Source organism: Vulpes lagopus, chromosome 1, assembly GCF_018345385.1.
Source record: "Vulpes lagopus strain Blue_001 chromosome 1, ASM1834538v1, whole genome shotgun sequence".
Taxonomy (NCBI): Eukaryota; Metazoa; Chordata; class Mammalia; order Carnivora; family Canidae; genus Vulpes; species Vulpes lagopus.
In genome coordinates, this window is record NC_054824.1 from 24,498,768 (window position 1) to 24,642,946 (window position 144,179).

The 144,179-nt window shown below is 40.3% G+C and overlaps 3 protein-coding genes, 1 long non-coding RNA gene and 1 pseudogene across 10 annotated transcripts; 4 read left to right on the forward strand and 1 right to left on the reverse strand.

Annotated features, from left to right (window-relative positions):
* Positions 1-1,284: 1,284 nt before the first annotated feature.
* GABRR1 (gamma-aminobutyric acid type A receptor subunit rho1) lies at positions 1,285-39,793 on the forward strand. The gene is made up of 9 exons (XM_041757316.1): positions 1,285-1,700; positions 18,316-18,422; positions 19,868-19,935; positions 20,950-21,173; positions 28,397-28,479; positions 30,516-30,656; positions 33,293-33,445; positions 35,196-35,392; positions 36,223-39,793. Exons 1-9 carry the CDS (start codon positions 1,579-1,581, stop codon positions 36,514-36,516), a joined length of 1,389 nt encoding a protein of 462 aa, XP_041613250.1. The 5' UTR covers positions 1,285-1,578; the 3' UTR covers positions 36,517-39,793.
* An 11,664-nt stretch (positions 39,794-51,457) lies between these two features.
* Positions 51,458-65,509, reverse strand: PM20D2 (peptidase M20 domain containing 2). Its single transcript, XM_041757331.1, has 7 exons — positions 64,922-65,509; positions 62,124-62,272; positions 58,240-58,382; positions 56,829-56,983; positions 54,510-54,645; positions 52,969-53,076; positions 51,458-52,743 (listed from the first exon to the last, which is right to left on the reverse strand). Exons 1-7 carry the CDS (start codon positions 65,375-65,377, stop codon positions 52,589-52,591), a joined length of 1,302 nt encoding a protein of 433 aa, XP_041613265.1. The 5' UTR covers positions 65,378-65,509; the 3' UTR covers positions 51,458-52,588.
* Positions 65,510-68,626: 3,117 nt separating this feature from the next.
* Positions 68,627-110,484, forward strand: SRSF12 (serine and arginine rich splicing factor 12). 7 transcript variants are annotated; one of them, XM_041745997.1, is made up of 5 exons: positions 68,627-68,766; positions 101,507-101,611; positions 102,920-103,023; positions 103,175-103,316; positions 107,678-110,484. In XM_041745997.1, exons 1-5 carry the CDS (start codon positions 68,732-68,734, stop codon positions 108,045-108,047), a joined length of 756 nt encoding a protein of 251 aa, XP_041601931.1. In that variant the 5' UTR covers positions 68,627-68,731; the 3' UTR covers positions 108,048-110,484. The 7 variants fall into 7 exon arrangements, with proteins under 7 accessions (XP_041601931.1, XP_041601947.1, XP_041601952.1 ...); XM_041746013.1 differs by lacking the exon at positions 101,507-101,611 and adding an exon at positions 101,737-102,083 and having other exon boundaries at positions 68,696-68,766; positions 102,900-103,023; XM_041746018.1 differs by lacking the exon at positions 101,507-101,611 and adding an exon at positions 101,737-102,083 and having other exon boundaries at positions 68,696-68,766; positions 102,912-103,023.
* LOC121485545 lies at positions 71,324-80,124 on the forward strand. Its single transcript, XR_005986311.1, has 2 exons — positions 71,324-71,383; positions 79,943-80,124. It is a non-coding gene; the product is annotated as an uncharacterized LOC121485545 (long non-coding RNA).
* Positions 110,485-136,444: 25,960 nt separating the features above from the next.
* Positions 136,445-137,384, forward strand: LOC121497081 (annotated as a pseudogene).
* The last annotated feature ends 6,795 nt before the right edge of the window (positions 137,385-144,179 follow it).

A 144,179-nucleotide genomic window follows, 5' to 3' on the forward strand; every position in this document is an offset into this window, starting at 1 on the left:
TCAACAGTAATCCAAATAATCTCAATAAAATTTCCTGTACCAATTTGTTCAGTCTTATGTAATTAATTCTCATTCTGATGGATGCTGGGTTAGCAGTTTCATGAAACTGTCTGCTTCTCAACTTTATAGCTGAGACTCTTTATAGAGTCCTGGAAATCCTAAGTTCCACCATTATGCTCCAAAAGTTATCCATGTCAGCTGAGACTTAAAGAGTCAATAGATTGACTGACCTATCAATTATAGCAGTCCTTGAACAAGCATTAGAGAAAAATAAAAACTATCTACGATGTTTAAAATATTCAACTGAGTAAATTTTGAAGATTTTATTGGCTTTGTTCAATGATTCATGAATCAGGCAACATCTAATCTAGCAGATAGAAAGGAGCTCTGAGGACCTATATAAAATAAAAGATTTGTATAAGCAGAAGGGGTGGGACAAGGAAGTTATACTAGACAAAAAAGTAGACTGGTTAGGGGTGCCCGGGTGGCTTAGTGGTTAAGCATCTGCCTTCTGCTCAGGTCATGATCCCAGGGTTCAGGGGGGATCAGTGGGGAGCCTGCTCTTCCTTCCCACTTGTGCTCTCTCTTGCTATCTCTCTGTCTCTCAAACAAATAAATAAACAAAATCTTAAAAAAAAAAAAAAGTAGAGTGGTTATTGCAGCATTACTTTCCTTTAGGGGATGGTAAGGTCTCTATTAGGCAGATTATTAACTAGTGCTAATTAGGTGACTTCTGATTGACTGGTTTAAGATTCCATTTCTAGGAGGGTTGAAACTAAGTCTTGGTTTGGTGACATGGAACTTAGCATAAGTGACTCCATTTTGGACCCATTGCTCTTAACATTAGATAATACAGGCTTAATGGCTATTGCTAATTTATTATTGGTATTTTTTAAACATGAAAAGTCTGATGAAGTTCATAATACAAATAATACAGCTAATAAGAAAATTTGGTTCTTTCTGTGCAAAACAAAGACAAAAAAATCCTCTCCTTCCAGCCCTCCCAACCTCAATCATATAGACAACCTGCCCAGGTAGGAAGCCATGAGGTTTTGTGGCTTCAGCATAGGAGGGATTGGGGGCGGGGAGTTGTACAAATCCAGCCCTTAGCTAAAGCAAATAATAATGGCTGGAAGCTTAAAATAGATCCCGGGAGGAGCTCATTAACTTAGCATAGAAAGCAGTTCAGTATCTCTGGCATCTCTCATTTTGGAAATTGCTTTGGTCCGTTTTCCTTCTATTCATTTGAACCAGAAAATACAGATCTTTTACTAACATATTCACCACATCTAATGATGAACTAATCTAGACTGGATGAAATAATTGTTCAACAGGAACACAGGACTTCAACCTCAGTTCAGAAAATCCCTGACATCTGACGTAGGAGGATTTATAGGTTTAGTGGAAATTGCTTTCTCCTGCTCTCCAGATTACATACTGTGGGTTGATTTTTTTTTTTTTTTGCATGAGTAAACATCCTTGGAATAATGAACAGACCAATAATGTCTTAAGAGAGAAAAAAGAACATCCTTTTCATTTTTGCTGTTTCTTGAGAGAACCATTTGGATTTGGAAACCCATGTTGGCTGTCCAGAATATGAAAGTTGGCGTCTTCCTTTTGTGGTGGGGGTGGGTTTTGACCACTGAAGGCAGACAGCACTGGCAAGGAAGAGAAGCACACGAGATGTCTAAGAAAGGCAGGTGAGTGGACTCCTGGGGATAGAGCCTATGGTATTGTTCTGGAGTCATTTCCAGCATATCGTGTTTTATGTGGATGCCTTTTCCCACCTTTTCCTTTTGTTCCCCTCCTCCCTCTCTTTTAGGAAGTTAGAATTATGCTCTTGTTTTTTAATGATGCCAGATCAGATATACTGTTATTACTGCATATTCCTAAATCTCTTATGAATCATCCTAGGGGAAAGATAGACTCTGGAAAAAAGAATACATGCACCTTGTTTCAAAAAATTAAGGGCAAAAAAAAAATTAAGGGCAATTATTTGATGTCTGCATTCTACGTTGGAATAAATCTGTGAATTCTCAAATAACTAAAGGGGTCTCTAATTAGTGAGAATGATCTTGTTAGTTCTACTATTTCTGCTAGATTTGTGGGTCCCTTTTAACATCTTTTAAAAGAAAACCAGGCAGCTTTCTTCAAGCTGTATGGCTAGACAGATCATTAGATTGTCCCCTACTAATAAATGGGGGAGGGAGGTGCAGGGATAGACCTGCCTGCAAACCTGCTGCTCACTCATCGTCAACGGTACGTGCTGCCCTCCTGGGACTAGCATCTGAGGCAGCAGCTTAGGCAGAGGCCCCTTTGGCACCTGTATCCACTCAAGCAGCTCTGATGGCAGCACTGGTCTTTAAGTGCACATCTGCTTGCCCAACATTCATCAATAAAATAGCACAGTGGGAGGAAACCTGATCCATCTCTTTCTTTACTGATGAGGAAATAGAGGCAGTAAGGGCATTCTTGCCTCTCAGTTCTTTGTCAGCCTTAGGTCCAAATTAAACTTCAAGTCTCTTTATCTCTGGATATAAATGTGAATAGAGGTCAGAAATATCAATTAGTGTGAAAGGAAACCCAGCTTTCTGCAGATCAGGGCTAGTGAGAGGGCTGGGTGGGTGGCTGACTCTTCAGTGTCCCCCTCCTGGGGTTGAGAGCCCTCCACACACGGGCTCACAAGCAGCCAGCTACGGCTCACAGCACTTGTTCCAGGTGCTTTAACGACATCACAAAACCAGGAGCTGAAATACCCGGGGATCATGGGAAGTCCTGGGCACTGAGACTGCTATGTACAAGCCACATGCCCTGGTTCTGTCAGAGTCAGAAGTTGCTTGGGCAAACAGTGGAATCCGTGGAGCGGTACAGCCATAGAGATTATCTGGACCAAATGTGCTCATGAGGATTAAAAGCAACCACAACGACAAACCCTATTGGTTGTCATCAGAAACTTCTCAGCCTCTCTCCTAAGCCAGAGTTGCAGTGGCAACCTATTGGTGAATACCAGGGATGAAGAGAAGTCCTAGAGAGTGAAATAGATTTTCTTTAAAAAATATTATTTGGGGGGCAGCCCTGGTGGCTCAGCAGTTTAAGTGTCACCTTCAGCCCAGGGCGTGATCCTGGAGACCCAGGATCGAGTCCCACATCGGGCTCCCTGCATGGAGCCTGCTTCTCCCTCTGCCTGTGTCTCTGCCTCTCTGTCTCTGTGTGTGTGTGTCTCTCTCATGAATAAATAAATAAAAATATTTTTAAAAATTTTAAAAATTAAAAAATATATTATTTGGGATGCTGGGTGATGAGGTCAGTTAAGCACCTGATTCGGTTTTGGCTCAGGTTATGATCTCAGGGTCATGGGAGCAACCCAGCAGGATGGAGCCCCATGTGGGAGCCTCTGTGCTCAGAGAGGAGTTGGCTTCAAGATTCTCTCTCTCTCCCTCTGCCTCTCCCCTTGGTTCTCTTTCTCAAATAAATTAATAAACAACCTTTAAAAAAATTTAAACATTATTTAAAAGAACTTTCATTTTTTATTATGAAAGTCATATGTGACTATTACTTAACATTTTCTTTTTTTAAAGATTTTTATTTATTTACTCATGATAGACATAGAGAGAGAGAGAGAGGCAGAGACACAGGCAGAGGGAGAAGCAGGCTCCATGCAGGAAGCCCGACGCGGGACTCCATCCCGGGACTCCAGGATCACACCCTGGGCCAAAGGAAGGCGCTAAACCGCTGAGCCACCCAGGGATCTCCTACTTAACATTTTCAAAAATGGGAAAGATGTTTTAAAAACACAAAAATCATTCATAATTCCCAAACCCAGAAATTTATGAGTGTTAACATTGCTAGCATTTTTGTGTATTTTCTTTCAGCCTGTATTTTCTTTTCTTTTTCTTTTTTTTTAATTTTATTTATTTATTCATGAGAGACAGAGAAGCAGAGACACAGGCAGAGGGAAAAGCAGGCTCCCTGTGGAGCCCGATGTGGGACTTGATCCCAGGACCCCAGGATCACGACCTGAGCCAAAGGCAGATGCCCAACCCACTGAGCCACTCAGGTGCCCCCAGCCTTTAATTTCTAAGCACATACTGACTATTAACTAGTCTGAGATTATTCTATATATATAGTTACATTTGTAACCTTAAGGTATTGAATGATTTTGTCTGCATGTTTAATTATATAGTCTGCATAATTATCATTTGAATGACTACATTATAATGTATAAAAATGCATGATTTATCACCATTTAAGCAGTTTCCTCTGTATTGTGGACTTTTAGTTGCTTCCTTTGTTATTATAAATATTATGCACGATTATCTTTGTACATTAGGATTGTCTACAGACAGGATTTTCTTTTTTTTTTAAATTTTTTATTTATTTATGATAGTCACACAGAGATAGAGAGAGAGGCAGAGACACAGGCAGAGGGAGGAACAGGCTCCATGCACCGGGAGCCCGACGTGGGATTTGATCCCGGGTCTCCAGGATCGCACCCTGGGCCAAAGGCAGGCGCCAAACCGCTGCGCCACTCAGGGATCCCAGGATTTTCTTTTTTAAAATAAGCTCTATGCCCAACACGGGGCTTGAACCCACAACCCTGAGGTCAAGAGTCACATGCTCTACTCACTGAGCCAGCTAGGCAATCCTACATATATGATTTTTAAATTTGGATAGACTCCTGGAAATGTACTGGGTCAAATGGCACAAGAACTTCAAAGCTACGAATATATTTGGCCAAATTGCTTTCCAGAACGGTGGACCCAACTTCTATATCCACCAGCCAGGTGGTTTTATTTTTATATAGCCTACATTCTTAAAGGGCTTACTTAATTTCATGCAGATTCTCAACTCTTAAATTGCTGGTTATTTGTATCCAGGTTTCTTTTCAATTTATACTAATGAAATGGGAAGCAAGGTGTGAGGGCAAGGCAAGTGAGATGCCCGCGGTGCAAGGTAGACACTTTAAGGAGGCACTTGCATGGTCTGAGAATGGATGCCTCCTTAGGTTTTGTTCCTCACTTCCTCACTCTAGTCTCCACTCTGGCAAATAACTCAAGTGCTGTTTCCCCGAGATCTCCATAGGAGGCACATCCAGGTGGGATCTTCCTCATAAATCATGCTTGGTAAATATGAGAATGCCACGGCACTGGGTAATGTTTCTAGAATGGGTCAATAGTTATTGTCTCTTCCTCCTCCCTGAAAGAATGGAGGCATAACCTACCTACACCACAGGCCATGGGACAAATGCCAGCTCTTGCTCTGGGCAGGCAAACTGATCTATCAGAAGCTGCAAGAATTGTTCTCATACTTGCTTTGGCATGCTAAAAAATTCAAGTTTATTCTGAAAGTAAAGTGGGTCTGAATAGCTTCAGCTGGTTTCCATTTTGGAGAGCTCACACTGGTGTCAGTATGGTAGAAGGATGGAAAGGGTGCTAGAGAGGAGACAGAGAAAGTAATCCAGAGCCTATGCCTTAACCCAGGTGAGAGGTAGTGAAAGCCTGAAATAGGATATTAGTGGAAAGAACAGTGCGGAGGTGGGGGTGGAGGAATGGATCTGAGAGCTTTAAAGAGCTAGAATCATCAGAATTAGACTGGGTGGAAGACTAGCAGGTATTTGAATTGTGTGACCTGGTAGAGGGTGGTGCCAGGGAAAGGAGAGCAGGATGAGGAGCAGATTTGGGGCAAGAGGTGTTCATTATGAACACGTGGACCTGGATTTGCTTTCACAGATTCTAAGAGATAGCTGTCTAGTTGGAGGCCTATAGGTCTGCAGCTCATGAGGGAAATCGGGCTTGGCGATGTAGACTTTTTTTTTTTTTTTTTAAGATTTTATTTATTTATTCATGAGAGACACAGAGAGAGGCAGAGACATAGGCAGAGGGGAGCCTGTTGTGGGACTCAATCCCAGGACCCCAGGATCACGACCTGAGCCAAAGGCAGACACTCAACCACTGAGCCACCCAGGCATCCTTGGAGATGTAGATCTTATAGGAGTACTCATAGGTGGTGGTGGATGAGATGACCCCAAAACAGCATGTCACATGAAATAAGAATAGGATCAAGGAAGAATCTTATGGAAAAGCAACATTTAAGGAGAGGAAAGAGGAAGAAGCCTTGGTGAAGGATGCTGGAAAATGAGGGACCAGAGAAATAGCTGTATGACTGGAGTTGAGAGGTGTCATAGATGCCAAGAGAGCCATTTATTTAACAGTTGTCAAATGCTCCTTATAGGGCCAGCACCACACCCAGCGATGGGTGCTTCATCAATGACTAAATCAAATACAGCTTTTGCCCTCCAGAGGCTTACAGACTACGGAGGCATTCCAGCGAAGTGTCAAGGATTTCCAGAAGGAGGAAGAGAACAATAGGGTCAGATCACACAAAGATACAGCCGCTAAGATCCACTGAGGACCTCAGAGAAGAGTGGCAGTGTGTTGAAGAGTGGGATGGGTATAGGTAACTTAGACGAGAAATTCAGCTGTGAATGGAAAGGCTGCAACTGATGAGGGTGAGACAGAGCCAGCTGGGTAAGAGCTCTCAGGCCAGAGGAGATGCAGCAGGTTCGCATGCTGATGAGGGAAGGCGGGAGAAAGGCAATGATGATGATGATGATGATGATGATGATGATGATGATAATGATATATGAGATACTCACTGTCAAATCCCTGTCCTGACAAAGCACAAGCCAATGAATTATGGACTGGGTCTCTGACTGTCCTAAATATCTTGGAATTTGATTTTCTCCTGAGTAAGTAGTGTTCTCTCTTCATCTTGTCCTTTCATTCTCCAGATAGTTTGCTTAAACCTTTGATTCTCCTCTTTGTGCTGCTGGGTCTTGTCCAGTTTTGACTAATGGTTTCCTGAGACCTATACTTAGGTTTCTTCCCATGCTGATGACATCATTTCCTTTCCTTTTTGTCTTGCTCACTTCTTTTGCTGCTCCAATGCTTACCAGAGATGTCACCTTCTGAGGAGCCTTCATTGGACTTCCTCCACCCCGCCTCTCAGTCTCAACTGGGCAACTTACTTCAAGGCTTCCACAGCCCCAGTCCAGCCCATCTCAGAGGACTAATCTCTCAACATTAGCACTCACTCCTCATCTGCCTCAGCTTCTAGACTATCAGCCTCCTGAGGGCTGTATTAGTCTACTGGGGCTGCCACAATAAATTACCACAGACTGAGTGGCCTAAACAATAGACAGTGATTCTCTCACAGGTCTGGAGGCTAGAAGCCCATGATCAATGTGTCAGGGAATTTGGTTTCTGGTGAAAGGCTCTCTTCCTGGCTTGTAGACAGCCCCCTTCTTGCTATGTCCTCAAATGGCCTTTTCTCTGTGGAAGATGCATCTCTAGTGTCTTCCTCTTCTTGTAAGGACACCAATCCTATTGGATCTGAGCTCCATTCTTCTGATCTCATTTAATCTTAATTACCTGCCTAAAGACCTATCTCCAAATACAGTCACACTGGGAGTTAAGGCTTTAACATATGGATTTGGGGGTGGGGGCACAGTCCAGTCCATAACAAGGGCTCAACTTGTACCTTTATCCTTGTCACCCCAAGTTCAAGTACGATATCTGGTACATAATAGATACTCAAGGGATGTTAAGCATAAATAAATGAGTGCATCCTAATTCTTGCTCTTTCTGTACTTCATTCATCCAACAAATTTATGTATTTACTACATTATGCTCCAGGCACTGTGCCCAAGGCTTGGGAAGCAATGGTGATCCCTTGAGATGCTGACAATTCAGTAGAGGTTACAGACATTAATAAAATAATTTTTACAGAATGTCAGAATTTCAAGGACCTTATAAATCCCTTCATTTAAAGATGAGAAGGGCCCCAAAATATAAAATACTTATGCCAAGGTAATGCTACATCCCCTCAGAATTCATACCGCTTATTTCTCTATGTCCAGGGCCCTCCTCTCACCATCATAATGTGAAAACAGGACATTATATTGATAAATGTAAGATTCAGGTTGAACCATATGAAAATGTTTTTCTAGGTCAAAACCATTGAATGTCAGCCATTTTATGTAGTTCAAATATTTTCTTGCTTAATTCTTTAGCAATCTTATAAAGTTAGTATCATTTCCCCATTTTATATAAAACTGAGGCATAGAAAGATCAAATAACCTGTCCAAGGTTCATGACTAGTTTGTGGCTACCCTGGGATTCACACTGAAGCCTGACTGATGTCAAATCTGAGCCCTTTCCTATACTATAATCTGCCTCATTGAAAAAATTTCACCTCAAACAAGTGATTGTGACTTGTGATTACTGTGATATCAAGTCTTGTTATAGGCTTTTACTATCCTCTTTTCTGGGCCTGATCTTATTCCATTTCCAGGTGCAAGGGCAGGAGCTGGGGGTAGGTAGAGAAGTTCACTCAATAACTTCACTTACCAAATATGTTGTGAGCTGTCTCCTTGACAGACAAACTCTTTGTTTTCTGGCTTTTTTTTTCTGGTTTTGTTTTTTAAAAATAGCTGGTTATTTAATTAGTGGGATGGGAATTCCACTCAAAAGATATTTACAGAGATTCTAAAGTGTTCCAAGGCACATAGGTACATAGTGAATAGAATATGATCAGTAAACAAAGGTTGCTCGTAAAGCAGGTAGCATTGGAATTAGAGAGATTTGTACAAGTTAGAAAGTAGTTAAAGAACTATAATAAATGGGAAAAGTACAGCCTCAGAATTCTGATAAAGAGAATAGGTGGGGGGAAAAATCAGAGCTTTAAATTAAAAGAAAGTAATCCAGTGTCTTCAAGTGGGAAGGCATAGGGAATTTATGTTGGGACGTATGTACAAGAGAAAAAAGATGATCTAGGTTGAGATTTTAGCTGAGTAGCAGGGGGACAGACATGACCTTTTGTCCCCTCCAAGCGCAACAGCATCCCAGGGCTTTGTGCTAAGGACCTGCCTCACATTGATGGGAACAGGATTCAGGCACGGTGGCAAGAAGAAATTTTGATCAAATGACCCTGAGTTAGGACATGGAGATAGGATCAGAAGCCGCATTGAAGCTGGGCTGGTCCCACCCACACCAGACATGAGCCCTGCTGGCTTTTGATTCCAGGCAGTTCAGGTCCCCCACAGGTGTGCATACCTCAGGTGTCAAGGAGTGTTCCCACACTGTATTAGTCAGGGTTCTCCAGAGAAACAGTAGGGGGCATGTAATATGTATCTATCTATCTGTATATCCAGCATTACATAGATATATTGTGTGACACAGATGTAGTATAATACGTATGTATGTATGGAGAGAGAAGAAGGAGGAGGATTTATTTATTTGAAAGAATTGGCTTATGTGGTTGTGGGGGCTACCAAGTCTGGAAATTCAGCAGAAGTTGATGCTGCAGCTCAAGTCTGAAGGCAGTCTGGTGGCAGGATTCCCTTTCTCAGAGGATCTCAGCCCTTTCTCCTAAGGCTTTCAAATGATTGGATGAGATCCACCCACATCACGAAGAGCAATCTGCTTTGCTTAAAGTCTATTGATGTAAATGTTAATCACATCTTTAAAAATATCTCACTGCAACATCTAGGCTGGTGTTTAACCAAGAACTGGGTACCATGGCCTAGCAAAGTTGACACATAAAATTACCCACCATATATTCTTAGAGGTTATGGTTTGAAAAGCGGATTATTGGTTACTTACCCCAAAATCCACCTAGTAAGAAATCAAAAGAAATAAACTAGTTTTACTCAAAGGAAAACACAGAATACTTATTCATTATGTGCAAAAATCCACAGCCTCTATAGCAATTCAAGAAATATAAGTAACATTATGGTACCATCCTTATTAGATAAATAAAAATTAAATGCACACATGCACACACACACACACACACACACACACACACACACACACCCTGTACTGCTGTGTCTGTGAGGAAACCAAAACTGTATTTGTAGGGATCTGCTGTGCCCTGACCCTTCCTATATTGCCATCCACCCATAGGGCTAGAGCTATAAAGTACCTCTAGTACCTTAGGGACAATATGCCTTCTGGAATAGGCTTGAAAGGTCTCCAAGCTCCCCCATGGCCCAATCCCTTATCTCACAGCAGATAAACAGAAACGGACAAAAAGCAGAAATGTGTTGTGTTCTCTCATCAGCCAGAAAAGCTGGGTCTTGAGAGTGTGCTGGCTTCCTCACTGGCAGGTGTCCTTCCTGCTGCACCATATCATTGCCTCAAAGAGCAGCATGTACACAGTCTCATAGCAGCCTTCCTCGGGGTGGGCACACTGGAGGGTAGTCCCATGTTCAATCTTGGGTAAGCAGAGGAGCAAACTCAGCAGGTCTGGCCCATGTCTCCTCTCTGGCCTCCCTTCTATTGCCACACTGGCCTCCTTGCTGCTCCTGGGGCACACCGAGCAGCCCCACCTCATGGCCTCTGTCCTCGTGAGGACTCTGCTGGGAGCACTTTTCTCCCATTGGCAGGTTGCTCCCTCATCTTCTTCAGGTCTCTGCTTGATTGTCACTTCCAGAGAAGTGTTCCCTGGCCACCCCTATAAGACAGCCAGCTAAGTACCCACTCCCAAACCCTTACTCTACTTTCCATCATAGCCCTAAATTTATGTTCCCATGAGGTAAGATGGAGCCCTGGATGTGTGTCCATGAGGATTTCCTTTGAAGTTTTGGCCTGGGCAGCAACAGTTATAGGCAACCCCAAGAATCCATCAACAAAGCTCCTAAGCTAGATGGGACAGTGATAAGAAGACTGGCTCCAAACAGTAAGAAGCCAGACCTGGAGCTGCCACATACTCCATGACTTGGGATAAATCACTTGACATCCTCAAGTCTGTTTCTTCTGTAGAGTAGAGTCGGTTATGTCTGTCACCTCAGGGTTATTGTAAGGACTGTGCAAGCTGAAGTAGGGAAGGTGCTTTGACTACTGTAAAGCTCAGTAAACCCTGAACGATCCTGGGCCTCACCTATGTCATCTTGTGATGGGCACCGATAAGAAACTCTCCTGCAGACCCTCATTCCACCAGGCACCCCTTAGGGCTCCTCACTGCTTGGCGGATGGTTACCCTATGCACACCACCCGGTGACGCTCCCTGGATCTGCCAATTGGAGGCCTCACCTAGGGAAAGGAGATCCGTTTAGGATGTCTTGCTCTGTCTGAGCTCTCATTGGTGTAATGCCATCGATATGATGGGACACAGTAAGTTCCTAAGTTGTCTTTGTAATCAAAGTTCTAGCCCACGGCCAGGCATCATCCTGGAGCTTACTTCAGCAGCTTTCATGCTACCCTTTTTCGTTCTTTGTCAATCTCAAGAAAGCATTTTCTCACCCTCAGTTCTCTGGCCTCTCTTTTATTTTCCAGATTTTTCTCTGCTGCAGAATCCTTGCATTTCCTGAGCGGTAATTCATCCTGGTCTGTAGACTTGAGTTCTATTTAAACAAAAATTAGAGCAGTGGTTCTCAACATTGGCCGAGGAGGTTTGAAAGCTATTGATGGCTGGGTCTCACCCCTGTTGTGGGTGTGGCCTGGAAGTTCCTTGGGTGACCCCAAGTGCAGTTGAGCTGAGAAACCCCTAGTTAAGTAATCCTATGCCTGCATTTTTGCTATGCTGGGCAGCAACTCATTCATTTTACTGCTCCCTCCCTAATGTAGAGGCCAGTCTCTTTGAAGGAGATTGGATTCTGTTAGCAGAGTCTCAGCCTTACCTTAATCGTTTGCTAACATTGCTGCATCTCCTCCCAGCAGCATATTTCCCTCTGCACACTCTACTGGCTCAAAATACAACTTTAAGGAAAGTTGGTTGTCTTTAGCACCTTTCTTAAGTATCACCTCATTTAAGCCTTGGCCTCCTTGGCACATTTCTCATAGGACCATTTGACTCTTTGGAATATACTTTTGGATTTGTGCTTCTCTTTCCATATTTTGTACATGTTTGTGTGAAATCTGAGTTCTGCTCACTGCTGGGGCTACAGAGGTATAGGAGATAGAGTCCCTCCCCAGTAGAGCTCATAGTGAAGTATGTGAAGTGGTCAGAACCCCCCCTACACACACACATGAGGTGGTGCATATTTTAATGAAGGCATGTGAAGAGGAGACTTGGTGGGAAGGGGGGAAACCTGAAAATTCTTCCAGGAGGAGGTAATATTTGATCTGAGAGTGCAAGGTGTTGTCTGGGCAAAAAGTATGAAGAATGGTGGCAAAGACCTTCCAGACAGATGGGACAGCAGGAACCAAAGCATAGGGGTATAATGGGCAACCACAAAAAATGATGGACAGAGTTGGGGGCTGAGGCTGGGAAGGAGCCTATATGTATATGTGACTATGACAAATGCCATGAAAACAAGATGGTTTTCATTAACTAGTTGAAAAAATTCCTTCCTTATCAAAATTAAGTTCTCTATCTTCTCGGAGATGACATGATCAGCCAAGTGAAGGATAATGTATCAGGTCCTCTGTTATTAGCTAAATGAAGGAGCCTTCCAGCAGACCCCTGGCTCATCACAGATTCCCATCCCTGCTCTATCTAACCTCTGGGAGAGTTCTGAGATGTGCTTTGGGAAAACATCATCTACATACCAGCTAACCAGGAACTATAACGAGAAAACATCAAGATGTACCATAGGTCAGAAGTTTTCATTCTCTCCAAGAGGATAGGATAGACATAGGTGTTCAAAAAATGTATATCCTCTGTTCAGTCCAAAAAGCTTTCTCAAATGTCATCCTATTTCATCATGACTCGGGACATGCCTATATTTTCTTCATAACTTCCCAGGGGTTCATTCAATAAATAGGTGGGCATCAGTTCTTGTGCTAGATCTTGTGTGAGGGGAGAGAGAAGTTTGACCCTTCTACATATAACCCAAATTCCAGGCAATGGGAGCCCATCTTTCAACGAGACACCATGGCTAACCTTGCTTCCAACCCTTGGAGCCAGACTCTCTGGATGTGACTTCTGAATCCATCATGTTTACAAGTTATTCAGACCCTCTGTGTCTTAGTTTCCTCATGTATAAAATGGGGATAATGATAAAACCTACTTCATAGGATTTTTATGAGGACTAAGCCAAGTTAATACATGTAATACGAGTTAACTTAGTACCCGGCAGATAGTAAGGACTCAAGCAGTGCTAGTTATTCCTATATTTGGTGTGTGTCATACTTCATTTCAAGATTAACAATCCGGGCTGCCTGGGTTGCTCAGTAGGTAGAGCACACGAACCTTGATCTGGGGGTTGTGAGCTTGAGCCCCACATTGGGTGTAGAGCCTACTAAAAAAAATTAATAATCATACTCCTGGCTGGTAAAAAGATGCCAATGCCATGCAAAATATTTCGTGATATATTGTATTGAGTTTAAAAGCAAGTCTCCTCTTTCTCTCTCTCAGAGGATAAGGGTATATGCAGATGGCAAAGATTATTCCTGAGTGGTTTTTATTTTCTCCTTTATGTTTATTTTTTTTAAAGATTTTATTTATTTATTCATGAGAGACAGGGAGAGAAAGAGGCAGAGACATAGGCAGAGGGAGAAGCAGGCTCCATGTGGGGAGCCTGATATGGGACCTGATCCCGGGACTCCAGGATCACGCCCTGAGCCAAAGGCAGATGCTCAACCTCTGAGCCACCCAGGCATCCCTCTCCTTTACATTTAAATTTATTTTACTAACTTTTTTTTTAAGATTTTATTTATTTGTTCATGAAAGACACACACAGAGAGAGGCAGAGACACAGGCAGAGGGAGAAGCAGGCTCCGTGGAGGGAGCCCAATGTGGGACTTGATCCCAGGTCTCCAGGATCAGGCCCTGGGCTGTAGGCGGCGCCAAACTGCTGCGCCACCGGGGCTGCCCATATTTTACAAACTTTTAACATGGGTACATAAGCAATAAAAATCTTTAATAAATATTTTTAAAATTAACTAATTTATCTTAGAGATTTTTTAAAAAAGATTTTGAGAGAGAGAGAGAGACTAAGCGTGCACCAGCAGGGGGCAGGGAGCAGAGGGAGAGAGAGAAGCAGACTCCCAGCTGAGCGGGAAGCCCAATACAAGGCTTGATCCTGGGACTTGGAGGTCATGACCTAAGCAGACGCTCAACTGACTGAACCAACCAGGCACCCCAGCAATAAAAAAGTTCTTTAAAAATATTAACAGCATTAATGAAAAAGACTTCAAGGATCCTATTTATCAGTCTTTTTTAGGCTAGAATCTAAGCTTCATGATGGGAGAGACAGTGGCATCTCAGAGCCCATCTCTGTTTTCAGGCTGGCCCAAAGCCAAAGAAAGAACTGAGTCAAGCTCAATTTCCATCTCAAGCCCTTCTCTTCTTTCAATTCCTCCTGCTTCCCTCTAGGGGGCTGATTCTTTTTTTTTTTTTTTTTTTAAGATTTTTATTTATCTATTTGAGAGAGAGAGAGAGTGGATGAAAGAGAGAGAGATATCGAGCAGGAGTGAGGGGCAGAGGGAGAAGCAGATCCTTGACTGGGCAGGGAGCCCGACACGGGGTTTGATCCCCGGACTCCAGGATCATGACCTGAGCCAAAGGCAGACACTTCACCAACTGAGCCACCCAGGCTCTCCTAGGGGGCTGATTCCTTCCTTCATTCCACTAACATGTCGAGAAGCCACAGGGGCCCAGCACTGTACAAGGTGCTAAAGATAAAGAAGACTCTGCCTCAGTGGCCTGTGACCTCATCCTGCTCTTGCTGACCAGCAGTTGTGATGGCTTGTAGCCCCAAAGACAGCCCTCCCTGCAATCTTAGCTCTTGCCTACTGCTGGGACCCACTCCGGGGACCCACATCTGTCAAGCTCCTGCCTCTGCTCCCCTTTGCTGCAGATAATTGATAGAATCCTTATGCATCAGTCCTGATGTTTGTGCATCAGGCGAGTCCCGATGAAAACAGCATTGCACTCAAAAGGGCTTAACCAATAATTGAATAAAGGGACCACTCACAGAGCTGTGGGCAAGGTTCAAGGCACCAACCAGGCATGCTGATGTCCTTGAGGACAAGCAACAGCAGGAAGCTATGGCTACCCACAGTCCTGGAGAGCACATGGTATTATTGGAGCTTATTGAAGATACTGTGATTATCTGTGATCACAGAGCAACACAGACATTGCTAGTCCCTGGCACTGAGGCAGGAAGAGAATGAGGAATAAATGCCCTGCTCTGTTATATCCTGCCAGTGCCCATTTGGCTGAAACCACACGCCAGGGGGCAAGGATACCCAAGTGATACAGTCCACCTGGCAAAGTGTTACTCTCTGTAGTAACGGTTTTATGGTAGGTTCAAGTTAAGGATGGGGTCAATCTCAGGTCAGGGTAAACTACTGGGGCAGATATTTTAAGTCAGACCTCCTCAGACTAGTCTTTCTGAATAATTCATTCTCCAAATCCTTGCTCCTGTGGGTACTGGGAAAATGCTCATCAAAAGGCTAAATTAATGCATTGATGTTTCATAGTTATTTTTTTTCTTTCACATTTTATTCTGGAATATTCCAATATTCTATTGGAAGTAGATCTAAAGGATGAGGAGCGCTTTGTTGATTTGAGACCTGTCTCTAGCACACCTTTGTTTTTAATTCTCATCATAGAGACAACGACCAAAAGTACACAAAGATGCCAACAAGTAAGACAGGCATGGCCATAAATGCATGCACACCATTCTAAAGATGTCTCTTCCCCATGCCTCAACTGTGGTGATTTTCAGCAACAACCCCCTCCGTTGGCCATGGAGCAGAAGGCAGAAAGTGGGGGACCAGAGGATGGGAGAACTGGAAGGGAAAAGATGGTGGGCGCCCAGCTCCAGCTGGGTGAGAGAGGATGAGGGAAGTGATGGGGTCCAGTTTTCCTCCTCTCCAAGTCCCCAGCTTCTTCCTCTCTTACATTCATAAGCAGTGTAGGCTGGTTCTGTTTCACTAGTTTAAATTCTTTCCCTGGACTGCTTCCCTTGCTACGAACATAGTAATTTCCTTACTTGGGATGGAAACTTCCTTGTCAGCTCAGTAATGACAGTGGCTCTTTCCATTTGTGTACCCTTTAGAGTCTGAAGAGTACTTCCACACGTTATCTCATCTACTCTTTGCACCCCTTGTCAGGTCACAGGGCTTTACCTTTTATTGGTTGAGGAAATCTCAGGAAACAAATTGCCTAAAAGCACAGAGCAGTCAGCATCAGACATTTTTGTCTCTCAGCCACATTTCCTTCCAAAATGATGAAAGGTTTCTTCAAGAGAGAAGATGGCAAAGAACTTAAAGGTGGAGTAAGGTTGTTATAAAAGAGGCAAGTGTGTATATCGAGGATAAAATGAACCAGGGCGGTGGCTCTCAAGGCGCTGTCTCCACACGGGTGGCATCAGTGGCATCTGGGAACTTCTTAGAGATGCAAATTCTTGAGCCTCAGCCCAGACCTACTGAATCAGAAACATCAGAGGAAAGGGGAGGCTCAGGAACCTAGGTTTGAATAAGCCCTCTAGGACATACTGATGCATGCCAAAGTATGGGAACCACTGAATCCAGGGGAAAGGAGGTGTGTGTGGTGGGACCATAAGGAGAACACATGCCTGGAGTTAGCATAAGAAGGAGTGGGGCGGGGGGGGGGGGGGGCACTTGGGTGGCTCAGTGGTTGAGCATCTGCCTTTGGCTCAGGTCATGATCCTGGGGTCCTAGGATTGAGTCCTGCATCAGGCTCTCCATGGGGAGCCTACTTCTCCCTCTGCTTCTCCCTCTATGTCTACCTCTCTCTGTGTGTCTGTCATGAATAAATAAATAAATAGATAGATAGATAAATAAATAAATAAATAAATAAATAAAATCTTTAGAAAAAAAAAGAAGGAGCTGGGAAGGGAGTCAATTATTTCTGTGGATTCTAAAGATGGTGCTGATGGGTGAATGAAGGCCATTCAAGGCCACTGCAGCATTGTTTGTAATAGCAGAAGACTAGAAAAAACCCAGCTGTCCACCAATAGAGGATGGTTACACAAATTGTGGTGCATCCATGTACTGGAACACTACACAGCGTAAAGCAGAATAAGAGACTTAGGATATTTAGATATGGAAAAAAATAATCCAAAGTATATTTAAATAAAAAAAAGAAAAAGTAGGAGAGTTTATATAATATGTTAACTTTGGGTTTTAAAAAGGGGAGAACTAAGAACATATACTTGTACTTACTTGTACCTACAAGAAACTCTGGGCAGAAACAAGAAATCTGTGGATGGGGGAATAGGGTAGATGGAAGCAGAGATAGGATCTCAACTGTTCACTGCATTTCCCTTCCTAAAATTGTCCAACTCTGTAAATATATTATCTGTTTAGAAAAAGTAAAAATAAATAAAAAGAGCAGTGGGTGCAATTCAGCAGCTGAAGAACAAGAAGCTGCCTCCTGTGGAACAAGGATGGTAGGTATTTCCAAGGAAAAGTGTATCCTCTTTCTACGGAATGAGCCAACAGAGGTCAAGGGTACCAAGCTCTGTCCACACCCACTGTCTCCTCCCTCCAGCTCAAACCCTTCCAGAATGGGCAAAGTGCTTTGGGGGGAGTTTAGACTCTTAATAAGATTTTAAAAATACCAGTCACCAGGCCCCATTCCCAGAGCACCCAAATCCAAATCTCTGAGGTGGGGCCTGGGCATTTGTTTTGTTTGTGTTTGTTTGAGAGACAGAGAGAGAGAGAGCGAACCAGCAAGGATAGGAGGGGCAGAAGGAGAGGGAGAGAGAATCTCATGCAAGCTCTGCACTGAACTCAGAGTCTGTCTCTGGGCTCAATTTCACAACCCTGAGATCATGACCTGAGCTGAAATCAAGAGTCAGATGTATAACTGACTGAGCCACCAAGGGAGCCCTAGGCACTGGTATTTTTAAAGCTCCTCAATTATGATTCTGAACCACTGTCTTGGACCTTCTGGGTCAAGTCATTTATCCAGAAAGCTGGAGAGAGAGAGGAAGAGAAGATATCCAGTAGCTAAAAAGAAGAAATAAGGGCAGCCTGGGTGGCTTAGCGGTTTAAGCGCCTGCCTTCTGCCCAGGGTGTGATCCTGGAGTCCTAGGATTGAGTCCCACATCAGGCTCCCTGCATGGAGCCTGCTCCTCCCTCTGCCTGTGTCTCTGCCTCTCTCTCTCTCTGTGTCTATCATGAATAAATAAATAAAATCATTAAAAAATAAAAAAAAAGAAAGAAACATGTAGGGTCCACTTAACCGTGGATTCTTAAAAAAATAAATAAATAAATAAAAATAAAAAGAAGAAATAACACATCTTTTGAACCTGTCAAGATCAAATCTGAATGCAATTTTTTTTTAAATCTGTCTTGATGGGAATATGTGATGAACCTGTTTCTCCCCCCTTGGCAGCCCAATTCTGAAGCGAAGCCCTGATATCACCAAATCGCCATTGACCAAGTCAGAGCAGCTTCTGAGGATAGACGACCATGATTTCAGCATGAGGCCTGGCTTTGGAGGTATGAGACATGCCCTTGTGGTGGCCTTCTTCTGTCTTCAGGTCTGTCCACTTGTCCATGGATAGAAATCAAACCAAGGGGCCCACTCACTTTGCTCTCCCCCAGTGGAGGTCTGCCTCCGTTGGGCTTGGGGATCAAGACGGAGCCCACAGCATCGCCCCTGCTCAGCCCCGCCAAGGGCTCTGCTGAGCACATTCCCAGGTTAGGCTAGGCTAACTGAGCTGTCCTTAGGCCACTGCTCCTGACAAGGAAGGCTGGGGATCAGTGAGGCCAGCAGGTGGCTGTGGGAAGGGCCAGGGGAAGACCAGGTGGCTGCAGCCCAAAGCTGCCTCCTGCAAATGCTCTGAAATAACAACCTTGGACTAAATTCATGCTCATCTGGGAGCTGGCAGACGGAACTGTGGGTGTGTATCCGAGGACAGAGTGTGGTCTGCTGGGTTTAATTAAATGAAAATAGCTTGAGAAAAAAAATGATGTAGTGCAGAGGGCTGTCACAGCCTCTGAGGCTTAGCCTGTAGCTGGCAGATTTCAGCCGTCTCAGTGTCAAATAGGGTTTTCATCCATACAGGTTTCTTCCTGGAAGAAAATGTTTATTTTAGAAATAGTTCTCATGTTTTTATTTCTGCCAGCCACCTTCACCCAAAGAATAAACAGATTCTAGAAGGGAGTCTCTATTCCATCCATAACCTGCTGCTCTTGGTCCAAATCTACCTCAATCCATGATAATCCAAGTGTGTTCCATGGCTGCCCCACATGCCTGGAGGCAGGGAGGGAAAGGGGCAGTAATCTACTCCCTTTATAATCTTTTCCTTCTCTTGATGAATATTAAGTTTTCATTGCCTAGAAATGAAAAAAAAAAAAATTCTAACGTTTCAAGGCCACCCTGATGCATCCCTTGGAAGCTATTCCATCATGTGGCAAAGATGCAGATCTGTGGGTTTGGTCGATGACCTGAATGTGACTTTGGTTCTGGGTGTCTATTTACCAAGCAGTGCCTTTCTCATAGCCAGACAGAGACAATGGCTTCCATGACAAAATCAGGAGACGAATATAAAAAATAAAGTGGGGGACTTCGTGCTAGGGAGTAACTCCTTAGATAAGGCCCAGCTTTGAGCTAGGTCTTCATTGTACCTTTAGATGAGCATGTGTAACCAAAGAAGAAAGCTTTATTGGAATCTCATCATTTCAGAATCGCCTGAATGATTCAGGTGAAAACAAAACACTTCTTTTTTTTAAACTTTTGTTGGAGTATTCCAGGGAGCCACCCATGATGCAACCCTTTGATTCCTGGTTTCATTTCAGCTTGACATGTGGGGACACCAAACCTTCAAATCTGGCAGGAAGCTGAGGAACGGGTTCCAGGGGGAATGCTCCTCATGCCTGTCCTTTCCACAGTAAAAATTCAAATAAAAAGAATCCATATTATTTCCATGCCCTGTTTGCAGGTCCGGCCATTCCTGTTGGTGTGGATGTGCAGGTGGAGAGCTTGGACAGCATCTCGGAGGTCGACATGGTAAGTGCTTCCATTTTGGGGACTGCGGACAGGTGGATTCACACACACGGAGGCCTCTGCTGGGCTGGGAAGTGCACACACCCGAACTCGCTGGGTCTCACAACTCCCTGGGCAAAGGGAATGCCCACATTCATGTAGGTGGCTCTGGAAGGTTAAGATACTTGCCCGAAGCCACCCAATTGGTGTGAGGCAGAGCCAATGACAAAGTTGATCTCCCTCCACAATAAACTCTTGCTACTGGGATGTGTTCTCTGGACAAACATGAACAGTGGGGTCCAAGGAGGCAGCTGTCAAATAGCCAGATGTTCTTCAGCTGTAGATCCTATATTTGGCTGTGGAAATGCAGAAAAACTGCTGAAAAGTGTCCCTTTTCCCCCTTTTTAGTGGGTTTAGATGTGAAAATAGAATGTTCTACAACTCCTTGACTTACAGGACTTTTAAAGCCTTATGTTAGCTTGGGTTCTCCAAAAAGCAGACTTGAGAGAAGCATTCTAGCACAAGTGGTTTATTTGGGAGGTGATTCCCTGTGACTCAGCAAGACAGCGGGGGTGGGGGACAGGGATAGGGAAAACAGGGATAGGGAGGAAGCAAAACAGCCTGTGCCCTCAAACCAGATACTACTGTGAATCTCAGTTCCACTGGGGGAACTCTGAGAGTCAACAAAGAATACACCTCAGGGTTATCCCAGCTGAGGGGCCAAGGAGCTGGGGTGTGTATCGAGCCCTTCCACCCCCTCCACTCCCCAATCATGGTGAGGGTCACCAGTGCTGGCAGTACCACCTTGTCAGTGTGGAAGCAGATGCCAGGGCATGGAGTGGGGTTCTGCTGGAGGCCTCTGGCTGAGTCCCTCCCCTGAAGCCCTCCAACTGCTGCTGCCAACCCCAGGGACTAGATGCAGGCACTCGACTCTGCTGTTTCATTCCCAGCCAGGTGATGGCTCCATGGGATGTACAACGTCCCGCTGACACCCAGTAGGTTCAGTGTGTGGGGTTCCCCTCTCTGCCCACCCCCCAGGACTTCACGATGACCCTCTACCTGAGGCACTACTGGAAGGACGAGAGGCTGTCCTTCCCAAGCACCAACAACCTCAGCATGACCTTTGACGGCCGGCTGGTCAAGAAGATCTGGGTCCCTGACATGTTTTTTGTGCACTCCAAGCGCTCCTTCATCCACGACACCACCACAGACAACGTCATGCTGCGGGTGCAGCCCGACGGCAAAGTGCTCTACAGCCTCCGGTAAGGCCAGGCAGCCCGTGACCTTTTGGCTTTCCAATGGCCAGCTTCTAACTCCTTGGGAGATGCCACCTTTTCAACTGTCAAGGGACACCAATTTCACACATGAGAAAAAAATTGTAAGGAAGTTTTAGTCTCAGAAACACATTGGCAGAAATTTCTCAAGCTGATACTTATGATTTATGCCTTATCCTGCATGTTATATTTTCATTTAAAAAACTTTAATGAGGGGCAGCCCGGGTGGCTCAGGGGTTTAGTGCAGCCTTCAGCCCAGGGCCTGATCCTGGAGACCCAGGATCGAGTCCCATGTTGGGCCCCCTGCATGGAGCCTGCTTTTCCCTCTGCCTGTCTCTCTTTCTCTCTCTCTGTCTCTCATGAATAAATAAATAAAATCTTAAAAAAAAAAAAACTTTAATGAAAGTTTTATTGGTTTAGACTCTAGTGGGAATCAACGAAATAGAGTTGATGAAATTCTTCTGAAGGACTTGCCTACTTAGATGTCTCAATTCCTATTTTTTTTTCAGGTATAGTTTAGAACTTGGGCTAAGAGGAATTCTTTTACTTTACTTGGCCAGCCAGGCGTGTTTGCTATCCTTTCTCACCATGGTATCCTACTTGAGAAACTATGGAAATCCCGGGTCGCTTTATGACTTTTTTATTTTTATTTTTAAGATTTTATTTATTTATGAGAGAACCAGAGAGAGAGAGAGAGAGAGAGAAAGAGAGAGAGAGGGAGAGAGAGGCGGAGGAAGAAGCAGGCTCCATGCAGGGAGCCCGACGTGGGACTCGATCCCAGGACTCTAGGATCACGCCCTGGGCTGAAGGCAGGCGCTAAATCACTGAGCCACCCAGGGATCCCACGCTTTATGACTTTTAAATAGCATTCTGAGCATCACTTTTAAAATATAAAGAATAGGGGATCCCTGGGTGGCGCAGCGGTTTGGCACCTGCCTTTGGCCCAGGGCGCGATCCTGGGGACCCGGGATCGAATCCCACATCAGGCTCCCGGTGCATGGAGCCTGCTTCTCCCTCCGCCTGTGTCTCTGCCTCTCTCTCTCTCTCTCTCTGTGACTATCATAAATAAATAAAAAATTTAAAAAAAAAATAAAATATAAAGAATATAATCTTTTTTTCTTATGTGCTCAGATGCCTTAGAAATGTTCAGGTGCTCATTAATCACTGACCTGGAGGAGCTTTCCTTAAACACAGGAGCCACAGCAGGGCTTTCCCTGCTTGACCAGCTTTAGAAACTCCAGGTGGGGCAGCCAGGTGGCTCAGCGGTTTAGTGCTGCCTTCGGCCCAGGGCCTGACCCTGGAGACCTGGGATCAAGTCCCATGTGAGGCTCCCTGCATGAAGCCTGCCTCTCTCTCTCTCTCTCTCTCTCTCTCTCTCCCTCCCCGTGTGTCTCTCATGGATAAATAAACAAAATCTTTAAAAAGAGAAAGAAAGAAAGAAAGAAAGAAAGAAAGAAAGAAAGAAAGAAAGAAAGAAAGAAGAAAGAAAGAAAGAAAGAAACTGAAGGTGGCCAAAGCTCCACCAGGGAGGATGTGTGGAGTTGAGCTGCAGGCCTTCCAAGAAGGGGCTTTGCCTGCTGTGATTTACTCCTCCTGTGCCACACTGAAGGTGCATTTTAGTTTTACAGACTTCGTTTTGGAAAAGACGAATCCCTACCCCAGTGTCTAAGGAAAGGGATGCCTAGACGGTGGCACAGTGTGTATCTTTTGAGTCAAAGATGGCAATGTTGGGACGCCTGGGTGGCTCAGTGGTTGAGCATCTGCCTTAGGCTCAGGGCGTGGTCCTGGAGTCCCGGGATCCAGTCCCACATCGGGCTTCCTGCATGGAGCCTGCTTCTCCCTCTGCCTATATCTCTGCCTCTCTCTCTCTCTCTCTCTCTCTCTCTCTCTCTCTCTGTATCTCTCATGAATAAATAAATAAATCTTAAAAAAAAAAACAGATGGCAATATTGAAGCTGAATTTTTCCCCCTACCCTCCAAGGTATTTATGATGATTCCTCATTAGTCATCTTGGCTTGGGACCTAAGCAATTAGTTACTAGACTCAGAGTGGAGTTATGGGGTTTTCCTCTCCATGAATTGAAATGCCTCCCCCCATGGAAGTACTCAGGAGGGTCAAGGATGTGCAATCCCTGCCCCCAGCCATGTTAGATTGGTTCTCCCTGGAGTCCTCACATCCGAGGCAGCTGACAAGTCATCCTTAAGCTCAAAAACCATCAACAAAACAACACAACCCGATGGTACCACCAGGGACACAAAAGACTAGACCATAATGCGTGTGAACACTGGTGTGCTGGTAAATGTTTAACAACTGGTTGCCTGGGGTTAATGTATACACATATGTATGTGGACGTAAGTTTCTTATAAACGTGACTGATAAAAAGAATGTACATGATTTACAAGTGAAACAACATATATAATACTTTCTGTTATAAATCCCATACACTTATAACTTCAGTACTTATAACTTCAGTATAATTTCCCATTTCTTATAAAATTCCATTATTATTTCTTCTGGTTTTATTGAGATATAATTGACCTATAACCTACTATTATTTTTTATGATTCTATTGCCAAGAATAATCCAAAAAAAATCAGGCTATGAATAAATGTTTGTAAGCATTTTTGTGATTATGTGACTTACAAATGAGTATAGATCTGATCAATGATTGTTGATATTTTTTGTTTCCTATATATTTTTTTAAGTAATCTTTACACCAAACGTGGAGTTCTAACTCACAGCCCCAAGATCAAGAGTCTCATGTTCTACCAAATGAACCAGCCAGACACCCCTATTTTTGTTTTCTTTAATAAGACAAAAATGAAACAACCAAGAACTATGCAGGAACTTCATTCATTCATCAAAGACATAGAAACTTCCTTGCTGAATTGGATAATAGCTTTTAAATATTGGAAGACTATAACCTTAATTTTTTGTACTATTTATGTATAATGGCAAAAGATAAAGCACACTTTTAGGTTTTTTAAAAAATATTTTATTCATTTATTCATGAGAGACACAGAGAGAGAGGCAGAGACATAGGCAGAGGGAGAAGTAGGCTCCTCGCAGGGAGTCCGATGTGGGACTTGATCCTGAGACTTTGGGATCATGCCCTGAGCCAAAGGCAGACACTCAACTGCTGAGCCACCCAGACATCCCATGCTTTTAAGTTTAATCTGCTATCTTAATTCAAGACAATCTACAAAACAATAAATCAAGCCCTGATTTGGAGCATTTGCTGATTTCTGTAGTGTAAATATTCCTATCACAGCTGGCTTCAAACTACCAACCTGATGTCACTCAGTGCAGAGTTGGGAAGAAATGCATAGTAGCACAGTGATAGGTAGTGTTTTCCACCAAGTAAACATTATAGATGTAACTTCAGGAGTATAGATAATAGTAAAATAATTAAGAAGTGTTGAGTTTTTAATATTTATTAGTTTGTTTCAAATATAAGTTACTTAAGTTTATACAGTCTGATTTTTAATAATGGCCATGTTTAGGGGCTCCATCAATAACACGTGTGACTCTTGATCTCAGGATTGTGGGTTCGAGTTCCACATTGGGTATAGAGATTGCTTAAAAATAAAATTAAAAAAAAAATGGCTCTGTTTAACAACCAGCTTACAACTTCCTGAAAGTCTAGCAATCAGCTTTCCTGAGCCAAATGAAGTCTAATCTAGCATACCACTGGATGTGATCAGAGGCACTACATAAAAAATAAGAAAATGGAAAACCCTCCTGTGTGTTCAGAATCAGAGTCCTCAGTGAGCCTCCTTGTGGCTAAAAACAGATGCTTTGATTTTTCATTGCAAATAAAATCATAGGTTTGTTTGATTTAGGTGGGGGGAAAAAAAACCCAAAAGGCCTAAATTAACTGCCATTTTGTTGTTTTTTTTTTTTTAAAAGATTTTATTTATTTATTCATGAAAGACACACACACAGAGAGAGGCAGAGACACAGGCAGAGGGAGAAGCAGGCTCCATGCCAGGAGCCTGATGTGGGACCCGATCCCAGGTCTCCAGGATCATGCCCTGGGCCAAAGGCAGGCGCGAAACCACTGAGCCACCCAGGGATCCCCTTAACTGCCACTTTGAGCTTTACTTTGGGGCAAACATGGAATAGCTGCCCATCAACTGTGCCAGTAACAGGTTAACTCGTAGAATACAACCAATATACCATCCTTCCCCCTCATCTAGTCATTGATTCATTTGACAGATTTTTATTAAGAAGTTTTTGGGTGCCAGGGTGGCCCCTAGAAAGGTGTGTGCAAATAAAAGCATGTGAGGTCCTATCTCCACTTCTGGGGATGTAGAGAAGAATAATATCAGTGTGATTACTGGCTAGTTAAGGAGACAGACATGGAACCAGATGATGAGAATGTAGACAGAGGCATGTGTGCTGTGCAGGGTGCAAGGGGGGGAGGGGCAGGGAGCGAGTGGCAGGTAACAGGACAACGAGGTTGAAATCTCCTGGGCCCTAGGATAAAAGAAAAAGTGAAATCCACAGATGAGATGCTCTGTCATACTAGGTAGATTTTATTAAGCAAATGTTAAAAAACTCATTCCATGGTTCTTGAATTCCCAGTCAACTTCAAAATATGAAAAAGTCGATGATTGTGGGCAGAGGAAAAGATGTATGAGATTATTTTCGGAAGAGAGTTATGGGCAGGTTCAAGCCTTCCCTGGGATTTCCTCAAGAGCTTGGTACACATGTGCATACCAGTGGGGGACACTATGCAGCCAGAGGGCAAGAGAAGAGCCATCTAAACACCCTGGGGCCTTGTAGGGTCAGTCACTGTGGAGTCAGAGCTGGGGTGGGGAGTTGCTGCTGGATAAGGGAGCTCTGAAGCTGGAAGTGTCCAGCAGTGGGAATGAAGAACCCAAGAAAGTTATCAGCTTCAACCATGTAGAGCATGGTTGCCAGGGAGCTTCAACCAGAGAGCATGAAGTCACCTACCAAGGAACTGTCCTGCTCCCACCTCCCTCTCTCCTGTCACTTCCACCTGTACAGGAGCTGATCAGAGGTGGGCAGGAACTGATCACTCAAATGCCAATTTCATACCTTAGCTGGGAGGAGGAACAGAAGTCTTAATGGGAATGAAGTTTGAAGTATTGATTAATATCTTGGGTCAAATTCTTCTAACTTTTGAATTGAAATGTGCTTTGTTACTTACACATAACTGGACTATTACATGAGACATAAGCAAAAAAAAAAAAAAAAATCATGGGACGAAATTCCATCCAAGACAAGGGAATAGCCTCCCAAAAAACCAATCAAAAAAAATTTTTTTTAGAGAGAGCACATGTGTTTGAGCAGGGAGTGGGTGGGGGGCAGGGGGGAGGAATTCTGGGGCAGAGGGAGAGGAAGAGAGAGAATCTTAAGCAGGCTCCCTGCCCAGTGCAGAGGCCAATTAGGAATTTGATCTCACCACCCTGAGATCAAGACCCAAGACAAAATCAAGAGTCGGGAGCTTAACTGACTGAGCCACCCACGTGCTCCCCAATGAATCAGTTTAGAAACATAGAGTCTGTATTAAACCACAAACTGTGCTTGTTCAATGTGTGATGTGTGAGTTACAAGTGGAAAAACATCAAGTTGGGGTTCAAAGAACCAGTCTGATGTCTGTGATTCTAAAAATATCTGTTCCTAATACAAAAAGAAAAGATATTCAATCCTTTTGTTGATAGCGAAAACTTCCTGCATTTGACATTTCATTTGCTCTAAGTCTCCAAACTTAGCTTCTAGTTTCTTTCTTGCTGGGAATGCCATTAGGTATAGTTAAAGCTGGTGTCGTCCCGATAGAAAAGGAAGCCTTCCATTTGGGTGTCCAACTCAACTGCCATCCTGACTCCTCCCCACTCAATACACCCTGTTTATCAGGATTTCCACGGGGACATAAGGCTACTCAGCTGCCAGTAATAGGAAATCCTTTTCAGGGATGCCTGAGTGGCTCAGTCTGCCTTCAGCTTAGGTCATGATCCCAGGGTCCTGGAATGGAGTCCCATATCAGGTTCCTTGCTCAGCAGAGAGTTCTCTTCTTCCTCTATCCCTCTCCCCTGCTTATGATCATTCTCTCTCTCTCTATCTCTCAAATAAATAAAACCTTAAAAAAGAAAGAAAGAAAGAAAGAAAGAAAGAAAGAAAGAAAGAAAGAAGGAAAGAAAGAAAGAAAGAAAGAAAGAAAGAAAGAAAGAAAGAAAGAAAGAAAGAAAGAAAGAAAATCTCTTTCAGAATACAATTCCATACTCACATGGAAGGGGGAAAATAAGGCCAATATTTGGATAATTCAGTTTCAAGAGGGCTCTCTTCCTTGAAATTTCCATTTAAATTAAAAGTGATTTTTGTCTTTTTGGCTATGAATTATTCAGATAATTTCTACAACATATATATATATATATATATATATATGTTGCAAAAATTTGGTCAAAGAAAAAATAGTTTGTTCAGTATCAGCCAATAACTGTTAATCATGTCCTGCCAAGAGATTCCCCACAGGATGGGAGATTTTCATGTACAACTAATGATCTGTGTTGTGTTTGTTTACTCTTTGATGCAGAAGCCCATTTTCCTGTGTAAACTCTGAAACAAAACCATCAGATGCCAGCAAGTGCTTGCATGTTGGTACAAAAAAGTCTTTCAGTGTTTTTTCATTACTATGATCTCCATGGAATTAGCCACTAAAAATACCTATGCCCACTAGGAGCTATTGTTATCGATATAAAAATAATAACATTATAAAAAAAGTACCAAATTCGACCACTGGCATAAGTGCTTCATTAATATTATTTCTGATATGTTGTATTCAAATATTGAATATCAATAAAGTCAATAAAAGAACAGAAAAATTGAATTTATATAAAACCAGAAAACAATATATACTCCTATGGTTTCTTTTAACAACATCATATGAGTTTTTACTTCACATTTTTATATAGGTTGAGACCATTGCTTCAATAATATGCTTGAACGTGATAGAAGTTGGTAGAGATCCTCCGCCTCACACAGCCTCTAGAATAAAACATAAAACCCAGAGCACTCAGATGACTTTATCATACATAAAGCTACTTGTCTAAATCTTGACACCTTGCTTATTATGAATTATAAGGAGGCAGTTATATTGGAAGGAAACAGAGCCCTTTTCTGTTTACCATTTTGCACTTGTATTTTGCAACTTCTGAAAATTTGGATGTTTGTCTTTTTGTTTCTAGGGTTACAGTGACTGCAATGTGCAACATGGACTTCAGCCGATTTCCCCTGGACACACAAACATGCTCACTTGAAATTGAAAGCTGTGAGTAGACTGGGACATCAGCACACAGATCACACAAAGACTACTAACTCTCCGTAGCAGGAACAGCATGTGCTCCTCATTCATGCTGTGCTTTTCAAGTGATTTTTTTTTTTTAAATTAAAAAGCTAAGTCCAGGGTAATTATGAAAATCAGCAACAGGTTTGAAACTAAAACCTTCTGTTCCCTTAAGTGACCCTTTAAATGCGCCAGAGCAATGGTTTTAAGCTCTGTTCTGGGGAACTGGGGCAATTGCTAGGGAGCGGGGTAGAGGGCTCAGCAAATGTGGGTCTCCTTGTGCAGCTACCTCTACACATCGTCCAATGTATGAGCTCATTTTTTATCTGTTTTATTGTTCTTCTGAATAAGATTTCTGTTAAAGAAAAGACTTCTTGGCAAAAAACAGGTTTGCCAAGGTAATCACATGTGGTGCTAGAGGTCCTTAGGCACAACTGAGGGGCATTAGGATACTTGCACACATGGCTGGTAACCAAGCCCAAGTGAGGCATCCCTTTGGCACAGGGGACCTTTATAAGCCTGCCTGTACTTGTGACAGTGAGCCAGGTGTCCCCTGGCTCAGTCATCTAGGACCAAGGAGGGCAGGGATGTTGAGGTAGAGGGTCAAGAGGACAGCTCCATAGGGCACTGAATGTGGGAAAAGGGAGTAGTAAATCCCGGGACCAAGGGGGTGACTGCCCAATGCATAGGGGCTTCGGCCTGCCGTCATTTCATCCTCCCCAGATTCAGTGAGCAGGTTACTGTAATGTTCATCATACAAGGAGGGATGTAATTTGCCTGAGGACATAGCATTAAGAAGAACTTAACTCATTGTCTCCAGAACCTTGTCTTCCCCACTAGACCCAGGAAGCTCCATTGGGAATGTAGCTTCTTCCAGTTGTATCCTTCAGGGTGCCACAGGGAAGCAGAATATTGGAGACACATAGTAAGAGATACTGAGTGCAAGGAATTGGCTTTCGCAAGTGAGCATGGGGGGTTGGTAAGGCAAGTCTGACATCTGCAGGGCAGGCTGTTGGGAAGGGCAGGCTGGGAACCCTGGGTGGGGCCTGATCTTGCCCTCCACAGGCAGATTTTATTCTTCTTGGGCAAACCTCAGATCAGCTTCTTAAGGCTTTTCAATGGATTGGATCAGGCCTATGCGGATTATCCTGGATCATCTCCTTTACTTAAAGTGAACTGGTTTTAGGTGTCACATCTACAAAGCATCTTCAGAGGAACACCTGGATTAGTGTTTGATTGAATAACAGCCTAGCCAAGTGGATACATGAAACCAACCAACACACAGGTCAAGGGTAAGAGATAGAATAAAATAGAGGAATGAAATAGGGCATTGGGGAGCTCCAGAAAGAACTGTTACATACATGAGCAGACTGGACCTCAGCTCTGTCCAGGCTGCAGGTAGGTTTGTTCAATTGGAATAATGTGTGTGGTCACCTAAGGTGGGCGAAGGTCAGGAAGTGATCCTTAACGGGGCCCTGGGTAGAAGCACCTGGAGGCCTGCAGAGAAGGGGCTTGTGTTCTGCTGCCAGCACTTTACGTGTCCTTTTTCCCAGAATGCAGCTCTTCTTGCCTTGAGAGTATTTAAAGATATTAGCCACTAATGGATGCAGTACCACACCTTGGAAGCAGAAAAGAAGGCGAAATCAGCCTAGGTTTTTAAGACTGAACCGTGTATGCAATTTTGCCACGATTTCACCATTTCTGATCTGCAAGTATAGCAATTTCATTTGTTTTAACCTAATAAGTGGCAGGCTGGATTGTAGGGTGAAGGTGTTTGCAGGAAGTATGAGCATTTAGGCTCGAGAGTGTTGTTCTCATGACTTCTGGAAGACTGGGGAGAACTCATTTTTCTTTTTGTATTTTGTTTTGCTTTGTTTAGACTGTGATTTGGTTATTCAGACTCTCTTACTGTAATCCCAGTTTGTGTGTGAGATCTGGACCTGCTTCCACGGAGCCCCACAGATAGGCCTGTCTTCCTACCACTGCAGGCCTGTGCCTGATGCCGTCTTCCGTCTTTTCAGATGCTTATACAGAGGATGACCTCATGCTGTACTGGAAAAAAGGCAACGACTCCTTAAAGACAGATGAACGGATCTCACTCTCCCAGTTCCTCATTCAAGAATTCCACACCACCACGAAACTGGCCTTCTACAGCAGCACAGGTGCGTGTGCACGGTGGGGGCTGAGAGCTAGGGTGGGTTCTAGTCTGGCTGCAGTGGGTCATCCTCTATTTTAGGAAAGGTGTGAGTTGGCTGTCAGATGAGCAGAGGTTGTGCCACCTAGATGTGAAGCCAAAGGTGGAATTCCTAAATCAGGTCTAGGGGATGGCAAGAACCAGGGAGAGGTGATTTTTGGATGCCATCAAAGCATCCGAAGTGATAACCTAAAAAATATTAGTAAGGACACAAACATAAGCCATGTGAGGAGTTTTGTTTGAGCCAATCACTTTGCCGGTTTAGCAGCTGGCATCTCCCCTCCCCCCATAGGATTCCCAGAACCTCCTCCTCCGTAGGCAAGAAATAGTAGGATTTTAGGTCTGTTGATTTCTGTTTTCTTTGCTCCACTCAGCTAATCCTCTCTCTCTCTCTCTTTTTCCCTTTTTTCTCGAACTAATTCTCTTTTAAGTATACTGCTTACACAGGCCCCCTTTATGACCTTGTGAGGCTCCACACTCAGGTCTGAACGAGCTTGCCATCTCTCCTTGCCTGGGGGCATGCTCTGTGGTCTTCCTCCTGGCAGCTGAGGTGAACAGCTCCCTCCAACACTTACCTCTGTCTTGACTAATCACCTTTTAGGATGATATTATTCAAATCTTTATGTAGTTTATTTCTTTTCTTTCTTTTCTCCCTTCCTTTCTTCTTTCTTTTCTTTCTTTTCTTTTCTTTCTTTCTTCTTTCTTTTTCTTTCTCTTTTTTTAAGTACACTCCATGCCCAGTGTGGAGCCCAATGCAGGGCTTGAACTCATGACCCTGAGATCAAGACCTGAGCTGAGATCAAGAGTTAGATGCTTAGTCAACTGAGCCACTGAGGCGCTCTTCTTTATGTAGTATCTATTGCCAAAACATTACATGACTGCACACTAAGTGTAACCTTTTAAGTCGTCTAATCTGTAATATAAGGCACTGTTGTATTCCCAACATATCGTGGCAATCCAGCATATCTTATCTTCTGTATATATCACACAAGTCTTGGTTTTTCATGGGACTCCCGCTTCATCCTTAGCATTCTGACTCTTCCTCTTTTCTTAGTCTGTTCAGGCTGCTATCATAAAATACCATAGACAGGGTGGCTTCTAAACAACAGAAATTTACTTCTCACAGTTCTGGAGGCTGGGAAGTCCAAGATCAAGATGCTGGCAGAGTCAGTGTCCAATGAGAGCCTGTTTCCTAGTTCATAGACAGCCACCTTCTCGCTGTGTCTTCACATGGGGGAAGGCGCAAGGGAGCAATCTAAGGTCTCTTTTACAGGGACGCTAATCCCACTCATGATGTAATCACTCCCAAAGGCCCCACCTCCAAATACCATCATGTAGAGGATTAGGTTTCAACAAAAATTGTGGGGGGAGGGACATTCAGTTTACAGCACCTCCACAATCTCTTCCTGAGACTGTTTTACAGTGATAACCATTGCATTATCATTGTTCAGGATGCCAGGTTTTCAAGTTAATGTTGCCAAGTTTCTGTTTCATTTTCAATCTCATCATCTCAGGTTTATCTTGCTTTTTTCTTTTCCTTCCATCTTTCCCCTGTTCCTTTGAATGCCTCCAAGCATTTTTTTTCCTTGTAGAGAGAACACAAGCGTGGAGCTGAACCATAGCGAACCTGTGTTTATTGCTCCTGAATGCAATGTTAGGGTTAGCTTGGTATTTTAACTTTAAAACTTTTTCCTCCATAGAGAATCCCAAAGGGGCTTGTTTAAATAAATGTTTCTCAGACTTTATCAGACATATCAGTCACGTGGGGAGTATTGTTAAAAGGAGATTCTGATGCGATAGATCAGAGGTGGGGCTGAGAGTCTACATTTCCAATAAGCAACCAGGTGACGATGACACTACTGGGCTCTGTCCCAAAGGATGAGTTTTTTTTTTTTTATTTTATCCATTTTTTTAAAATTTTTATTTATTTATGATAGTCACAGTCACAGAGAGAGAGAGAGAGAGAGGCAGAGAGACAGGCAGAGGAAGAAGCAGGCTCCATGCACCGGGAGCCTGATGTGGGATTCGATCCCGGGTCTCCAGGATTGCGCCCTGGGCCAAAGGCAGGCGCCAAACCGCTGCGCCACCCAGGGATCCTCCAAAGGATGAGTTAACAAGAGTCTTATTTATTTATTTTTAGGTTTGTTTGTTTGTTTGTTTACTTAAGACAGAGACAGAGGCAGAGACATAGGCAGAGGGAGAAGCAGGCTCCCTGTGGTGAGCCTGATGCAGGACTCGATCCCAGGACCTCAGGATCGTGACCTCAGCAAAAGGCAGATGCCCAACCACTGAGCAACCCAGGCATCCCTGAGTTAACAAGAGTCTTTTGTTTTGTTTTGTTTTTAACAAGAATCTTAAATCACCTTCTCAAGAAGCTTCCTTTACGTAAAGACAGGGCCAAAAATTTCTTGAGACGGACTAACCCATGTGGTATAGGTTATCATATAATCACTCCATTCCACGGTTTTTCTTTCACTTTGTAAAGATGTGGCAAGTTTCCAGTGAAGTCTGTAAGGCGTTCATGATTCCCTGAATGAAATGTGTTGCGTGAAGGAGCTGAATAGCTATGGTGCGTGCTATCTTTACCTCCTTGTGTCCCCCCAGGCTGGTACAACCGTCTATACATTAACTTCACTTTGCGTCGCCACATCTTCTTTTTCTTGCTCCAAACTTACTTTCCTGCCACCTTGATGGTCATGTTGTCCTGGGTGTCCTTCTGGATTGACCGCAGAGCTGTACCTGCCAGAGTCCCTTTAGGTAAGGAATATCTCAAATGTGTATTTCAGGTATCTAAAAATACAAATAATTTCTTCCAGATAAAACCATTCATTTCAAATTTGATTCTAAACCCCTGTTGGCATTATAACTTGGAAAAACCAGGTATTGATTTACAGGTAAAATGCCATTATTAAGAACCTATGTGGCAAAACTGTTTCCAGGGCCCTACAAGTGCCCACCTTAGTCTTGTTAGAACCATGTTCTGGGGTCCACAGTCTAGGTGTGTGGGTGCTTTTTCTGGCCACCTGCATAAGGAAACTACATTTTCTAGCAGGGTTTCTCAAAAGATCGCCCAAGGGATCTTTGCAATGGAATCTCTGGAGCAAAAAGAATCCTGTGATTCATCTACATGTATAGAACCATAATCCCTGAGAAAGGGCTGGAACCTACATTTTGAATAAGGTCTCCTGATAATTCTTATACATACTCAAGTCTGAAAAATCCCTACTCTGTAAGAACTCCATGGATAGCTAAATTTGCCATCAACTCTCTCCCCCACTTCAAATATCGCACCACCCAGTCACACACATCACCATTGTTCAGATGGTTCAGAGGCTTCAAGGGAGCAGGTGACCTCCACCCAGGTTTTAGTGACACTGAATCGAGCTGGCCCTTAAGGTGACTCCAGTCCCCTGTGACTTAGTGTTTGCCAAGAAATATTCTGAGCTTAATTTGAAATCCCAGGCAAATACCACTAACAAATGACTTGTCCTTTAACAGTTATTCTATAGCTTGAACAGTTACTATGCTAAATAAACAAATATTCCAGTTTCAAAAATCTAACCCCCCCCAAATGAGGTTAACATCATTCTTTGTAAAATTGATCTCTGAGTCCTCAAGTCAATGTTGTTGAGAGGGCAATGGGCAGCGAGGTCCAGCACAGTTGACAGTATAGGCCCAGGACTGTGAGGTTCTACACCAGCAACAAGGACACAAGTACTGAAATATACCTTGCACACTTTTCCCCCTTTTTGGAGAAGTAGTTACAAGATACACTTATCTACCTCCTTGTATATATCATCTCTGTTTTATTATTTACTTATTATTTTTTAAGATTTTATTTTTATTTTTATTTTTTAAAATATTTTATTTATTTATTCATGAGAGACAGACAGAGAGAGAGAGAGAGAGAGAGAGGCAGAGACATAGGCAGAGGGAGAAGCAGGCTCCATGCAGGGAGCCTATTGTGGGACTTGATCCAGGGACTCCAGGATCACGCCCTGGGCTGAAGGTGGCGCTAAACCGCTGAGCCACCCGGGCTGCCCAAGATTTTATTTTTTTAAGTAATCTCTACATCCAATGTGGGGCCAGAACTCACAACCCCAAGATCAAGAGTGCGTGTTCCATTGACTGAGCCAGCCTGGAGCCCCTATACAATCTCTGTTTTAACCAATTGAACAGAAATAAATGTCTTGCTGTCAAACAGTCTAGGGTGGGCTCCCTACAGAAGGACAAAGTGATACAGGTGTCCTAATGAATATGCGAGTATGTGGAGGAGGAAGGGTGAGCATGAGGGGTGGAGGAACAGAAGAAAGTTCATAAAAGCTAGGTCTTAAAAAAATAAATAAATAAAAGGTCTTGAAAGATGAGTAGGTGTTTGCTAGACAGAGGGGCAGGGATGGAGATATTCTAGGCCGGAGGACCAGAAGGGACAAAGAACAGAGACACAAAGCCACCCAGGGTGTTCGGTGAAAGACAAACTTGGGCTTATTTCTCACTCTGTTTGCAGGTATCACCACGGTGCTGACCATGTCCACCATCATCACGGGCGTGAACGCCTCCATGCCCCGCGTCTCCTACATCAAGGCGGTGGACATCTACCTGTGGGTCAGCTTCGTGTTCGTGTTCCTCTCGGTGCTGGAGTACGCAGCCGTCAACTACCTGACCACCGTGCAGGAGCGCAAGGAGCGGAAGCTGCGGGACAAGGTGACCTTACCATGAGTAAAGTGTCTGCTCAGGGGTAGAGCCTGGTCCAGCTCTAGACCACGGGCAGGTCAGACCTTCTCTATAAGTTGGGCTGGTGACACCCTCTCCACCTCCTTCACCAGTTGGTATGTAGAGCAAACCAAATAGTATGTTAAAACAGTGTGAAATTTACACTGGACTATATCACTCATTCATTCAAATATTTATGTAGCACCTACCATATACTGGCAGCTAAGCCAAGTTAACTAAAACAGAGTCTCTGTATTTGTGGTGGTGTTGATTGTTCAGTGCTAAAAATAGATGACAATTCAACATGCTGGAACAACTATTTGTAGACACAGAGGTGTAATGACAAAAACTTCCAGGGTGGCCCATCTTTCATTCTAGGAATTCTCCTTTCATATGTGAAAGGAAAACTCCAGAAAACTAATACTAAATAGGAGTAAGCTGTCTCCACAATGCTACACCTTTCAAACCCCACCCCATCACACCACACACACACACACACACACACACACACACACACGTAATGTTATCTGAAAACATTTTTATCAGGGCTCATATCAGTTTATGATCTCATGGAGAACAGACAATTCTTTGATCATGAACATTCAAGTTAGTCTCTGATACAAAAGTTGCTTTGGAGGTTTGGAACAAAAATGGGCACCTGCTTTTTTAGAACGTCTATGGCGCCAACACCATTGTTTTCCCATACCCTGTCCCTAACTGGGACTAAAAGAAACTAGAAAAGGCAACCTGGGCCACCATGCAGTTTCTTCTGAGAGATGAAGCTGAGCTCGCATCCCAGTGTGTGTTTGCTGTGTTTGCAGCTTCCATGCACCTGTGGAATGCCCCAGCCACGTGGGGTCATGTTGGATGGCAGCTACAGCGATGGGGAGGTAAATGACCTGGGCAACTACACCCCAGAGAATGGAGAGAAGCCGGACAAGATGATGGTACAGCTGACCTTGGCCTCGGAAAGGAGCTCTCCCCAGAGGAAAAGTCAGAGGAGCAGCTACGTGAGCATGAGGATTGACACCCATGCTATTGATAAATACTCCAGGATAATTTTTCCAGCAGCATATATTTTATTCAATTTGATATACTGGTCTATTTTCTCATAAATGCCTGTAACTCTATACATTTCTCATTCTTCTGTCTGTACCACAGATGTACCTGTATGATGAAATTAATTTAAGGTAATGAGGAAATTAAAGTTCCCACTACCCACCTTTCTCTGTCTTTCCAAGACATTGACAAGACATTTATGGTTTAATTTGTACTTACTAACCACCTCTTATATCCACAGCATTCTACTTGGTGCTGCAGGAATAGGACATCCGTAGCAACTGGTGATCGTTGTTAACCAGGATGCCTTGGAAAAGCATGCTGCCAGTGTTGTGGACACATTGTAGTTCAACCTCTTTTAGAGCCTAGGTGCTTATTCACAGGAATGACCCCCTATGTCCTTGTATTCTCTGGACTTGGTGGAATTGGGAAGCACCTAGAGTTCACTTGCATGGCATATACATGCACCTAAATCCCCACTTTGACCAAAATTTATGCTTCACTTCATAGTCTATTCCCTATTTTTCAATGTGTCTCCTCATGTTTATTTTAATACAAGGCAATAATAATACTCCTATTTTTATTCGTCTTATGGCTCATAAGGTTTCACCTCTTTCAGAAGCAAAGCTCTTTAGATTGGTGCAATGGCTTCTGACTTGGGGGGAATTTCCCTGGTAGGGAAACTGAGAGGGTCTATGCACACAGTCAGTTCTGTCCTAGAGATAACTAGCCTAGAAAACCTGTGTTTCAGTGCTTCCTGTTTCATAATCACTGCTTCATGGAGCTCCACCTTGGAGCATGTCCTAGTTCAAAGTGAAATCCTTTCTCAGTAGTGTGATATTTTTACTGAGGAACTTGGGAATAGACCGTTTTCTGCATAAACATTTTAAGAAAATGCATAATTGGGGGCAAACTGTAACCCACTGGGATGAAGATGCTCACGTGGTTTCTGAAGAAAAAAAGAACAGAAAGAAAAAGAAATGGGAAGACATCACTGAAGATCTCCAATTACGCTTAGTGAATGCCAGCATTTTCTGTGAACCAGAAAACAATGGCCACCTCCTGCCAGGACAACGGAGAAGTGAGAGGGTCCTAATTTGATGTATTATTTAAAAATAGAGAAGTTATTAATACTATATATCTACAGGAACAACCCCCACCAAACTCATCCAAACAGCATTGGTTTGAAACTCACTTTAATAAAGTGAATTCTATACACAATGATGTCATTTTCCTTCCAAAGTTAATTGGACTGAGCACCCATACTAAATAATATCATATTTCTTCATATGAGAACTACATTCTCATATGAAAATAAAACCATATTTGCACAAATCCTAATTACAAGGTAGTCTCCCATTTCCCTCAATAAAGGCTCATGAAAACAAAAAGTTTTTTGGCAAACTCAAGAAGATACTTAGAGGGATATAGAAGAAATTGTTAAACATTAGTTTTTAATATTAAAATTTTTTTAAAACATTACTTTTTTCATGCTTATTTTATGAAGGAATTTCAATCAAACTCTTTGCCAATATCCTTGCCATTCATTTCTTCCTCATGACTTGGGCCACTTCAGAGTCACCTGGCAAGGTTTCCAGGGCACATCATCTGAATTTCCAACTGCCTTGTTTGGGAAACTCACATGGGATGCTGTATTAGTCTAGTCTGCTCAGGCTGCCACAGTAGGTGGCTTAAACAACAAAAATTTATCTTATTTTAGTTCTGGAGGCTGGAAGGCCAAGATCAAGGTGTTGGCAAGTTTGGTTTCTCCTGAGGTCTCCCTCCTTGGTTTGCAGAAGTCCACCTTCTTGCTGTGTCTCCTAGCGCCACCTTCTTCTCTGAACCCACACAACCCTGGTGTGTCTCTTCCTTTTCTATAAGGACACTAGTCATATTGGATTAGAGCTCCACCCTTATGATCTCATTTAACCTCAATCACCTCTTGAAAAGCTCTATCTCCAAATAAATCACAATGGGAATTAAGACTTCAACATATAAACTGGGGGGCAGGAAGGGGGCACAATTCCGTCCAGAACAGATGTCCACGGGAATTATTCATTAGCATAATAGTACATCCTATAGATGTTTGCTATTGATCTTTATAATGTAATCACATACGGTATTACTTTTTAAAGTTTACACTGATAGCCACACTGGTAGTTAGGAAGAAAAAGTGATTAAATTCATGTTCAATTTCTTTGCCACCTTAAAGCAATTCTCTCAGGTGACCTCTTTAAGCATTTCAAACTAGCATTGATGGAGGTGATTTCCATGCTAATGTTTTCTCAAGGCTGTACCTCGCTGTCAAAGCTGTGCTTGAGACAGAACTCTAATACGACTTTGTAAAGACCCAAATATAAAGCAACTCCCTCTTTCTGATGGATAATTTTGGAGAGAACCTCTTCATGCATGTGGGTGTCTATAGTACTTAATAAACTTTTGCTGGCATGACTAGAGAATAGGAATATTTGGTTAACAATATTGCCTGGTTAAGAGGCAGGTATCATCATATGCCCATATCGAATAATTTTTAAAGAGTCAAAATACTGTAAAATACTGTTGATTTGAACTATATCAAACATAATTTATTCTCTGGTAGTTCAGGATTTTAAAGTTTCTTATCATTTTTATGTTATAATGTGGACATCATAAAACTGTGCACAGTGTTAACCAGGAAGGAACTGGGGTTAGACCAGCTTCTCCTTAATGGCAATATTCTCTTTCTGTATTATATATTCCTAAGCAATATTTATTAGTTTTTTTCATAATTCACATTTTATAGAGAAGAGTAGGATGCTAGATTTTAGAATAAAATAATGGCTTGTTAGTAACAGTGAAACCTCACATTTGTAAAACCCAGTGTTATAAACAAGTATTTTTTTCAAAAGTACCACTGGGTGTGGAGCCCACCATGGGGCTTGAACTCAATCCTGAGATCAAGACCATAGCTGAAATCAGAGTTGGATGCTTAACTAACTGAGCCACCCAGGTGCCCCACAAACAAGTACTTTTGATGTAGCACATTGGGTCTGGCAAATGGTCAAGAAAGAATTCTTGAGATGTCTTCGGTGCAAAAAAAAAAAAAAGTTCTTTTTTTTTAATTTTTGTTTTTAGAGTGCAAAAAAGGTAGTTTTATTAAATCATGGGGACAGGACCTGTGGCCAGAAAGAGCTGTGGTGGGGTTGTGAGAGGTGACTGATGATCTATTTTCGGATTGCGAAGGGGTTAGAGATAGTGTAAATCTCTAAAGAATTTGGAAGCGGGCAGCCCCAGTGGCGCAGCGGTTTAGCGCCGCCTGCAGCCCAGGGCGTGATCCTGGAGACCCTGGATGGAGTCCCAGGTCAGGCTCTCTGCATGGTGCCTGCTTCTCCCTCTGCCTGTGTCTCTGCCTGTGTGTGTGTGTGTGTGTGTGTGTGTGTGTGTGTGTGTGTGTCTCTATGAATAAAAAAAAAAAAAAATTTGGAAGCAAGGTTTCCAAGACCTTGAAGGGCCAACTGTTAGGATTCGGTTGTTTACTACTGTCTAGTAAAGCCTTAGTCATGAGACCCTCCAGATGTGCATCAGTGGGCCATCTGTTTCAAGGATGATTGCTAACATATATTTTAGGGGCAGGGAGGAGGGGAAAGTACAGATAAAGGAAGTTTCCAAAGCGTTTTTCATATGTCAAAGAAGATGTACAGGATCCTAGAGGTCTGGCTAATGTCAAGCAAAAGTTGCCTTTTGCTTCTAGCAGAGTATTAACACTGAAGCAGTTGAGCTCCTTGAAGAAGGCTACCTTGCCTGTCCCAAGTACTTGTCAATGGGCTGTAAGTTGTAAGGAAGTTTAATTTTTTTCTACATTTCTTTTGCCTTTGTTCTCCACATCACTTTTCCTTTTTTTTTTTTTTTTTAAGATTTTATTTATTCATGAGAGACACAGAGAGAGAGGTAGAGACATAGGCAGAGGGAGAAGCAGGCTCCCTGCCGGGAGCCCAAGAGTGGGACTCAATCCCAGGACTGCAAGGCAGAGGCTCAACCACTGAGCCACCCAGGTGTCCCTCCACATCACTTTCACGTAGTGTATTTGTATTAAAGATTCCCAAGCTTCAAACTCAGAAACCTTTCGTTTTGTGATAACTCACTAAAGAACTCATACAAAGAGACAGACTAAGAAGTCAGGGAAGGAAAAGAAAAAATGAACTCTTGATGAAAACAATATATCTGATTAGCAGGGGGCAGGGATCCCTGGGTGGCGCAGCGGTTTGGCGCCTGCCTTTGGCCCAGGGCGCGATCCTGGAGACCCGGGATCGAATCCCATGTCAGGCTCCCGGTGCATGGAGCCTGCTTCTCCCTCTGCCTGTGTCTCTGCCTCTCTCTCTCTCTCTCTGTGACTATCATAAAAAAAAAAAAAAAAAAAAAAAAAAAAAGAAAGCAGGGGGCAAAAAAAACCAACAATTTTCAGGCCAAATGAAAGTTGAATACAACCCTGACTGCAAGATAAAATTCAATCTCTTTTTGGTTTCTACAGGGTTTGACAGTTTGATTTGTCAGATAAATTTGATAGTAGCTTTGGCATTGAGTAGATTGAACCCTCCTATACCTATCTGATCCTCCAGTATATAAAAGCTCAATTTTTTATAGGTCTCATTTATTCTGACAACTGGAGACAGGGAAACACGATGTATAAAGAAATGCAAAAAGTAAATACTCCCCAAATCCTCACCATTTCCCTGGCTTAAAAATGTAATTGACATTTCAAAGAGTAGTATTAACACTGGGGAAAACCCACTGGAGCAAGAAGACAGGTTCTGGCACCAAATATTAAATATAATCTTAATTTTAATCTAATTACATCTAGATGAATGAAATTCTAAAACATTGTCCCCAAAAATGATATATTCCAAGGAAATGGAAATTTTTGTAGGCTGAGAGGTCAATGGAATTATTTGAATGAAGAGACACGGAAGTTGCTTTAGGAAATTTCACTGGCCACAATAGCAAGATTTCTTGTGTGCAAAGGCCAAGTTTTAAATTGCATTCAGGCACATTTTAATAGGACTGCACTTGTAATTTTCCAGTAAGTTTCTTCCTTTTAGATCTTCTTTCAGAAAGCAATCAATGTTAGTATGGCCAGTTTAATGATATGCTTAGAAAAATAGTTCAAGCACGATTAGAGAACAAAAAAATGATCTCTGAAAGTCTCTCAATCTTCTCCGAAAAGTGGCACATTTTCTCATGTTATACATCTGCACACAACTATTCTTATATGAAAATCAATTTTAATGTTCCGGCTTCCCCCCGAAATACCATGACTACAACTTAATATGAACCTGGCTGCATAGTTACTGGCTTTGCCATTTCAAATAGTTAACAATCTTTGCAAAATTGTCTTTAGTTATGAAATATGGCATAATTGTGCTCAAATATGTCTGGTGGATTTACCTAAAAACTAAAGATTTAAGGTTCGGCTTTACAACTGCTTTCCCATTTTGTAATACTGTTCCATCACACAGTTTAAGTATCATGGCATTCCTCAAGTTGGATTTCCATATCGGGGTATTCACTGTAACTATTTTTAATTGGGATAAAAATACAATATGTTCTTGCAACTCAGATATCCCCAGAGCAGTGTTGACATTATCTAAAAATGTGCTAAGAAAGCAGAATCTCAGTACTTGCCTTCCACCTTCTCAATTAGAACCATATTTTAACAAGATCTCTTAGGTGATCATGTGGGGGTGCCAGGCAGCCTAGGCAGTGAAAGAATGCACCCAAGGCAGAATAAAAGAGAAGTTTATTGATTGCACTGCAGGACAGCAGTTGGCAGGAGAGTAAAGGAGATTGTCTGTCACAAGACAGTGGTGAGGCACCACAGTTATAGGGCAGGATAAGAGAGTATGGGGACATATGGTAATTTTAGGAACTGCACCTGGTTCTCTGGTTCTATGTAGTCCATTGGTCAGTTAGGGTCTATGGGTATTTTGAGGTGAATCACTTCAAGAGCCTCCTTGTATTCAGCTCGGTGGTTCCCGTGGGTTCTTTTGTCTTGTTCAGGATTCTATCACTCAAGCCTATGGCCTAAAAGCAGCCTCCACAATTTGTATGTACATTCAAGTTAGCAAAGCTCTGAACTAGGTTCACATAACCACACATCTTTGAGTATCATTCTATAAGAACTGATCAAAGAATTGCATTTATACACTCAACAACTCAATATTGAGGGCTTACCATAGGTGCTAAGCACTGTGTTAAGAGCTATAGCTGATTTGTTGATCTCAAACACATTGGTCAAGTAACTGCCACCCCCTCAAAAGTGTACAGCCCTTAAGCACCAAATCCAGCTTAAAAAAACAACAAAAAACAAACGCCTCTACAAAACAGTAAGAAATGTTTTTCCTGGGGATGTCTGGGTGGCTCAGTGGTTGAGCATCTGCCTTCGGCTCAGGGTGTGATCCCAGAGTCCCAGGATTGAGTCCCACTTTGGGCTCCCTGCATGGAACCTACTCCTCCCTCTGCCGGCATCTCTGCCTCTCTGTGTGTTTCTCATGAATAAGTAAATAAAATCTTAAAAAAAAAAGTTTGTCCTGGAATCTTCAAAAAATATTTCTCCACCACCAAGCTCAACTGAGTTTAAAAAAATTTTTTTTTTAATTCTAAGGGAGTCTCAGTTACCTGGGATCTAAGTGCATTTTTGGGAGGTAAATTTCCTTGGGTGGGGGGGGGAGGGGAAGATAATTTGTAAACCTCATCAAGTTATAAAAAAACAGAAAAAACTCATAATCCTATTAAGCAGAGGCAACTAGTATTACTTTTTTTCTGTATATTTTTATATAGCTGCCATCATATTTTATATACAAATTGATTTTGGTTCTTTTCCAAAACATAGCATGACCATTTTCCTACTAAGAACTCCTTATATTCTGCAGCCATTAAAATCATCCTATATTTTAAATATACAAGGCAATCTTCCCCTTAATATTGGGTAAAAAGAAATACTGTAATGAATACTCTTAGTTATATATTCGTGTCACGCTCTATTCTATCTCCTTACGTTAACAATGAATGTTGGAATAGATGTTGATTTGAGACTGATATTCCTTATTATGTCACAGTAGTGTGATTCTAGGCTACTAGCTTTCTCCAACTGTAGAAATCACAAATGGGATTAAACTATATCTTAGTGGTATTTGAGAAGATGGAACAGCAACCCACTCATATTTGCTTAAGAAAGATTTAGAAGAATACAGGGGAATCTCACATATAAAAGTAAATAGAAGTACAGTGGGGCCTGATGAACACTGGAAAGATTTCAGACAGCTTTTCTTTTTAAGCAGCATGGTACCTTTCTTATTTTTCTGGATGACTGTTGTACTGGCTATTAAGATTGTCCTCTGCAAATACATGACATTCAGCTCCAGATATGTCTTTAAAATTCTAGGCTTATCATCATCTAAGTGACACCCCCATCCCATTCTAAATTCCCAGGAGAGCTAATTCAAGTGCCTCCTCACTCATATCAGAATTCCATGTCAGTTTGTATAGACCTCTTGAGAGCTGAAAGAGTGTAAAATGACTCATTAGGAGGCAGGAAAGGAATTAGCAACCAGAATCAGATTAAAATTTTTCCTCCTGAGCCTACCTTGAGCTCAGTGATGGCTGTCTGCAAATGAGCCCAAATCTAGAGGGATCCTTCAGACTATTAAAACAAGAAACAGGGCAGCCGGGGTGGCTCAGCGGTATAGTGTTGCCTTCAGCCCAGGGCCTGATCCTGAAGATCTGGGATGGAGTTCCACGTCGGGCTCCCTGCATGGAGCCTGCTTCTCCCTCTCCTGTGTCTCTGCCTCTCTCTCTCTCTCTCTCTGTCATGAGTAAATAAATAAAATCTTAAAATTAAAATAAATGAAACAAGAAACAAAACAAATACAAAAAACAAAAACAAAAAACAAAAATTTCAGCAACTGGTTCAACACATAGGAGATGGTTTTGAGTATGCAGAAAGTAGATTTCCCTGGCAGTGGGAATGCATAGGTCAGGTTATATATTAAAAGATAATTAATACAGTTGTGACAAATCAAGTTGAGCACAGGAAACAAGTCTTGTTAGTGAAATTATGTTCTTGTCATCTCAGAATAAAAAATTTGTGCTTTGTGAATTAATTCATTTCTAAGTTTTTATTTTTCCTTTTGATTCCCCAAATTTTTGTCCAATCTGGATCAATGGAAAAAAGAAATCATTTCTTTTTTAAGGCCAGGAGAACTTAGTAAGTGGCAGAGGGTAGAAGGGTATATGTAGAGAGAAAGATGGAGTCACTCAGGTCAAGCTGGAGCCTGTTTCAAATAGGGGCCTGTGTTAAGCAATGATGCAAGCAGTTAAGGGTACTATAGTGGGGTGCCTGGGTGGCTCAGTTGGATTAAGTTTCCGGCTCTAGATCTTAGCTCAGGCCTTGATCTCGGGGTCATGAGTTCAAGCCCTGCGTTGGGCTCCAAGCTGAGAGTGGAGCCTACAAAAAAGGTCGGGGGGTATTGGAGCCACTGGATATAGCCAGGACCAGCATCAGCTAACATCCCAGGACAGAAGTAGGGGCCCAAGACCAATTAAAGTTCTTTGGAAAAGGAGAGGATTTTTGCAACAAACTGTCACTCTTCAGACATGACCTTTCTAGGTCTACTAAAAGGCAGCTGCCACTGAAGGCTCTGCCAGATTTATCTCTAAACAGCACTGAGAGACTTTACTGCTTGAGCTTAATAAGCAGTATGTGCCAAGCTGACCCCGATCAGAGGGAGATCTTATTCTCAGCCTCAACTGCACCCACAGACTGGCTTGCTTGTTTCCTACCCCCTTCTGTTATCTTGTTTGTTGTGTGTCTTGTCTTACATTCTGCTCTGTGCTATGTAAGAAGTCAAGTTAATCACATGGTAAAAGGTCATTGAGTTTGGAGTCCTGAATCTGCTTTAGAATTATGATTAACTTTGCTTTATGATTATATAAAGCTGACATTGTGCAAAGTCACAATTCATGTGTGCGCCCTCATAGTATACTCATGACAAATGGGTAATGGCAACATCAGAGACTAGAACACGGACTAAAATCTGATAAAAACCTAAGAGAACCATGGTTGCAATCTCTCTGCCTGGGATTTTCTATCACAAGCTTTTCATATACGTATATGTATATATACATTTTTTTTAACATGGAACCTTCTCTTAACACGCAACCCACCTAGATAGGTTTTTGTGACTAGGGACGTATGATTCTCTACCACAACACAGGATCTTCCTGTGAGAAATGTGTCAAGTCAGATGACAGGGCACGCAATGAAGTCTTCATTAATCCTGAACCTGTACCATTTACAGGCAGTTAACAATGTTTGGATTTAGAAGGTTTGTTATTTCTCGAATAAATTAAGCTCAAATGGGAAAACATGAAGTTTCTGAACCACTTTCCATTCTCTAGAGCTCAACAAAATACTGCATTACACAAATGATAGATGTTCAAATTCTTTTTTTTTTTTTAGATGTTCAAATTCTAATGTTACTGTTCACTCCCTGGGGCAAGGTCTACTTAGGCTTTGACCTAAACAAGATTCTTGTATATTTAAGACTTGGGCCTTATATTTCTATTTTATATTTCTGAGGTTTATTTTTTAAGGCAATTGGATACTTTGATCCACTGAACTAACAAAAGCTAGTCTTACATTTCCATCACTAGAAAAAAGGATTGGACTCTTATTTTGAAAGCCAGTTTGAATTTTTCTCAGATGAAGACACTTGTAAATTTTTTTTTTTTGTATGAGGCACTTATTCTTCAGTCATTGATAAGAAACTAAAAACCTGTTCCACTGCATTTTAGTAATTACATCGAATTATTCTGTATTAAAGTTGAAAATCCTTTTTATAGAAAATTCAATATTATAATTATGTATCTCTTACCATGTACAAATTACATTGGCATTTTTCAGCTTTGGAGACTAGTAAAACATTCATTTTTAAACAACACAACTTAAAAAAATCCTTCATTATGTGAATAATATGACTTTTTTTTCTTTAATTTTTTAGGTAAACTCCACACCACACATGGGGCTTGAACTCACAGCCCCGAGATTAAGAGTCCCATGCTCTACTGACTGAGTCTGCCAGGTGCTCCGACATTTATAGTTTAAAAGCACACCATCATCTGTAAAATTGATGAATTAATAAGAGAATAATATATCAACATATTTGAGAAACTGTACTTTAGCTTCATGTATTTTTCTAGCTCTGTGCATACACTGAAAAAACCCCCAAGACAACTATTAAACATTTATTACCATTTCAGGTTTTCATATGCATTTTTTTTAAGATTTTATTTATTTATTCATGAGAGACACAGAGAGAAAGAGAGAGACAGAGAGAGAGGCAGAGACACAGGCAGAGAGAGAAGCAGGCTCCATGCAGGGAACCTGAAGTAGGACTGGATCCCAGGTCTCCAGGATCACGCCCTGGGCTGAAGATGGTGCTAAACCGCTGAGCCACCCGGGCTGCCCTCATATACATTTTAATATGTACATATTAAAACATTACAAAAAACTACTATCACCTGATGGTGGTAGAGATTGCTTACTTGAAAATATTAACTTCATACATATCAAAATGCATCATCCTCAGTTCTATCATTGAACTGAGGTTCAATGCCTGAAGTATGTTAAAAAGATAAAGAAGTAGTTTATCATACCTTATAGCATTATAAAGAGTTGCCAGTCAGCACAAGAATAACTGACTTATTTTAAAATGAAAATGTTTTTTGATAGTTTGAAGATTTATATGCTATGTAGGGCATTTCCCAGAAGACTAAAAAGACGCTTTAGATAAAAAGAAAGAAATGTATAAAACACAACTATCAGAATGATTTTTTTAAAAAAGAGTATTAGACAATCTTTTTTTTTAAAAGATTTTATTTATTCATGAGAGACAGAGAGAGAGAGAGAGGGGGGGGTAGAGACACAGGCAGAGGGAGAAGCAGGCTCTACGCAGGGAGCCCGACGTGGGACTCAATCCCTGGTCTCCAGGATCAGGCCCTGGGCCGAAGGCGGCGCTAAACTGCCAAGCCACCCAGGATGCCCAACAATCACTCTTTTAACAAAGCCTTTTGTTTTTTTTTAAAGATTTCATTTATTTATTCATGAGAATATACAGAGAGGAGAGGCAGAGACACAGGCAGAGGGAGAAGCAGGCTCCACGCAGGGAGCCTGACGTGGGACTCGATCCTGGGTCTCCAGGATCATGCTCTGGGCTGAAGGCAGCGCTAAACCACTGAGCCACCCAGGCTACCCTAACAAAGACTTTTAATATCAATTTATTCTATCCAAACAAACTGACGTGACTCAGGTATTTAAAAATATTTTAGAAACAATTCCTCAAAAATTTCCAAGACAGCAGCTTTCAGATGTTCCCTCAATACTAAGGTTGTTCCGATTAAGTAAATCTTATGAGAACTCACCACCAACCACAAGCATTTTCAGGCATAAGCTTACTCTTCTTACCACCCTGAGCTTAGAAGCAGGCAGTCCTCAACAAAAGTTCATTGAACCCAAGTACTGAAATTATAACAGCTAAAATACCAACATATCAATAAACAGGCTTTTGAAAGACTGTGGGAAATCAAAACACTGTCAGTTTATTTATTTTTATTTTTTTTTTAATTTTTACTTATTTATGATAGTCACAGAGAGAGAGAGAGAGGCAGAGACACAGGCAGAGGGAGAAGCAGGCTCCATGCACCGGGAGCCTGATGTGGGATTCGACCCCGGGTCTCCAGGATCATGCCCTGGGCCAAAGGCAGGCGCCAAACCGCTGAGCCACCCAGGGATCCCACCCTGTCAGTTTATACAAGTATTCATAAACATGTGAAAATGTTCTAGTTTATCCTAAATGCATCAGCCCTTTTGAATGCTACACTAATTAAAAGGAGACATTTCCTGAGTAGTTCATAAAATATGGATAGTATTTAAAAATGAAAAGCAGTGTGAAAATGGCAAGCTAAATATTAGCTATACTCAATCTTATTATATGGCATAGTGCAATCCAGTAATTAATAGTACCACATAATTGTTTTATTCAGGTTCTGTTTGTCAGGCCTGCTTTTAAAATTAAGTCACTAAAGAGAAAATATTTTCAGTCTGTAATTATATTTAAATCATCAATTTGACTTGTGCTTTTTAAAGTCTATTAATTTAACAAAGATAGCCAAAAGTGATATTTGAGGAAAAGACTTTCGTTCAGGGTATAAACGATGAAAGATCATTTTAAAAAGCATGTAATAAAAGCATTTTCTGTAAAAACAAAGACACCTCAAGCAGGTCCACCTATACCTCTAGTTTAGGTCAGAAATGAAGTCAATCTTAAAAAAAAAATCATGTAATCTTTAACTTTGCACTAAGAAGTCACATTGGCCTTTTTCCCCTCATGAGTCAGGTCTTAGTGTACCTGAAGAAAATTAAGCATACTGAAAAGATACTGGCTTCAAATAATATACAGACATATTGATATATTGCATCAATATCTAGATATATAACCTAGTGGATTAGGTGTCATCCTTCAAACCATTTCTAGGAGAAAAACTTGGCTGTCAGCTTTCCTCAAAGCAAAGATACAATTTTCCTCAAAAACAGGATACAAAATTATAAATTCTGCAAAGTCCTACTTGTTAGCATCCTAAAAATAAGCAATCACCTTTTAGGTATAAAGAGCTAAATACAGCCCTTCCTTGTCTAAGAGTGACACTGGTCACCTGTAATTTAGTGCTTCCTTTATCTTCCAAATCTTTGGAGATTTACTCTACCCTGTGAGGATCAACCAACAATGGTAATTTAATCCCAGTATAAACATTTATGGAAATTCAACACCGTTACTTAGGAAACATGCCACTGAAGTATGAGAGTATATAAAAAGAGTTTAGTTCTAAAAGGAAAATCGATTGTTACAAAGGAAGTAGTCTCTTAAATTCAAATGGCATCATGAAGATCAGCGATAATTGATTCCTCTGGAATGAGATTTTTTATTCCAGCATTTATTGTATGTGTTTAATGATATTTTTTACTGTGATGTGGCTCAATTAACTCACTGGTTTATAAAAAATAAAAAGGGATTAAAAATATGAATTATATTAAATGCTATTAAGGTAAAAATAATGTAAAATATCAAAGTAAGATCCAGTACTAAAAAAACCATGTACCTCTACATAGACTCTAGAGCATCAGTTCTCAACCTCTTCTCTGACATGATAAATCCATGACATATTCCAATGAATATACTCGTGTTCTGGCCACATTTTTCAAAAACTGGAAACCAAAAAAAATATATTACAGAAACTGAACTGGGATGCAAATATTAGTGGCAAACCAATATTAGTTCCACACTCTGGGTTATGGCAGATAATGCTGGTGCAGATTACACTTGCACACCAGCCCCAACTCCACACCTTGTTCTATCACGCAAGAATGCTTAGCAGAGTGCTAAAGAATCTGTAACAATGGAATGCTAACCTGAAATTTTCTCTGAATTATTTTTTATTTTTATTTATTTATTTTTTTAATCTTTTATTTATTTATGATAGTCACACACACAGAGAGAGAGGCAGAGACACAGGCAGAGGGAGAAGCAGGCTCCATACACCGGGAGCCCGATGTGGGATTCGATCCCAGGTCTCCAGGATCGCGCCCTGGGCCAAAGGCAGGCGCCAAACCACCACGCCACCCAGGGATCCCTGAATTATTTTTTAAAAGTAAATCAATCACAAACAAAACACAAAGGCTTTGTATGAAGAACAACGAACTCGTGACACTTCACAAAAAAACCAGAATATTAGTATGTTGGGTTACCTGTAAACAATCACTCTTCTAGAACAGAACATTATTGAGGCTTTAGAAAATAAATGTTCCTTAGAGTATAGGACTTACATAAGGAATTTAAAACCTATAGTTGAGAAATTTAATTAACCTGATAACGAGGAAACTAATTCCATTTCTATAAATCAGTGATCTTGGACATATCCAATTCTCAGCCTGAAGCTTCTGCTGATCCCTCTCCCATTTGCAAAATATATACCAACCATGATTCTTTGAGATTACAAATAATCAGACAAAGCGTGTCACTAAAGATGGAGTTCTAAAAGCTGATGTGAGGAGTTGAAGACTGGCTTGCATAGAGGAGAGTCTTAAAGCATCAGGGGAGCTAGATCTCAGTGAGGTGAATACAAATACTAAAAGAAACAAACTTCTGAAGGTGCCAGAACTCCAAATGAGGACAAACTGCTGATGCATTATAACAGTCAACACCAGGGCACTGCCATCTAATCCCTTTTCTGTGTTCTCGATACAGAGGCCCTATTTTACTGTAATATAGGACAGAGATGGGGAAAAAAATTTTTTTTAAATAAAGGGCCAGATAGTAAATATTTTAAGTTTTACTGGTCGCATGATCTGGTGTTGGTCTCTATTTTTTTCTACAATTCTTTAAAAATGTAAAGATTATTTTGTACCTGCTAGCCACATAAAATCGGGTGCTTGCCAAGTGAGGCCACAGCTTGTAGTTCCTTGATATAGAAGAAAAGCAATCCTCAGCTACTAACTCTCTACCCTTTTTTTCAACTTTAAATAATTTCTGATTATTTAATCAGGACAGGAATTAGAGGTTCAAAGGACTATAAGGATAAGTGATCTAACTTTCCAAATGGGGAGCTCAAGGCCCAGGAGTCCCACATGACTCGCTAGTAACAGGCCAAACACTGGTCTCTCTTTCACCTTCTATTTTTGGAATACACTCAAATTTGAGGACTCCCTTTAAAATAAAGTATACTAAAGCTTTACTGTATTCACAGCTTAAAGTATTTGCTTTACCAGATATTTTTCACATTCTTTTATCAAGAAATTCACACTAAGAAAAAAAAAAAATATATATATATATATATATTTTTTTTTTTTTAAGAAAAGAAAATCTTAAAAATACTTTCAAAATAGTATGGAGATAGCGTGCGGCTTAAGGAGGCTTAGAATTCTGTCCCCTAAACTCGGTAAGCTGGACAGGCTGGCTTCTGAGTAGAAGCCTGAATAGGGCTGCTAGGTAGAGGTGACCAGTCTATGACATTAATATACAAAGCAAATAGACATTACTCCTTTCTCATTAAGTCCCCCAGAAGACACTGGGATACCACACAAACACTTCACAGAAAGAGTCTAACCCTATCCGTCTATATTTTTTCCTATTACAGATATATGGAATTAGGAATTAATGCCACTTCTCAGAGTTAATTATATTAAAAAAATCTTTCATTTTCCTTCCAATGGTAAAACTGAAGCTTAGGCTTTGTACCTGAGTTTCTAGTTGTTTCCCACAGCACTTCTGGTCAAAAACCTCTCTTTATTATCAATGAAAAGATTCTCTAAACCAAAACAGATATAATCAGATTTTTTTTTCATAATCAGATTTTCCCTAAATTTAGTACATTAATTTTAAAACAATTTCATTGCCCTATACCAAAAAGGAAAAAAAATCTTTCATGGGTCAACTCCAAATATAAAGTCTGAAATTCCTTGAATCTTTTAAAATACACTTATACAACAACTGAATTTATAAAATATTATCACTGATAAGCCATGTAGCATCCAGACTGTTTGAAGAAATGCCATCACAGGGTTGCCTGGCTGGCTTAGTCAGTGGAGCACGTGACTTTTAATCTTGCAGGGTTGTGAGTTCAAGCCTCAGATTGAGTATAGAGATTACTTAAAAATAAAATCTTTACCAAAAAAAAAAAAAATGCCATCACATATCAGCTTCTAAAAGATCACAATTTCATCAAAGACTTGTGAAAATTTTCATTTTAAGTATCTAAATTAATATTTTTAGGTAAATTCTATGCCCAATGAGGGGCTCAAACTCATGACCCTGAGATCAAGAGTAACATGCTCTACTGACTGAGCCAGCCAAGTGCCCCTGAAAAATTTCATTTTAGATAATGAAGTCATGGGTTTTCTCCACATCATGGCCTCATTTTTCAGGTAAGAGGAATCTGACTCCTTTAAGACCAAAAATTAAGGATGTTCTCCTCCATCATTAAAAAAGATTAAAGAAAAAAATCATTACTTAATGATCCATAAGTGGCTCCTAGATCTTCCTTTTATTCTACCGTATTTAAAAACTCTTCTTCTTGAAGTTTCAATTTAAAGTCTTCTTTGATTCTCTCTAGCAACTCTGGTTTAAAAATAACATCCAATGCAGTCATTGCCAGAGCTTTGGCAGTACGTAAAGTGTAGAACTGAGCTTCTTGTGATCCTAAAAGGTAGAGAAAAATAAATGAATAAGCCTCCATATTTATTACAAATTACTATACTGGTTTGCAGGTTAGTACTCGATATTGAAACTGCCTCTTCAAATGCCCACACCTCAATATTTTCTGATCATGTCAGAAAATGAAATAACAATAGGTTAAACTAAATGAGCAGCTATTACCACAAAAAGAGAGCATATGCCAACACATTCAATTCTAAAAACACTTACCTGCAGCTTCAGTATATTGTTCTGTATGGTTCAAGGCATCAGATCCAATGTAAAAATATGGATGAATCCCAGGAACCACAAAAGTAACATTTCCAAAATCAGTAGATCCTTTGAAAGGTAAGAGAATCCATGAATTTCTAATTGCTAGTCCAATAAACACCAGACTGCACTTATCCAATTTCTATAGGATCTGACATGATTTATCACTCCTTTCCTTCTAGAAATTCTCTATTCCTTTGGCTTCCATGACTTGACTCTCTCCTGTCTAGCTGTTTCCTCTAAATTGCTTCCATTGCCTGTCTCCTACGTGCTGGTAATCCCTAGGGTGTCATCTTTGGGCTTCTTCTTTGTGTACTTAGGCGATCTGAAAAACTCCTTTGTTTTCAATTACCTTTCAGATACTGACAACTTCTCTATCTGCAATCTAGACATCTTTGGGAGGTCCAGATTCAATAGGCTACTGAACAATTCCCCTTAAAAGTTCTATAAGCACTTCAAACTTAACATATTAATAATATATACCAACATACCATACCCCAACCTGTTTTCTCCTGAACTCCTTATCTCAATAAATGACATCAACACCCATTTTTATGGTCAAGTCCTTTTGAGTCCACTTCATCAACAGCTACTATTATATTTTAGGAGATATATTGCTAACATGCAAACATATTAGTGATGCTTTTATTTTTTATTTTTTTTTAATTTTATTTATTTATGATAGTCACAGAGAGAGAGAGAGAGGCAGAGACACAGGCAGAGGGAGAAGCAGGCTCCATGCACCGGGAGCCCGATGTGGGATTCAATCCCGGCTCTCCAGGATCGCGCCCTGGGCCAAAGGCAGGCGCCAAACCGCTGCGCCACCCAGGGATCCCTAGTGATGCTTTTAAAAAGAAAAAATCTAAAATAATCCCCAAACACTTGTAACTATTTAAATTCTAATCATTGCTTACTAAATTGTTAGTAAACAACCATAATAGTTATCCTCAGAAACTGGAATGCCCCTCTTGTAAGTACTTGCTAGCCTGCCTACTGATGACTGAGAATAAATTAAAATTTTATTTCTTAAGTAGCTCACTTAAAAATTCAAATTTTTTTTTAAAAGATTGTATTTATTTATTCATGAAAGACACAGAGAGAGAGGCAGAGATATACGCAGAGGGAGAGGCAGGCTCCCTTCGAGGAGTCTGATACAGGACTTGATCCCCAACAGCCCGGGACCACAACCTGAGCCAAAGACTGATCTCAACCCCTGAGCTACCCAGGTGCCCCAAAACTAAGCAAATTTAAATACTATTTAGAATACAAAGGAAAAAGTACATTGGCTATTTCTAAAAGCAAATCTGCTCATTTAACACTTTACATTCACTGAAGAGTTCATTAGTTTCTTTCCCCTAACCATTAAGTTTGTGAAATATATTGTTAAAAACAAGAGCTATACCTCCCTACCTCCAAAGCTGCTAAACAAAACCATTTAACTAAAGATGATATTTTCCTTCCTCAAATAGCACAATATAGTATATATGAAAGAATCTAGTTACCTGAAAAGCCATTCAACATTGCATCTTCTGAAATAAATTCTATTCCCAGTTTTTTTCCATTTTCAACATAAGCTTTCCATAGGCTCTTATTGGGAAGAACATTGTAACAATCGTGTGCTCCACCTTTAATTTCTACCTAATAAAAAATTATAAAACAAATTTTGAAATAAAAAACTCATTCACTCTAATTTTCAAACCAGCAAGAAGTTTAAGAGAGCACACTTTCCCTTTCGTTTTTTTTCACTTTCCCTTTCAGATACAAACTCTCTCAAATACTTTACCTTTAAAAATTATGTATTTTGTATAATGAGACTTCCCTAGGACCCTATCTCCTTTATGTTATATATACACCAAATCACACAATGTCATCTTGCTCTACTAATCAGTGATTCTCAGCCTTAGTAACTTCAATAGGGTGTGGAAGGAGCCCAGGAATCTCCATTTTAGCCAGCACCTCCAAGTAATTCTGATGCAAGCAGTCCAAAAACCAGCCACTGAGGAACACTCCTCTAGGCTGTAGCCTCTAGAAGAAAAAAATTAAGCTTTGCTCATATCCAAAATACAAGCCGACACTGACACCACTGCCTGGTACCCTAAGAGAAAGAGAGAAGGTTTACAATGAAGAAGGATTGACTATGGTCCTCATTTGCTATTTATTTTTTAAAGTACTCTCTACACTCAATGTGGGGCTTGAACTCATAACCCTGAGATCAAGAGTTGCATGTTCTACCAACTGAGCCAGCCAGGTGCCCCGATCCTCATTTATTAATCTCTGTATTTCAATATATGAAGATTTACATATAGTAGTTTACAGGTGGCCAGTTAAGAGGATTCACAGATTTTGTTTTGATTAAGTCCAAAAGTTCCTCAAACTAAAGGTAATATGATTAGTAAAAGCCAATTTTAAAATGGCAGAATTGACATTTCTTCTAGTCTTAGCAATACCTAAGTTAGAAATAATGACAACCTCATCATATAAGTCAGCCAAAATATAAAAAATTAAAGAGACTATTTAAAATATAGATTAAAATCTAATAACAATGAACCTTATCCTAAAGGAATATTATACCTTAGGATACTAGCTAATAATAGTTCATGTATTTATTCTATAAGTATTTATATTTAGAATTATAAATAAATAAGGGGTGAATGATTAATTTTTTTTTGAATGATTAATTTTTTACTCTCTGGGCACTTAACATAAACTGCCTGAGAATCACTGCTACTATGAGACACCATTACTATCAGAATAAATCAAACATCTCCAGTCTAACAAGAGTAGAAACAAATAAGGTAGTAATAAGGATGATGGCTAGACCCTAATTCTTAACAAATATCTCATTTCCCACAAGAATCCAAAGATGGATTATATGATCTCTTATTTTTCTTTTTTTCTTTTTTTGATCTCTATTTTTCAAGAGAAAATAGAGGCCTAAAGATATGAAATAAGACAGTAAAAATGTTTCCAAAGTTACAAAGTCAGTAGACTGAGAGGTAAGATCCAGATCTTGGCTCTCCAACTAGACTATAAACTCCTCCCAGGGCAAGATTTAGGTCATTCTGAAACATGTCATCTTATGTATGCCCTATATGATTGATACATAAATGTCACTGACTTTATGGTTCAAATGAACAAACTTGCTTCACTAATTTCTGCATCTATTTTAACTTTCCAGCAAGACATCAGTATTTATTATAACATTACTGCACAAATCTGTAACTCCACCAAAATTAGCTTTTGCTGATTTTGCCAGAAAGTACCTTTTTGGGTACTGTACAGAGCAATTCTGAAAACATAACTGCTAAGAAGGAAGGCTGTAACTTGCAAAAAAACAGGGATTCTAGTGCAGCACTATCAAGAGCTATTCCATTAACAGTGTAATAAGATGACTGTATGTGGGCACTGAGCAAAATAAATAAGAATTAAAGACTTTCATATCACCTATTCAGTCACTTGATTTTACATATTCAAATCATTGCCAAATGAAAAAAGGGCAAGGTAGGTTCTCATCGAACTTTAAAAAAAAAAAGATTTATTTACTTACGTTAGAGAAAGTGCAGTCATGCACCTGTGTAGTGTGGGGGGAGGGGCAGAAAGAATCTCAAGCGGACTCTGCGCTAAGTGTGGAGCCCAATGGGGCTCAATCTCACCACCCTGAGATCATGACCTGAGCTAAAATCAAGATGTCCAATGCTTGATCAAGACGTCCACCCAGGCACCCCAGGTTCTAATCTAATTTAACAATAATCTAATTTAATGACCCCAGCCCATATATATACCTCTAATTTTAACTTAGATTAACTCTTAAAATGTCTTACTGTACAACCAGTAGCCAAAGCTGCAGCTCTGAAGCAGTCTTCTGCCTTTTTGGTCAAAACTGGAAGTTCTTTCATTGAGGGTGCACGGAAGTAATAGATTAATTCAGAATAAGAGGGAATGATATTGGGTTTTACACCACCACTTTTTATTATGCCTATAAAAAGAACCAAATTACTGAAATTGAGTTTGGAGACCATTTCTTTAAGTTAAAATACACCCATAAAGTTTTCAGCCAGTATGTACATGAAGAAAAACAACTTAAATTTATTAGCTTCACAGATATGCCAAAGATTTTGGTGTGTTGTACAAAAGTTTCTATACATAGGGTAATACTCTCTGGCTAATAGGAAAAAAAAATTATCTATATGTACTTTATTCTAAGGAATTTATATAAAGTTAAATTATATTGCATGACTATAAACAAACTGTTAGAAACTTTTATAACTATCAAGCCTTCTGAAAGAGACTTTTATTTCAGTAGGTTTCATTACCATTGTGTTGTACATTTTGATAAACTTTTGACCTAAGGGATAAAAATGGTATAAGGTTATATAACTACCCTTGTACTACCAGAATCCTATGAATACTTTAAATGTCATTGGACTCTAGGAACATAACTTTTATGCCAGTAAGAAACCAAAGTAGGTCAAAGATCACTAAGCACTATTGCTGTCAAAACAAATGCATTTGTTTGGAACTACACTGAGAATGAAGATTTATCCATTCAAAGTAATAACTAAAATAGATGTAGAAATAAAATTTATATGACCTGCTCTCAAAATATAATTTCTACATATTTCTCTTTAAAAAAACTAAGAAAACTGGTAAAAAGTACAATTACAAATTAATTTCAGCCTATAACAAAATCAGAAAGAACAGATATTAAAGTATAACAATATCTCAAATCATAAGAAAATAAATTTAAAAATAAATTTGTACCTTCAAGATAGTACTTTATTACCTTAGTTACCTTAAGATGATGTGCATAATTTAAAAAGATGTTACTCAAGATTAATGGCACTAGAAAAAATAAAACCAGTAACCGTAACTTTTTAAAAATTGAGCAAATGATTTATTACCATTAAACAATAGTGAGGATAACTGGAAAAATCAAGATTCAACTTTCAAATACCTACAGAAAGCATGTATGTCCTTACATAAAATCATTATCTCTAATACTCAAAATGACCATTCCCCATTTATACATAAATACTCTTAACTGCCTCTTTCCCAATAAATATAAACCTCCTAGTGTTCTCTCACATGAACTTCTGAAAACGTTTAAAAATTTTTGGAATATTCTTATGAAGTACATAAAATGTCTCCAATTTTTAAAACTCAAAATACTAATTACATTGCACTGAAACACATTAAGCACCATCTATTACACAAAATACTTGACATTCGTACCATGAACTCTCCAGTTTGGTTTCATTTGCTGTCTCAAGACAGACAGATTGTTGTAGGCAAGAACAGCAGCATCTAATGCATTTACTCCTTCCCAGGGATATGCAGCAGCATGACATGCTTTGCCATAGTATTTCACAGTCACACTAGGAAACAAAACATCATTAGGAATTACTCTTTTCAAAATCACTAAAGAGAATCCAGGTACTGTCATTAGAATTACCCAACAAGTATTAAGAATTAATTCAGACTGCCAGAATTTTTATTTGCAAATCATTTGTAGAAATAAGTTACCTGAGTGATAGCTAACTATTATATAATATAGTGACTGACACAAAGATCTCATTCCAAAGAAAGAACTTAGCTCAACCGACTTCCTGTATAAATTAAATTTGTATGCAATTCAAGTCAAACAAACATGCAATTCTGTATTAGGTGCTAGAATTACAAAAAAGATGGCTCCTGTCTCCTTCTATACTCCACTGTGATAACTCTGTATCAAAGATCTGCATAACTCAGATAATTCTGTCTTAAGGTTAACCGAAGATGAAGGAAAACAGAAATAAGTGACAATTTGGTTTTTTTATTTTTTTATTTTTTTATATTTTTTTAAAGATTTTATTTATTCATGATAGACATAGAGAGAGAGAGAGAGGCAGAGACACAGGCAGAGGGAGAAGCAGGCTCCATGCCAGGAGCCCGAAGTGAGACTCAATCCCGGGACTCCAGGATTGCACTCTGGGCCAAAGGCAGGTGCTAAGCCGCTGAGCCACCCAGGGATCTCCCAATTTGTTTTTTTTTTAAAGATTTATTTATTTATTCATGAGAGAGGGGGGTGGGCAGAGACATAGGCAGAGGGAGAAGCAGGTTCCCTGCAAGGAGTCTGATGTGGGACTGGATCCTAGGACCCAGGGATCACACCCTGAGCTAAAGGCAGTCACTCAACTACTGAGCCACCCACGTGTAGCCACCCCCCCCCCCCCCGCCACCGTTTTTCTTTTAAGATTTTTAACTTAGAAAGAGCTGACAATTTGAAATGAGTTACGACAATCTCTGAATAGATTATACTCACAATATTATAAGATACTGTAGCATTATCAGTTGTTCTTGACCAGTATTTTATTAGTGTTCCAAAATACCTGTATCACTACTATCTTAAAATTTTATCAATTACTGTTATTCCACTTTCGAATCGTTCTCATACCAATCTTAACTACTCCAATAATAAAAAAAAAAACGTTTAAAGGAAGGATTGCATAAGAAATAGTCGTTTATAACATGACTTGCTCAGACACTTTTTAAGCCTAACAGTATCCATATTTAAATTATTAAAAAGTTACTGTACGGGATCCCTGGGTGGCGCAGCGGTTTGGCGCCTGCCTTTGGCCCAGGGCGCGATCCTGGAGACCCGAGATCGAATCCCACATCGGGCTCCTGGTGCATGGAGCCTGCTTTTCCCTCTGCCTATGTCTCTGCCTCTCTCTCCCTGTGACTGTCGTAAATGAATAAAAAAATAAAATAAATTTCCTCTTTAAAAAAAATAAAAATAAAAAAAAATAAAAAGTTACTGTAGGTTTATTTTTTTAATGGACTAGATTCAAGAGTCCTTGGTATGCTCATATTTCTTGACGAATTCAAAACAATTTGTTAGCAAAGACAAATAAAAGCATCCAAATATATTATTAAGACTTTAGGGGATCCCTGGGTGGCTCAGCGGTTCCACGCCTGCCTTTGGCCCAGGGCGCGATCCTGGAGTCCCAGGATGGAGTCCCACATTGGGCTCCCAGCATGAAGCCTGCTTCTTCCTCTGCCTGTGTCTCTGCCTCTCTCTCTCTATCGGTGTCTATCATAAATAAATAAATCTTAAAAAAAAAAAAGACTTTATTGGATACTTGCTACTTCCTTGACATATATTTTATCACATTATATTGAAATTGAAATTTTAACAAAACTGATGATAAATAGAAAATGGAAAAGGATGGCCTTTATGAAAATGGCTCTAGTACCATTTCTCCCAGGGATCAAATCCATGTACAATTAAGACAATAAACTATAGGAAAAGAAATGTTCATGATTATTTTATACCCACATTAATATTTTAGCATATTTTAAAACAGATTTTAAAAAATATATTTTATACAAACTGATATGGAGTAATTTTTAAGACATATTCTTTCATTTTCTGGCAAGAAGAGCCAGACCAACAATATATTTAGCAGAATATTTAAAGGGGAAAATCCTCCTTTAAAATTCAATTTTTGGGGCACGTGGGTGGCTCATCAGGTTAAGCATCTGCCTTTGGCTCAGGTCAAAATCTCAGGGTCCTCCCTTGGGGCAACCTACCTCCCCGCCCCATCTTGCCCCAGCTCAACAGGGAGTCTGCTTGTCTCTCTGTTCCCCCCCCCCCTTACTCATGCTCTCCCTCAAATAAATAAAATCTTTAAACAAATAAAATTCAATTTATATGTGTACCTATTTATGTTTATAAATATACTCAAAAAGTCCTGGGAGGATATATGTCTCTTCAGGAGGGAGAGGATGTGGGAAAGGTGGGGTGACTTTTTTTAAAATTTCATTTTAGTTCTTGGCTCTCTTTTCTGTCTTAAAAGATGGCCAGTGAAAAATCTAGGAAGCCAGACACTAAAAAAAGGCTTGAGGTCAACTGGGTTGATCAGGATCAAGGCCAAGAAGCCTAACTCATTAGTCCTAGAAGGCTAATGGGCTGGGAAGCCTGCCTACAGCTGCAAGTCCCTTCTAGCCAGAGGCACTGGCAGAGATTTCTAACCTCCAAGGTTCTCCAGAGATGTTCTAATATATACTACCCCTGAAATCAAGGTTAAAAAGTTCTTCTTACTGACACAGCACCAACTCCTAATGATAAGAAGGAAGATACCAGAACAGTTAATCATCTGAAAACAAGGCCTCATGAGATGCTTAAATGTAAAATAACAGTATAATCTAGAAGCTCCGCTGGAATGGTTCTGCTATTACTTCCTAGCTACCGCAGAGGAGAGTATGTGGTTTTCTTCCAGCAGCTGAGCAGTGGCTCTTTTACACTGGCCCACTAACCTCTTGACCACTGACTACTAGGATCGAAAGTTCTGGTGTACAGAATTCAAACCACTTCAATGATCCATGCTCCTAAGTACCAAAAAAATTAAAGGTCAGCACCAGACAAATCAGAAAAGTATACACTGGCAAATTCCACTAAAATCCAGAGCTAGTTTCTCTATTCTCTCTCAAAAATATAATTCACCCTCTGTGCAAAGAACTCAAATGACAATAAACTAGAAAAGTGTATTTTCTTCCCAAGTCTAATAAAGCTGCCTCTTACAAATCTATTCAGTTGCAAAGACAATCCCATATTAAAGGATAGGTATTTTCAAGAAAATAGATTGCTCTCAGTTTAAAATAGAATATGTGTTGGGGTGTCTGGGTGGCTCGGTCTGTTAAGCATCTGACTCTTGGTTTTGGCTCAGGGCATGATCTTGTGGTTGTGGGATCGATCAAGCCTCAAGTTGGATTTTGCATTCTGTGCATGCACAGTCTACTTTGGATTCTTCCTTCCTCTGCCCCTCCCCACTCATGCTCTTTCTAATAAATAAATAATTTTTAAAAATTGAATATGTATCAACATATTCTGTTTGCTACTCTTATGCTTTTTAGGCACTACCTTAATAGTCCAATGATGAACACCATATTAAATCTCAATTTAGAAGAGGCTTACCAAATGTTATTCAAAGGGAATCAAGTAAGGTATTACATCATCATTTTTCAATTCACTTTTTAAATGTGTAAATATGGGAGTTTGACTCCTCAGTTAGGACATGCAAATATTTTAATAGTCTGTTTTCCACAAAGGGGCTTATTTCAACTTGACTACTTACTCATGTTCCGCCACATCGGGTAGATAAGCAGCATCCTCTTGGGATGGGTGAGCCATAAAAACAACATCAAGATTTTTAAAAGCCCCTGCTTCAATTAAATCAATTTTGCCACCACCATCTTCTTCGGCAGGGGTTCCCAGGACAATTACCTAGAAGGAAATACCTGTGTCAGAGCAAAACAACCACAAAAAATCCTCGGAGGAAAATAGCAAACAGGTTCCCTTGCACATGTATTCACAACCTACATTAAAGTCCTTAAACTATGGAGTGAGGTTTTATTCTCTGACAAATAATGCAGTGGGCATAAATCTAAGGTGCTAAATTAACCACAAATCTTAACTTATATTATTATACCAATTTAGTGCAAAGTGTGCACTAAAGCTACAGCAGGAAACTCTTCCAAATTTTATAACTCAATTTTATAAAACTAATGGCAACGATGAAAAAAAGATAAATACTATATATACTGAGTTCCTCAAAATTCTCTAGGGACCTATTTCTTTCTTTCTTTTTTTTTTTAGGGACCTATTTCTTAAAGCTTCTTCTTGACTTAGTCAAGAATGTATGTAGTAATGTATATAATTATTCATAAACACTTTACTAGTAAAGAACTTTCCAGTTACTTACTGGTTATCCTCACAACAACCCTGTGAGGTAGGCGAGCGATGTGTGTCATCATTTCAGGGATGGTAGTTTGAGGCCAGGAGTGAAGTGTTTGGCCCATGACACAGAGCAAGTCTCCAGGTAGAGCAGGGATTAGTTGCCCTGATCCTCAGGCCTGAACTCTGATTCCTTACTGAGCTACCTCATTAAAAGATCTTAACTCATTAAATTTTGTTGAAGAGCATTAAATAAACCTTAAAACCACATTTAAAAACAGCCAACTATGACACAAACTTACTAATTCGATTCCACCAGTTCAACCAGGCAGATTTATTGGTCACCAAACACCTAATTAAACAAAAGAGAACTTTACAGAACATTTTACTTTGATATTTAAGCTTAACTTCTTCAAACAATTTTTAAAAGCAAAGAAAAATTATCTAGAAGCAACTAACATACTTTCGAGATCACGTATAGGACTGCAATGAAACAAGCTGGAAAAAGTCTTGTCTTGTTTAGGGAATCAACATAAACTCCATTTCCAGAGAGGACAAATAACCTTGCTACAAAACAGTGCATTACTGTACATTTCCCAAAGTTGAGCCTTCTCTGGAAGTTACAAAACTCTCAAACTCTTAAATTAACCTGCTTTTTACTGAACCCTGGGCTTTTTAAATATGATGACTTCACAAGTTACATCTTGCTGACTTCTCTGAATCTTTCATAAACCTGATTAAAGTTAAATCTCTCCAGTGTTTCAAGTCTTTTTTTTTTAAGATTTTATTTATTTATTCATAGAGATGCAGAGAGAGAGAGAGAGAGAGGGAGAGAGAGAGAGGGAGAGAGAGAGAGGGAGAGGGGCAGAGACACAGGCATAGGGAGAAGCAGGCTCGATGCAGAGAGCCCGACGTGGGACTCGATCCCGGGACTCCAGGATCATGCCCTGGGCTGCAGGCGGCGCTAAACCGCTGCGCCACCGGGGCTGCCCCTCTCCAGTGTTTCATGCAATGGCAAAGGACACTCCCCCCCCCCCAACAAAACAAAAACCTACCCAGAAGCATTAAAGAGAAGGGCAGCTAAAGAGAATAAGCCACAAAAGATGAAACTGTTAGATAAAGAGAAAAGTTACTGACATTTGAAAAAAAAAGGGGGGGGGGGCTACAGAACATGAAAATAAAACCTCGCTCTTGCCCTTAAGCCAAATGGTGATGATTGTACCTTAGCTCACAGAATGAGGACAGACCATCTGAAAAAAAACAGTGACCCAAAAACCATATGCCCTGCAACAAACATAAACGGCATTACTCCACTTGAAGAAGACATTTCTTAAAACCATGAAATATTAAAATTTAAGGATGAACTCACTTATGTAGCAAATATTCATTCCCTTCCCTACTTTTCTTGCGGGCGCTTTGGTTGTTCTAATGAATGAGTATTTCCCGTCCAAAGTACCAATGTTTCGAGTCACAACAGCTCCTCTGACTGCCACACACAAAAGATGTTCTGCAGCCTGAGAGGGGGGCCTGGGGTTTCCCTACCAGGAGACTTTCTTCCAGAGATTGCACAACCCTGTCGGCGAGTTGCGGCAGCCTGTTACCAAAAATAAATCACAACGAAAACCAGGCTCGGTTCTAAGTTCTTCCCCTTGGGAGAGTCTACTCAATCGCTGACAACTACGTAAGAGAAACCCAAAATCTGTCAAACGTCGCCGTGCGGGCAGCTCCTGAGCTGCAGACTCGTACCCAGGAGCCCCTCGTCCGCGCCCAGGCCGGGCCGGGACCCCGAGGGGGCGGCTGCGCTCGGGAAGCGCAGGATCCCGCGGTCCCCGGTCCCCTCGTCGGCGCCCAGGCCGGGCCGGGACCCCGAGGGGGCGGCTGCGCTCGGGAAGCGCAGGATCCCGCGGTCCCCGGTCCCCTCGTCGGCGCCCAGGCCGGGCCGGGACCCCGAGGGGGCGGCTGCGCTCGGGAAGCGCAGGATCCCGCGGTCCCCGGTCCCCTCGTCCGCGCCCAGGCCGGGCCGGGACCCCGAGGGGGCGGCTGCGCTCGGGAAGCGCAGGATCCCGCGGTCCCCGGTCCCCTCGTCCGCGCCCAGGCCGGGCCGGGACCCCGAGGGGGCGGCTGCGCTCGGGAAGCGCAGGATCCCGCGGTCCCCGGCCCGCGCAGGCGGTGCAGGTCCCGAGCCAGGGCCCCACTCACCTTCACAGGCGGAGGCGGCCCGGGGCGGCCCTCCAGGGCCCCCTTCACGCCCAGCGCGGCCGCCGCCCCGACCTCGGCGATCAGGTTGTGGCCGCAGGCGTGCCCGAGGCCCGGCAGCGCGTCGTACTCGCAGAGGAAGCCCAGCTGCAGCGGGCGCGGCGTGGCGCGGACCCCCGGCGGCTCCCACTCGGCGCGGAAGGCGGTGGCCAGCTGGTAGTGCGGCTGCACCGTCCACGAGGCGGCCGGAGGCTCGCGCTCGAAGAAGCGGGTCAGCACGTCGTGGGCCCGGTGCTCCTCGTAGGCCAGCTCGGGCTCGCTCCAGATCGCGCGGCTCAGCGCCCCCAGGCGCTCGGCCGCCTCGTCAATGCGCTCGGCGGCGCGCAGCTTCAGCAGCTCCAGCTCCGAGACGCCGGCGCAGGCGCCCCCGTCCACCGGCCGCTCCTCCCCGGGTCTCATCGCGACCACAGCCGGTGACCTGCCGGCGCCCCGCTCGACTGCCCGTCCGCTGGCTCCCTCCTAGCTGCCCGCCTACCGCTTCAGCGCACGCTGCGGTGTCGGTGGAATCCGGGAGCGGCGCCCAGGTCGTCTCCGCTACTCCCGGGAGCTCCGCCCCCCGAGCCCGAGGCCCCGCCTCCGCCGCTCCCGGGAGCTCCGCCCCCCGAGCCCGAGGCCCCGCCTCCGCCGCTCCCGGGAGCTCCGCCCCCCGAGCCCGAGGCCCCGCCTCCAGCGCCTCGCCCGAAACCTGTCTGACCCTCCCTCGACCCGCGAGTGCTCCGCCCCGAGGAGCAGGTGGGGAGCTGGTAACTGCTCCCAGCCGGGAGCGCTGGGAAGTCGCGGTGTCGAGGGACACCTCTCTCTTCCATCTCCTTGGCTGTGCTTACAACTGAATTACGCTTTAGAGTCATTATTACTTTTCTGCTGTGGCTTATTTCCCACGGCAGCAGAATGAAGACGGTTTTATTGGCTCATTGCCATCAGACACAGACCAAGTGGAACATGGTCCTTGAAAAAGGCCACTTTCCTTTCTAGAACAGTGATAAAAAAATTATACAAGATTTTTAGTTCATAAAACCAGATGCCAAAATAAATGCTATACAAAGAACACTGGTCTATAGACTATTCTCACGTGTTCAATACTGCCCTGACTTTCTTCTCTGGAGGTTGCTGTATTATCTAAAAGCTGCAACTACTCTATATAGTTTTCTTGTAAGAATGATGCTAGTGTCTAGAACAGCACCTGGAATATAGTAAGGGCTGGATATGTATGAGCTACTATAGTCTATTGGAGTAGAGTAGAACTAAGAACTTAAAATGAGAGTTTTTTTAAAGCCCAAACTAAAGAGTTAATAAAAAGATTTATGGTTGTAAATATTCATGCCATTTTGTTCACTTGAAATTTTATTTTATTTTATTTTATTTTATTTTATTTATTTATTTATTCATGACAGAGAGAGAGGCAGAGACACAGGCAGAGGGAGAGGGAGAGAAACAGGCTCCATGCAGGGAGCCTGACGTTGGACTCTATCCCAGGTATCCAGGATCACACCCCAGGCCGAAGGTGGCGCCAAACTGCTGGGCCACCGGGGCTGCCAGAAATTTGATTTGAATAGTAACAGCTACGAAAGAAAACATATGACCCGTTTAATTCGTAACTGTAATTGATGCTGAACTCAAGTAACATGATGTGTGCAGCTGCTGTGCACAATATAACCGGGTTTTAAATTACCCAGTGAAGAAATTCAAGATGCCATAGTCTTGTTTTCCTCCAGAATGAAGCACAAAATCTGAAGAAAAAAAACAAAACAAAACTGTTGATGATATTCTAAGGTGTTCCACATATTGAAAGTTTCGATTGGCTTTTCATACTCTACCCTCTCTCCCTTAATTTGTCTCAATTAGGTTAACTGGGATACAACATATTCAGATAATTAGAGAAATGTATTTTTTAAAGGTTTTATCTATTTATTTTAGAGAAAAGTATTTTTTGAAAATAAGTCTAATGGAAGCTGCATAGTACATGAAGATTCTCTACTTCTGTTTTAACTATTTCTTTTTTTTTTTTTTTTTTTAAGATTTTGATTATTTATTCATGGGAGACACAGAGAGAGGGGCAGAGACACAGGCAGAGGGAGAAGCAGGCTCCATGGGCTGAAGGCGGCGCCAAACCGCTGGGCCACCAGGGCTGCCCCTGTTTTAACTATTTCATATGTTAACAATACCAGAGTACATGTCATATTTGAACTTGAAAAACACTGTCATTCTCATTAACACAGTAACTAAATCTCAGCCCCGAAGGTATCAATGTGGTATTAAATTTCTGGACCCCCTTATTTATACTTAACAAATCATACCCTTGTATACTTTTGACAAAAATCCTACCTTTATCTATGAAATACAATATTATTGCTTTATGTGAGCAAAACCAGTGGGAGCATTTGTAGAGCACTTACCCTGCGGCAAGCACCTAACATGTGCCAGGTGCTTTATGTGTATTGACTTATTTAATCCTCATAACAGCCTATGAGGTTGTTAATGTAATTATTTATCTTTATAGATGCAGTGTCCTAGATTACACAGCTAGTAAATAGTGGACCCAGGATGGGAAAGAAGCCAGTCTGGCTCCCAGTGGCCTGCTGTTAGCCGCCATGCTTTATTGCTTATGTAAGCAGACATCCAAATCCATAAATGCATCTGTAGCTTATCTATTTACATCAGAACCTGTAGCAATCACTTATTTTGAATAAATACATTGTAGCAACTCTGCCTGTTGACATAAGTAGGACACATGTAAACAACAGAAAAGGCATACATATCAATTTTATACAGAAGCTATTTATATTGCTTTTCATGAGTTAACAAAGCTGTCACTTGAGGTAGAGAAAAGATGGATTCATTTCAAGTTCTGTTTATGCACACACATGCTCTATATGTTTGGTTTCCATTGTGGGGACTGTATATTTCTTGTTTGTGGTGCTTTGTACCCTTTTTTTAAAAAAAATTACAATAATTTGTTGGATGTGTATCTTCCCCAGAAATGTAGGGGAGAGAGAGAGGAATAAAAGGTGCTAAAATGATTTCATTCATAGAGTGCAGATATATCACCAGAAAATAAATAAATAAAAGAGTAAAACCTTAAAGAATATAGGAAAAAGGAATCAGTTCCAAATGTACAAAGGAGTCTTACTGACTACCTTTCCATTTTAACAATATTTGGAATCTGAACATTTTTCTCCAGAAATAAACTGTGGCCCTGGGCGATTTGGGGCTACCACTCCCAGCAAGCAAACTACAGTGCCGCTCTAGGATATTGGTTGTTCACGACATCGCCCTAACCACCTCCCCTGGTACCCCCACCTCCAGTACTTATGGTTATCCCCAAATAATTCTCTAGTTGATATAAACATGCAACTCGAACTAGACAACATATTAATAAATCACTCCTGGGCTAAGATGTTGGAAAAACTAGCTGTCATTCTGGCAGAAAGCAGTGAGCTAAGAATTTGGCAGAAAGGTGAATTTGGATTGAAGGTTAAGGAAAATGGAGGAACTTTGTACACATTGTTAAAAAATAAACCTTTATCCAGGCAATGGGTAACTACTGGATGTTATTAAAGGGTGGGGGGAGGTAAAACTGGATTTTTGTTCTGGAAGAATAATTAATGACTACGCGGAAGATTAACTAGAAACAGATTAATTGGTTCCCAGGAAGTCCCAGGATTCCAGAAACATTCCAAGGGCAGAAGTGACAGGACTTGGTGCCTAACAGAATGTGTTTGGGGGACAGGAGAACATGATGGAGAGAAGGAAGAGATGACCAAGGTCCATAGTATGAACAGGGTGAACAGGTATGTGGATGGTAAAGTCATTAAATAGGGGCAATGTGAGCATGGGGTCGAGCTGATGGTCGTGTGTTAGACATGTCAAGAGGAAGTGGAGGCCCCCACTCAAGACCAGTAAGGAAAGTGGAAGAACTAAGGAAAGTGCATTTCTGCATATCTACTCTGCATAATGGTTATATCCAGGGGAGAATTAAACTATCCAGGGAGTGAGTGACTAGGGAGGGAAAAAAATAAGCTGAGAAAGAAACCTTGGAAAACAAAATAAAGGAAAGAAGCAAAACTCTCTGGCAGAATCTTGTTTCTGTTGGATAAGGCTCTAGTACAACTTGTTTTTAAGTTCTGTATAGATTGCTTCAAATGGCCCATGAGGTAAAGGCAGCTATTTCAGAGCCAAGGACGTCATGGTACACAGATATTTGAGGCTCCCTTTGGCTTCCATCTCTCCTGGCAGAGAGATTAGCTGCTCTGCTGACCATAACCGTTCCTGGAAATGAGGACAGTGATGTTCCCAGAGGAGGCTTGTCCTTTGCCCCGATTCCCTAGGGCTTATGTACTCCAACACTGGGAGATGTGGCCTGACTTGAGCTGGATGAGAACACTTCTCTCCAAAGGTTATGTATGGTTCAGAAAAATGGAGAGAATTTTTATTGCTCCTCTACCTTCATTGATAAAACATTTAGAACTTGGACCCAACCCAGGGCTTGAGGGTCCTTCATGAGATTCCTCTCTCAAGCCATGTGTGTACAGGTTGGCCATATGCATACTATGGTTAGTAATTACCTATACTAAAGATTCACTTCTCAAAATTCTTGGTTATTTTGGTGCTTATTGTTGTATATATATATATATATATATATATATATATATATATATATATTTAATTCTGTTTATTTGACACAGAGAGAGCACGATAAGGGGGAGAGGGAGAAGCAGGCTCCCTACTGAGCCAGGATCCCAGCTCTGGGAGTATGGGGCTGATTCCCAAGACTCCGGGATTATGACCTGAGCCGATAGCACATGCTTAACTGACTGAGCCACCCAGGTGCCCCTGGTGCTTATTATTTTAAAGTTGCTAGCAGGAATGGATGGTGAAGATGGTCACAGAGTGCTTAAAATACTCAAAATGTTTTATAAAAGATGTGGTAATGAAGAGTCATTAATTTTAAAAAATGTGTGGCCTAAAAATTAATAAATAACATCTAGCAATTAGAGGCATTCTGGTAGATGAAATAGGCAGTCAACTAAACATTTCCAATAAAACCGATTAAGAAAAAACAATTATGGTGTTCCCGAAGGTCTTCTGCATAAAATGTCTTTCCCCTTCTGTTTTGCTACAAGGTGTGAGACCAAAAAAGGAAAGAAGAGACCCTCATGGGAAACTGGCTGACCAGTTTAGGAAAGCCAAATCAAGTCTTTCTTACTAGTTAATATTGCAAAATATTTACTGTGTGTTAACATGGCATGAAATAAGCCTCTGACAATCGGTTAAATTGAAGCTAGAGCAAAACTAGAGGTTGAGTGGCTCCAGGGAAGTGGTCAAAATACAAAGTTATGTAAAGGGTAGTTTCAATTATACAAGATGACTAAATCCTAGAGATCTACTGTATATCATAGTGCCAATAGTTGACAATATTAAAACTTTGCTAAGAGAATAGATCTCATGTTAATTGCTCTTATCACATACACGTAAATAATAAAGAGGACAGGAGAAAACTTTGGGAGGTGATGGATATGTTTATGCCATAGATTGTGTTGATGGTTTCATGAGTATATACTTACGTCCAAAATCATCAGGTTATATACATTAAATATGTACAGCATTTTGTATGTCAATCATACCTCGATAAAGTGATTTATTAAAAAGAAAAAAAAAGTGCTTGCAAGAACCTGAAAACCTTCAAAGGGTTGTACAGATTTCTCCCATAGCCCGGTGATTTCCAAGCTAAAAGTTTTTGGGGAGCTAATCAACTCTAGGAATAATTCCTGAGAACATTTAAATATTAGTGGTTATGGCAACAAAGTACTGTTAATTTTACATTTTTAATACATGCCCCTAAATTGTGTATCCTGTATTAATGTAATGACAAGGAATGGGGATCTCATCCCAGCCCCGACACTTTATCTGTGTCTCCTCGGGTGACTCAGGTTCTCACCTATGAAATGAAATTTAGATTCAGTTATGTGTAAGACCAATTTTAGAATAAAGATACCCCCTCATCTCTGCCCAAGGATCTCATCTTTTAATCATCCTGCTTATCTGCTTCAATAAAATACTTCATTTTTAAAGCATGATTTGGTAAAGCACTTTGATTTAGTTGATCACAGAGGGAGAGAAGAAAGGACATAGTACTCTCTAGGTTCTGGTTGTTTCTTCCTAGCCCCATTTTCCTTTTGCTCTTTTATTTTATTTTTAAATGTCATTTTCCTTATTTCATTTTTTTAAAGATTTTATTTATTTTCAAGAGAGAGAGAAAAAGAGAGAGCATGAGAAGGAGAAAGGGACAAAGGAAGAGGGAAGAGCAGACTCCCCACTGAGCAGGGAACCCAGCATGGGACTCCATCTGGAGACCTTGGGATCATGACTTGAACTGAAGGCAGACGCTTAATCAACTGAGCCACCCAGGTGCCTGTTTTCCTTATTTCTGATTTTTAAATGTAATATATCATAAAAGTTGACTGATCTGGAAAATGGAAACAATGGTACCTCTACAGCCATCTCACAGGTAGGCTATAAGCAAATTAAATGAACTCCGTACATGTAAACACTGGCACAGTGCCTGGCATATAGTCCTGTGGGTACTCAAAAACGTTAGCTGATAACACTGGGATTATTAGCATTGTTTTGTTTTTTACATGTTCACCATAAAAATCAGAAAAGTCAGCAAAACACAAAATAATAAAAAATTATTTATAATTTATGATCCCATCTATATGATTATTGTTGCCAAATAGTAACAATTAATATGGTGTTACATGTATTTTCACACTCCTCTCTCTCTCCTCTCTGTATGTACATAGGTTCATGTGTGTGTTACAAATGTAACCTGTTTGTGACTGGGCCCCCTTTGTGGCTCCCATGTGTGTTCCTTTTTCATCTTTAGGCCAGACTGGTACATTAAATTCAAGGGCAAACCACTGATGATGCTTACAGTTTTTACTGAACTGAACCCTTTGAAAGGAGATGAAGACAGCATTATATCAAGCCCTATAGTACAAAATTTCCTTAGAATGTTTCAGCATTTCTCTTTCTCTCCAAGTCCCTCTCCCTCTGGCAGTGCCTCCTGTGTCCCCTCCTGCACACAACATCCTCCACAGCCACTCCAGCTGCCTCGGGTTCCCCCCCTTACAACACTCCCCAAAGCATGCAGACTTTGTTCAGCAGAACCCTCAAACCAGGGCTCTTTTGGACAAACCACAACCACCTGTTGACTGTACCAGAGTGAGTCAGTTCAGCTGTGGACGTAAACTTTGACACACGCCAGTGGGAAAGGATGACTCTAAGTTTAATAATTATCTTTCAAGTCAGAAAAAGAACTTGGCAAATCCAAGCAGCAGGCCTCCACACATTGACTCTCTGACCCACCCCCACCCCCGCCCAAGTGGTCTGCTTGGTCACCATCAGCTCAGCAAAGCATACCCCAAGAATTCTGGGACGAGGGCCCCAGAATGACCTTGATGGCACCCTGGTCCCTTCAACATGTAGTTTGGATATCTTAACCCAGGAAAAGTCCTCCACCTCCATCTCTCCATTTACAAAAGTTCAGGTATATGATGTGCTTTAAATGAAAATAATAGAGATTACAAGTCCCCAGTCTCTTCTGTGGTTCTTGAAATACTGTTAGCATCCATATTTTTGTGACAAGCTAGACAAAGCAGATGTATCACCACCATTCAATTAATAGGTTGTGATCTTTTACCTGGAAATATCACCTCTGTTCAAAAGTGATATTTTGATGCTCCCATGTGCTACGACATCAGACCTTGCCCATCTGCTGACCCAGAATTTTATATAAGGTGTTGACTTTTTATATCTATACTGTACATATATCTACTATTTTTGTCTGCTCAGGCTGCCACGACAAAATACCAGAGACTAGGTAGCTTGGACAAAAGAAATTTATCTTCTCACAGTTCTGGAGACTAGAAGTCTGAGATCAAATGGCCACCATGATTGCTATAGCCATTTTCTTGCTGTGTCCTCAAATGGCCTTTCCCCTGTGATTGTACAGGGATGGGGAGAAGGCAGGGAAGAGGGGGAATGGGGGAGACCTCTGGTGCTGCTTCTTTTTATAAGGACACCAATCTTATAGATTAGGGCCTCAGTCTTATGACCTCACTTAAACTCAATTACTTCTCTAAAGGTCCCATCTCCAAATACAGTCACATGGGGGGTTAGGGTTTCAACCTATTAATTTTCTTTGGAAGGAAGGAAGCACAGTTTAGTTCATAACATCTACCAAACATCAGCAGTCCAAGCTAAATATATAGCAGCAAAGCAGAGGATTTGTTTTGAATAAAGATTATAAGCTATAATATTACATATTTCTAAAAAAAAAGACATCGTAGTAAATACATACACAGATTTAGACAAATTCTTCATAAAGGCTTTCCAAGTATTTTCCTTTAGAAATTAAAAATTCTTAACATACACTTATAGCATTAGAATTTAAAGTGTTCATTTCCTTTCAAGAGAGTGTTCCTTGAAATTCCATGTTTTTTCTTAGTAATAAATGTAAATCAGATTAAAGTGTTCCTCAAAAGCTATATTTTACAGTCCTATTTGCTCTAACTTTTTTATGCCAATTAACAAAAATTTAATTATTGTTATACGTTGCTTGACTTCACTATCTTCCTTAGTTACAAATGAATTTGGCTTATGAGAAAAGTTCATTCAAATTGAATTATTAAAGAAGAGATATTTAATCCAATATCTTAATTTTTCGGGCAAATATGATAGCTGGCCAATTTTTAAATATAGAGAATATAATTTATATTATCATTTTAGAAAAGCAAACACTTTATTCATTGTCTAATTTATATCAAATGGCAACAAGTGATGCTCTCCTGTTTTTTCTTATCGAAGATTAGTTTATAATTTTTATCAAAATGCTATTGTTACCCAGATATTAGTTTCTTTCTCTGGGAATGCTGGATCATTCAGAGATCTGCAAATTATGAGGACATGTAATGGGGATCTATCATGTTGCTTTGAAAGCTTGAAAGCCCATATTTGACTATAATAATCAACATCAGAATTTAGTACAGAACCAGGGCACCTGGGTGGCTCAGTTGGTTGGGTCACCAACTCTTGATTTAGGCTAGTCATGATCTCAGGGTTGTGGGAACGAGCTGCGTTTTGGGCTCCACACTGGGCATGAACCTGCTTGGGATTTTCTCTTTCCTCTCTCTCTTCCCCTCTACCCCCCACCCCAGCACACACTCTCTCAAAAAAATTAAATAATTAAAAAAATTTTTTAAAGAATTTAGCACAAAACCAAATTAATTGTGTAACAGTGTACACCATTATATTTGAGATGGGAATAAAAGGCTTAAAGCTATTACACTGGAATGTCCGATGATTTATAGTCATCATAAACTGAAACAGACCCTATGCCACATAATTTTAAAATACTAGAAAAACTATGAGAAAAAAAAACAATAATGCAATGTATTTGAAGGTGGGGGGGGAAGAAGGGAAATAAGCAAACTATGCAGCAGTGAATTTTTTACATTGTTGTAGTCTTATGGAAATGTTTTTAAAAATTGGGGCACCTGAGTGGCTCAGTCAATTGAGCATTTGCCTTTGGCTCAGGTCCTGATCCCAGAGTCCTGGGATAGAGCCCCATGTCAGGCGCCTTGCTCAGTGGGGAGCCTGCTTCTCCCTCTCCCTCTGCTGCTCCCCCTTGCTTGTGCTTTCTCTCTCTGTCAGATAAATAAATAAAATCTTTTAAAATAAATAAATATTAAAAAAATTAAGTCTGTGATAAGTGTAATAAAATATACACAAAAACATGTATTTTTAGCCCATGGATCACAAAGTGAAGGTGAAGTTAAAGAAAACAAACTAAGCTTAAATAAATAAATAGAATGGCCAAAGTTGCCAATTCATGACCTAACCAGTCTATTTGTCTGCTTTCAATTAATGGCTAAATAAGTTTGATGCAAGATCATACTTAACCTGAGTTTCTACATTGCACAATAGGATCATCTATCATAGCTGCTAATCTAAGAGAATTTGATCTTCAAATACCCAAGGCTGTGAAAAAAACAAACTCCACACACTTTACCCTAGATTCCAGTTTCAAACCCCACATTCTATGAAGTGCTTCCAATGTCTCTCTTTGACTTTTGAGTACTCATATTCCCTTAGCTTCATTGTATATTTTTAAATCAATATAGAAACTCAGCAAGTGCTTGTTAGTCAATTATGGTTGACGTGGTATCTGAAGCAGCAATAATTAGTAAAGCTTCAGTAGTATTGGGGCTGGTGTATGCAAGGAAATTACATCGTTCTACAGATAATCAGCTTAACCAAGCCACCATTCTGACAGGAAGCAAACCTATGGAAGTGGAAAAACCTTAAAAGCTAATAGAAACATCTTCTGAAAAGTATCAATTGGCTTGTAAGGTAAAAATATTGTAGCAATGGATTTCACTTTTAGCTTCTGCTACTCATACCAGAGAAATTGGCCACCATACCTTACTATACTGCCACTTTTTTTTTTTTAACTTATGGTGAACTATAGAATTGATCAAAAGAGAAATCTATCCTGAGGAAATTTATAAGATTAATAAGTATATAAAACACTGATTTTTTTCTGAGTATAAAAGTGTGTGTATATATATATGGTTAGAAATTATATAAATGATTAAAGCATCATGCAGATATATACGTTTGAAAAATACTTTGTGTATAAATGTGCTAGAAGTAAATTGCACTGAATTAGCAGAGTTAGGTGAATATGACTCATCTGGTAAGGATGTGTCTTCATCAGCAAGATTCTTGGAAACACAGCTTTAACAAAAAGGAGATATCACAGTTTGAAATTCCTGTAACCACAAAAAAAAAAAAAAAAAAAGAGGAAGAAAGAGAAGTGAAATCTGGGGGGTAATTCATGCCAAAACCAGTAAGATTAAGAAGGGTTGGATTTGTGAATAAAAGGATGTTCCTGGATCTCAAGAACATTTGGGACATTGCGGTGGTGGTTTTTCCTGGTGCTGTGGTTACAACAGCATAAATAAACGACAATGTTCCTGGCTACATGTCATTCTATTTGTCCTACCACAGACAGATATACCTCACAGCTTCATGAAGCCTAAGCTTCAAGGCCCAAAAAGGGCTTAGAATGGTTTCGCATGGTCATAAATTTGAGTAAAATTTGAAGAAGATATTTCAATTCCTCAGTCATGTCACACTGGAATGGCCATAAGCATTCTGGGATCCATTTATTTTTTATTTTTTAAAAAGATTTTATTTATTCATTCATGAAAGACATATATATAGAGAGAGGCAGAGACATAGGCAGAGGGAGAAGCAGGCTCCTCACAAGAGCCCGACGTGAGACCTGACCCTGGAACCCCTGAGCCAGAGGCAGAGGCTCAACTGCTGAGTATCCCTCTGGGATCCATTTTAATGGGAAGATGAACTAAGCATACATTTGGTTTGGGTTTAGTGGAATATAATTATGGGTATAGCAGTTATTTATGTGCATAGGAAAGTATTGCCAGTTGTCCAGGTGTAGAAATGGCTTCCAGGAATATTCCTACTGTCTGCTATGCTGACTCCCCTAGCATCCTGTCACATCAAGATACAGGGACAGAGGTCATATTGCAATGTGACCCTATCCTCCAAAGCACAGCACTGTAAGTACATGGGTAGAAGGGAAGAAACAAGGTTTGAAATGAATGGAGTTTACTGGAAGTCAGTTTATTGGAAATTCTTCCAAACACTAGATATAGACACTAGATATATAGATTCCTTTTATAGATATATAAAAAGGAAGTTCTATCCTGTCAGTGATATACTCAACAATGCAATGTATACAATAACAAATGCATCGTGCTTTCTCCCCCTCTTTTGATGGAGATTGTACATAATAGAATTTAACAGAATTACTGTTTGTAGTGTACAAACTTAGCAGGACTGTATACACAATGAGCACATCTGTCTATGAAGTCATATGTTATATATACATTGCAAAGCACTGGATTGTGTCTTGATAAAGGCTGATGACATGTCACTCATTGGGAGAAGACTTAATTGACTCTTGATTTAATGCAAAATACTTGCATCAACAAGGATAATATAAAGTTCATTATGTTCCACTGAGACAAGACATGGCAGACAAAAATCGTTGATGACTTGAGAGGTAAAGTTTATCATTGCCCAAGAAAACGTGAAATGTCTGAATTTTACAGCTTGGGCAGCCCTGGTGGCTCAGCGGTTTAGCGCCACCTTCAGCCCAGGGCGTGATCCTGGAGACCCAGGATCGAGTCCCACATCAGGCTCCCTGCATGGATCCTGCTTCTCCCTCTGCCTGTGTCTCTGCCTCTCTCTCTCTCCCTTTCTCTCTCTCTCTCTCTCTCTCTCTCTCTCTCTCTCTCTCTCTGTGTCTCTCATGAATAAATAAATAAAATCTTTTTAAAAAAATTTACAGCTTGTATGTGACACAGGCTTTACTATACTTGACGATAATTCTAAAAATAAACATGACCTTACTAGTCATGAGTTATGAAGCTAAAAAAACTTTTCCAAATTATCAATAATAAAAAAAAAATTTAAAGAATCATGCTAAACTAAATCATCCTTCTATACTGCTTATAGAAAGTATTACAAACCATTGTCCTATGAGGAAGAGATCAGGGGTCCTGACTAAGTCAGTAGAGCAATGTGACTCTTGATCTCAGGGTTGTGAGTTCAAGCCCCACATTGGGCATAGAGATTACTTAAAAAAAAAAAAAAAGAGGGAGAGAGAGAGAGAGAGAAAGGTGTGCCTAGGTGGCTCAGTATGTTATACATCTAACTTTTCAGCGCAGGTCTTAATCTTAGGGTTATGAGTTCAAGCCCCACCCCATGTTGGGTTCCATGCTGGACATGGAGCCTACTTCAGAGAGAGAGAGAGAGAGAGAGAGAGAGAAATCAAAGTCTATGGAGAAAAACAAGAAAAGGAAAAACAGTATTATAGAGAGGTTCTAGGCACCGGCAATATAATTTTTTTCTGGATTTTCTGATATTTACTATATTTATCAACTTAAAAAATTTTAATTTTCTTTTATTAAGTAGTCTCCATGCCCAACATGGGGCTCAAACTCACAACCCTGAGATCAAAAGTCATATGGTCTATGAACTGAGCCAGCCAGGCACCCCAACTTTAAAAAATTTTAAATGACTATTTCTATTCTTTACTTTTGTACCTGTAGTAATAGCTATTGGTCTCCTGACCTCATTCCCTTTGGCAAGAAAGTGCACACATCCCAGTTGCTGCAAGTGTTGATTACTAAGGACTCACATCTGTACCCTGCTGCAGCAGACTGTCCACAGCTTCGGGGAGCCACCTTCCCTCGTAGACGACTGGGATGCTAGACTACCTCTCTGACTGTCTGATGCTGAGCCTTAAAAGTCCCTGCCTTATCGCAGGGTAACATACTTTCCAGAGCTCCCCAGGAGATCAGGCCAAGACTAGGTATCTTCTGAAACCACACCCTTGCCTAGCTTCTCTGGCTTTCTCCTGCATCCTTACTCCCCAATGATTTCCTGAGAGTGAGGCCTTAATTAATCACTTACTCAAGAATCCCAGTCTCAGGCTCTGCTTCTAGGGAACCCCACCTGAAAGCGTATCTAATTTTGTATTCTGATTCTCAGATAAATGCCCTAAACTGGAGAAGCAGTAAGTCCCCCAAAGTCTAGATTTATTCCTGGTCCTCCTTACGGGCATTGCCAAACAGAAGACACTCTGAGCTGGGAGATGGGGATCTCATTCAAAGTGGTTCGAGGAACAAGGCTGACTTCCTCACCATTTTAGCCACTTTGGTGATTGTTCTCCCTGCCTCTTGTCACCACCAAAGATTTGGTTAAAGGGATAGGATAAAAGATGAATCAGCTAAGATTAGATACAGCATCACTTAACCCCATCACCCAACTTAGAGAATTTCACTTCTCTGTTTTAAAAGAAGTCTGCTATGAGTTCAGGACAACTCTCTAGCCACCAGAGACCAAGGCTTCCATATCTCTGCTCTGCCATCCTCACTATGTGGCTCTCTTCCTCAAGGTTTCCTCATGAGCTCAAGATAATCCCTGGCACTCCAGCTCTCATGTCCACATTCCAGGCAATAAGAAAAAGGGAGAAGGATAAAAGGAATATCCCTCACCTGATTTGGATCCCATTAAGGGGTCATTCTGGGTGTCTCTCATAGCATTTCTTCCTGTGTGTCTTTGGCTAAAGACATGGTCTTTAGACATGGTCATGTTGCCACAACTAGAAGCAAGGGAAGCTGAGAAATGCTTTCTCAGAGGGATGATTTGCTGCTAGTATACAACATGGAATATGGCAAACAGGCAGAGGTGTGGGGACTTAACAAAGCAGAGAACGCTGAAATTTCAGCACCCGCAATCAGAAAAGTCAGAAAACACAAGACAGCTGTGGCACCTGTCATTTTGAAGTGACAAGATTAGTTGTAAGCCCATATAAGGAACAACTAGATCTCCAGATGCCAGCTCTAACATTGCATAGCCAGGCACCTAAACCTTTCCCATTTCAACAGAAGGAGACAAGTATTCTCACTGTGAAAGTTAAAATAGAATTCTAACCTCAGGAATATCTCAGAGAAGTAAGACAAATGGTAAAATAGGGAGGTTAGGTTAAATTCTATGTATTGAGTTGTGAGAACCTTTAATGCCCTGCCTGCCTCTACTCAGCTCTTAGAATAATAGTAGCCAGGTTTGTACCTTCTGTGGGAGGATAGAAGGGATCTCTCTCCTGAAAAACAGAACAATAACAACAACAAAACAAATAAAAAACTATCCCAGGAGAAAAAACCTACAGATACTAATATTTTGGTGTCTACAAAGTAAGACCTAAGTGTAAGTATAGTGTAGTGAAGCCACAGTTAGCACACCCTAGCCAAGCTTCCAATCCATTTTTATTTATTTATTTATTTATTTTTTTTGGTGTTTTTCTCTTAGATAAGGACAGAGAACCAAGAGTCACTAGACTGTTGCAGAATGCCTCTGCCAGATTGACCCAGTCTAAGGGCCAGTGAGCATCAATCCTTGAGATCCCGGTAACATACACCTGTTCTGATTCTGAAGCTCTCAGTTCAGGGGCATATATTGGCTGCAGGTGATGATTAAAAGAAAAGAAAAAGTCTGTTGGTGGTGGGTGTTCTGTGTTGGAGAATGCTCTATCTCGTTTCTCATACACCCCAAGATTAATGAGATGCACCTAGTTCTAATGAGATGCTCTCTAACACTTATCAGGATTGGCCTAAGTGCAGAGCTTCTCCAGTCTCTCAGCTCCTAAAATTACCCCAATACAGCCGCTCACCACTTTTCTACTGAAAATGAATTACTACCTTGCTGCCAGACACTGGTTGAGATTGCACCACTATTAATGGACACCTATGACGAAAGATTCCAGTACTTTTCTGGGTGATACAGAGAAACATTGGAATAAGCAAGGAGAAGTTCAGTCAATCTCATTGATTTAATGTGATCGATACATTCAGGAACATGTGAGAAGGCACAGCATGGGAGAGCTCTAGAGAATTCATGGGCCAGAGGCATCCACCATCTGGGGATGACATTGTCCCCATTGCATGCTCTCTCTCTCTCTCTGACAAGGACTGAAGTCCAGAGAGATGTGACTAAGCTTCATTTATAGACGGCAACGTCCACATTAACTACAACCTTAGCAATAGAAGGTGAGTCTAGTTATACATAGTATGGCTGGATGTACATTCCAATGTCTTTGTTTAGTTTCCCCTGAAAGCAGAGCCAGGGACTCACAAATACAGGTGACTTATTTACAAGATAATCCCAGAAAACAGGGGAGAGATACAGGCAAAAAGAGAAAGCCAATACAATGTGTATTACTGAATCACTAGACACAGCTAGGGATCAATCCTGCCTGGGACCTTCTGAAGAATTCTATGGAATCCACTTGGAATTGTACACTATTGACAAACTGCCCACATAATCAAATACAACACTGTATCTACACTATGTATAGAGAAAAATAAAGTAAAAAAAGCTTTATGAAATCATATGAAAATAATATTTATAAAACAGAATTCTGAGGGAGCACCTGAGTAGCTTAGTCGGTTAAGTGTCTGACTCCTGATTTTGGCTCAGGTCATGATCTCAGGGACCTGGGATCAAGCCCCATGTTTTGCTCTGCACTTAGTGGGGAGTCTGCTTGAGATTCTCTCTCCTGTCTTTCCCTCTCCCTCGGCCCCTCTCCTCAAATAAATAAATCTTAAAATGAAACAAAACAAAAACCATTATTCTGAGAACTGAAGTTCTATTGGGTGTTGCTTTGAGCACAAGTATGGTCATTTAAGTAACATTTAAAATGCTGATGAGGGATCCCTGGGTGGCACAGCGGTTTGGTGCTTGCCTTTGGCCCAGGGCGCGATCCTGGAAACCCAGGATCAAATCCCACATCAGGCTCCCGGTGCATGGAGCCTGCTTCTCTCTCTGCCTCTCTCTCTCTCTCTCTCTCCCTCCCTGTGTGACTATCATAAATAAATAAAAATTAAAAAATAAATAAATAAAATGCTGATGAATGAGATTAAAATTCTTTTTGAAGAGACATAATTTTAGAGGTCTCTAGTTTTTGGATATTGGTTCCAATAGTTGGTTCATTTGATATTTGAATCAACCCCAAAAGAATGCCTGTTTTTAGGATTTGGAGGTGGAAGAGAAACTCCAGCCCAAGAAGAAAGCTCCCCATAAGTGCTTCCCAGGAGATGAGAAGGAAAAGGAAGTCTCCACTGGAACTATTTCCTTGGATGGGGGGTGGAGTAGTAATGAACCTCATATTGGAGCATAGGTGGGTGAATGTGGCTTGGCAGCACAGGAGCCTGAACAGAGAGAAAAAGCAGCTCTGCTTTCAGATCATGTCCACCCTTTTGAGGGATAATGAGGGAGCTGTTGGCTGGTAAAGCTTATTGAGATGTGGTGACTCCTAGCTCAGTGACCATATCATTCTTATAACTTTAGCCATCATCTCTTCTTGCCTTGTGTGTCTGGATCTCTCTTCATTAAGTTCTTCTATTAGGGAAATTATTTCCTCCTTCAGGTTAAAGTTTGTCCTCTTCAACTTTCTGTACGTGTCCAGCAGGCTCTGAATTTTTGATGACTCTTTCTTTAGGCTAGTATCTTCCAAAGATGACTCAACCCCTGCATTCCCCTTTTGAACAAAGCCAGGCTTGTCAGGGAGTTGACACTATCTTGAATTACTGCAGCTGGTGTTTTTGACATTTTGAGCCAGTGTTTGTGAAAACAGCATTCTCCATTGCACATAAAGTCAGCTTCCAGCCAACAGGACAAGTCTAAACAAATATGAGATCCACCAAAAGGCCAATGGCAGATGTACACACCACTGACTCCAGCTGAAGACCACAGAGGGTGGGGTCCAGATGCCCATCATCCAGCCACAGCTCCACCACCACCACTTGTGGTTTCCCAAGGACACCTGAAGCCAAGTTCTACAGTGGCTTGAGTCCCTTCTTTTTTTTTTTTTTTTTTTTTTTGAGGTTCAGACAAATTTATTGAAACATACAGGGTGTAAGCAAATAAATCATTCAGTGGTATTACATTATGTCACTACCGTGAACGTATAATCTTATAAATATATATTTTATAGCTAAAAAGCCTAGAACAGAGTTCTGCTGTGTAATCATGCCTCCACCAGCCCTCCCACCAGCTCCATAACAAACCCCCTCAAGTAATACTTGTAAACATTTCTTACTGGCAATCTGAGCAGTCTACCAGTGGAGCTAATCCAGAGGAAGGATAGATTCAATTTAAAAAAAAAAAAAAAACTTATTAGGGCATCTGGGTGGCTCAGTCAGCTAAGTGTCTGACTCTTGATTTCTGCTCAAGTCATGATCTCAGGGTGGTGAGATCGAGCCCCACATTGGGCTCTGTGCTGGGCATGTAGCGTGCTTAAGATTCTGTCTCTCCCTCTCCCTTTCCTCCTTCCACGGCTCCCCTTCCTCTCTAAGAAAAAACAAAAGGTGATCAATTAGGCTGGTGTTTTTTAGTATAATTAGGAACTTGTACGCTTAAAAATATTTGGTATGTTTTAATTCATTGCAGTTACTATTCTTATTGATATTCAGATTGTCCCCTCTTTAGCCAGTGTTGTCTTTTGAATCCTTTTAATATGACACCCGAAGACCTTGAAGGCTTCTTTCTTTCTGAAATGACCAGATATCCCAGGCTTATCTCGTACATTTCCTGCCCTAGACCTGACATTAGCCACTCTTCCAAAGTCATGGTTCCTTTTAGGAAAAAATAATAGAGACTATAGTCTGGCTCTCGGGATGCTGAATGCTGCGGGGCTAGTCATTGTTTCTAAGTATTTTCAGTGGACAAAGCTAAGAAATATCTGTTTTTAACTGAGATATAATTGACATACAACATTGTGTTAGTTTAGGTATATAAAATAACATAATGATTTGATATGTGTATAAATGATGAAAGGATGACCACAATAAGTTAGTTAATATCCATCACCACAAAAAAAATTAAACTAAAAAAAATCCATCACCACACACATATTAGATGGATTTGTTTCCTTATGATGAGAACTTTTAAGGTCTACTCTCTTAGCAATTCTCAATATACAATACAGTATAGTTAATTATTGTCACCATGCTATACATTACATCCCCAGCACTTATTTTCTTACAACTGGCAGTTTGTACCTTTTGACGCTCTTCACCCATTTTGCCCAACCACCATCTCCTGCCCCTGGAAACACCAGTCTGTTCTCTGTATCTATGAGCTCTAGTTTATTTGTAGATTCTACATATAAGTGAGATCATATATTATTTGTCTTTCTCTGATTTAAGAGAAAAAATTTTTAAGGAGAAAATACGTTGCATGCAAGAGACTTTTAATTGATCTGCTTGTACCAGGTTCTACCACTACTCCCTGCAATTCATCCTATGAATCTGTCAGAATCATCCTATAAAATGTAGATCTAATTTTCTTAATCCCCTGTTTAAAAACTTTTCATGGAGTCCCATTACCAAAAGAATTAAGAAAACTCCCTGGTGTGTGTGTACTCACACACACACACTGAACCTCTCAAAACTTAGCTCCTAATCTCCATGCCAACCTCTTAAGCATTCCTTCTTCCTTCTCCTCTTAGGTCAGCACACCACACTACGCATTTGCTCAGCTACTTCACTTTCTCTGAAATGCTCTGTTTTTACCATTCCTCGGTGAATTTATATTCATCCTTCAATAAATAGCTCAAACATCACTTTTCTTTATGATAACTTGCAGCCTCCCTTCCCCCACAGAGAGCTAATCTGTTTCCATCATGTTCTACAATAGTACTCTAAGATCTTTATGTACCACTAATGAAACTGTATTGTAATGATTTGTTTACATGTGTATCTCCCTCTAGCTAGAATGTCTCCCAAATTGTAGGACACTCACCATTGGTGGTACTACAGATGGTTTTATTTATTGCATAGAGTGAGAGTTGGTCCCCTTTTAATAATCTACATCAGGGAAAACATTTTATTTTGGTGCTAGGGTGTCTTTAGCATCTTTCTGTTGTATAATGATTAATTTCTGCTTTTAAAAGAGTGCAGACCTTAGTCTTGGACCCTTTATAGATAAAAGTAATTGTCTAGAATTTACTTTTTTTTAATAAAATGATATTTTGTAATGATTACCCTCTCTCTGTGAAACTTTAAAACTTAATATTGGTGATAGAGTGTTTTTTAAAAATAAAAGTAAACCAATTTAAAGAAAAGCCTATTACAGTAAAGAAGTGCACCATGGCAAAAATCTCATAGGCTATATGAAAATGACTTAATTCTGGGAAACACTGGCCTGGGTCTTTCAGAACTATAAAGCATAACTTCTATTTTCATCCCCAGTTCCTAGTACTATGGATAACATACAGCAGATTATCACTAAACATTTGCCAAGTTAATTAGGTTAGGAAGAAGCACACAGCTCTAACATTTTCAAAACCAAGTGTCAGGGATCCCTGGGTGGCGCAGCGGTTTGGCGCCTGCCTTTGGCCCAGGGCACGATCTTGGAGACCCGGGATCGAATCCCACATCAGGCTCCCTATATGGAGCCTGCTTCTCCCTCTGCCTATGTCTCTGCCTCTCTCTCTCTCTCTGTGTGCGTGACTATCATAAATAAATAAAAATTAAAAAAAAAAAACCAAGTGTCATTTTGGGGGACATGCAGGTAAAGTGACAGGCCTTCTGTAATCCAGTGTTTCAGAAAAAGTTAAATACCATCCACTGTTACCACATAAATGACCTTTTAAATTATTTCCTATAGCTGCTGTGGAAGAAATCAACTTCATAAGAGGATACAATCATAGATTTTTCAACTGGATTGTGTGGAATAATAACCCATAAACCAAAGTTTGGGTGCATTAGAAGAAAGTTTACAATACATTCTATACAAATCACCACATCAGGGCGGGGGGTGGGGGTGACTGGAAGACAGGCACTGAGTGGGGCACCTGATGTGATGAGCACTGGGTGTCATGCTATATGTTGGCAAATTGAACTCCAATAAAATAAAAAAAAAAAAGATTCAGGATGGTGGTTACATCAACTAGGACAGACAGGGAAAAAACAAAACAAAACAAAAAACCAAATCACCACATCACTCTTCACTTTCAAGGTCATGCATGGAACGTTTTAAGAAAGGGTAGACCAGAGCAGCTCTAACTAGAAGAGAGCTAGCACCATCTGTTGGGGAGTGAGTTCCCAGCATGAGAAACGTTCACTATCAGGTGACTTACTAATTCTGAATTTGTTTCTTCAAAGTACTTTCATCACACTGATTTCAAGACACTCACACACACCCAAGTACAATATAATTTTCACTAAGTTCTAGTTCTCCATTTTGACAGTCAAGAACAAAACTAGTTCATTGATCTGATTAAGATATATTCGTCTTTCATGATTCGACTCCTTAATTACAGACCTAATAATTAACCTGCTTTGATCGATTTAAGAAATGGAAGAAAAGATAACTATATAGCCACATACACTACAGGATTACTTTAAAAGAACAAACACATGTTTCTTGGTCTTATAAACCAGCCTTGGCATATCTGTAGTAACTAGAAATAGGGATAGCCTTGAATTTCAAACTTTACGAATAACCCAGAAACAGTGTATTTGTACTTTCAAACTTTCCCCCCAAATCTGCTGTTGAGATTGAAAGGGTTGTGTTTCTCCTGTCTACCATTTGTAATAGATGCTCCAAAGTCACAAAAAAGAGTAGAAGAGATAGCCAGCTTAGAGTGGGAGGGCAGGTGGAACATGAAGGCAAGCCCTAAGTGCTTAGATTCTAAATGACAAGTTAGCTATCGGCATTCTCCCCCAAAGACAGGGCTCAGGAGTAAATGTTCAAAATTAGAAATAAATTCATATGTGCCTTTATTTTAAGCATAACTATAGGGCAGCCCTGGTGGCTCAGCAGTTTAGTGCCACCTTCAGCCCAGGGCCTGATCCTGGAGACCCAGGATTGAGTCCCACGTCGGGCTCCCTGCATGGAGCCTGTTTCTCCCTCTGCCTGTGTCTCTGCCCCTCTCTCTGTGTGTCTCTCATGAATAAATAAATAACATATTTTAAAAATAATAAATAAAATAAACATAACTTATAGATTACTGATTTTATTTATTTTAAAATATGTGATTTATTAAAAATTATGTTATTTATTAAAAATCAGATTACTGATTTTTAAAGACTTGTCCACTAAGACAAATTTTAACAAGTTGAAAAAAGATACTTAATTTTTCTTGCCATTTTCTTTACAAAAGTGTGATTTCAATGAAAAGTTTAAAATCTGTTTACTTAAAAAAATCTGTTTACTTTTGAAAAGTGAGATAAATGATTGTATCTACACTGGAAATAACCTTATCCATTTTCCTGAAATATTTTCCAATTGAAAATATTATTGGGAAAAAAATCAAGAAGGATCAGATTGTAACTTTATTTATTTTTATTGAGATATAATTGATATATAACATTGAGTTTAAGGTATACAACAGTGTTCATTCGATACATTTATATATTGCAACATGATTACCACTGTGTCATTCACTAACACCTCTATCATGTCACATAATTATTATTTCTTTTTCATAGTGAGGACAGACCATAATTTTTTAAATGTATTAAGTAGAAAGGAAGCAGCTGCTACATAGAATATATTAAAGTCTGCCATAGAATAGGGGCTATAGTTATTAAACAATTGTCAGATTTTGCCAGTGGTATACTCCTGGGGAATTCCCTGGAGATTTAGAAAGAAAAATTAACTCTCCCAAGCTGGTAGGATAGATACCATTTGGTGCAATGGTCAAAGCAATGACTGATTTACTAAATGGCACCTAGCTAAATTCTAGGACTTAGGGTAAATATTATTTGTATATTTACAAATATATACACAAATATTATTTGTGAGTATGGTGCCAGGCAGGGTATTTAGTCTTGACCTAAGCCTTTTCCCTACTTCTTTAAGTGTACTCCAAAATGCCAAGGAAAAGACAAAGTACAATTTCATCACTCATCTCAACTGGTTTGATGACCTGGCCAAGACACTGGCCAAGCGGAGCATTGTATAATGTTCTTTCATTGTGCATGCCTGACCATGTCCCTCCTCAGGCCTTCCAAATAGAAAGCAGGTTACTTACACTTCTTTAGAAACAGGAAGAGCATATGTTTTTATGTAATATAAATAATTATGGGTCCACAGCTAAATTATTAAATAAAAATGTACACACTTAAGGTATACAATATAATGGAGATATATATATATATATGCAGTGAAATGATCACTAGTCAAGATAATTCACATGTCCATCTCCTCGCAGTTACCATTTCCACAACCGACTTTAAATCAATTCCAGCTACTTTAAAAAATATTTTTAAAAATTTATTTCAGAGACACAGAGTGGGAGAGAGCATGCAAGCAGAGGAAGAGGGAGGGGCAGATAATTTCAAGCAGACTCTCAACCCCACGACCCTGAGATCATGACCTGAGCTGAAATCAAGAGTCAGATACTTAGCCAACTGAGCCACCCAGGTGCCCCCAATTCCAGCTACTTTTAAAGTCCAAGTTTCTAACTGAACCTCCTTTCACAGTTTAAAACCCTTTTCTCAGAAACTTCCATCAATAGGAACAGGGAAAAAAAAAAAAACCCACTCCTCATGTACTGTTAAATCTTCTCACATACTCCTACAAAAGCTTTTCTTCAAACTGTAAAGAGCTTTGTAAAAATTTTTCAGTTATAAGGAGGGTTTCAAAAATAATCTGACAGTACCAGAGGTAAGAAGAAAAAAGTAAAAATCACCTAGAAAAAAAAATCCAATTTACATATGGACATACATATATTTTTAACTAAATAAGTTCATAGTTTACATGGAGTTTTTATTCTACTCAATATGCTAGGGAATAGATTTATTAATAACTCATTTCCCACCAAGTCAAGTCTCTTATCTTCACAAGGTCATTATAGTGGATTGAATGGTGGCCCCAGAAAAGGTATGTCCAAGTCCTAAACCCCCAAATATGACCTTATTCGGAAAAGGGTCTTTGCAGCTACAATTCAGGATCTTGACATGAGAGCAGCCTGTATTATGTGGGTGGGCCCTAAATGCAATGACAGGTATTCTTATAAGACAGAAGAGGAGATGGACCTGTGAAGATGGAGGCAGAGACCAGAAATATGCAGCCTCAAGCCAAGGAACGTCTAAGGGCACCAGAGACTGGAAGAAGCAAGGAAGGATTCTCCTCTAGAACCTTCAGAGAAAGTGTGTACCAACACCATGATTTTAGACTTCTGACCTCCAAAACTGTGAGAGAATAAATTTGTTTATTTTTAAAAAAAGATTTTATGGGACTCATGGGTGGCTCAGCGGTTGAACATCTGGCTTTGGCTCAGGGCATGATCCCGGGGTCCCAGTATCGAGTCCCACATCGGGCTTCCTGCATGGAGCCTGCTTCTCCCTCTGCCTGTCTGCCTCAGTACCTCTCTGTCTCTCTCATGAATAAATAAACTTTTTAACTTTTTTAAAAAAGATTTTATTTTTAAGGAATCTTTATACTCAGCGTGGGCTCAAGCTCACAACCCTGAGGTCAAGAGTCTCATGCTTCACTGACTGACCCAACCAGCCAGGCACCTCATAATTTTTTTGTTTTAAACCACTGAATTTGAGGTCTAATTTGTTATGATGGCCCTAGCAAACCAATACAGTCAGCATTCCAAACTTTCCTACTATACACCCAGCCTGCTCTTCAGCCTTATTTTCCTGTTCTCCTGCTTTTTACTCGTTTGCCTCCTTTCAGTCCCATATTGTGTCAAAGTCTTTGCACATGCTGTTCCAGTATGTGGATTTCTCTTCTTCATTCTTCAAATACCTCCCCAAGACTTCAGGAAAAGGCCAGTGATCCTCTAGCCCTGTTTATCAACCACACTAGGGGCACTTTCAGCAGCATACAGCTCTTACCACAGCCTTTATTGTATAGTTTATGCGTTTATTAGTGTAGTTGTTAGACTCGACCTCCCTATCAAACTGTAAGCTCCGTGAGACTAGGAACCCTGCTCACCCCCTACCCCGGCTATATCCCCTGTCTAGGCCTGTGACTGCTGTGCCAAAGCAACTCCTCCTCTTTGAATGAATGGCCACTGTTCCAGAAGCGTTTCTAGACCTTGGGAAACTCTCCCAGGCTTTAAGACAGCTGTGAGCTGCATAGGGTGACCCTATTGTTTACCCACCAAAATCAAGTGCTTTTGAGAATAAAAAGGAGTGCTATTGATTAATAATTACAAGTTACCTGGTTACAGTCCTGGGTAATAGGTTGTTCCAACCACAAGAGCAAACCTGAAGGCAGAGGATAACTAGAAAGGGCTGGGCTACATTTTGGAGCAAGGAAAAGAGGGTACTTTAAATTTGCCTAGGGGATCCCTGGGTGGCTCAGCGGTTTAGGGCCTGCCCGCCTTTGGCCCAGGGTGGGATCCTGGAGAACTGGGATCAGTCCCACGTCGGGCTCCCAGCATGGAGCCTGCTTCTCCCTCTGCCTGTGTCTCTGCCTCTCTCTATGTCTATCATGAATAAATAAATAAAATCTTTAAAAAAATAAATTTGCTCAATTGCCACTGCATTTTCACTGCTTTCTTCTACATCACACATTCATTTGTTCTTTCGTGTACTGTTGGACCCCCCCCCCCTACAATGCAAGCTCTGGGGGGTTGGGTTAGGGACTGGGCCTGCAGTGTTCATTGCTGTATCCCACACCTGGCACACTTCCTGGGGCAGAGTAGGCACTCAATAAATATCACCGCTGAATAGTAGGCCCTAAAGGAATAATGGATGAAGAATCAAGACACTAATAAACAAACAAAACCCCGAATCCTCGCAATCTGAAAACCTTCGAAGGCTCAGGCCTAAAGGGGCAGGCGACAGAACAATTCCCAAAGTCTCGAGCTGAGGATGTCTGAGGATGTAGGGATGAAGGCCCCAGGGGCTGTCGGGCCGTCGAAGTCAGTCGTCATCCCCACCGACTCCGACGATGCCCGACCCCCGTCTGCGGATCCGGGCCCCGGCTCAGCGTCAGCCCCCAGGACCCTGGCCTTCAGCACCCGGACGCAGCGACCCCAGCCGCCCCCTCCCCGGATGCCCCCGGACTCAGCCTCCAGGCCCCGCCCGGCCGCGTGCCCGACCCCTGCACCCGCGGGGCCCCGCGGCGGCCTCTCCCGGACCTCTCGGCCCCGGGGCTCCCGCGCGCAGCCCGCCTCCCGGATGCCCGCGGCCCCGCCCCCTCCTCCGAGGCCCTCCTCGCACCCCCTCGGCGCCCGGGCCCAGCGCCGCCCGCTCCCCCGAGCCCCCCCGCCGCCCCCCCCGCGGCTCGGCTCGGCCCCGCCCCCGCGCGGTCCGCACGGACGGGCTCGCGCCGCGCAGCGCCCCCCGCCCCCCGCCCGCCTCTGCGGCTGCGCGCTCGCGGGGCCGAGGCCGAGGGGAGGGGGTCGCGGAGGGGCCGGCGGAGCTGCTGGGGCGGCGGCGGCGGCGGCGAGACGCGGAGCGAGCCCGGCGGCCGCGGGCAGGCCCGGAGGCGGCGGAGGCAGCGGTCATGTCGCGCTACACGAGGCCCCCCAACACCTCCCTGTTCGTCAGGAACGTCGCGGACGCCACCAGGTGAGCGGCGGCCGCCGCCGCAGGTTGGCGCGCGGGGGAGGGGCGGGGTAACGGCGGCGTCGCGCAGGGGCGGCGGGGCCGGGCCGGGGCCTGGGGGGGGGGGCGGGGGGCGCCCTTCCCCGCGGGCGCTGCGAGCCTCGGGCTCCTCGGCTCCTCGGGCTCCGCGGGGCGGGACGCGCGCCTCGGGCCTCGGGCCGCCGCTCCGCCCCGGCTCGGCGCGCCCCCGCCGCGGGGCCCGAGGCCGGAGCCCGCCCGCCGCTCCCTCCCGGCCGCCGGGGTCGAGGGCGCTTTCGCTCGGGCCCTTTGTCGCCGGGCCCGGCCGGGCTGCGCGGCCCGCGGCCCGGATGGACGAGACTCGGGGATGGCGACGAAGGTGTAGGATAACGCGCACCTGCCTTGGGCCTGACGGTCCCGGTTCCCCGGGTCTGCTCGGCTCAGCGGGGACGCGGCCGATTCGATTCTGCTGCCCCGTACGGAGGAGGGTTCGGGGGAGGAGGCCCAGATGTGTTCCCGTAAAGTTCAGGGTGCCACATAAACACGCAGGGCGACGGCTTGCCTGGCCGAGCCCGATCCACTGGGACGCCGGGGCGCGCGTTCTCCTGCGCGCGGGGACGTTCCGTGGTGCCCGCACCTTGCTGTTGAGGAGGGACGTGCGCGCCGAGCGGATTCCCCCTCCCCGGCGCGCGAGGGGCCGCGGACGGTGGGAGAGGGGCCTTCGGAGACCTTTCCGTTCCGCCGGGTTCACTTAATCTGCTCCCCGCTCAGCCTGTTTGTAGGTAGGCAATAGTATCTTGTACTGTGCGGAAGGAAACGCAGAAGCCCCGAGTTCTGATGACTTACGTGGGGCTTCGTGGCTACAGATGTATGGGCGCCCTTCACTCCAGAGCCCTAAGGCAGTGATCAGGATTTACCTTAGGGGAGTAAATGTTAAGTTTGTTTTTTTTTTTTTTTTGGATTTGATCTCGACTGTTATATAGGTCACAGTTATAGATTGTGGATTAATAATACCTTAACTGACATCTGAAAGATGCCTCTGTTTATATTCGTTCTTCTGTCAACCTGTTTACCCATACGTGATGTAGAAAACAGAATTTATAATTTGGGTAGAGTAAAAATTCCCACAGTTAAACAGACCACTTGAATGCTTAAATAAGCATCAAGCCGCTCCAGTGTGTCTACCAAAAAGAAAAAAAAAAAGAAGAGAGAGAGAGAGAGAGAGGTTTCCAGTTCTGATTGGAATTCGCCCCCACAGGGGCCAGCCAGAGTAATAGGAGTGAAGTTGTGAGATTAAAGGCACAATGGGATAGTGTGGACTGTAGTAGCAAAGTGCCATCTAAGAGGACAGCAAGTGGGTACTACTAGCTCCGGCTAATAACTACTGTGGAGACGTTTGGACTTGTTGCCACATCATCCTAATTTTCTAAAGTCAGGAAACTGTGTTCGTGTGTGTAAACTGTTTCAGAATGTTGGCATTTATGGAGTTGAATCATGAGATTCCCATTTTTGTAGATTTAAAAGTCGTAAAATATTGGCAGTTTCATGTTTCAGCACACCTTTAATCGTTTTTTTGTTTTGTTTTGTTTTGTTTTTAATTTGTTCGTGAGAGACACAGAGAGAGAGGCAAAGACACAGGCAGAGTGAGAAGCAGGCTCCATGCAGGGAGCCGGATGTGAGACTCGATCCCAGAACCCTGGGATCACACCCTGAGCCAAAGGCAGACATAACCACTAAACCACCCAGGCGTCCCAACCTTTAACATTTTTTTAATTATTATTTTTTGTTTATTTATTCATGACAGAAACATAGAGGCAGAGACAGACAGGGAGAAGCAGGCTCCCTCTGGGGAGCCCGATGTGGGACTCCATCTGAGACTCCAGGATCACTCCCTGAGTGGAAGGCAAACGGTCAACTGAGCCACCCAGGTGTTCCCCCCCACCCCTTAACATTTTTTAAACATTGTACTAGCCAATAAAACACATCAGCAAGTGACACATGATCTCTGATCTAGATAATCTACCTTAAGTAAGCAAGACTAAAAATTGAGATTTATTGATTTCCTTTTAAAAAATTTTCACTTTTTAGCACTGCCACTGGGGGCAGTTGTCTAGGGGGTTTGTATTAATGGAATAGTAATTGGTAACATTTATTGAGTATTCACTGTGTGCTAAGCACTATACTACACATTTTGTGTATAATAGTAAATTTTCAGAATAACCCTATAAGGTATGTTCTTCGTTAATCCCATTTTACAGATTAGAAATTGCGGTTTGAGAAATTAAGTTTCTTACCTAAAATTGCATAGCTACTGAGTAGTTTTGTGAAGGTAATATAATTACATATAACCTATATTGAAAGCTTTTTTGTATGAAGTAGCATGCTAGTTAACTAGCATGCTGGCTAGATAAATTAATTTTATGTTTTATTTTGTTTTATTTTGTTTTATTTTAATTAATTAATTAATTAATTAATTTATGATAGTCACAGAGAGAGAGAGAGAGAGAGAGAGGCAGAGACACAGGCGGAGGAAGAAGCAGGCTCCATGCACCGGGAGCCTGATGTGGGATTCGATCCGGGGTCTCCAGGATCGCGCCCTGGGCCAAAGGCAGGCGCCAAACCGCTGCGCCACCCAAGGATCCCTAATTTTATGTTTTAAATTAATTTTATGTTTAGTATGCTTTACGTTTTGAATTAATTTTATGTTTAGTATGCTTATAAAGAAAATTATTGGGATAAATATTAAATGACATAAAATTATATATTTTGTGTGATTTCAATTATATTAAAAAATGAAGAAAGGAAAACTATAGAAAATGAGCCTGGAAAGAAGTCCACTTGTGTAATTTTCTTTATCCTGTTTTCAAATTTCATTTAATAAAATGTGAGTTTTATAACAAAGCCAGATTTTATCTCAAATGTTATTTTGCAGTAGCCATTTTAATATATGCCATAAAGCACAAAACATTAAAAGATATTATGGGTTAGCATAAAATTTGTTAGGAACGAAATTGAGTACAAGAACCAAAGAAAGATTTAAAATACATTTTAGGGCAGTCCGGTGGCTCAGCAGTTTAGCGCCGCCTTCAGCCCAGGGTGTGATCCTGGAGACCTGGGATCAAATCCCACGTCAGGCTCCCTGCATGGAGCCTGCTTCTCTGCCTGTGTCTCTGCATCTCTCTGTCTCTGTGTCTCTCATGAATTAAAAAAAAAAAAGGAATATTGATTTTAATATCTTTTTTTTTTTTTTGCCATGTAGAAGAGTAACTTCTTTTTTTTTTTATTATTATTATTTATTTATGATAGTCATACAGAGAGAGAGAGAGGCAGAGACAAGGCAGAGATACAGGCAGAGGGAGAAGCAGACTCCATGCACCGGGAGCCCGATGTGGGATTCGATCCCGGGTCTCCAGGATCGCGCCCTGGGCCAAAGGCAGGCACCAAACTGCTGCGCCACCCAGGGATCCCCGAGTAACTTCTTTTTAAATGTCAGGTATAGTTTTCTAATGGAACAAAGTAATATCCAAATCCCAAACATAACTCTCATTTTGCTGCATAACAGCACATCAGGTTTGGGAACAGCCGTCAAGTCCCCTCTTTTGGATATCCTTAGCATTCTTTGGTTACAGTGTATATGAGGCTATGTTGATACTGACAGTGCTATAGAAGAAGTATTAGAATTCAGCAAGATTCATGAGAAAAAGTGTCAGCAAACTCAAATAGAAGGAAATTTCCCCAGCCCAGTAACAGGCATCTATGAAAACCCTATAGCTAACAAGATTCTTAATGGTTAAAAACTGAATGCTTTCCCCCTAAGATCAGACCAAGCTAAGCCTGCGTGGCTTAGTTGGTAAGTGTCCAACTCTTGGTTTTGGTTCAAGTTACGAGGGTCTTGGGGTGGTGAGATCAAGCCCTGTGTGGAGCCTTGAGCTTAGAGTCGGCTTGAGATTCCCTCCTCCCTTTGCCCCTGTTTGCGCTCTCTTTCTAAAATAAGTAAATCTAAAAAAAAAAAAAAAAAAAAAAGAACAAGCCAAGGATGCCATCACACATCCTCATTCATCATTTTATTGCAGGTCCTAACCAGTGTAACAAGGCAAGAAAAATAAGAGTCATAAAAAATTGTAAAGATAAAAGCAAAAGTTGCACCTATTCTTAAGTGACATAAAAACTACAGTAACTAGTGAATTTTAGTAAGTTATCAAGTATATAGATGAACTTATGAAAAATTATATATTAGCAGCAAACAATTGAAAATAATGAAATTTTTAAGACAATTTCATTTGCCTTAGTATCAAAAAAACAGATTTAGGAATAAGTTTAACAACAACAACAATAAAACATGTAATAAAAACGTTTGCACTAAAAACTACAGTACCAAGAGAAATTAAAGAAGACAACATAAAATGATAGATATACCATGTTCTTGGATTGGAAGAGAAAATATTACGTTACCACTTCTTTCCCAAATTGATTTTATTATAGATTCAAGGCATTACTAATCAAAGGCTATTTTAAAAATAGGAACTGGGGGATCCCTGGGTGGTGCAGCGGTTTAGCGCCTGCCTTTGGCCCAGGGCGTGATCCTGGAGACCCGGGATCGAATCCCACGTCGGGCTCCTGGTGCATGGAGCCTGCTTCTCCCTCTGCCTGTGTCTCTGCCTCTCTGTGTGTGTGTGTGTGACTATCATAAATAAATAAAAGTTAAAAAAAATAAATTAATTTGAAAAAAAAAATAGGAACTGGGAGTGCCTGGCTGGTTCAGTCAGAAGAGTGCAACTCTTGACCTTGGGATCCTGAGTTTGAGCCCCACACTGGGGGGTAGAGATTACTTTAAAAAAAGAAAGAAAGAGAGAAAGAGAGAGAGAGAGAGGAAGAAAAAGAAAAGAAAGAAAGAAAGGGAAGGAAAGGAAGGAAGGAAGGAAGGAAGGAACTGACAAGCTAATTCTAAAATATATTGGCATATGGTGCACCCGAGTGGCTCAGTCCAGTTAAGCATCTGTTTTCAGCTCAGGTCATGATCTCTGGGTCCTGGGATAGAGCCCTGTATTGGCCTCTGCTCAGCAGGGAGTCTGCCTCTCTCTCTGCCCCTCGCACTACTCATGTTTATGCTCTCTCTCTGAAGTAAATAAAATTTAAAAATACATCAGTATATTGATATACAAAGGATCTAGAATAGCCTTGTAGAATGGAAGACTTACAGTACTTGACATTAAGACTTACTAAAAATAGTAATCAAGACAGTGTGATACTGGCCTAAGGATAGACAAGTAAGTCAATAAAATAGAGAGTCCATAAATAATCCACACTTACAGAGTCAAATGATTTTTGACAAGGTGCCATAGCAGTACAGTAGAGAAAGGAAAATCTTATCAACAAATGATGCTGCAACAAATGGATTATTCATACTGGAAAATAATGAACTGCAGCCTCTACCTCACATCATAATTTGAGCTGGATCATCAATTGAAATGGAAAAGATAACAATATAAATAAAGTTTTTAGAAGAAAACATAGAATATCTTCATGACCTGGGGATAAGCAAAGATTTTTTACAGGACAAAGAAAACAATTACTATAAAAGAAAAAAAGAATATTGATAAATTAGATTTCTCTAAAATGAAAATTTCTGTTCATTAAAAAATACTATTAAATAGGCAAGCTACAGATGAGAGAAAATATTCACAGAATATATACACAAAGCAATACAAAGGGCTTTTTTTCATAATACATAACTTTTACAACTCGATAATAAAAAGACATAAAAAATGGGCAGAAAGCTCCAACAGACTTCACAAGGAAAACTAGCACATAAAAAGTGCTCAACATCATTTTCATTTGGAAAGTGCAAAATAAAACCATGGTGAGATTCCACTTAATATCCCCTTGAATGGCTAAAAAAAAATTTTTTTTTAAAGTGCTTACAAAGATTGGCACAGCCGAAACTCATATATTGTTGGTGGGAGTATAAAATGGTACAACCACTTTGCAGAACTGTTTGGCAATTTCATAAAAATTATATATATACATACATATCTTCTTTAACCCAGAAATACAGCTAGTAGGTACTAACGGGAAATAATTGGCCCATACACATGAAAAGATGTTGCATCTAAGTGGTCATTAGGTAAATTAAAATTAAAATAAGATTCCCATTCACTTTACAACCATCAGGAATTGAAAATGTCAATGAGGTGGTGGAGCAATAGGAATTCTTATGGCTGTTTTGAGTATAAGTTGATTTGGTCACTCTAGAGAACATGTAGGGAAGCTGAAGATAAGCATACTGTCTAACCCACCAATTGCATTGTGATACATTCCAGGAATCTAGCAGAGCTCTACTGTATGTAGCACATGTATCATAATGTACACTGTAGCACCCTTTGCAATTAAAAAAAAAAAAGGGCAGCATCTTAAGTGCTTATCCATAGAAAGGGATGAGTAAATTGTGGTTTATTGATAATACCAATACAGAGTTAAATTGAGTGATCTAGAACTACATAGAGAAATCTCAAGGGTGGAGAAGGAGCAAAATTACACAAATTGTCAGATACTATTTAAATGGAATTTTATGTATATATAAAAACACATAATTAGGGATATATTCACTTGCAGTAAAAATACTGAGTTATGGAGGGGCACCTGGCTAGCTTAGTTGGTATAGTGTGTGACTCTTGCTCTTAGGGTTGTGAGTTCAAGCCCCATGTTAGTTAGGTATAGAGATTACTTTAAAAAAAAAAAAATAAAGTCTTTAAAAAAAAAAGGACAAAGTTATAGGGAGGAATAATGATTGTTTCTAGAAGAAGAATGTAAATATAAGTGTCTCATTTCTTTTTCTTTTTTTTTAAGATTTTGTTTATTCATGAGAGAGAGAGGCAGAAACACAGGCGGAGGGAGAAGCAGGCTCCATGCAGGGATCCTGACAGTCTGGATCCTGGGTTTCCAGGATCAGGCCCTGGGCTGAGGGCAGTGCTAAGCCTCTGAGCCACCCAGGCTGCCCCAACATTTATATATATATATATATATTTTTTAATTTTATTTATTTACTCATGAGAGACACAGAGAGGAAGAGACACAGGCAGAGGGAGAAGCAGGCTCCATGCAGGGAACCCGATGTGGGACTCAATCCTGGGTCTCCAGGATCACACCCTGGGCTGAAGGTGGCGCTAAAACACTGAGCCACCCAGGCTGCCCAAGTGTCTCATTTCTTAAAATTACTGAAAATGATGACAAGTATTGAAATATAATACTGTTGGTAGATATATAGGTATTAATGCCCTATTTTCTGAATGTCCAAACAGACCCCAAAAATGCAAAAATGAGAACAAAAAACAGCTAATAGGTGTGGGAGTGGTGACAGTGAATGGGACCCAGCTCTTTTTAGAAGTTTGTCTCCTTCAGACTCCTGTCACCTTTGGCTTCTGGGATTCCAAGCCACCATGATAAACATTGCTCCAACGTCCTTTTGTACTATCTAGGATCCTTTTTTTTTTTTTTTTTTTTAATTTTTTTTTTTTTAATTTTTATTTACTTATGATAGTCACAGAGAGAGAGAGAGAGGCAGAGACACAGGCAGAGGGAGAAGCAGGCTCCATGCACCGGGAGCCCGACGTGGGACTCGATCCCGGGTCTCCAGGATTGCACCCTGGGCCAAAGGCAGGCGCCAAACCGCTGCGCCACCCAGGGATCCCTAGGATCCTTTTCCTATCAGCCGCACACAGTAGGTTGATGGGATTGGTTGCCTTAGAAAATATTCATTTGAATTCCAGCTTTACTGCTGGTTGTATGTACCTCTCATTCTTGGTATCCTTGGCAGGGTAATTTCTCTCATTCTTGGTATCCTTGACTATGAAATGGATAACAATAACATTAAATGGTAACTCAGTATTTTGAGTGCCTATTGTGTCCAATCAACTGTGCTAGGTATACTGGTAAAGACACCCCTTTTAAAAGTGATCTCAACACTGATCCTCAGAATCCCCATAAAAAAATTAGACCAGGATGCCTGGGTGGCTCAGTGGTTGGGCGTCTGCCTTTGGCTCAGAGTATGATCCCTGGTGGGGCGGGGGCCCACAATGGGCTCCCTGCATGGAGCCTGGTTCTCCTAATGCCTATGCTCTGCCTGTCTCTCTCTCTCTCATGAATAAATAAAATCTTAAAAAAAAAAAAAAAAATTAAACCTAACCAGGCCCCACCATGGGAAGCACTAATTGAGTCCAGAGTTAATGCATCAGGCTGGAGTACCTGTTTCTATTAACATCTGCTTCACAAATGATTCCAATATTCAGGAATAGTTGAGAATCTGTACTCTGTTGTCTGTGTTCTGTGGTAGGAAGGATTGTATTTCCCTTGTTCTCCATCATATCCCTAGAGTCTGGCCACGTAGGTGCTCAAAAATTATTTGTTGAATGAATAAATGAAAGAAGACATTGTCACTATCCTCTAAAGATAATAGTTTCAGGGAAGGCAGACAAATGTTTTATAGTAAGTATTAAATGAAATAAAAATAGTAAATAATAAAAATATAATAAATATGTCAACTGCACTGCCTGGTGTATAGTGGACATTTAATCATAGTTGAATTCACATCCCTATCTTTAATCACTGACTTCTGGTCTTGAAAGGAAAATATAATTAATTTGTATAATCAGAATTTTCAGTTTACAGGAGTCTGTTTGTTGAAATTTTTATTTTATTTTTTAAGTAATCTCTATTCCCAATATAGGGTTTGAACTTACAACCCTGAGACTGAGTCAAATGCTCTGCCTACTGAGCCAGCCCAGTGCCCCTGTCTACAGAACTTTTTTTTAAGATTTTATTTGGAGAGAGAGCACAAGTTGGGGAGGGGGTGGGTGGTGGAGAAGAAGGAGACCTCCTGCTGAGCAGGAAGCCCAGCTCAAGGAGCCTGGAGCTCAATCCTAGGACCCTGGGATCAGGACCCAAGTCAAAGGCAGAGCTTAACCGACTGAGCCACCCAGGCACCCCTTATCTACAGAACTCAGAGATGATCTACCATCACCTCAAATCCAGCATTTCTTTTGCCTCCACCCTCCCTCTTCATCTCTTTTCCAGCTATCTAATTTTTGTTACCAACACCATCTTTCTTCCATTTGCCCAGGCTAGCAGCTTTGCGGTCGTTTTCGAGTCGTCTTTCTGCATAATATGTTTTGAAGTACTCTTACTTCTTCTGAGCCATGTTTTGTGCCCAGAGCTTAATGTTGAACCTCTAAGATCTCCAGGAAGCAGTAGGGTATAATGATTAAGAACAGACTAGCAGGGATCCCTGGGTGGCGCAGCGGTTTGGCGCCTGCCTTTGGCCCAGGGCGCGATCCTGGAGACCCGGGATCGAATCCCACATCAGGCTCCCGGTGCATGGAGCCTGCTTCTCCCTCTGCCTGTGTCTCTGCCTCTCTCTCTTTCTCTCTGTATGATTATCATAAATAAAATAATAAAAAAAAAACTTAAAAAAAAATTAAAAAAAAAAAGAACAGACTAGCATTAGGCTGTGGGAGTTTGATTCTAGTTCTGTCATTTGCTGGCTTGGTGACCTTAGGTAAATTGATCTGTCTGTGTGCTCAACTGTAAACAACCATAGGGTCATCGTGAGAATTAAGCGGTCCTAAGGTGAACAGAGACTTGATTACAAATGCACTGTAATTGTCAGCTATAAATGCTAAGCATTTTGCCTCTTGAGTTAGATTGTTCCTCCATGAAAACAAATATGCTAAATATTCCTTTAGTCTCCCCTCGTTAGTTCCTATCACATATAGGAGGTTTAAATATAGTTGTCAAATTTAAGAATACAGTAGGTATTTTGCTTTATGTTTAGTAGTAAAACATCCATTTTTCTTCAAAGCCTGAGAAATAATTTTAGGACTTCTTTAGAACCTAATTCTTGTGATCTGAAAACAAAATTAACATAAACATGAAATTATAGTGAGGCAAATGAATGTGTTCTCAATGAAATAGGGTTGTTAGAACTCTTTATGTTGACAATTGAAATATCTTTTAATAGAAATAACTTTCAAAGATGGATAACTTTCCTGGGTCATTGTTTCCCCAATCTGATTAAGCTTAACAGCCACCTGGAGTGCTTATAAAAATACAGATTTCCAGCCCCTAATCTGTATCTTTTAAACTAGAACCTCTAAAAGTGAGGCCTGAGGATTTGTTTTCTTTTTTCCTTCTTTCTAAACCCTGGGTGATTCTTACGACAGGCAATTTTAGATAATACTAGTCTAGATAATATACTTTCTTTTGAAGGTTTCAACTGGATTTCCATAGGCAAAACATTTTAATCCGGCTATTCATATTTCTTTGCCTTATTTCTAAAACACTTCAGGCCTGAGGACTTGCGCCGTGAGTTTGGTCGATATGGCCCTATAGTAGACGTTTACATTCCACTTGACTTCTACACCCGCCGCCCAAGAGGATTTGCTTATGTTCAATATCCTTTGTTTTCTGTGTGCATGTCAAATTACTGGATACGTGTGCAGATACGCATGTGTATTCAGGAGCATATGTTATGAGATTAATATTGCCTAATTAAATGTGTTTATTTCTTTATCTCAGAAAATCTAAAGCAGTCCACAGTAGCTGGCAAGCACCCCCCAGTTTGAACCAACCTGTTAGCTAGAATCCAAGCATAAACCGAGCAGGCGAGAAAAAAGGCACCTAAAGTTCAAGCATCAAGGAGTAAAGAGGGAGGGTGGACACAGATATAAAGACCTGGAAGAGGGGAAGTCTTTATCAAGCAAAAGACAAAGCCAACACCAGGTTGAGACTTCGGCTTTCCTACATTTATTCAGAGTTCCAGAGTCAAAGCCAAGTCTGATTTTGTTGGTTCTTCGTCTCTTATAAAGTCCATCTTGCAAGCCTTAAAGAGTAAAGGTCAAGGTTCAAGATCAAGTGACATTGAGGTAATTGCCAGTCTCATTTTTATATTGCATTTCTTGAGCTTTTTCTGTTTTCTATTTTAAAAAAAATTAAACCAGTGAATAACCTCCTGGAAGACAGCTATTTAGTCATTTTATATAGTTTATTTCCATTTTAGTTAGGTTTAATATATATGTAGATAAGGAAGTTTAGTGGGATATTATAAACCAGTATATGTAATTCCAGATGTTCACAGATTGCCTTTGTGTTTCTTTTATAATTATATCCCAAGTAATAAGAACATAAAAGTATTTTAAAGTAATAGGTTCAAAAGTAAATATCATTTTTAAAGGTATAATGTTTTAGGTTACATATGTCTGTGCAGTTTTGTGTATAATTAGTAATTTCTCCTAAATGTCATAATTAAAACATCTTTCAGTGAAAGAATAATTTGTAATTTCAGAGTAAAGGCTTTTGCATGCTGATTTTTCTCAGTGAAAAACCTGATGAATCTTTTACCTGAAAGAAGGGAATGAATCCTAAACAGTTCTTTTTATAATACTAGCCAGGGTTGGAGTAATTTTTTTTTTATAACCTGTTTCACATTATAAATGCATACTGCAACTGCAGTAATGTGTACATTAAAAGTGTAATTACACATTTGTTCTTCTTACTTTTAGATTCTCCTAAATCATAAGGGGGCATTTGTTTTCATGATAAAAGTGAAAATCTTTTTTGATTTCATATATATATAGGAGATGTAAGCTTAATAATTTGGAGTTGTTTTTCCTATTAATTTCATGTCACATGTAAATAATTATTTAAAAATAACATTTTTACTTGATATCTGATGTTCAAAGTATCCTTAACAGCTAGTCATATTTGAAGATGTTCGTGATGCTGAAGATGCTCTTTATAACCTCAATAGAAAATGGGTATGTGGCCGTCAAATTGAAATACAGTTTGCACAAGGTGATCGAAAAAGTAAGTATGGCTAAACATTAGATCTTGTTTATTCAGCAGAATGAGTTTTAGCTATGACAGATTTTTTTTAATGTCAAATTCTTTCAGGAAATAATACTACTAGAGTAACTGTTATTGAGGTTTTCAGGTGATAAATTGTTTCATATTCTAGCACCAGGCCAAATGAAATCAAAAGAACGTCACCCTTGTTCTCCAAGTGATCATAGGAGATCAAGAAGCCCCAGCCAAAGGAGAACTCGAAGTAGAAGTTCTTCGTGGGGAAGAAATAGGAGGCGGTCTGATAGCCTTAAAGAGTAAGTACGAAATACAAGAGGATTGAAAACTTAATTTTCTGCTTTTTCTGGAAGACATTTTAAAGAGTTTCAAAAACAGGTCACCAGAATAATTTTGTTTAATATGCAAAAAGATCAACTTTTGTTAGATATGCTCTTAGGGCACCTGTGTGGCTCAGTCAGTTAAACATCTGACTTTGATTTCAGCTCAGGTCATGATCTCAGGGTTGTGAGATCCAGTCCTGCATCCAGCTCCATGCTGAATGTGGAGTGCGCTTAAGATTGTCTCTCTCCTTCTCTCTTCCCCTCCCCTCCACTCCATCTCTCTCTCTTTAAAAAAAAAAGGGCAGCCTGGGTGGCTCAGTGCTTCAACCCAGCCTGTGATCCTGGAGACCCAGGATCGAGTCCCACGTCGGGCTTCCCTGCATGGAGCCTGCTTCTCCCTCTCCCTGTGTCTCTGCCTCTCTCTCTCTCTTCTCTCCCTGGGTGTCTCTCACAAATAAATAAAAAAAATCTTTAAAAATAAAATGAAATAAAGGATATGGTCTTTTCTATTTGAAATGTATAAATGTATGGTTACTTGAGTTTGTTGAATATCTTCTAGTGTTCTTATTTCATGACAGACTTTAAACCTTTTTAATAGAAAAATAATATGTACTGATGGAAAATCAAAGAATTTTTAATAAATAAAATTTTTGTATTTTCTAACTGAACCCAAAATTTAAGAATATTATGTTCTGATGATTAAAAGCTCATAAGAGGGCAGCCAGGGTAGCTCAGCAGTTTAGCACTGCTTTCAGCCCAGGGTGTGATCCTGGAGACCTGGGATCGAGTCCCACTTCGGGCTCCCTGCATGGAGCCTGCTTTTCCCTCTCCTGTGTCTCTGCCTCTCTCTCTCTCTGTCTCTCATGAATAAATAAATACAATCTTTTAAAAAATAAATAAGTAAAAATAAAAGCTCATAAGAAATTTAATCGCTTGTGAAAGGAGGTTGAACCTAAAATTAATATAATCAATATATTTATAAAAGATAAACTATTTTCTTTTTTTAAGATAAATTATTTTTAAAAAATAAATTTCTAATGGTATTATAAGAAGACATGAAATAGTAAGTTTTTCAGAAAAAGATGTTTGCAGGTTATCTAATTTTGCTGGCCAGGAGTTTGTTTCTGTTAGAATAATAGTAAATCATAATGGAAATTAATTATTTGGTGAAGCTATTTAAATGATAACCGAAATTGTATTAGCAGCCTTAAATTCTTAAATAATTATTGTATTTATCTCGAGCTTAGGGTTAGAATTTTTTCATAGGCATGTAGTATTTTAACATAAATTCTATTCTTGAAGAATAATCAGCACTGGGGCTCCTGGCTGGCTCAGTTGGTGGAGCATGCCACTCTTGATCTTGGGGTCATGAGTTTGAGCTCTATATTAGGTGTTGTAGAGTTTACTTTAAAAAAAAAAAGAAAAAGAATGATCAGCATTTACACTAATCTTCTCTTTCTGTGAGTAATACGCTTAGCTGGGGAAAAATAAAAAATGTCTATCAGTTGTCCCACATCATCATGGAGTGTCAAGAACAGAAAGAACCACATCTTGTATATTGTTTTGCTTTGTACTCATTATAAGATCATTGCTTAACCTCCCTGACCTCAGGCTTTTTCATTTGTAAAATTGTATTATTGAGAATGCAAACCTAACTCTCATTATATTTATAAGGATCAGATTTTGTGTATGCATATGTGTATGTGAGTATATGTAAATAATCAGAATATGTATAAGCCTAACATATGATAAGTAAATACAGTATATGTGATATTATCTTAGACTAAAAAGGAGTCTCTGATTTGGTTTTTAGTGGATATGGATTAAAAAGCAAACTAGTTTGTTGCTATCCACTAGATTATGGTGAACTCTTTGAGGAGCAAGGACTTTTGTCTTATTCATGCTTATCTCCCCTGCGCTTAGCAGTAGTCCCTAGCTCATATTAGATATTCCATAAATTTTTGTGAATTCATATATCAGTGAATATATATATATATATATATATATATTCCTGAAGAATTGCCCTTTAGCCTTCTTTAGTCCAAATACAGCATCCCCCCCCCCCTTTTTTTTTTCCTATGTTGGATTTTTTCTCAAGGACAGTTTTCCCATTTGGTTTTCTACAACAGGAATGAAATTTAATAATTTCTTTCTTTTTTTAAGAGAGGAATCGAGGGGGCACCTGGGTGGCTCAGTCAGTTAAGCATCTGCTTTTGGCATCATTGGGCTCCCTGCTCAGCAGGGAGTCTGTTTCTCCCTCTCCCTCTGCTCCTCCCCTCTGTGCATGTGCATGGAAAAAAAATAATAAAATCTTTAAAAAATAAGAACTTTAAAAGATTTGCATGGAGAGGAACAACTCTGGGTCTTAAACCAATTTTTTAAAGCCTTGTTTTTACAGGGCTATAAAGAAATTAAATAATTAACGATAACGTGTCTTATTCTTCAGGGTTTACTGAGCTTCTTGAAATAGTGAGTTGAGGGATCAGTGGTTGAGCATCTGCCTTTGGCTTAGGGTGTGCTCCCGGGGTCCTGGGATCGAGTCCCACATCGCGCTCTCTGCATGGAGCCTGCTCCTCCCTCTGCCTAAATCTCTGCCTCTCTCTGCGTCTCTCATGAATAAATAAATAAAATAAAAAACAAAAGAAATAGTGAGTTGATACCTTTCATTAATTTAGGGAAATTCTAGGCCCTTATCTCTTCAAATATTGTTTCTGCCTCATTCAGTTTTTCTTTTTGGCTGTGTGACTATGTACTATATATCTCTTATGCTCTGTTCTAGATTTCCTAAAATTCCTTTTCTTGTGTTTCAGTATATATGTTTTTCTAATAATCTGTTTTACAGTTCAGGTCACTTTTTCTTCTGTTGTATCTAGATTGCTATTATATCAATCTAATGACTTTTTAAATTTCAGAAACGTATTCTCAGTTCTAAAATGTCCATTTGTTTCTTTCTGTAGATTCCAATATTTTGTTAAAATTCTCCACTTGTATATTTGTTTTGCCCATCTTTTCTTCTTATTTTCTTGAATGTATTAGTCATAGTAATTTTTTAAAATTCCTGTATGAATAATGTCAGTGTCCCTTCTGTCTGTTTCTTTTGTCTTTTATTTCCTTAGCTTTTAGTCATTTTTATCTATTTTTCAAATACCTCATAATTTCTTAATTGGATTTTGGACATTGCCAATGAAAACTTATAAGACTTTGGATGATATCCTCCAAAGAAAGTTGTTTTCTTCTAGCAGGTGAAATATTCGCAAATCACCTTGATCCTGTCAAGGCTTGGTTTGAGGCATTGTTAAAGCTAATATGTTTTAGCTTTACACTGACTCTTAGGACATAGTCCTTACCTATAAGGATATGGTCCTTCTGGGTTTTTAATTGAAAGCCTGGGTTGTTACCCAAGGGTCCTTAACCTTTGCGGAGCTTGAACTCCAGCCTTTTTCCCCAGCACTTTTGTCTGATAGAATTTCAGCTTAATTCTTGCATCTTCCAACTGCTGTGTTTGCTGATCTCTTGGAGTCTCATCCTGTACTTATACAGTTTATACAGTCTCATCCTGTACTTATACAGTGACTTAAGGAGAATTTATAGGCAAATTTTAGGAGATTTTTTTTGTTTGCCACTCCCTCATTGCTAAAATTTTGGCTCTTTAGTTCCAACCGTTTTTGGTAAATGTGAATCCTAACTTGTCTTCCAGCTTAGTCAAATAGCCATTTTCTGGTTGGGTTCAATTTCTCCATGCCAGCATTTGGAAAATGTTCTTAGTAAAAGAGTCATAGCTTGTAACCCCTCAAGTTCTCCTAGGGTTGATTATTCTCCAATGCCTTTAAATAGTTGTTTTATAATGTTTAGCTTCTTTATATAGCTGTTTTCCATGGGAAGGTTAGTCTAATGCAAGTTGTTGTATCATGGCAGGATTCAAAAGTCCTGCATCTAGGTTTTTGTTTTTCTTTTTATAAGTACTGTTTGACAAACTTTAAGTAATTACTTTCTTTTTTCTTTATCTTTTTTTTCCCTTCAGATTCTCATTCATTGAAGTTGTATAATCTAGATTAAACATGCAAGGCATTCTTCAGAACTGACCCATGTTATAAGATAAATCTAGCAAAGTAAAAATCTTTTGGTCATAGATTCTGATATAACAGATTTTACAAACTTGTTACTTATATTTGAACTAAAAAGCATGCATAATAAAATTAAATTTTTTTCTTAGGCTATCCAGAAAAAACATAACTAATACTATTTAAAATGTGTAAATTCCTGAACTGCTGTTTCCTGACCTTTCATTAAATGTTTTTGTGTGAAATATATACTGTTAACATTATGAATGTTTGCAGGTCTCGACACAGGCGATTTTCTTATAGCCAGTCTAAATCTCGCTCCAAATCACTACCAAGGCGGTCTACCTCAGCAAGGCAGTCAAGAACTCCAAGAAGGAATTCTGGTTCTAGAGGACGGTCAAGGTCCAAGTCCTTACCAAAAAGGTCCAAGTCAATAGGAAAATCACAATCAAGTTCACCTCAGAAGCAAACTAGCTCAGGAACAAAGTCAAGATCACATGGAAGACATTCTGACTCCATAGCAAGATCCCCTTGTAAATCTCCCAAGGGCTATACCAATTCCGAAGCTAAAGCACAAACAGCAAAACACTCTCATTTTCGATCACATTCCAGATCTCGGAGTTATCGTCATAAAAACAGCTGGTAAACAGCCACAGAAGAGCGCAACATAGTCTCGAATATAAGTTATCAAACCTCTCATTATGTTAAATAAAAATTCTTCAAGGCTCATAGTAATTGTGAGTTACTTTGGGCATGTGCAACAAATAAAATCTCTCTAGTTTTGGGTTAATAAAGTCTCAATTTAAAGGGCCCATACCACAAATTATGTGTCTGATGTCACCATTTTATGGACCATTTTTTTGTTTACATTATGGCAGGATACTTTTCAAAGGAAATGGGTAAAATGGAACTAATATAGAAAATTATACTTGGATATTAAGTATTAGTAATATTAATGATACCTTTTACAAAAATATTTTTTACTTTAAAGCACTTTTACTTTCATGTAAAAAGTAATTATGACTGTATAATTACATAGGGCAGACTTAAACTGCTTAACACCTTATGTCTCTGTTGTATCTTCTGTTTAGACTTGGGCCAATTCTTAGTGGATATTAGTTCATATTATAAAATCTGACATTTCTAAAAATAGAATTTATATAGAGATCAAGCATTCAAAAGATACATTCTCTCCTAAGCTCAAAAAAGCTCTTATTTTTACTATGTGGAACAGTATAGATAAGTTGACATTAAGTTGCATCCTGTACTGTGTTCATTCACTTCAGAAATATCAAAACGTTTTAAATATATTGTTTTGAATAGTTGGAGACTACTTCTCTAAAAATTGTGTGCAGCACTCATAATCCAAAAATACTCATACTAAGCCTTATACATTTGAAGAGTGGTACATTTTGTATAAAAATCATATTTTATAACATTATTTCTACATACCTACTTTTCATCTACTACTTAATTTTTTCTTTTTAGAGTTCCAGCTCAAGACTAAATTGTATAGAATAAGTCCTATTATTTTTGAAAGTGTTGAGTATCTTGTATTAAGGAATTCAAGACTGCATCCTCAATAAGCTTTGTGGTATTCAGATTTACTTTACACTGTCCTTCATTTTTATAAACCAAATAACTTTATTGATATTGCTTTTGTAGTTGTTAAACCTGATAATTTCTTTAAAAATGTGTTTGTAGTTTACGTTTTTCAGAGGGTTTTGGTAGTATTTGTGATAAAATGGTTTTGCATATGATTATTATAGGGGATATATTTATAGAGTTCTACTTGTGTACTTTGTTGAATTATATTGAAAATTAAAAGTTCTCAGCCCATACAGTTAATATTTGTATCTAGAGTGCTTAAGAAAAAAATCTGTCTTATATTTTTGGCATATAGGAGCCAGTGTTGCTTCTATTTTCTTTTTTAAATACAAATTCTACTTTTCTTTGCAATTTAGACCCTATGTAAGAAACAACTTTACAGAATAATTTATATGCTGGTGATATTTAGACAAGTACCATAAGTTAATGTAAACTGTACAGTACTTTCTGAATACATTTTCTTTAATCATAATAACCATTTATTTCAAAACTACAGCTCTTTGAAGTGTTCAGCTGTAATAAAATTTAGTCATAAAATTATGTGGCATTGTTAAAAATGTAAAGGATAGTCCAAAGAAAGAACAGATAAGTATTAATAGTAATGTTTTATATTTTCTAAATAAATGTTTGGGTTTATCCACATATATATGCAGTAATTTGAAATACTAAGTAGAAATTGATTTATAGTGTCTTTACTTTGCATTTAATTACATCTTAGTGAAAAGTTAATACAGCGATATTTCTGAAGTTGCTTTTCCTTTGATTTACTTCTGATTTGGTTTTCCATTATAATCTTTAGACTGCTTAGGAAGATACTATTTGATTTGACAGAAAAACTCAAATGATAATAGTTCAGACTTCTTTGAGCATTTACTTGGCACTGCTCTATAAGTTTTGCATTATTCACTCATCATTACAACAACTGTATGAGATAAAAACCACTGCAGATAAAGAAAATGAGATGCAGAGAGGTTCAGTGATACCCACCAGGTCATACACTATTAGACTTGGGAGTGGGCAGTGGCTGGGCTCCAAACTACCCCTCCCTGATTGTTATACTTTTTGGAAGAGAAATCTGTGACAGATATATGCTAAACTAAGATAATGTTTAGAGCGAAAGAAGAAAATAGAATTAGGAAAATAAATTATTATAAGTTTTCAGTGTAAATGGGTTCTGTGACTAAGTGGAAATTGACAGTTGTGCTGGTTGCTTGAGAAATTGTCTTCTAGGTATATCTCTATTCTAGGATTCACTTTTGTTATAGAATTGTTTCTTGGATCATTTAGGAGAAGATACTTAGGATAAGATTGTTAATAAATAAAGCAAATGTTTTATACATCTGTGATCATTTCCTTTAAAGATAATGTATTTACTCAGGTACCTCCCGAGCTTAGTGTAGGAGAGCTGCCTGTGTATATTTGTTCAGGATCAGAGGGTAAGTTAATGTCAAAGAAAATAAAAATGGCCACTACAACTGTTTGTTTTCTTTCTCCCCATGAATACTACACAAATAATTTCTGTTTGCAGTTGCAAACAGTGGAATATGCCAGATTTTTTATTTGGAGCCTAGGATTTAATCCTAACTTATTTTTAAATGAAAAGAACTAATTTGGGGACTTTATATGTTATTTGTAGTGTTTACTTGAGATGCAACTGTTATATTATACATAATGTCTGCCTTATTATCATCCCATTGCAAGAGGCAAGCAAAATTAGTTAAAATGTGAAGTATTTAGAAATACATTTACAGTCCTCTAAACTAAATTAAAATTGTAAGTTCTTAGAATTAAAAATTAAAATTTGTTTCCTAAACAGAGTGGTGAAATATTTAAAGTATTTGTATGTAGATAAATATATGCTACCTAGGGGCACTTGGCCGGCTCAGCTGGTCGCTAATGTGACTCCATCTTGGGGTGGGGAGTTTGAGTCCCACGTTGAGGGTACAGGGTAGTTTATTTTTTAAAAAATATATATGTATATATATATTATGGAGTGCCTGGGTGGCTTAGTCCAGCCTTCAGCTCAGGTCATGATCCTGGGGTCCTGGGATCAAGCCCTGCATCAGGCCCCCTGCTCAGCAGGGAGTCTGCTTCTCCCTCTACCTGTTTGTGTACCACGATCTCTGTGTGTCTAAAAAGTAAATAAAATCATATGTGTGCGTGTGTATATTACACACACACACACACACACACACACACACACGCTACTTAGTATGGTTTGGTGCAGACATGTTAACTTGGCATCATGGAACTAAAACTTTACTTCCAGGCCCTGTAGATTTTCAAACAAGTCCATGACTTGCAAGAGTTTAAGGATCAGTGGTTCAGTGAGTTTTGGAGTCCGAACTTACCTATATTTGACTAGAATACATTTCCAAGTATTAAATGAAGATTATGCACCTTAGCATTTAAATCCCTCCCGTGATGAATAGTGTATTTAGGATCATATGAACTCTGGCATTGGTTTACAAGATCAGTTTAGGCTCTCTGGAAAATTTACGTCTTGTTTACCTTTAAAAGACGTTTATAAAATAAAGCAAATTAAATATAATTGAGTCTATAAACTTTTTTAGAAATATATTCTCTGATACAAGTGTTAGACATAACAGGTTGATTTAGTTCTTTCAAATTAATAGAGTAATGACCCCCTTTTTTTTTACTTAAAGGAATCATGAAAAATTGAAATAAAAAATATAGATTATTATGCCCCAACATTACTATTTTCTCCCCAAAATTAAAATGTTTTTATCCTGTTTGGGGGAAAGGGCTATATGAATCTTAGATTATAGGAATACACTGCATTTCTGAACTTATGAAAAGAAATTGTATCAACTTGTGGTAGATGGATGTTGAGTAGATTGATCGTTACTGTTTTTCAAAAGTGATTTTAAGTATATCGTTCATGTAATTCAAAACACTATATTCAACTTACATGTTTATAGTAAATAGATTACAAATTGAAATCAAGAATATTTTACTGTTTGTCAGATTTCAGGTACTTTCAGAACACTGACAAAAAATTTAAAGGGTCAGTCTCTTTAGATGAGAGAATGCCTGGCCAGTAATTAGCACTTGATCATAGAAATGGGTTGATTGAATGTCCATTACTGTTTGATCTTATGTGTAGTATGAGTGGTTTCTCAGAAAAAGTGTAATTGAAACATGAAATGAAATTACTACTTCTCTAGTTCATAATTATATGAACTAAATGGCTAAGTACTATATACACTTTTTATAAATGGCTTCAAAGAGGTAGATTGAGGAAAACCAGAATTCATTGCTATGACCACCTGTTTTCTAAAGTATAAATAATTACATTCTAGTTTGCCTAACTTTTCCTAATAGTATAGATTTAAAATGCTGTTAAGTTGACTTCAGTCTCAAGAAAAATCTCAGTGTAAGTCTTCCAAGGGTGCCTGGGTGGCTCAGTCAGTTATATATCAGGGGTTGTGGGATCAAGACCAGCCTTGGGCTCTCTCATGGGTGCACGCGTGCTCTCTCTCAATCTCTCTCTCTCTCTCTCTCTCTCCCTCTCCCTCCCTCTCACTCTGCTCCTCTCCCTGCTCATGCTCGCTCTCCCTAAATCAACCAATCAAGTCTTAAAAAAAAAAAAAAAAAAGCCTTCCAACCCCCAAGGAATAGCCTGTTTCTTTTAATAGTGAATTGAATTTTAATGGCTTGGGCGGGGTGGATTAGGAATCATAATTGTTAAGTTGGTAAGGTAGTATCTGCTTTGTGAAAATAATACTTCACAACTTGAGAAAAGTATTCTGTTGAAAACCTTTTTAAAGTTGACATAAGCTATACAACTGGTCAGTCTCTTCTGGGAAATTCTGTATTTTAAAAATGAAGGAATTGTGAAATAAATGATTTCATAAGAATTTTATAGAAAAGCATTGATATTCATCATTGTCAGTAAATAATCTTCAGATTTTGGCCTTAATAAATGTAGCTGAATTGAAAAATATTAATGTTCTAGTTTTGTTAAGATAGTCCTTTAAATTTTTAATGGATATATAAGTTGAACCATTTTTGGTACTGTTTTGTACTTTGTAATTCCCTCTTACCATAGAATCTACTAAATGAGGTGTTTTGGGTTTTTTTTAATACCACTTAAAAACATGGATGAAAAAATTTTATTTTAAAATATCTCATATGAAAGCACTTTATACAGAGTTCTGGCCTGCTGGTTAGTAGTCAAATATTCCTAAAAGGTTTCGTTGACCATACTTTGTCTTTCCTCTATTTTCACTAAAAGGTTATGGTTTTTATATGACTTAGTCTATCATGGAAAGTGGAACTACATCTTTTACAGAGTAATTTTAAAAACACTTTTAGCTTCCCATTAGCACCATTGGTATTAATTCAACATTAAAGGCTTTAAAGAGTAGGAACCAGTGAAGAGTTAAGAGTTTTACACCCCCATGCCCTCCTACTTCCTAACCACCTCAATGCTAACCAAGCCCTTCAGCCATCCCCTTTCTTCTCTTTTCGGAGTCATACATACCTATTTCCTTTCACTGCTTGAAGTTCAAGTTGTTCCACTTTAGATAATTTCTTTAACTTTCAAACCATGGGCAGTTATTATAAATCCCCTTCAGAATCTTTGTAAGCTTCCATCTATCTCTTCATCCTCCCTGATTAAAGCTTCTGCAATCAGCATTTATGTCAACATTAATGTTAAATGTTGACTGTCACATTTCCCGAATAAGCCAAATAAATACATTTCTTGAATGCTTAAATACATTATCCTCTCTCTAATCTTTCAGTTCTTGTTTACAATGGCTTTGATGTTTCAGTGGTTAACTAGAGTCGTTCTATTGTAAGTGTGATAACCAACCAACCGGACTTGAAATTGTAAAGAAAAACAGGAGATTTATAGTTACAACTTCAAGAGAAACTTTATGCTTGTATGCTACATACAAGCTTTTAGAATTATTGAATTTAGAATTATTGGCATGTACTCAACTTACATATAATGTTGGAGTGAATAGTAAAGCAGCCTTAATCTTCCCAAATTCTATTAAGACTGTTACAAAACTCCTCAGTAAAGAAATTAATTTTACAGTGAACACCCATATACCCCACTACCTAAATTCTACAATTAACAGTAAATTTTACTTGCTCTGTTACATTTATATCCATGTATTTTCCAATTATTTTGAATTTAACAGTAAAAATTTGAAAACCAGAGTGTTAATAAATAGGATACTCCAGTTAGCTGAAGAGTGATCAGAAAACCTTAGCTGAATACCTTTCACAAACTTAATTCTCTTCTCTTTTGAAATTTAGGGTCTGGTCTCAAGCATCAGATTATAGGGGCTTAATAGACACAGGTGGTTAAGGAATGTACAGTGAGTAGGACCTTTGGAAAGCTAATGGAAAAGGGCTATCTGATCTTTGATATTAACCCTTTAATCATTCTAAAATTTGAGAGCAATAAATGCCTGATCACTTGAAGAGTAAGGGTAATTTCAACCACTGACAGCCTTTATTTCATAGCAGGATGATGCGCAGAATTACAGCTCTCTAAGGTTTTGATAGGAAGAACCAAAGCTCTCTATGATTTGATGTTGCTAAGTACAGTGTAATAATCTTATTTAAAGATTTTTCTGGGACGCCTGGGTGGTTCAGCGGTTGAGCATCTGCCTTTGGCCCAGGGCGTGATCCTGGAGTCCCAGGATCGAGTCCCACATCAGGCTCCCTGTATGGAGCCTGCTTCTCCCTCTGCCTGTGTCTCTGCCTCTCTCTCTCTAATGAATAAATAAAGTCTTTAAAAAATAAAGATCTTAATATTAGAAGGCAATTTTGAGTTCAATTTAAATCAAACATTTGCATGTTGGAAGTAATCAAAAGTCAAAATGTCTTTTACCTGCCATCCCATGCTCAAGATTCTAGATTGCCGAGAATACATTTGTAATTTAGTTTTGACAACTAATCAGGTTAATTTCTAATATTAGAATAAAAGAACTATCTGTAATAATTTAGGAGTAGCTATGTATATATGACCAGCTTTGAAGGAATTTGATTAGTATCTATTATCTTTACAACCAGATTTACCACATTTTCTGCCACTTTATGTATTAAATTAGGAAAAATTACTGTCCTGAATCCTTCTTAAGAAATTCTTAAGTAAATTGCTAGAGAAATGAAGTATTTGTCATTATTTTTTATCAGTATCTTTTAAGCTATTATACATTCACAATACATGATCTAATGGAGCTTGACTAGAACATGTAGCCTCCTTTGACAGATGTGCATATGATTTTCTATGTAGGTAGCTTCTGCTGTCCTCCCATCTTTTCTACCATTACTTAATTCAGACTGTAATTAATATCATGTAGTCTATGATAAACTATTCCTCAAACAGAAGAGACTTTAAATTTGTGTTACCATTTCTATACTAAGGGAACATTACTATAAACTATGCTTTAGAAAATGAACTCCAAGATCTCAACAACGAACCCTCAGTAAACGCAACACCTTTTATAAAGCTTAAATTGTAATTCTATTTGGGATTATAGCACGAGCTTAAGTTTGACAAATACAATTCCTGGGTGTTGGGAACATTACTTACACATTTCAGTATATTTAATTTAGAATTCCAAGATAATTGCAAAGGATATGAAAAGCAATCCAAAAACTGTCAGAGTAATTCAAGACAATCTAAGAGATTTAAAGAAAAGAGGTTTAGTTCAAGCATAAAATAGATGATCCCTAACTCTTAAAAAATTAGGGGATCCCTGAGTGGCTCAGTGGTTTGGCACCTGCCTTCGGCCCAGGCCTCATCCTGGAGACTTGGGATCGAGTCCCATGTCGGGCTCCCTGCATGGAACCTGCTTCTCCCTCTGCCTGTGTCTCTGCCTATCTCTCTCTCTCTGTCTCTGATTAATAAATAAAATCTTAAAAAAAAAAAAAAACCATCTACCCCATATTTTCAGAGAATCCTGTAACTTTCAAGGTTTCTTTCAAAGATAAAATGTTAATGTGTTGATAAATAGCATTCTATAAAATGTACTCTCAAATTTCCTAATTTAGAAACAAGTAGTTCCTGAATTACACATGGCTTTTTAAAAAATTTTTAACACACTTCTGCTATCTCATGTCACAACACAGACATCCTCTTTCCATTTGAAAACTTGCGTTTTGGGGTTCTTGAAAGATTTATGGATTTAGGAGAAAAGGAAATACAAAGAAACCTAAAGGAGTTAGCTTGGGAATCAGATGCTCAGCAAGGCAGGCCTGAGGTTTTTTATTTTTTTTTTTTTTTTTTTTTTTTTTTTTTAAATTTTTATTTATTTATGATAGTCACAGAGAGAGAGAGAGAGAGAGGCAGAGACACAGGCAGAGGGAGAAGCAGGCTCCATGCACCGGGAGCCTGATGTGGGATTCGATCCCGGGTCTCCAGGATCGCGCCCTGGGCCAAAGGCAAGCGCCAAACCACTGCGCCACCCAGGGATCCCTAGGCCTGAGGTTTTTTATTTTTATTTTTTTTAGGCCTGAGATTTTTAAAATGCATTTAGTTCGGCAATGCCTTTCAAAAACTTAAAATATATATGGATGATGGGACTATCAGCCTTTCCACACACAAGTAAATATGTTTGATTCCCTTTGATACCTGAAGCAGGTATCAATTGCCTAGAGGCATGGGAATTGGGGGGGGGGGGCCTTCCAACCTCTGAATAAAGGATAATGTATTCCGCAATATGATGGAGAGTCATTAGGAGATACGAAATTGCACACACAAAAAATAGAGAAGTATAAAAGGTTGGGGGCACTCTGGCTTAGGGTATGCAAGTCTTGATCTTAGGGTTGTGAGTTCGAGTCCCACACTGGGTGTAGAGATTACTTTAAAAAAAGTTATTAAAGGTCAGTTTTACCTGGTTTGAAACCTTGGACTAACAAAGAGGAGGTAAACTTTTTTACTCCCTTCACCAAATGGGCTCCCCTGCTATCAATTCAGAACTTGAATTGGAACTCTCTCCTAACAGGCTTTTACAGGTAGAGAACCAATCACCATTTAACAGTTTCAGAGGAAATCCTTTCTTTTTTTAAGATTTGAGAGAGAGCATGAACAGAAGGGACAGAGGGAGGAGAGCGAATCTCACGTAGGCTCTGCACTGAGTCGAGACGTGGGGCTCCAGGGGAGGCTTGATCAGGACACTGCGATCAAGAGCTGAGCCCAAATCAAGAGCCAACACTTAACCATCTGTGCCAGGTAGGCGCCTCCAGAGGAAATACTAATTCAACTAATTTGCCGTCATAGGTGAAGTTCAGAGTCCCCAGGAGACAGGATGAGCTCAAGAGTACTGGTAAAGATGTTAAGCCTTGTGAGAGAAGAGAGGCTACAGGAAGACAAAATATTTCAGCTCCATTTTCATGTAAATAGTGCTTCTGTGCACTATTACCAACCACTTCTAGCGCTGACCTATCTTCTACTTGCTGTGTATTTCCACGTGATGTCCTACACACCCCTCCATTCTACATGCAAATCAAAACAGCATCTAGAATTCAGATCCCGCTCCAGAGTTCCCTCATTGCTAGTTTGTTTCCCTAATTGCCCAATTTAAAAACTCTTTCTTACCCTCCATGCAGTCGCTCAATTCTTAATTCTACCTTCAAAACCTTTAAGTAAGTCCTTGCCTATCAGAGGGAATCAGTGTTCCCTCTGATAATATCCTTAGGCTCATCTCATTAACTGACAAATCCTTTTTCCTCCAGTTTTCCCTTTCCAAGCTGTTTTCCATATTTTCACCTGTTTTCTTTTTGAAGCAGGGATCTCTTTCCTTTGCTCATGAACCTTGGATGGCTGCCATGCTGGCAGAATAAAGTTGCAACTCTTAGGACACTCACCCCCAGGTTATTAACACACTACACCTTTCAATATATTTTATGTCCTTTGTACTTGTCTTCAACTACTGGATACTCCACATCTATCTTACACCACTGTCTATGCACTTTTACCTCTGACAATTTTCCTTTTCTTTACATGTCAAAAATCTTAAGGCCCAACTCAGTACTACTTCTAAGGTGTCAGATGGGCAGCTAGACAACCCCTACTCACACGAATGTCACTACTTTCTGGGGGAAACAGTGACTACTTTTTTCACCTCTTCAGGCATTTGTTGTAGGGAAGGGGAATACAGCTTGTATTTTAGTTACACATGTAATTTCTTCCCCAGCCACTTGTGCTACTACTTTCAACTCTGCCATTATCTTTGTATTTCCTGAGCATACCTCACACATAAACCCCCACACATTAAATTATGGACATGCTGCTCAAAATGTCACAAAGGAGCTGAGAAATGTCAAACAAGGGGGGAGGGTTGTGGAGGAGTGGCTGAGACAGTTTTATTGACAGTTTTATTTTCCAAAAGACAGGAACTCTGTTTTAGAACTTTTTAAATCTTATACAGAAATGTTATCCAACCTGTGGCAAGAATGAACTATTTTCTGGAATCAGACTGGGAAAGAGGTCAGCTCTAAGGCAACCCATTAGTTTTAATATTTACAACACATTACTAGAAAAAAAAACTAAAAATTGGTGACTAAATATTGAGGGAATTTTCAAATTATGGTCTGAACTGCTAAAATGGGTTTCCCAACTATTTGAGAAGGTATCTGCATCTACATGCAAGAATGGAACTTCATACAAAATGAGCATTAAAAAGTTCCTTTGCCTCTTTAAACTTTCCCTTCCTTTCTAGAACTGGTGTCCCCACTCGAAATTTGTCTTTATACTTCTTGAAGGCTTTAGTCACAAAAGCAGTCCTCGTTTTTGTAATTTCAAGCCATTAATATGGTTCTTCCCAACATTTCTAGAACCAGGGATAGGGCAGAGGTGTGTGGTTTTGAGCCAGGACAACCCAAACCCTCTCCCTGACATCTAAATACTTTTGAGAATAAGCTGGGGGCATGCAGAGTCTAGCCTACCACAGCTCCTCACCATCTTAATTTCACCATCCTGGGTGGGTTGCCACATGTCCCCCTGCCCCAGGTCCATCCTGGGGCCTAGTGCTGAAAGGCAGAAGCACTGCAATAGAGCGTAGGTTTTGTTCCTTCTCAATGCTGAAAGTTGACTTAGGGTTTTTAGAAGAGGGCAGGTAAAGACAAAAGTAACATGGGTTTTTTAGATAGTTTGAAGAGAAATACAAATGGTTTTCCCCCAAGTGTGGCATGACTGGATCCCATTTAAGTCCCACATTTGTATGGCTTTATACTAAAATATACCAATTATTGTGAAGGGGTGATTACATAGTTCAGTTGACCCCTGAATAACATGGGGTTTAGGTGTACTAATTCCTGTGCTGTCAAAAAACCACATATAACTTGTTTCCCCAACTATTAATAGTTTGTTGACCAGAAGGTTGACCAGAAGTCACCTAGCATATTTTCTATTACTGTATTCTTACAATAAAGCGAGCTAGAGAAAACTCATGAAAATACAGTACTATACTATAAAAATCCACATCTAAGTGGACCAGCAGTTTTGAACCCATGTGATTCAAAGGTCAATGGTATGCCTAAAAACCTGAATGCTGGTCCTGAAAATGTTATTACTTGCCTAATACATTATCTAGTCTTTTAACTAATTACATAAACCACCTTAAAATTTGTATTTTAACGAGCTTGAAAAGAGCTGTTCCTGTCAATCTTAGAGGGATTCAATGTTTTATTACTTTTCCTTTATCTGCCTACAGGTACACTAAAATACTTAGTACACCAAGCATTAATGCAAATAAAAGTTCTGTGGTGTTACTTAGTATTTCACTTTATCAGTGCTAGTTGAGGTATTGTACATTTATCTAAAAGTAATCTCAGGGCAGCCCCGGTGGCCCAGCGGTTTAGCACCGCCTGCAGCCCAGGGTGTGATCCTGGAGACCCTGGATCAAGTCCGAGGGCAGGTTCTCTGTATGATGCCTGCTTCTCCCTCTGCCTGTGTCTCTGCCTCTCTCCGTGTCTCTATGAATAAATAAAATCTTAAAAAAAAAAATAAAAGTAATTCCAGTGAATACCCCACATACTGATGTTCCATAATGAAGTGCCATTGCATGTAATTCACTCACATATAAACCTTTCGCTCCTTTGCAATTAGCCCTCTCTACCAGGAGTTAAAATTTACACCTGAAGCTGGTGACTGCAAAATTGCTTTATAAACCCACAGAACCAGTTAAATGAACATTGGAGGAAATGTTTCAAGAATTGTAGAAAAAAATAAAAGTAGTTAAATAGATTGGCCTGCACTAAGTGTGAATCATGTTGAAACCTAACCTACAATTAATGGGATTGTAAGGTGGAACCCCGGGGAAGTAGAATTAGGACATAAGGGCAGAACCCTCAAGAATGGGTTAATGTGCTTACAAAAGGGGCTCAAGAAAGCCCCCTCAAGGGAGGCCTGGGTGGCTCAGGGGTTAAGCATTTGCCTTCGGCCCAGGTTTGTGATCCCAGAGTCCCAGGATGGAGTACCACATTGGGCCCCCCCGCATGGAGACTGCTTCTCTGCCTCTCTCATGAATAAAATCTTTAAAAAAAAAAAAAACCTCCCCACCTTCCTACTATGTGACTCGATGAGGACTCCCCATGTCTGAGCCATGAAATGGAGACACTACATCAGCAGGTGCCTTGACCCTGGGACTTCCTGACCAATGAAACAAATTTATAAGCTATCCAGTCTGTAGTACTGTTACAGTAGTCCAAAGATTAAGGCTGCTAAATCTTTTAACACCAAAACTATTCAGCTTTTCTAATTAACCTTTTCACTGTATCATCTTTACTGTAATTTAGCCAATTTTGTTCATTCAAAAAAATCATAAAACCTCTCTTTATGAACATCTATTTCCCTTTATAAAATTTAACTTACTTTTTACTTAGAAAATCTTACAAGGGGATCCCTGGGTGGCTCAGCGGTTTAGTGCCTGCCTTTGGCCCAGGGCGCAATCCTGGAGTCCTGGGATCGAGTCCCATCTCGGGCTCCGGAGATGGGGCCTGCTTCTCCCTCCTCCTGGGTCTCTGCCTCTCTATCATAAATAGATAAATAAATCTTTAAAAAAAAAAAATCTTACAAAATTTTGCAAGGTTGAAAGCTTAGTGTATTTTGTTGAAGCTTCTCTAATTTTTAAAGCTAGCTATATGTAACTTTATTGTAATATTATTATTGAAGTATAGCTTTCTCTACATACATAAAGGAATGAAGCTTTTTATAGCCAGGGCCAAGAACAGTTGGCTGGGTTATGAATGAGCTGTGTAAACAAGACTACAGCCAGTTCTGTTAACTAGCTTAGATTTTGTGTCTATTCTAATAGTTTTCATACCCTCCTGGCTTCAATAACAGCTCATCAATAACGATTCTAACATTGTGCCCACACAATCACCTTTGTACAGCCTGAAAGTCTCCCCTCCTATGAACCAAATGTGCAAGACAGGGGTCTCTTCTACATCTTTTCTTGCAAGGACAGTAGCACCTTTCTCATATTCCACCTTAAGAAAATCATATATACCCTGTTAACACCCTTTTCATGTCTAAGTAATGCCTGATTATTAAAAAATCTTTTCCTTTTGTTTCAAGATCAAATTTAGCTTTGTAGAACTAAAAACTATACAGGGTAAATTAGGACTTTGAATTTTAGAACAAAGTTTGAATTTTAAAGTAACAATACATAAGCTACTGTATCTTTTAGCCAACATCAGGAGGTTCCAAATCTTCCATCTACTATTTTAATGTAAATTATGCTTGCTTTGGTTCAAGAACCACCATTCAAAATAAATATAAATTTAGTAAACCAAACCAAGTGTTATTTTCTTTCACTGAACTTGTAGGGTAAGTCAAATAGTATTTATGAAAGTTTATATATAAATACATTGTTATAAACTAAATCAGCTGTACTTTTGACCACAACCACTTCCATTGTAAAATGGGGAATTCCTCCCCTTAGAGGTAATAGCATTAAATTATTGGACCCTCTAAATTTCAGAGAAAGACAATTCGCATAATATTAAGACATTAAACCAGTAAAATGTCAAGTTAAAATCCATCTCCTAGACACACATTCAAACAAGTCACACACAAAGAGCCAAGACTAGTATAAAAGGGGGGGCCAAATTATATTATTATTTAAAAATTTGAGTACAACCAATTTTGTTGGCATTAAAATTAGAGGTATCTTAAATTTGAATGGATAAACCAAAAACCAGAAATTAAGTTTGGTAAAAATGGGAATAGTTTTCCAGTAATTACAGATTAGAACGCAGAAATCAATTTAGAGAAACATAGACAAACCCCATGTTTACAATGATTGTGCCACAGATTTAAACTTCAGTAGTGCATTAGTAAACTGTTCACATTTAGATCTTCACCTTGAGATAACTGTTTCTTTAAAAAAAATCTGAGTACCTTGTGCAAATAAATCGGTCTTCCATGTGCCTTAGCACACTTAAAATTTCTCCATTGTATATATACAAAACACCTACCGTTTGGCAGGGCAAAATACATACTTTCATAACAAAACTATAATGTACCTCTCAAGTATGAACAATATACACATAATACATGGTATACAGTATTTACAAAATATAAAATATAATACAAGTTGTTGTAATTTTTTCAACTCATCTTTTGCACTTGCAAGTTACAAGGCAAATTTTCATTTCTGTACCAATTTTCTTTTCAAGAGTCCAGAGATTTTGAAACCCGACAGACATTGCAATCTGAGATCTAAGTTTGAACTTTTAGGAGAGTTTTTAAGTGTACTGCCATCAACTCCCTATTTTGGTTGGAATTTTCAATAGTGCTTCCCATCCAGTGACTAGGAGGCTTTGGAAGAACACTAGGAGAAGGTGGATCACTAAACTTTGCCCCAGCATAATTTTCCTTTTGGTTCACTTCAGTTAGAAATGCTGATTTCTTCAAATGCATATTTTTAATATTCTCAGTGTTTTTAAAAGGCTTTTTTTCCTGCTTCTGAATTAAAGCAGATGAAACAGAATCCTGCCAAAAGTTATTTTCATTTCTTTTTGCAGAGGTGATCTTGGTTAGTGGTAAGTTATATTTGCTTTTCTGTCTGTTTATCTTTGGTTGTTCACACAAGTGTATACCATGAACAAGCTGGCCGTGGGGAATGGCAATTTTCTCCGATTTTCCCATCTTTGATTTTAAAACCTACAAAGACAAGGAACATAAAAGTGAATACAGTCTCATGATAAAAATTAGTCACAAACTTCACACCATATACCTAATGTTTTCTTCTTCTGGACTTCAGTTTACTGCCTTGCTTCAACGTGGGCTCGCTGCACTTACCAAATAAGCACACATCTAAGTTTACTACCACCACCAATATGTAATGTAGGGAGTCAGAAGTGTCACAGGGAAAGAAACCCAAAGTAACCCAAGTTCATCTTTCTATAACTGTAAAGAGTAATAAGCTACTTTCCAAACAGTAAGATGTGGCCAAGAGGATGTTCACATACTTTCATTTTGATTGACTGGGTCTGGTTAAAAATAAAACCTATGTTCATAGATTACTATTTATCTTTTAGTCAAGTCCTTTTAAAATTATCCAGGAAAGAAAATTAAAAAACAAAATTATTCTAGAATAAAAATTTGATTAGCAGGAACTAGATTTTAAGTGTTTTGATAATGGTTACTAAGTACACAGAAAAATTATCTCCCGGCTTCTGAAAACAAAATTTCATAAATTTAAGTACTAATCACTTTTTATCATCTTTTCCAGCTACACATACAGCAGCAACTTTAAAATTAAAACTTTCCGGGACACCTGGGTGGCTCGGTTGGGCCTTTGACCCAGGGTGTGATCCTGGAATCCCAGGATGGAGTCCCACATGGGGCTCCCGGTGTGGAGCCTGCTTCCCCCCTCTGCCTATGTCTCTGCCTCTTGTGTCTCTCACGAATAAATAAAATCTTTTTTAAAAAGTTTCCACCTGTCCCTACCTCTTGTTTTAACAATTGCCTTTAAGAACTTCGCCGCTCAGGACGCCCGGGTGGCTCAGCGGTTTAGCGCCGCCTTCAGCCCATGGCCTGATCATCGGGCTCCCTGCATGGGGCCTCCTTCTCCCTCTGCCCGTGTCTCTGCCTCTCTGTGTGTCTCGTGAATAAATAAAATCTTAAAAAAACCACCTCGCCGCACCAATTCCAACCCCTTTCCCTAACTGGTGATCCTTACAGGAAGCCATGACCGGATGGAGGAGTAAAAAGTAATTCATTCGCTCACGCCCTTCTCACACTTGCACTGTGGTAGGGAAGCCGGACAAGAATACAACGACCTGGGGCCCTCGGTAACATTCCAGGTCAGTAACTGCCGGAAGAAAGCTCACTTTGAACCAGGAACCAGGAAGCCTCCCAAAGGAGACGGCCTAGCAGATACGGTTTCAGAGCCCTGGAATCTTAAAACTGTGCTACTACTTAGGGGATCTGGGCGACCAACTCTGACTTCCTGCCCAAGGCGTGTCCATCTACCCATCTAGCGGGAAGCTGCCAACGTCCCCAATACTCGTCCAACGTCACTCACTTTCATTTCTTGAGACCGTTGAGTCTTTGAAATTGGCAGGTTTTATTTTGCTACCCAGATCAATTTCAAGATCTCGTCAGCGACTTAATCTCGTTAGAGTGCTAATCTCATCCTAACCTATCAGCAATTGAGCGGCAATTGGGGGGCTTCAATGTCAACCCTTACAACTTTTTAGAGAAAAGTTTCGTCGTTGTGGACTCAAGAAAACTACCTCCCATCAGTAAAACCCAGGACAGTGCAGACTGAAAAAGTCAGCAACTCCGTATTCACGTGCCAGGCGAGCACGCAAGAGCTCTCGTCCCAGAGAGGCAGAACTGCAGGTGCAGCCGCCCCTGCCAACTTCTTAAGAGTCAAAAAAAAAAAAAAGAAAAAGTACAGCTGAGAAGGGTGGCGGCGGGGGCAGAGCCGCACCCCGGCACCGCTGCTCGGCGGAAGGCCAACCCCACTGCAGCCGCCCGCGGCCCCTTCCCTCCCCCCCCCCCCGGGGGGGGGGGGGTCACACACACGTGGGAGAGGAAACCTGGCTTCGAAAAGCAAAAAGTACTTGTCAGGCTATCATACAGCAAGTTAATAGAATTTGAACTCCAGTCCAGGGATGGCAAAGACCCAAGTTTTAACATCATCCAAACTACCCGCCACTTTAGTTGGAGACCACCACAATAATCTTACCCTTCTCTGTTATCCTAGCCTCCAGCCAATATTTTTCCGCTTTGTGGTGCTCGAAAAATGTTCTTTTTTTTTTTTAATGATAGTCACAGAGAGAGAGAGAGAGAGAGAGAGAGAGAGAGAGAGAGAGAGAGAGAGAGAGAGAGAGAGAGAGAGAGAGAGAGAGAGAGAGAGAGAGAGAGAGAGAGAGAGAGAGAGAGAGAGAGAGAGAGAGAGAGAGAGAGAGAGAGAGAGAGAGAGAGAGAGAGAGAGAGAGAGAGAGAGAGAGAGAGAGAGAGAGAGAGAGAGAGAGAGAGAGAGAGAGAGAGAGAGAGAGAGAGAGAGAGAGAGAGAGAGAGAGAGAGAGAGAGAGAGAGAGAGAGAGAGAGAGAGAGAGAGAGAGAGAGAGAGAGAGAGAGAGAGAGAGAGAGAGAGAGAGAGAGAGAGAGAGAGAGAGAGAGAGAGAGAGAGAGAGAGAGAGAGAGAGAGAGAGAGAGAGAGAGAGAGAGAGAGAGAGAGAGAGAGAGAGAGAGAGAGAGAGAGAGAGAGAGAGAGAGAGAGAGAGAGAGAGAGAGAGAGAGAGAGAGAGAGAGAGAGAGAGAGAGAGAGAGAGAGAGAGAGAGAGAGAGAGAGAGAGAGAGAGAGAGAGAGAGAGAGAGAGAGAGAGAGAGAGAGAGAGAGAGAGAGAGAGAGAGAGAGAGAGAGAGAGAGAGAGAGAGAGAGAGAGAGAGAGAGAGAGAGAGAGAGAGAGAGAGAGAGAGAGAGAGAGAGAGAGAGAGAGAGAGAGAGAGAGAGAGAGAGAGAGAGAGAGAGAGAGAGAGAGAGAGAGAGAGAGAGAGAGAGAGAGAGAGAGAGAGAGAGAGAGAGAGAGAGAGAGAGAGAGAGAGAGAGAGAGAGAGAGAGAGAGAGAGAGAGAGAGAGAGAGAGAGAGAGAGAGAGAGAGAGAGAGAGAGAGAGAGAGAGAGAGAGAGAGAGAGAGAGAGAGAGAGAGGCAGAGACATAGGCAGAGGGAGAAGCAGGCTCCATGCACCGGGAGCCCCGACGTGGTGCCGATCCCGGTCTCCAGGATCGCGTCCTGGGCCAAAGGCAGGCGCCAAACCGCTGCGCCACCCAGGGATCCCCAGACACAAGTTTTAACATCATCCAAACTACCCGCCATTTAGTTGGAGACCACCACAATAATCTTACCCTTCTCTGTTATCCTAGCCTCCAGCCAATATTTTTCCGCTTTGTGGTGCTCGTTATAAATGTTCTTTTTTTTTTTTAATGATAGTCACAGAGAGAGAGAGAGAGAGAGAGAGAGAGAGAGAGAGAGAGAGAGAGAGAGAGAGAGAGAGAGAGGCAGAGACATAGGCAGAGGGAGAAGCAGGCTCCATGCACCGGGAGCCTGACGTGGATTCGATCCCGGTCTCCAGGATCGCGTCCTGGGCCAAAGGCAGGCGCCAAACCGCTGCGCCACCCAGGGATCCCCAGACACAAGTTTTAACATCATCCAAACTACCCGCCATTTAGTTGGAGACCACCACAATAATCTTACCCTTCTCTGTTATCCTAGCCTCCAGCCAATATTTTTCCGCTTTGTGGTGCTCGAAAAATGTTCTTTTTTTTTTTTAATGAGCCCTGACCGGAGGGACTAGATCCCGAGTCCGGGATCGTGCCCTGGGCCAACGGCAGGCGCCAAACCGCTGCGCCACCCAGGGATCCCCAAGACCCAAGTTTTAACATCATCCAAACTACCCGCCACTTTAGTTTGGAGACCACCACAATAATCTTACCCTTCTCTGTATCCTAGCCTCCAGCCAATATTTTTCCGCTTTGTGGTGCTCGATAAATGTTCTTTTTTTTTTTTAATGATAGTCACAGAGAGAGAGAGAGGCAGAGACATAGGCAGAGGGAGAAGCAGGCTCCATGCACCGGGAGCCTGACGTGGGATTCGATCCCGGGTCTCCAGGATCGCGTCCTGGGCCAAAGGCAGGCGCCAAACCGCTGCGCCACCCAGGGATCCCTCGATAAAAGTTTTATGATTGGTAACAAAGTTGGACAGACGGGATACCCAGAATAATGCTTCCAAAACTTTATGCAGATGGAAGTTGAGGAAGATCTGTATAAACTTGTCATATGACATTCCATCATTGCCGAGTTTTATCATTTTTGCTGGATTTTACTCAGTTTTGTGTATCCAGTGGGATACCTATATACTTCCAGGGCTTTAAGATTTTAGAGGGCCTTTAATTCAAATCTTCTAGTCTGCAAATTGAAGTGGGTTAAAGATCAGGTGAGGAGAATGGCCTGGCAACAGTTGGTGGAAAAGATTATGGAGACTCTGGAATAATGAAGCTCTTTTGTTTTTGTAAGAGTTAAAAAAAATTTTTTTAAAGAATTGTTTTTTAAGGGTTTATACTTTTTCAGAGCACTTCAGCTAATTCATTTTATTCTAATCCTAATCCTTTAGAGATGAGTTCTATTTTCCCTATCATACAAATAAAGCCTCTAAAGATAAAATAATTTATCTAGGAGCACCTGGGTAGCTCTGCAGCTGAGCATCTGCCTTTGGCTTAGGGCGTGATCCCAGGGTCCGGAATTGAGTCCCACATTGGGCTCCTTGCAGGGAGTCTGCTTCTCCCTCTGCCTGTGTCTCTGCCTCTCTCTGTCTCTCATGAATAAATAAATAAAATCATTTAAAAAAGTTATCTAAAGGTCACAGAATGGGTCAAGGACTAAAGTCCCTTGAACTCCCAATGCTTACTTCTCTTTTCATCATATCCCACACTAAGGTTTGGCTTTATCTGGGGTTAATATCACACTGTCCTGGAGAATAATCTACTCTCCAGGGGGCTACTCACTGGTAGTTCAGAGGGGCCCTTGATGGAAGAGATCTACTATTATCTGTGTGTATCTCTTGGGTGAATGTTAGAGTTATTACGATATGTAGTTTATAGGCCTGAAGGGTAGGCATCATGTAAGGCCCTGGATCCTGTACGTTGAGAAAGGTAGCCTTGCAGCTGTGATCACCTGGGTGATGGGCACTAAGATGGTGCCCACCATGAAGAGACAGGGAGTAGGAATGGATCACCAGAAGAGAATAATCCAGGTTTTATAAACCAGATAATTGGATTTCATGTTATTTTTCAGGTATAAGTCCCTATAGATCCTAGTCTTTAGGAAAGCCTAATTTTGATAGTCAAACCTGGTTTCATCTGTGCTATATGATATAAAGGAAAAGGTCAGATACTCTTGTCTGGGCCCAAAGGGCTAATCATGGAGGTACCAAGACATTCCAAGTATAAAGAAAGTTTTGGGAGGACTCTCAGGTTTTTTTGTTTGTTTGTTTGTTTTTAAGATTTTATTCATTTATTCATGAGACAGAGGGAGAGAGAGGCAGAGACACAGGCAGAGGGAGAAGCAGGCTCCACACAGGGAGCCTGATGCGGAACTCGATCCCGGAACTCAATCCTGATCCCAGGACCCCGGGACCCCAGGACCACACCCTGGGCCTAAGGCAGGTGCCAAACCACTGAGCCACACAGGGATCCTCTGACTCTCAGGGTTCTTAAAGGACTTTTGTCCCAGTGCATATCTTGATTTTATTTCTAAGTCAACAGTTTCTTTAGAGGAAGCTTTTTTTTTTTAAGACTTTATTTATTTATTCCTAAGACACAGAGAGAGAGAGAGAGTGAGAGAGAGAGATGCAAAGAGAGAAGCAGGCTCCATGCAGGGAGACCAACGAGGGACTCAATCCCGGGTCTCCAGGATCAGGCCCTGGGCAGAAGGCAGCGCTAAACCGCTGAGCCACCCGGGCTGCCCCCCCCAACCTTTTTTTTTTTTTAAATAAACACTTGAAAAGTAAACCAGATATTAAAGAACAAAGAGGTAAAAACCATGTATGGGGATCCCTGGGTGGCGCAGCGGTTTGGCGCCTGCCTTTGGCCCAGGGCGCGATCCTGGGAACCCAGGATCGAATCCCATGTCGGGCTCCTGGTGCATGGAGCCTGCTTCTCCCTCTGCCTGTGTCTCTGCCTGTCTCTCTCTCTCTCTGTGTGACTATCATAAATTTAAAAAAAAAAATTAATTAAAAAATAAAGATATAAAAAAATAAAAATAAAAACCGTGTATGAAATAAGCAGTTGACCTACATTAACCCTTTAGAGCCCTCTGAATTCCTCTGCTCTCCTATTGCTTTTGTCTCTTACATTTTACTTCTGTCCTCTCCCTTTCTCTGCCTTTAATATCAGCCTTCTGTCCTCCTTTTCTTAGTATTTTTCTCCCCCCCTCATTGTGACTTTATTTCCATTTCCTCTACCTATTACTACTTAGATCTTAAATGTCCACACTCTAAGGGACACGTGTGAAAAGAGGAACACTCCAATTTATACTTACCTTGATGCCCAAATTTTTAATCTTTCATGTCTATGAAATAAAATTCCTGTAAACACTGAACACAACTAGGAAATCAAAATGTTTAAACTTAACAACTGCAACTTTCCCAGACATTTAAGCATTGATCACAAACCTTATTTTATCAACATAGTCTGACAATATTAATTAAAATTATTAGGTTTATGTTTAGAAGCAAACAATATGCACAAAATTTCACAATAATGACAAAATTGATACTTAAATTGCTACTAACATACCATTACCACAGGTTGAAGTTAATGTCTCTGTGATTCTTATCCTTATACCTTTCTGGGGTGGCAGTAATTTTACCACATTTATTTCTTAAAACTTCCTAAAAGGAACAGACCTGTGCAGGCTGTGCTTTGCACGAGGGCGCCTGGCCAAAGGGGGAAGGGAGGCCTGAACTACAGTTCTCACTCTGCTTTTAAAAGCTATCTTTCCAGAGGCTACCTGGAGGAAGAGATGTCTTTTTCTTATTGGTACACGGTGTCAAAGGAGCAGTGGCAGCCCTGGGGTACAGTAATATTATAGAGACTTGATTCTATTTTGTCCTAGATATAAAACCAAAAGAAAAAGCATGTTATTTAGACCAGCTGGGGTTTCAACCAATTTAAATCTTAGTTGGGTCAAAAAATAAAATAAAATAAATAAATCTTAGTTGGGTCATAGGCTTGGTTGTGCCTCCTGGCTGGCTCTCCTTTCATACGCTGATAAAACCTTTTAAATCCTTGCCATTCACAGAATGCAACCTAATGCCTTTCCTGAAATGATGTAGTTTTTAGGTTTCATTTGGCCACCTTACAGAATCCAGTTTCTTATCATTACATATTCAGCTAGGTTGTTCATTTTTTGCAATCTGATTTGGTCTCATTCATTTGTTACAATTAATAGGATCATTGAAAGTTTTCACCTTTCATGAGACAGGGAGGGGAAATTAGCTATCTTCAGGACATTTAGCATATTCTCATTGTGAAACACATTATGGAATTATTTTTCTACTTGATCATTTTGCCCCACTCCTGATTAAATGTTGGATCTCCTTTCTACCCAATTGTTATGTGTGACAAATGATGTGGAGCAGTTCTTTCTGTTCTTGGTATAGTTAATATTTTCTTCTAGGACTGCTTGGCTGATTTCCAATTTCTTCGACTCATCCTTCCCTACTGTTGCAATTAGAGAAAAGGCATGCCTATACTTTGTAAACTAATATATGTTTTAGATTTTTAAAAAAAACCTCATACATATAACTCTATATTTATTCAACTTAAAAAAAAAAACATATCTAGGGGCGCCTGGGTGGCTCAGTCAGTTAAGCGTCTGCCCTCAACTCAGGTCGTGATCCCAGGGTCCTGGGATGGACCTTGCATCAGGATCCCCACTCCATGGGCAGTCTTCTTCTTCCTCTCCACTGCTTGTGCTCTCTCTTGTATGCCTTTCCCTCTCTCTCAAATAAATAAACAAAAATTTTTAAAATACGAATATATCTGTATAATCACAGACACTATCTTCTTTTTTTAAAAGATTTTTTTTTTTAAAGATTTTATTTATTCACTAGAGACACAGAGAGGCAGAGGAAGAAGCAGGCTCAATGCAGGAGCCCGATGTGGGAGTCGATCCCAGGACCACGGGATCATGCCCTGAGCCAAAGACATGATGCTCAACCACTGAGCCACCCAGGCATCCCCAATTTTTTTTTTTCAGGCAATCTCTACACCCGACATGGGACTCAAATTCACAACTCTGAGATCAAGAGTTGCACCCTCCACCAACTGAGCCAACCAGGTACCCCACACTCTTTTCTTAAAGACTATTTATTTATTTATTAGATTTTATTTATTTATTCATGAGGGACACAAAGAGAGAGAGAGAGATACAGGCAGAGGGAGAAGTAGGCTCCATGCAGGGAGCGATCGGGACTTGATCTTGGGACTCCAGAATCACGCCCTAGGCTGAAGGCAGATGCTCAACCGCTGAGCCACCCAGGCAGGCATCCCCCACACTATCTTTTATAGCTAAATTACCTGGCACTAAATTGTAAACATTTTTTCCTTTGGAGAATCATTATGGACTTTCATAGATTAACAAAGTTGCAATCATCTATAATCATTTTCCCTTTTTTGATTAAATCTTTAGATCTTGGCCAGTAAAAGTCCTTTTAAGATGGTTCTATGGTTTCTTCAGCACTTCTCCCAAACATTTTTGAAAACATTCTTGCTTTAAATACACAAGATCTCCATCTTTCTCTAACCAAAACACAAAATGAGCTATTTTACAAAGAACCTTAGTTCCTTTAAGTGAAGAAAATAGTAGTGGAAAAGTCTGGGCATCAAAGATGAATATGAGATTGTTTTGCAGGAGTACAGATTGGGATTAGAATAACATCACTGCTAGGCCATTTTTTTTTGGACAAAATTGGAAGGCATTTCAAAGTCATGAGTCTATATTGATTTTTTAAAAATTCTAATTCTATCACTATGAAATCTTTTAAAACATTTATCCCATCACTAAAAAAATGTAGTCTTCCCAACTTAACATTTATTTATTTATCTGTTAGATTTTATTTATTCATGAGAGGCACACACAGAGAGAGGCAGAGACATATAGGCAGAGGGAGAAGCAGGCTCCATGCAGGGATCCTGATGTGGGACTCAATCCCAGGACTCCAGGATCACGCCCTGATCAAAGGCAGAGGCTTAACCACTGAGTCACCCAACCATCTCATAATCTTGAAATTTTAACCCTCTCACTTGGACTGCAATTGTGCCCTTGTGTATAATCCTTATATGTCTTCTCAGTTATTAAGTGTATAATCACTTCATTAACCTTGATCTCTTTAGTCCCTCTTTGTCTCTTATGTCTTTCTCCCTTTTTTAATCTTTTAATTTTTTCCTATTATTCTCATTATCACTCTGACTTTATCTCCCCTTCCTTAAATATTGAAACCATGGAACTGGAGTATAATTCCTGCTCTAGAGTGTTTTGTAACTCTGCAGAGTTACTATATTTTTCATGATTTAAGCTCCTTGTAAAACTTGAAACATCCAGATCCATCCCTACTTGCAATTACTCTTGATCAAGTCATCAAAAACTTAATGCCAGGGACACCTGGGTGGCTCAGCGGTGAGTGTCTGCCTTCAGCTCAGGCCATGATCCCGGTTTGGGGATTGAGTCCCACATCAGGCTCCCTGTGAGGAGCTTGCTTCTCCCTCTGCCTATGTCTCTACCTCTGTGTGTGTGTGTGTGATTCTCATGAATAAATAAATAAAATCTTAAAAAAAAAACCTTAATGCCAGTTTTGTGTGTGTGACATAATGTACTCTGTACAATATTGGCACATTTTTATTGACTTATTGATGTATTTTTAGTTAAGTAGTGTTCTTATAAGTATTCCAGAGTGACTTTCTACATCAAAACAAATGGAGAAGGCAGAGAGGACCACAGAAGAGAAGCAGTTAGAACAAGCATTTTCTAACTTACCAAGGTTTGACTAAAACCTTGTTTTAAAGAACATTGCATACATTGTTAGGTTTTTATCATTGCAAGAATTCACTCAGGTTCCTGATGTAATGGTGTATTTGTTTTAAGGGTATGCCCACATAGACATAAGGAAGACAAGATATATACCAGGCCTCAGGAGCAATGAAAACCTTCATGCTCAGAACTCAAGAGAGACACAGGAATGACAGTATAGTGCCTACCAGACTTGGAATGAAGTTTGGAAACTCACAATTTATTCAGGATGCCGTGCACCTTAATTACTAGGTTATTTTGTCACCCCCTAGCAGATGTTTGTTGATCCTTACTCTAAATGTTCTGGCATTCCCGTGATTCAACTACTCTTTCTGTTTGTGTTTCTCATATATTTCCACGTCCACTAGCACTACCAATTAACTCACTGTTTATCTAAGGCTCAAATTCCAGAGAAAGAGGAACTGATTAGTATAGTTTGGATTGGTCTAGATTGTATGATTCATTACCATCATCTTGGCTCAACAGAACTTTCTTACTTGACCTCCTCTTGGTGGCTCTTGGCAAGGATGATGAACCAGGATGATAAAGCATCTGTGAATAAGGAACCACTTAGGGCCACTTCAGGGACTGTGGACATGACAAGCATTGAGAAGTCTGGCCAGTCCAGTACATTTCATAACCTACCTTTCAGGTCCAAAATATCTCTCTTCCTATGTGGTGTATATATATAGAATGGAGTATTACTCAGTCACAGAAAGGATGAGTACCTACCATTTACATCAACATGGATGGAACTGGAGGATAAAATGCTAAGTGAAATAAGTCAGTTGAAGAAAGCCAATTATCATATGGACTGAGGGTTGCTGAAGTAGAAGTGGATGGGGATAGGGTAACCGGGTGATGGGCATGAAGGAGGGCAGGTGATGTGATGAGCACTGCATATTTTACTATATGTTGGCAAATTGAAATTAATTTTAAAGAATTAAATTTTTTAAAAAAACTAAATATCTCTCTTTTCTGGTACCTACAATTCCCAGGAATCCAAAGGAAGTGAGAGAACCTATGGAAATGAGGGATCTCTGACTATTCTTGGGAAGCTGGATTTCTAGTGACACTGTCCCATCATCCCTGGTGAAGCAACAATTCGCTGAAGCTGAGCCACCCAGGCATCCCTGGTCTTCACTTTAAAGTCAAGTGAATTAAAATTTTGGTTTGGCTCTCAAAAACGAAAGAACTCTAAAATAGCTAAGTTGTTTTTTATTTGCCTATGAAGCCCTAATAGAAAAAGTATTCTTACTCTTGTTCAGTGCAAAAACATGAAAGTCTGTTTGTCTAATTGTTCTGGTTATCTTTGACTATTTCATTTGACATTTCCAGAAGATAGAAAACTCCTCCCAAAAAATTTAAGATAAATTGAAAATGGGTTAAAACATATCTACCAAATATTTATTCTTCAGGTCCCACAGTAATCAATTCAATCCTATCCTTTTAAATAACTAAGAGTCCATGAGGAAAAGAGCATATTTCATTTTTACAAAATATTCCAGTACTCCAATTTTTATAGAATTTGAACTTAAGGTGATATGATACAGTAGAATTTCAGACACTAGGGCTCTATAAAAGGCTACAAAATGAGTATTTGTCTTAGAGAAATGCTTGTTATTTTCAAGCCAAAGTGAGATTGTATAGTTTTTTCCTGTAGTTTGTAACCTCAAACATAAAAAGAAAAATGAGATTTGGCCAATGAGTTTCTGTTAACTCTTCGTAAGAAAGAACATTTCATGTCCTTATGACATCCAGAAACAAGGTTTGTACAAAATGATCAGATCAACATTGCTTGAGTTATCTTTACTATGTCTTTATTTTATCCTTGAAAATTTAAGGTTTGTACAAGAAAAGAAAACTAACATTCCCTGGGTCATATCATTTTAAAGATTCCTGAACATACAAAGACCAAAAGAATGTTTGGATTGCAGAGCTGAAGAACAAGCAGAACTAACTTCACAGAGGAGCTCAGAATGAAGTGGGGATGTTGATGTTTTGCCAAGTTTTCTCCGAGATATTGATTATGACTCACAGCCAGATATGACTCATTGCTATAAATGCCATATCTAAAATGATGTCACCAGCTTTTTGAGCTTCAGAGGAGAGAAGAGTGTGATTTTGTGGCCTAACCAGTAAGTTACCATTTATAGTTATTTTGCATATATATGTGACTAGGTTAAACACTAACATTAGAGGTTCTTTAAGATGCAGCCCAGTCACATCATTCTGTAGTGGTGTCCCCTAGCCAATAATGTATACCGTGCACACAGAGTTTACAATCAACTTCTTTTTCTTTTTTTAAGACTGCATTTATTTATTCATGAGAGACACAGAGAGAGAGAGAGGCAGAGACACAGGCAGAGGGAGAAGCAGGCTCCATGCAGGGAGCTGGATGTGGGACTTGATCTGGGGACTCAGGATCATGCCCCAGTCCAAAGGCAGATGCTAAACCGTTGAGCCACTCAGGGACCCCAATCTATGGTACTTTGTTCTAGCAGCCTCAATCAAGGATAAGGGTAGAATAAATATCTTTCAAATACATAACAACTCAAGACATTTACTCTATATGCAGTTTTTCTCAGGAAGCTACACAAGGGTCATTTCGTTGAAGTGAGTAAACCAAGAAAGAATAAGACATGAGATCTAGGAAACTCCTCCCACACAAGAGAGGGATGAAGGGAATTTCCAGGACAAGGTAAGAAATGAGCTCAGGGTGACAGCTATACAGGTAACCTAAGGAGTGTAGTAGCCCAGACTGCAGTAGGAAGACAGAAGATTCTGGGGAGGAGTGGAAGATTGTCAAGAAAAAGACAAAATCAATAGAATCCTCGATATGTTCAAAAGAATTGAGAAGAGATGCGCTTCTGTCAGAGAGCTTGGGGATGAATAAATGCTGGGTAAATGGAAAATGAAGCAAAGAAAATGAAGTCAAGGAAAGAGCAAGGCAATTATTAATTCCAAAGAAGAGCAAAAGTACAAGAAAGAATATATTCATAGTACAAGTGATTACATGCAAATCACCAAATATCAATAGAATCCAAACTTTTAACTACATTAAGAGGATAGGGAAGGCCAATATATGTATATAATATTTGTGTATATATATGTATATAATATTTGTGTATATATATGTTTATAGGGGAGGTATGGATAATAATACAGCTAAAACCTCATCTTCAGAGTAGAAAGTCATTGGTTTATATCTTAAGCCAAAAATGAAATACAGCACTATTAGTGTTTTATTTTAAGATATGAAAGTTGGCCTGCGCTTCCCCAGGCGCTGGGCCCACGCCTCCTCTGGCCAGTTTGCTGACTGCTGGAAGTCGGTCTTCCCTCTCGTCTGCTCAGCTCCGTGATGCTGGTGGACCTCGGCAAGTGGTCCAGGTCTTTGAGCCTGCAGGAAGTGGAGGAGCAGCCACAGCATGCGCTGCATGTCAAACACACCGGGATGGAGGTCAACGAGCTGGGCAAAGTGCTGATGCCCACCTAGGTTAAGAACCGGCCCACCAGTATTGCATGGGATGGTCTTGATCCAGGTAAACTCTACACCTTGGTCCTGACAGATCCAGATGCTCCCAGCAGGAAGGACCCCAAATACAGGGAATGGCACCATTTTCTGGTGGTCAACATGAAGGGCAACGACATTAGCAGTGGCACAGTCCTTTCTGATTATGTCGGCTCTGGGCCTCCCAAGGGCACAGGCCTTCATTGATACATCTGGCTGGTATACGAGCAGAGTGGGCCACTGAAGTGTGATGAGCCCATTCTCAGCAACCGATCTGGAGACCACTGTGGCAAATTCAAAGTGGCATCTTTTCGCAAAAAGTACGAGCTTGGGCCCCCGGTGGCTGGCACGTGTTACCAGGCGGAAGAGGATGACTATGTGCCCAAACTCTATGAGCAGCTGTCTGGGAAGTTGGGCAGTGCTGGGAGACAGTGGCTGTCCCAGAAGTCTCAAGCAGTGTTCTCAAGTTCAGTGATGCATGTAGATTTCTCCACTTTCCCCATCCCCGTTCTCACAGGTGAGGCCTGAGCAATCAGATAGTTGTTTAGAGTGACTTTTCCTCCTGCCTATCTTTTATAATTCTAGAGTCACACCTCGGGTTTACATTTTGATCAAACCTGAACTCCATTTTGGGGGATATTTTGGTACTATGTTGGGGTTATCAAATTGTTAATATAAGAAGAGCAACCCAGAATTTAAAGAAAGGAAAATTGAGGTGAAAGACCAGGTCTATAGTTAATAGGGCTGAGCATCAAAGAATCTTTAAGGGAGGTTTAAAAAAAAAAAAGATTCATTTGTCTCTGCCTTTGTCAGCCGGAGTCCGGAATTGTACCCGATGGCACTTCTGGGTCATGTTTTCATGGCTGTGTCTCTCACCATGACACTAACCCCCAGCGTGGTACATCTCAGACTGTTTACTCTAGGGGTCAGTATCCTGCTCTGGCCCCTCTCAATGGTAGTACTGGAAAAAAGCAATAGGGAGAGTTGCTTTGCAGTTAAGGCACAGTCATCTGGATGAGCTGCAGGGCTGGTTGAGGGGGTTGTCAAAATCCTTTAGCCTCTGCCTGTTGAACTGGTCACTCTTCGTCTATAGAAAAGCCGATCTGGAGTTGTGGAATGCTGTGTTAATTCTGCTGTTTGCTTATAGTGAATAAAAATAAAAACATTGTGTGGATTAAAAAAAAAAGATATGAAAGTTAATACTAAATACCAGGTAAGAAGATTGAAAGATGGGAAAGAGGGAGTGGACAGGAAGCAAGGGAGGGTAGGGAATCCAGAAGCCCTCTGGTTTTGTTTTAGGCCTTGTAGTACTTATTTTACATTAAACAAACAAACAAAAAAAAAATGGTTCTTTAAAATGCAGAGTGACAGGATTTTATTTTATTATTTTATTATTATTATTTTTTAAGATTTTATTTGTTTATTCATGAGAGACACAGAGAGAGAGAGAGGCAGAGACACAGGCAGAGGCAGAAGTAGGCTCCATGCAGGGAGCCTGACATGGGTCTCGATTCCTGGTCCCCAGGATCAGATCCTGGGCTGAAGGCAGCGCCAATCCGCTGAGCCACCCAGGCTGCCCAAGTGACAGGATTTTAAAGTGAAAATGAAGGCATAAAGACATGGGTGTGCAAGGAAGGCATAGGAAGGAAACAAAATAATACGAAGAAGGTTTATATTAGGCAGAAGTCATACTGACAGGGGCACTAGGACCCTGCTGAGCAATTTAGAAAATCCTGTTTGTGCTATGGGAACCCCAGAAGCTGATGAGTAGGCACAGCACCTGGAGGCAGGTGTACTTTGGAAGGGATAGAAAGAGGACTGACACTTAAAGCTGGAAGGCTGGAACATCTGGGTGGTTCAGTAGGTTAAGCGTCTGCCTTCAGCTCAGGTCATGATCTCAGGGTCCTGGGATGGAGCCCTGCGTCTGGTAAGAGGGACACACAGAAGAGAAAGAGGCAACATGACCAGAGAGGCAGAGATTATGATATGGCAACAAGTCAAGGAATACTTGGAAACACCAGAAGCTAGAAGAGACAAGGAACTGATATTCTCTCCAAGAGCTTTCTTTTTTTTTTTTTTTTTTTATTTTTATTTATTTAGGATAGTCACACACAGAGAGAGAGAGAGACAGACACATAGGCAGAGGGAGAAGCAGGCTCCATGCCCGGGAGCCCGACGTGGGATTCGATCCTGGGTCTCCAGGATCGCGCCCTGGGCCAAAGGCAGGCGCTAAACCGCTGCGCCACCCAGGGATCCCTCCCAATAGCTTTCAAAGGGAGTGTGGTGACCCTGCCTTTTGAGCTTCTAGCCTCCAGAACTGTGAGAAAATAATTTTCTGTTGTTTTAAGTCATTAAATTTATGGTAATTTGTTATAGCAGCAAAAGGAACCTAATACAATTGGTAATATTACATTACCTAAATGTCCTAAAATACCTAAGTATCTTAGGTATGGGGATTAGATGTTTGGTTTCAAGGAAAAGAGACCATAGAAACGAACTCAAGCAAAATGGGATTTATTTATCTATTTATTTTTTAGAAGGGATTTATTGTAACAATGTCAAGCTCATTCTTTCCATTGGAACACTAACCAAGCATAAGTGGAGACATGAGCTCTGGAACATCAACACATCTTAGTTAGTAATTCTTAGGGTGTGGCTTCTTTCCTGTCCCATGGCCAAGTCCACAATGGGAATCCATCTTCTAAATTCCCAGAAAAGGCTCTGAGTGACCCAGCTTATATTTGGTAACCGCTCTTGGCCCATTCAATTGTGAGCGAAGCTTCAAGCAATTTGTAACTTGCCTGTTTGTGCTTTCAACTCAATAGCTCTCTACTATGAATTTTCTTTTAAGTCACAGAATATTAGTTTGCCTATCCTTGGAAGTTTGCATTCTTTTAAATTTTTATTTATTTATTCCTTTCCCTGTCCCTGAATTATTTTCTAAATTGTGGTAAAGTACACATAACATAAAATTTGTCATGTTAGGGATCCCTGGGTGGCGCGGCGGTTTGGCGCCTGCCTTTGGCCCAGGGCGCAATCCTGGAGACCCAGGATCGAATCCCACGTCGGGCTCCCGGTGCATGGAGCCTGCTTCTCCCTCTGCCTGTGTCTCTGCCTCTCTCTCTCTCTCTCTCTCTCTGTGACTATCATAAATAAATAAAAATTTAAAAAAAAAAGATTAAAAAAAATTTGTCATGTTAACCAAGTTATAGTGTACCATTCAGTAATAGTATATTCACAATCTTGTGCAACCATTATCATTACCTAGTTCTGGAACATTTTTTATCTGAAAAAAAATCCTCATCCATAAGTAGTCACTCTCCATTTCCCCCCTTCCATAGCTTCTGGTAACCACTGAACTGCTTTCTGTATTTATTGACTTGCCTTTTCTGGACATTGCATTTAAATGTAATCACATAATACGTGGTTTTTCATGGCTGACTCCTTATACTAAGCATATTTTCAAAGTTCATCTACATCATAGTGTGTATCAGTACTTCATTCCTTTTTGTGGCCAAATGCTATTCCATTGCATGGATATACCATATCTTGTTGGTCCATCAATTAATTGATGGACATTTGGATTATTTCCACCATTTGGCTATTATGAATAGTGGTGCTGTGAACCTTGGTGCACAAGTTTTTGTTCTTTGGGGTATATATCTAGGAGGGGATTGCTGAGTCACATGGTGATCAGATTTTTTTTTTTTTTTTGATCAGACGTTTATTGGAGGACCGCCAGACTTTTCCAGAGTGAATGCACCATCCTACATTCCCACTGGTAATGTATGAGGCTTTCATTTTCTCTTCATCATCATCAAACTTGTTTACTGGGATCCCTGGGTAGCGCAGCAGCGGTCTGGAGCCTGCCTTTGGCCCAGGGCGCGATCCTGGAGACCCCCGATCGAATCCCACGTCAGGCTCCCGGTGTATGGAGCCTGCTTCTTCCTCCGCCTGTGTCTCTGCCTCTCTCTCTCTCTCTCTGTGACTATCATAAAAAAAAAAAAAAAAACTTGTTTACTGGTTGTTTTTTGTTTGTTTTTGTGATTATAGCCATCCTAGTAGATATGAAGTGGTATCTCATGGTTTGTTTGTTTTTTAAGTTTATGTGTTTATTTTTAGTAATTTCTACACCCATTGCTGGGGGCAAACTCATGACCCTGAGAACAAGAATCACATGCTCTTCCAACTGGTTCCAATGGTCAGGCATAATTTATATCTCTAAAGTCCACTCACCTTGATTACTTTGACACAACTGTCACCAGGTTCTCAAGTGTCAAAATTCCCATTTACTCAGCACATACAGTTTTTCTTTCCTCCAGACTTTTAAGATTCTGCTTACCCCAAATTTTTTAATAACATTGGCATTTCAGAAGAAGAATCACATGGAATCCCTTGATGACTTATACTTCTGGGTCACTGGCACCTGCTCCTAGTGATATGCATCCTAATTCAAAAGTGAGTCTTTTGAATCCATTTACATTCCAGATGAGGAAAGTTAAGTAATTTGCCCAAAGTTTAGAGTTAAGCATGGAACTGAATGAGCAGAATGGGAGAAACTATTTGCTAATCAAATATCTGATAAGGGACTTGTATCCAGAATACGTGAACTCTTAAAACTCAATAATAAAAATGGGAAAAGGATTTGCCTAGACATTTCTCCAAAGAAAATATGTAAGTGGCCCCAAAACACATGAAAAGATGCTCAACATCATTAATTATTAGTGAAATGCAAATAAAAAACCACAATGAGATACCACTTTACATCCACTAGGCTTGTTACAATAAAAAAAAAAAAAAAAAAGACAGACGTTGGTAAGGATATGGAGAAATTAAAACTCTCATACATTGCTGGTAGGATTGTCAAGTGGTTCCGCTGCTTTGGAAAACAGCTTGTTAATCTCTCAAAATGTTTACCATACTTATATACAACCCAGCAATTTCACTCTTAAGTATATACCCAAGAGAATTGAAGCAAAATGCATGTTTATATTCACACACACACACACACACAAAGTTGTACATAAAATAGAAGCATTATTTATAATAGCCCAAAAGTGAAAATAACCCAAATATTTGTCAATTAATGGATACACTAGAATTTGGTGGTCTATCCATACAATGAAATAGTATTCAGCCATAAAAGAGAATGAAGTACCGATAAACACTATAACATGGACAAACTTTGAAAACAAGCTCAGTGGAAGAAGCCAGCCACAAAAGATCTCATAGTATAATATTCCTTTTATATGAAATGTCCATAAAAGGCAAATACATAAGAGACAAAAAGTAGATTAGCAGTTGCTAAGGGCTGGGGAAGAGGGAATAGGGAGGAATGGCTAATGGCTATGGGGTTTCTTTTGGAAACAAAACAAAATTTTTGTTTTAATAAAAATATTATTTTAAAATTAGAGTGCTTGGGTGGCTCAGTTGGTTAATTGGCCATCTCTTGGTTTAGGCTCAGGGCATGATCTTAGGGTCCTGCAATCAAGCACCATGTTGGGCTCTGTGCTCACCAAGGAGTCTGCTTGAGGATTCTCTCTCCCTTTCTCCCTCTGCTCTTCCTCCCTCTCACACTTTCTCTGTCACTCTCTAAAATGAATAAATAAATCTTAAAAAAAAAGTCTTAAAATTGGATAGGGGTGATGGTTGCACCATTTTATAAATATGCTAAAATCCATGGAATTGTAAACTTTGAAAGTGTTAATTTTATGGTAGGTGAATTTATCTTAATAAAGCTGTTAATATTAAACAAACAACAACAAAACCCCCAATCCTTGTTTATACTTCTTCATTGAGCTAATAGGTAAAGTGAGTTTCTGGAGAAACATAGAAATCTTCTCTTTCTGTTTGGGAAACTTCTCTGTCTGGCCTATTACTTTATTTATCTTGTTATTTTAATGTCTGTCAAGTTTTCCACTGAAATACTATATATTCCTTTTCAGGCACTGCTGCCCTGATTTAGGTTAAAAAAAAAATCTGTGGAAACTTTCCCATTTTAAACAGATAAAAGCAGAGCTTCTTTGGTTGGAAATGATGTGGAGGACCTGGTAGTTAAATATATGCTTTCATGTATAGTCTGATTTTGTTACACAGTAGGTAGTAAAGCAAGTCTTTTAGCCAGGACTTTTTCTGAATAATGAAGAATATTATTAGACCATAAACTCATAACTTTCTCTATCTAAAACCATTAGTGGGACTTTAAAAAAATAAACAACTCCTGCTCTTTAGTAAAACAATAAATAAATATAGCATTTAACACTATAAAAGAGAAGATGTGTCCTTTAGAATGATCTAGGGAGCACTCTCATAAGATGGGTAGATATAGGTTGCTGTGCAGAACATCTAGAAAAAAATCACAAATATACATTTCCTTCTTTCAAAGAACTTATATCTTCTTGGGAAGATAAACTTTACATGAACAATTTAATGAAATGGCATAATGTATGAAAAGCACACACTTTTGGTACACATTATAACAAAACCACCAGAATTCCTTTACTTATCTTTCATTCACTAAAAACTTTATAAGTGCTTCCTACTACCAAACACTGTATGAGACTTGGGAATTACTGTGCTAAAGAGGCCTGTCATGATCCTGGGCCACCTAAACAGCAAGGTAGAGCAGTAATGCAAAAGATGTCACAAGTTGGGATAGGAGCATAGCAGAGATGGTAAGTTTATTCGTTAGTGTTTTTTTAAAAAAAAAATCCTTGGAAAGTTCCAGGTATGAAGTTTGGACTTGTCATCTATTTATGAAAATACTCTAAGCTGTGGCTCCTGCCTCTAGCTACAGCTGTATGGAGTCACTCATATCCACACATACATCCTTCCAGGTAGAGCTGGGCCACTTGTGCTTTCTGCGGCCTGCAAGGACTAGTGCTGGATCGCTGTTGGCTGTGCCTTCCTTCTATAAAAGCAGATTTGCCAGTTACACAGGGAAGGTGGTGGTGACGGTGGGATTAGCCTATGAGGGTCTGTAAACAGAACGTGTTACCTGAAGCCTTCCCACCACGGTAGCAAGGCCACTCCACGGTGTTGAGAACTGACCAGGCTTAGAGCTGTCCCTGGTTGTCCGCTCTCTTTCCATCAGATCCTCAACTAATGGGAATAGAGCTGGGGCCTCCAGCAAGGCCCAAGAAGATTCAGAGGTAGGATGTAACTGCATATACCAGCTCCTTCCACACACACCCAGCAGGCTGAACGTCACTGTTTCCTTTTTTCAGCCCAGGCACCGAGACATATTTGCTCACGAATGCGCCTGCACTTTATAACCCTTTTTCTCGTGACTGAAAAATGCATATGTTCTTTCCCTCATCCCCTTCCTGAGATGCTTATTACACTCCCTTCTACCCAAGACCAGCATACTCCCCAAAGAACTTACATCTTATCTAATTTTCCTGCTCAAGGCTGTCAGCTGTTTTATACATTATTAAAGAATTGTGCAATCCTAAGCAAAGAGGTCGGAGGGAGGGAGGGTGAGAAATAGGGATTCTGTTCTCATACCAGGGTCCGGATTCCCGGGAGGGCTGGGGGCTCTGTAACAGAGAAGATCATTATTATTGCTGCAGCGACTTTCACTTGA

Excerpts from the sequence above, each read along its gene's own strand:
- GABRR1 (XM_041757316.1), top strand. The coding sequence starts at position 1,579 with ATGTTGGCTGTCCAGAATATGAAAGTTGGCGTCTTCCTTTTGTGGTGG. Across the intron at positions 21,174-28,396 it reads AAAGTGCTCTACAGCCTCCG|GGTTACAGTGACTGCAATGT; the intron begins GTAAGGCCAGGC and ends TTTTGTTTCTAG. Across the intron at positions 33,446-35,195 it reads ACCTGCCAGAGTCCCTTTAG|GTATCACCACGGTGCTGACC; the intron begins GTAAGGAATATC and ends CTCTGTTTGCAG.
- PM20D2 (XM_041757331.1), bottom strand. The coding sequence starts at position 65,377 with ATGAGACCCGGGGAGGAGCGGCCGGTGGACGGGGGCGCCTGCGCCGGC. Across the intron at positions 62,273-64,921 it reads GGCCGCCTCCGCCTGTGAAG|GTAATTGTCCTGGGAACCCC; the intron begins GTGAGTGGGGCC and ends ATTTCCTTCTAG. Across the intron at positions 56,984-58,239 it reads ACCAAACTGGAGAGTTCATG|GCATAATAAAAAGTGGTGGT; the intron begins GTACGAATGTCA and ends TTCTTTTTATAG.
- SRSF12 (XM_041745990.1), top strand. The coding sequence starts at position 91,109 with ATGTCGCGCTACACGAGGCCCCCCAACACCTCCCTGTTCGTCAGGAAC. Across the intron at positions 91,174-101,506 it reads AACGTCGCGGACGCCACCAG|GCCTGAGGACTTGCGCCGTG; the intron begins GTGAGCGGCGGC and ends AAAACACTTCAG. Across the intron at positions 103,024-103,174 it reads TGCACAAGGTGATCGAAAAA|CACCAGGCCAAATGAAATCA; the intron begins GTAAGTATGGCT and ends TTCATATTCTAG.